We start from the raw sequence: 107,943 nt of genomic DNA on the forward strand, positions 1-107,943 counted from the left end.
CCTAGCATGCACAAAGACCAGGGTTCAATTCCTCAGTACCACATACATAGAAAAAGCCAGAAGTGGTGCTGAGGCTCAAGTGATAGAGTGCTAGCTTTGAGGAAAATGCCCCAAGGACAGTACTCAAGCCCTGAGTTCAAGCCACAGGACTGGCAAAAAAAAAAAAATCCCACTTTCCATTTGTCTGTTGTTTCTTCATATCTAAACTCAAGAAGAGTATATTTTGAAGGACAAGTATTCTACCCTATCTACACTAGGTCACATCAGGAGGCCTCTAAGGGCAGGTAGTATGCTAAGCTGGAGCACTTATGCTGGTTCCTGACCAGGCACCAGCGTCTTACACCTGTCATCCTAATTATTGTGGAGGCTGAGATCTGAGCGTCATCGTTTCCAAACTGAACTTGAAGTACAGCTGTGGTTCAAGTGGTAAAACTCCACCCAGCCTGGAGAGAAAAAAGCAAAGGGACAGCGCCCAGCCTCTGAGTTCCAGGGTGAACTAGATGTTACCTAGGAATCTTCTTGTAACCTTCTTCAAAAGTAGAGCCAGGCTTTCAGCTCAGTGCCTTCTCTTTACACAGTGTAACAATGTCTCCAGTTCAGGGACCATCCCTGGTGAATGTCACTCACGCCTCAAAGCCCTGCCCATCCCGCAGGCTCCACCCATTCCCAGCCCCGCCCTGAACCCGGCAGGCGGAACAGATTGTGTCTGGCATTGCGTTCTACGTGGCCTGCCCGGACACTCAATCCAGAGGCGCCAGGCGTCCACGAGGACGCTGTTCTCCGTAGGCTTCCGGGTGCCGACTGCTCGGCCTCCTCCGTCAAACCGGAATTCCCGGTAGCACCGCCGCCGCCGCCGCCGCCGCCGCCGCCTTTGGTTCATCGATCTCCGTGGAGCTGCCGCCATGGGCATCTTGGAAAAGATCTCGGAGATCGAGAAGGAGATCGCGCGGACGCAGAAGAACAAGGGTGAGAGCCGGCTTGGCCGAGTCTACTTTTCCACCTGCCTCTGTTTTTCCGTCTGTAAAAGGGGGGAACAGCTCCTGCGGTACCGTCGGGCAGCCGCCTAGAAGCACCGGAGGAGAGCCGAGGCCCTCCAGCGCGCACGAGGCAGGGCCCGGCGGAAGCGGATTCCAGCGCTCTCTGGGGTGTCAGAGATCTGGTCACTGCTAAACCAAACAGGGGGCGGGACCGGGATTCCAACCTGTTCCTAAGGGCCCAGCCTGGTGGGTTTTTCTCTTCCCTTGTGCTGTGGAGGGCAAGAGAAGACCCCTCAGGAAAAGCCTCACTCCAGCAGGTAGCCAGGAGCCAGCAGAGTGATGTGGGAAGAAGAATCAGAACCCTAAAATTTGGAAGGACTAGCATTGAGCCTCAGACTTGCCATGGTACTTGCTACAGGAATCTTGGGAAAAGTCATTTCATCTCTTGGAGCCTCGGTATCCCCTTCTGCAAATGAGGGATAACAACTCCCTGCTCTTTGCCCCTATTGTTTATTTAGATGGCATTTGTAAAGCACTGGTTATGGGATGGACATGTAATACTTAAAATCACCCAGGCTCTGATGCTGGTGCCTCATCTCTGTAATCCTAGCTACAGACTGAGATCTGAGGGTCTTGATTCAAAGCCGGACCAAACAAACAAATCCAAGAGACTCTTATCTCCAATTAATCAACAAAAAGCCAAGGTTGGAGGTGTGGCTCTCGTGGTGGAACTTTAGCCTTGAGCTGAAAAAGTTAATCAGGAGGGCACCAACACACACACACACCACAAAAAAATAATAATAAAACCACCCAGTATGGATCGAATGTATGGAAACATTAGATCTGGGCCTCAGATTGTAAGGGAAGAAAGGTGAAGAGACAGGAGAAGGTAGGACTGAGCCATTGCTGGAAGGGTATTCAGGCCAGGAGTACTGCTAAGCAAAGGCATACGAATCGTGCTGAGCATGCTGTGTTCCTGGGGTAGTGAAAAGATCTAGATCAAGAGGTTGTGGAGTAAGGAGACCTGCAATTGGACAGTCTTGTGGGCTTCAGCTTACAGGGACAGGAAGCAAGAAAGGTGAGGTAATGTTCATAGTGTCTGCCAAAGGGCAGACACTTGAGGTCTGGAGAAGGCATTATGAAGCCTCTGATTCTTCCTTTGTGTAAACCTTTCCTGAGCCTTTAGTGTTGGGCACTTACCACACCATGGTGAATGCAGTGAACACAGCAGGCCTATCCCTGTCCTCCTAAGAGCTTTCCTAGCCACATCCTGCCAGCCAGCTCATCATCGGATAAAGCAGATGCTATGAAGACCAATCGGGATGATAGAGTGAGTGGTTAGTATTGAGCCTACTTAGGGTAATGATAGAAAAGATCACTATAAGGATGGAACATTGAGCTCGGTATGGGGGCTCACGCCTGTCATCCTAGCTTGAGGTGATACTGGGCAGGTCTGGGCTTGACTGTAAATAGTAAGAGCCTACTTCTGGTGGGTGATCACTCTTTGTTAAGCCAGCTCTTAGTTCTTATCTGTCTATGCCTTATAGCAATCTGACAAAGTAGCTAGTACTCCCCTTGGTCCTATTTGCAGATGAAAAAGATGATGCATCAGATAAACTTTCCCAAACTAAAATGGCCAGCAATGGCTGGATGGGATTCTGACACTGGCTGTCAACTTTTGTATGATACTATCCCCTGAGGCTGGGCCTGAAAATCCTCTTTGAGGAGGTAACCTTTGAATTGTGTTCAGATAAGATCTGGTTAAATACTGGAAACAATGGGCTCAAGACTGCAGAGGCTGAAATCACCTTGTTCAGAGAAGAAAGCCAGTAGGTCTAAAAAGCAATGATTGGCGTAGAAGTGGGAGCCAATTCTCCTGGGACTTAACTGACACCCCCACCTTTTATCACAAAGATTATATAACAATGGAAATGTAATTTCTTTCTTCTTTTTTTTTTTTTTCCAGTCCTGGGCTTGGGCTCAGGGTTTGAGCACTGTCCCTGGGTTTTCTCAAGGCTAGGGCTCTACCACTTGAGCCACAGCACCACTTCTGGCTTTTTGCTACATATGTGGTACCGAGGAATCGAACCCGGGTCTTCGTGTATGCTAGGCAAGCACTCTACCACTAGGCCATACTCCCGGCCCCGGAAATGTAATTTCTTACCAGCCATATAACTTTAAAGCCAGATGTGTGGTACATGCCTGTAATCCCTCTCTCTAGAAGTTGAAGCCAGAGAATCAAGATTCAAAGCTAGCCAGGAAAGGAGGAAAGGCCTTGAGACTCTTATTTTAAGTTAACTACAAAAAAAACAAAAACCTGGATGCTGAGCTGTGGCTCAAGTGGTAGAATACTTTTCTTGAACAACAACAACAAAAAAACCCTCAAGGACAGTACCCAAGTCCTGAGTTTACTCCTCAGGATTAGTACCACACACGCGCGCGCGCACGCACACGCACACACACACACAGGCCATTCTGGGCACATTTTTTTTTTTCCTGGGGCTTGAACTCAGGACCTGGGCACTGTCATTGGGCTTTCTCAAGGCTAGCATTCTTCCACTTAAGCCCCAGCACCACTTCTGGCTTCTTTTCTATGTATGTGGTACCAAGGAATCAAACCCAGGGCTTTGTGCATGCCAGGCAAGCACTCTACCCCTAGGCCACACTCCCAGCCTCAAGTCTCTGTCTTAAAAACAAAAAAAATCCCAGCCCGGCACTTCTCACCCACACCTGTAATCCTAGTTATGCAGGAGACTTGAGATCTGATGATTGTGATTGATAGCTAGTGCAGGAAAATCCAGGTGACTCTTATCTCCAATAAACTACTCAAAAAGTGAGATGTGACACTGTGGTTCAAATGGCAGATCTCTAGCCTTGAGCACAGACAGTCTCAGGGACAGTACCTAAGCTCTGAGTTCAAGCCCCATGATCAGTGTTTTTTGGTTTTGGGTTTTTTTTTTGTGTGTTTGTTTTGTTTTGATTCCGTGTGTGTGGTGTGTGTGTGTGTGAATTATAGATTCACATATCTATTTTTTACTCTGTGAATGCTGGGGACTAGTGAAATAGGCACATCTCTAGGTGGGTCACAGGGAGGAGGCAGCCATGAACCAGGACAGTAAGTCTTATGCAGCCAGTCAGGTTTCCTGCCCAAGATGTGGCTGTGGCATCACGCATCCTAGGATGGTCAAGGTGCATCTTAACAAAGCAAGTTACAGCTTTTTCTTAAATACTGTAATTTTATTCTTGGGGATTCCAGTGCTCTTCTCCTACCCCATTACTGGTGTTTCAACTCAGAGCCTTGCACTTGCTAGGGCAGGTACTTTACCACTATGCTATACCCCCATCCTTTCCCAGTGCTTGTTAACAGTGCAGAAAATGCCATGTGTTTTAGAAGCAGAGACAGGTTCTGGGCCCAGGAGGTCCTGACCCAAGTTTTCTCTCCATGACTGCTGCTGGTTCTGCTGTTTCCAGTCAGCACTTGATGGGACCCGGGGCACTCACTTCTGCCTTACCTTTTGCCTTTTAGCCACGGAATATCACCTGGGCTTGCTGAAGGCAAAACTTGCCAAGTATCGGGCCCAGCTCCTGGAACCATCCAAATCAGCCTCATCCAAAGGAGAGGGCTTCGATGTCATGAAGTCTGGAGACGCCCGAGTGGCACTGATTGGCTTTCCCTCTGTGGGTAAGGTTAGTGATGGTCAGCATGGATTGGGGGGGGGTGGAAGACGGGGGAGCATCTTGCAGACAGATGGCCTTTCCAAGGCCAGGGCCAGGTCTCTCCCTCTCCGACACATCCCCCCCCCCCCCCCCCATTGAGCCTAACTTGGAGAATATTTTGCCTCTCACTAGTCAGCTAAGCGGTGCTTAGCTGTGCTTGGCCATAAGCACAAAACATTTATTGTATAAAGCCATGAGCAAGAACACTCCAGACCAGAGGAATAGTGAGTGCAGAGACCTTTTGGGGGAGGTTACCTGGGGTGTTAGGGGAAGCAGGGAAGCTGGGTCTGAGTAAATATGGGGTCAAGCAGAGCAGATGAAAGTGAAAAAAGAATGGAGAGTGATATGAAAACAGCTGCAGTTTTTCTAGATATTTCAGAAAGCTGTTCAATATTAATGTGAAATCCATGCTGTCTTACATTTTATGTATAAAGTAAGTATCGTGACAGGGTTTTGAGCTGAAAAGAAACATGATCTGAATTATTTTTCTTGAATTTGTTATTATAAAGGTGATGTACAGAGGATTACAATTATGTAAGTCAGGTAAAAAGTAAGTAGAAAGACATTGTCTTTCTAGACGATATCTCCTCTTCCCTTGACTGAATTACTTTTTTAAAACATTTTTTTTTTTTTTTTTTTTGCCAGTTCTGGGCTTGAGCTCAGGGCCTGAGCACTGTCCTTGGACTTTCTCAAGGCTAGAGCTCTACCATTTGAGCCACAGCACTGCTTCCAGCTTTTTTCCTATGTATGTGGTACTGAGGAATTGAACCTGGTTCTTCATGCATGCTAGGCAAGCACTCTACCATTAGGCCAAACTCCCAGCCCCAACATTTTTAATTTTAGAATAATGTTGGGACTCAAAAGTTGCAGCCAGGTGCCCGTGACTCATGCCTATAACCCTAGCTACTCAAGAGGCTGAAATCTGAGGATGATGGTTCGAAGCCAGCCAGGGCAGGAAAGTCTATGAAACACATCTTCAATAAACTACTCAGAAAAGGCCAGAAGTGGCACTGTGGACCCAGTGGTAGAGCACTAGCCTTGAGCACAAAGAGGCTCAGAGTTCAGGTCGCAGGACCAGCAAAAATAAATAAGTTGGAAAGGTAGCTGGAAAGCTCCCGTGGACCTTACATTACACGCCCCATATCCCTGTTGTTAAGACTGTGTGTCACAGCTGGAGACAGAGTTGTACTGCTGTCAACCCAAGTCTATACTTGAATTTCCCCCTACTGGGATCCCACATTGCCTTTAATTTTCCTCTCCCTAATTCTAGGCAAGTTTTTAAACTTGCCTTGTTCTTGTCTCTGTGATATTGGAAATGGAGCACTGGTCCTCATAAATTCCAGGCATTTACTCCACCACCGAGCCACATCCCTAGCCCAACATGTCTTGGTTTGATGACCTTGACACTTTTGAGGTGTGCTGAGCAGATGTTTCACAGAAAGCCCCTCAACTGGGGTTTGCCTGTCAGTATGTCAGCTATGGTTTTGGTTTAGAGAAGAAACTCATAGAGGCCCAGTGTTGTTGTGTTACCTGTGAATTGCACGGTAACATTGGCCCAGGTTAGGGGGGTAAGTTCCTTCAGAGGTGCTCTGTTTGCTTCTCCTTAACCACACAGATTCCTTAAGGGAAGGCACTGTGAGCAACACATACCTCCTCGGGCAGGGAGAGCTACATAGATCGTTTGGAAATCTCCTACATGGGAAGAATTCTCATCTCCAGTTATTTGGGATTTGTTATTTGGTTTGTTTGGTGCTGGGGTGGCAGGGCTTTACCTCGACCAAACATGTGGTCTACCACTGAGCCAAGCTCCAGCCCCACACTTTGTTGGTCCCAATGTTTATTCATCAATATGGACTGGTGGGTTTTTGTTTTGCTTTGGGATCTTAGCCCATGTTTCTGGGGTTTTTTGTTGTTGTTGTTGTTTTTCTGGGTTTGGGGCTTGAACTCAGGACCTGGCACTGTTCCTGAGCCTCTTTATGCTCAACATTAGTGTTCTATCATTTGAGACACAGTGCCATTTCCAGCTTTTTCTGAGTAGCTTATTGGAGGTAAGAGTCTCATGGACTTTTCTGCCATGCCGGCTGCAAACATCCTGGGTGGCTAGGAGCCCCTGGTGCCGGGCCCCACGTTCTTGTTTCCCAGGTTGTTCTAACTTCAGGGGTTTTTGCCTAGCTGCTTGGACAGGCACATGTCTTGGTTTTTCTAGTAGAACTCAATTTCTGACACCATAAGACACTTAAGGCTCATGTTATCTCATCATTGCCCTAGTCTAGGATCTGCCATTTCTCCAAGGAGCCCTGATTCCTTTTTTGGAGAATGGTGTTAGAAATTAAGATCTGGGTGCTGACTTACTTTTAACAGAATCACTGCTGTGTAGATAGTGGGTCAGAGAAGAAAAGGGTAGACTTGTGGAGGCTAGTCAGGAAGCAACCTGAAGGAAGGCCACACGAGTCCCGTTCAGTCCTGAAGCAAGGGCAGTATAGGGGAAACTTCGGAGTCACTAAGCACGGAGTGAAATCCCTTCCTCTAGGCCAAGCAGAGGAACATGGATGGCAAGGGCGTTTCTGAGTGCTTGTTGCAGACCGGGCAATATTTCATATGCTGTGTGTACTTGATGTGTATGTCAGAAAGCCATTGATATTGCCAAGAACTGTGTCTCCTGGGGTCTGACCTCTGGCAGACCCCACTTGCCCTGTTGGGAATATGAGCTCACCTCCCATAGAAGTGGCAAGCCTGTCACCCATGGGTCAGACAGGTCAAGGTGTCCCCAAGATTGGGCTCCCACCGCATTGCTGGTGCCCTCATGACCATCAGTCCAAGACCACTGCCTCCATCCCCATTCATGAGCCTCCACCCCTCCCTGGGGGCTACAGTGATCTCTGGGGTCTGTGGAACCAGGGAAAGGCCTCTACTTCATGGGGGGAGCCCCTTTGAAACAGGCTCCTGGCTCACTGGAGGCAGGCCTGAGGACCTGGAAGAATGTAGCCTTGATTGTGGATCCAGAGACAGCACTCTTGGCCCCAGGCCCAAGGCAAAAAAGGCTCTTTCTGCTACCCACCCAGCAGCCCCCAGCCCTGCGTGGAGTCTCCCAGAGCCTGAAACGAGACTCCTCAGTGCAGTGACCTTCTTCTTCTCCTAGTCTACCTTCTTGAGTCTGATGACCTCCACAGCCAGTGAAGCTGCATCTTATGAGTTCACCACCCTGACATGTATCCCTGGGGTCATTGAAGTAAGTGGAGAATAAGGGGCTCCCGAAGAAGAGAGGGGTGCTGTGTTTGTACTTGCTCCGATCTTCTTTGGGTAAGGGTGGGTGGCCCTGTACGGGTGAGCTGGATGTTTTATCATGCAGCCCTGGACTTCTAAAGCCTGAAAGCCTGACTACTCCTAAAGATCGGGCCAGCATATAGCAGCTCTGCCTGGTGTTTCTTACATACCCAGTTCCAGTCACTTACTGCTGGTTGGCTCATCCTTGTATCCCTTAAAAAGCCTCAGGACCACCAGGCACCAGTGGCTCAGGCCTGTAATCCTAGCTACCCAAGAAGCTGAGATCTCAGGATCCCAGTTTCAAGCTATCCCTGACAGAAAAGTTCATGAGGTTCATATCTCTAATTCAGCAGCAAAAAGCTACAAGTGGAACTCTGGATCAAGTGTTAGATCACTAACCATGAGAGAAAATGCTCAGGGACAGCACTCAGATCCTAAATTTAAGCCCCAGGACTGGTACCCCAAGAAAAAAGCCTCAGGGCTCTTGGCTATGCCTGTTTAGGGTGGTGAGTGCTGAGACTGCATCTCCATGATGAACTAGTGTGTTTATGAGGGTCCACTACTATTAACAAGGGGTATAGAAGATCCAAAGACCTCCCAGACAGCTCCAGCGCCTAGACTATGATCGGTGCTAGGCTACGGTGTTAAAAGACTCAGGCCTGGCCATAGTTGGCATCTGTATTTTCCACATCCTCAGCTGCAGTGTTATTGTGGGTGTCCTGAGCCTTGGTGGGCTCTTGGCAGTGGTAGCCTGGCCTCACCTCACCTTTCTCTTCTGTTTGCCAGTACAAAGGTGCCAACATCCAGCTCCTGGACCTTCCTGGAATCATTGAAGGCGCAGCTCAAGGTGGGAGCCACACAGGAGGGTGGGAGCCAGTGTGGAGCTCTGTCCTTGAGTACCTGATGTGGAGATGACCCCAGATCACTGGTTCTGTTACCTCATTTTCTAGAAAGAACAGGTCCAGTTCAGATGCTGGAGCCACATTAGCTGTGTGTTTGTCTCTCTAAGCCAGGCCTTAGTTTCCTTACCTCCAAAATGTGTAAGATAATATTGAGCTCACAGCAGTGTTGAGGATTAAAGGAAGAAATGCACACAAAGCATCTTAGCCTGGGCCTACTATAAGGTAGGCAGGGAAGATACCCATTACCTTATCATTCCACTTTAGGTTGTGACTTCTAAAACCAGCCTTAACTGGGCATGGTGATACATGCCTGTAATCCCAGCAGAAAAATCACTGGTTTTAGGTAATCCTGAGTTATATAGTTAAGACCCTAACTCAAAAACAAAACAAAAAACAGACTGGGAGTTTAGCCTAGTGGTAGAGTGCTTGCCTAGCATGCACATAGACCTAGGGTTCAATTCCTTGGTACCAGAAGTAGTTCTGTGGCTCAAGTGGCAGAGCTTTATCCTTGAGAATGCCCAAGGACAGTGCTCAGGTCCTGAGTTCAAGCCCCAGGACTGGCAAAAAAAAAAAAAGACAGTCTCTGTGAGTAAAACAACTGTGGGTTAATAAAGAAGACCAGGGACTTATGGCATGTAGAAGAGATCACGATGGGTCTATAGAGACAGGAGCCCAGAGTGTCAAGCTGAGCGGAGGTCACAGGTCCTTTCTGTTTATGTGGCTGTGCCTTGTCAGGGTGTAACCACTTCCCTTCTCACCCATTCAGGGAAAGGCCGTGGCCGGCAGGTGATTGCTGTGGCACGCACTGCTGATGTTGTCATCATGATGCTGGATGCCACCAAGGGAGAGGTGCAGAGGTCCGCGCGGTGGGGCGGGAGGGGCAGACTGGCATGTCTGGGAAGGGCCGAGTGTCCGAGGTTGTGGTGGGCCCCCTCTGGGCGCCTGGCCCTATCACTTGTTGAAGTTCTAACAGCTATGTATGACTTGAGACATGCTCCACACTCGGCATCATGAGCTAGGAATAAAGCCTCGCCTGGTTTCTGCTACAGAGATTTGAGCGAACGAATACTGTCTGGAATCTACCAGAAGTTCTAGCCCCACATAGATGCCAGCTGCTTTTGTAGCAGCAGGCCCATAGGGGTTCCTGGGGACAGGGGCAGTATCTCTGTCCCTGCGTGACTCACTGGGCTCATACGACTATTGTAAACTGGGCAAACCTGGCCTCCCCTTGGCCATAACAGAGGGTTTGAGGCTCCCCACAATTCTCAGGGATTGGGTTGCTAGGGAAAAGGCTAGAGGAGAGCTGGTCTCGAGGCAAATGGGAGCTGCAGCCTGTGCAGCCTGCTCAGGGCAGCCAGTGAGGCTCGTGGGTGTCTCCTAGGTCTCTGCTAGAGAAGGAGCTGGAGTCGGTGGGCATCCGCCTCAACAAACACAAGCCCAACATCTACTTCAAGGTACAGCCCCCCACCCTGTGGGTTGGTGTGGCATAGCCCAGGTGAGGTAGCCCCTTTGTCAGCACCTTCCCTACCCTCTCTCCTATTCCAGCCCAAGAAAGGTGGCGGCATCTCCTTTAACTCGACGGTCACTCTCACCCAGTGCTCAGAGAAGCTGGTACAGCTCATCCTGCATGAGTACAGTATCCTTCAGAGAAGGGCTAAGCAGAGGAGACATCAAGTTGTCCCAGGAAAGCTCCAGCCTGGTAGCTACATGAGCCTACTGGATCTCAATGAGAGCCACCAACTTAAGTCACCAGTTTGGCATCATAGTTTCTTACTGAATCTTGGGTGCTATGGTGGTTAGACGACATCTAGAAGAAAGGCAAGATATCCTGGGGGCTCCTGGCCTGGAGAAGCTTGAGGGATCTGTGCTCACCTAACAGCCAAGGCTGAGGCCTCGGAGACATAGGGGACCGATTAAGTCAACCCTGACAGGACAGGACAAACCACTCAGCAGGTTGTGATGTGAGTCCCTGGTTGCCAGAAATGCACGAACCGGCAGACGTCCCCAAGGACAGGCAGGAGTGGCACAGGCTGTGTCACACCATTCTCATGTACCTGTGCACGTGTAGTATTCTTTGGGCAGTCTACTTAACTGATTTTTCTTTTTAACTTCACCTAGGCTTAAATCCAGGGTCTAGGTGCTATCCCTTAGCTTTTATGTTCAAAGCGGGTCCTCTGCCACTAGAACCACAGCTCTACTTCTGGCTTTCCACTGACTTGCTGCAGCTATGAGTCTCACAGGCATTCTCTTTCTGAGCCAGCTCTGAACCTCAATCCTTAGATCTTAAGCTCTTGAATAGTTAAAATGCCAGGCGTGAGCCACTGGTGCATGGCTTTGAAATTTATTGATGGAAACCTGTTGAGGGTTAGAGTTGTGGAGCTGAGAAGGCTCCTCAAGCTTTGCAGTCATGTAAAACCTTGAAAGCTGTTGCTGGCCAAATACTGGCCAGCATGTTTGCTACTCTGGCCTCCTCTGAGGAGCGCACCGAGTGCTGGTACACAGGTCACCCTTAACCTGAGCCCCTCAGAAATCTTCAATGCGGAAGTGCTCTTCCGAGAGGACTGCTCCCCAGATGAGTTCATCGATGTGATCGTGGGCAACCGGGTGTACATGCCCTGCCTGTATGTAAGTGGCACACGCCTGGGGCCCGTGTGGGAGGGGCCCTTGCTCTGAATACATCTCCTGAGCTCCAATGATGCACACGGCTGCCCTCAGCAGGCTTCTGAGATGAGCAGAGACAGAGCTCTGCATCCCTCCCCTGCAGACATGATCAGCTTGAAATATGGGTCTGGTCCAGTCTTTCCTTCTGGGAAGGCCACCTTCCATAAGCCACTTCCGTCTTGCAGGTCTTGAGGCAGTGTGGGGAAGCCCTTAGGTGAATTGAGGGAGGGCCTACAGCCATGGTTTAAAAACCTCGTCCTGATCTGCTCTGCTCTTGCCTAGCACCCACCTCCACCTCTTCACTTCTCAGGTATATAACAAAATTGACCAGATTTCCATGGAAGAAGTGGACCGCCTGGCCCGAAAACCCAACAGCGTGGTCATCAGGTGAGATGTTGGTTCTGCTGCTCTGCTGTCTTGTGTTCAGGCCTGCCAGCCACCTCAGCTTGGGGACCAGGCAACTCTAGCTACAAGTGAATTTATGAAGTCCAGGAGCTACATAAGAAGCCTACCCCAGCCCTAGCAACCACCGATGATCCTGGCCTGGCTGGTGGCCTCTGGGCAAAAAAAACCCACAAAACAACAACAGAACCAGATTTCAGCTCCAAGGCTGAGTGATTCAGAAGCTTCTTAGCCTAGTAATGAACTGTAGGCCCCAGAATGTCCTGAGCGGTGTGGGCTCTGCTGGTGCTGTGGAAGACATGGCTTCTGTCTGATCTAGAGCTCAAGGAAAAAGGCAACAAAGCTCTCAGAGGGTCTCAAGGTCTATCCCTGGCCACCTGGAATCCTTCAGGTTGCTCAAAGAGAAACCACATTGCAGTTTTCTGCTCAAACCACATTCTTTGGTGACCTCATAATGAGATATGGCTTTCAGAACCATGATTCCCAGAGACCAAATGGGTTGACCATGGAAATGATGGTTGAGGACTGTTATTGAAGCATCGAAACCATAGGAGAGTAGTGTCTCTCAGCCGGGCTTCCGTGGCTCACGCCTGTAATCCTAGCTACTCAGGAGGTTGAGATCTGAGGATCATAGCTCAAAACCATCCTGGGCACTAAATTCCATGAGACTCTTATCTCCAGTTAACCACCAGAAAACTGGAAGTGGCATTGTGGTCCAAGTGGTAGAATACTAGCCTTGAGTTGAAGAGCTCAGGGATAGAGCCCAGGCCCAAAGTTCAAGCCCCATGACCAACCCCCCCCCCCAAAAAAAAAAAAATAGTGTCTCTTTGTCACATAGGTAGGACTCAGTCCTATCCTCCCTGTATCCCAGGCTCCTCAGCTGCCTGGGATGTGCTCATCCTCGAGTCATGAGAATGTGGACACCTTTACATAGTCATGCTCACTGTGGCTCTTGGGGTTATACTGTTATAAGCCATCGTGTTGGGCCTCTAGGCTGGGCTACCCCCAGTACCCAAGCTGCTACTACTATACACTGAAATCTCTGAGGGCTAACCTGTGCCCTCAGCAGCCCCTCTCTCAGGGAGGGGTGAGCTAGGTGTTTCTGGCTTCTCCCCACAGTCCTATCACAGCCCAGCCAGCCACCCCACAGTAGTCGCATGTCAATCACAATTACTGTGGACCCATATAGAGAATAGACAGCTGTGGAGAGAGAGAGAGGGTGCGTGCGTGCGGCGCGCACGCATGCACGCACACTTTATGCCAATCCTGGGGCTTGAACTCTGGGCCAGGCCTCTGTCCCTGATCTTTTTTTTTTTTCTTTTGATCAAGGCTAGCATTCATCACTTGAGCCACAGCTCCACTTCTCGCTTTTTCTGAATAGTTTATTGGAGATAAAGAGTTTCATGGCCTCACCTGCCTTAGCTGGCTTCAAAGCTCAATCCTCGGCTCTCAGTCTCCTGAGTAGCTAGGATTGTAGATGTGAACTACCTGCGTCCTGTCAGAATGAGCTGTTAGACCTGCGCATTGGATGTGTGGAGGAAGTCATTGGTGGCTGAAGCATTAGCTGCCTCGGGATGATGGCTTCTCTCCCTGTCTTGTGGTACCAGCAGGGCCACTCTGGCCTTGGTTCCATGCCTATCTGGGAAGTTAGGAGGGTGAAAAGTGGAAATGTGAGCTCTGAGCCCTAGGGTCTTGCCTAACTGGCACCTGTCCACAGCTGCGGCATGAAGTTGAACCTGGACTACCTGCTGGAGATGCTCTGGGAGTACTTGGCCCTGACCTGCATCTATACCAAGAAGAGAGGACGTGAGTCTCTGCTCGGTTCAAGAAAAAAACTGAGCCTCCCCGGCCAGTATGCCGCTCCCAGAGACCTAGTTTGTCTGTCACCTGGGCTTTGTCCTCTACCCCAGGCAACAAGAGACCTTGGCATGAAACCATGCAGAGAATCTTGAGTTTGGGGACCTCTGCCTTGAGGCTGCTCCACACTGGCCCCTCCCTCTCTGCCTCCCTATCTAGTGGCAGCCCCTACCTCTTACCCCCCTGGTCAGGAGCTTTAGGCACTTTCTACATCCCTATACCCTGGTGGACACACCTACCCCAGGGACCTCGTGTTCCAAGTTCCAGGCAATTTACACCAGCCTTGACAAGGGTCTGGCAGAAGCAAGAACATGCATCTTCTGCCTGGACTTCAGCAGCTGCTCATTTCTTACCTGCTCAATCAAGACACTCCATGTAACTTATCTTGAGAATCCTCACTTTGATTCATAGATTTTCTTTTTTTTTTTGCCAGGCCTGGGCCTGGGCTCAGGGCCTGAGCACTGTCCTTAGACTTTCTCAAGGCTAGAGCTCTACCACTTGAGCCTCAGCACCACTCCTGGCTTTTTTCTATGTATGTGGTACTGAGGAATCAAAACCGGGTCTTCGGCATGCTAGGCAAGCACTCTGCCACTAGGCCAAACTCCTGGCCCTTGATTTTCTTTTTTTTTCTTTTTCTTTTTTTGCCAGTCCTAGGGCTTAAACTCAGGGCCTGGGCACTGTCCCTAAGTTTCTTTTACTCAAGGCTAGCACTCTACTACTTGAGCCAGAACCCCACTTCCAGCTTTTTCTGTTCATGTGGTACTGAGACTCAAACCCAAGGTTTTTATGGGTGGTAGGCAATTTTTTTTATTGGTCCTGGGACTTGAACTCAGGGCCTGGGTGCTGGCCCTGAGTTGTTTTTGCCCAAAGCTAGCACTCTACCCTTTTGAGCGCTCACTTCTAGTTTTCTAGTGGTTTATTAGAGAGAAGAGTCTCATGGACTTTGCTGCCCAGGCTGGTTTTGAATAATGATCCTCAGATCTCAACTTCCTGAGTAGCTAGGAGTATAGCACTGGCAATTGAGTGACTTTCTATGTTAAGGTCGAGGTTGTGGAAAATAGAACAGAGCATATGCTAAATAGCAAGGGGCAATGTTGGGTCAGGGTTTAGGAGACCACTAGGGCTTCTTCAGCTAGCAGTTCCCCTTTGGATAGGAATCCCAGACATCATAGGCTAGGACTGGCTAATGCTCTCCCATCTCTCCCCACAGAGAGGCCAGACTTCACAGATGCCATCATTCTCCGAAAAGGGGCCTCTGTGGAACACGTGGTAAGTGGAGACTTGTCCAGACAAGGGACTGGGGCTCTGGGGGCTCTGCAGATTCCATTCTGCCTGGGATGCTCCTAGCTGGGCTGGGATGGACTCCCCTCACCTCATTCTTGGATAGTGAGGCAAGCTCTGGAGCCAGATCGGATATGTCAGGGTTAGGTTACACCATGCCTTCCTACCTGCAGAGGTAGTCTCCCTCCTTCCCTGGGCAGTTAGGGTCACTGAATAATAGCAAGCATGTAAAGTTCTCAACTCACCTGTTGACAGTGGCTAGGTGCTAAGAAGTTTGATCTTGTTACCCTGTTCCCAGTCTGCAGTGCCCTGGTCATGGGGTCGTGGACCATTCTGGTGCCCATCCAGTGGAGCTAAGATTTTGAGAGGCACTTGCCCTCATTCTGCCCTCCACCCATGGGGGGAGAAGCAAAGTTGCACAGTCTACTTGGCCACCTTCACTATGTTGTCATCACCATGGCAACCAAGGCCCACATTGTGGGGCAGTTGTGGCTGCCTCCTCCAGAGTTTCATTCCAGCTTCCAGGCTGTGCTGTTTGTCCCATCCAGATGCACTGAGGGGAAAAGGGGTGGAATGTGCAGGGCCTTAGTCCATAGCTAGAGCCAGGGAGTATAAGAGACTCCAGGCTGAGGTAGATGTCCTTAAAAAAACCATCCTGGCCCATCCAAGAGGATTTGTTTAGACAGATCCAGTAGAGAATAGCTAACTGTGGAATGTTGTGACCAGGTACCCCAGCCCTTGAGTACCTGGGAAAGGGAATGCCCGAAGCACTTATATAGGAGGACAAGTACTTGGCGGTCCTTGACTTGCAGCCTGGGCTGTCAGAGCAGTGTGGGAAGGCTGCTGCCTGGCTCCAGCCCCAGGCTTGGAGTGTGCAGGCAGGTAGGATTGTGCTGGGTTGTGCCAGGCCTCAGCTCTCTGTCTGACCCTCCTCTCTACAGTGCCATCGCATCCACCGGTCCCTCGCCAGCCAGTTCAAGTACGCCTTGGTGTGGGTGAGTTCAGACGGGCTGGGTAGTTGGCTAGGCCCAGTAGCCCTGGATTAAGCAGTACAACATTCCTGTTCTTCGTTATGGGGACTTTGTGTGTATCTGCTTGTGTATATGCTGTGCATGCATGCAGGTTTTTATGTGTATATGTGTGCTGACCCAAGCTGGATTCAAAACTCTCTGCCTTCAAGAGCATGGAGGGAACACCCTGCTGTCTCCCCCTCCCTGAGCTTGCAGTACTGGACCCCAATTTTGCTCTGACACTGACCCCCAGCTTAGGCCCAGCCTTGGCCAGTTCAAGGCTGATGTGGCCATCTGCTCCACCCTTGCCCAGGGCACCAGCACCAAGTACAGCCCTCAGCGAGTGGGCCTGACCCACACCATGGAGCATGAAGATGTCATCCAGATTGTGAAGAAGTAGCAGTCCCACCCACCAGCCTCCTGCCTGCCCACCAGCCAGCCTGGCACCTGAGGAATTGGTCCTAACGAGATACATGAAACCGGAACAAGAAAACTACATATACCCAGGAAGGAGGCCATCAGGTCCACTGTTTCCAGAAGCTTCTATAATAGGCAGCTGATGCAGTGTTGGGGCTGAAGGGTGACCACTGGGCACTTACTTGGCTCTGTTGGAACATTTCCCATGAGCCTGATCCTTACCCTCCAATGGACTTCATAGGTGGGAGCCCATAGCCTGTATCCCTTGCTGACACCTGTTGGGCACTGGGGGAACAAGTTACTCTCCCACTCCCATCCAGGACCTAGAGCCAGTGGGCAGGGTGGGGAACCTGGCATGTCTAGGCTCCCAGCCTTTTGGCTGCTGTTGGGGCTCCTCCAACTTCCTCTGAATGGTGGGGAGGGGTCCTAGGACAAAACCTCACCGGTCCTTCCCACCTGGGCTGCCCCACGGTGGAAACCAGAGCACAGCCAAGTGTCTTAAAGTGCCTCCCCCCAAGACCGTTCTGGGGCAGCACCTGCCCTGCACAAACCAGTGCCCTCACCCTGCCCTCCCAATAGGGGCATCTTTACCTGATAGGGGTGACTTGGGTTTGAACTGTTTCCTAGACCTCTGATCACTGCTCTCTTTTTTGAAATAAAGGATGGAAAGTAATTCCTCTTGCACTGAGGGAACTTTTATGTATTTCCTACACTGTCATCTGGCATGGTCAGGGGTGAGTTCCACAATGAACCGAACAGGAAATGAGGAAGTCTGGGCCCTCAGGTGAGGGGGCAGGTCCAAGACTCAATGGCAAAGAGGAGGCCGGGGTCTTCTGCAACTCAGGCATAGGACAGGCTTAGGAAGATTAGCAGTGACTTTGGGTACCCACGTGGCCTCTCCCAAGGCCAGGTCCAGCACTGGGTAGATGACATCTCCAGGGTCAAAGGTGCTGGCTTCGAGCCCTGAGCAGCAGGGAAGGCTTCTTGGGGAGGTGGGACAGCAGTGGATCTGTGCTTTTGATGCAGCCCAGCTCTCCAGATTGTTCCCTCTCCCCTCCCATCAGCTGCTTGTGCCTTTCCAGAGACAAAACAGGAATAATAGCCATCATTAAATATACATGGGGCCCCAGGCGGTCAGCGTGGTCGTCCCACCTCAGTGCTTTTCCATGGCCAGCTGCACTGGGGCTAGACTCAGGACCCCCATTAGGCGGCATGCAGGCAGAGAGCAAGCTACAAGACTCAGGTAAGGGGTCCTGGGTCCTTGGGGGGTCTGTCACCAGTCCCCAAGTGGCAGAGAAGAGGAATGGGGGCGCTACAGCAGAGCCAGGGTCTTAGCCTTACTACCTGTGAGGCCTTGTTCAGAACTCGCTGTGTTCCTCTATAAAATGGGCATAATGCCATGCCAGGAAGCCAATCCAGCAAAGGCTTTGTTTACCTTGGCTCCTTTCCTGAAGCCTTGCAACCTGGCTGAAGGGAGGGTGTCAGCCTGGGTAATAGTCGTCCACTCCTCATCTTCTATGGTGGACCTTGCTCCAGGGAGAACCCAGAAGGCCCGGAGTTGTAGTTGTGGGATCCGGGCTTGTCCTCCCCTCCTCCTCCTGCCCCTGACTGACTATGAAAGATGGGAAAGGAGGGCACCTCAGGGCGAGCTCAGGTCCCAGTTTCTAACCATGTATTCTGTGGACTAGCTTGTCTCCTGGGGTGGCAGTGTGTGGCTCAGGGACCACTCCATGTGTTCTGTTCTGTCAACACATGTGGTCAGATCTGGGGCTACATGTAAGAGGGGATTGCAGCTGCACACTTGGGTTAGGGTGAAATGGTAGCTAACTGTACCCCTGAGTTAGAGAAGCCCCATAAACATCACCCTGGCCACCTTGTTCCTTCCACCGTGGCCACTCCTGGAGGGATCCCTGTGGGCCCTCAGACCTGTTCCTAAGCAACAGGGCTGTAGCTGGTCCCAGACTCGTATCTGAGGCTGCCTGGCCTGCAGCTATACAAGACGCAGGTGCATCAGCTAGGGGCAGGTAAGTGCTAGTGCACTTGCCTAGTAAGCATAAAGGTCTAAGTTCAAATTCCAGTACTGAAGAGAGAAAAGAAAAAGTACAAAGGAGCCACACAAACAAACATCCAACTATCTTGTCTGTGTCCCTTCATTCTCCAGCTCCCTCCTCTCTCAGCCTAGAGTTCTTCTCTTGAGAACCTTCCTTTGGTAAGCATCCCATGTCTTCCTGCAGAAGTGAGCATCCTCAGGCTTCCCAGGATACCCCCTGCCTACTCACTCTTCCCTCCTTTGTTGTGTCCCAGTCAGAAACATCCCCCTACATTCATGGAGAGAACGTTGCACTTGTGACTCTTGTCTCTCCTATACCTGGATGAGCTCATCTGGTTTGTCCACTAGTCTGTTGTGGTCAGCCAGGCTGCCGTGACAGAACACTGGACTGGGTGGTTTTAACTCACAAGGCACAGGCACAGTTGGCAGTGTGAACAGATCTGGCTCTAGAGGCCATCCTCACGCCCCTTGGCTTCAGACAGCAACTTCCTGCTGTGTCCTCCATGGCATTTCTCTGTGCACCTCCCTATCCCCCAAGGGCAAAGATCCCCCAGACATCCCTCTGACACCTGCCTTTCTTGGCTTAGCTTCCCAGACCCCCCGGCCCCAGGTTTCCTTACCTATCCAGCAGCTCTCCAACCTGCCAGTGAATGGGCTCTGGAAGCCGTATTTCCTTGGCCTTACCAGAGGTATCTGACTGAGACTCCTCTACACTCCCCACCCCTGTCCTCTTTCGTTCCCCTCCTCCCTTCCCCTCTTCCCCTTTTCTTCCTCTCCTCCTTCCCACATAGGAATAGAGGCAGGACAGCCTCCTCACTCTGTTCCTCTCCTAGGCAGCCCTCTACCACCTGCCTCCATCTTGTCTGACCTGAGCATCTTCCCGCCCCACCAAGTTCCTGGCCTGGGAGCAAATGCCTCCTAGCCCTCCACTCAAAACAGCCTGGCGTGGTGGCTCATGCCTGTAATCCTAGCTATTCAGGAGACAAAGATCTGAGGAAGGCAGTTCAAAGCCAGCCCGAGCACTAAAGGACCCGATACTCCAGTTAACCCCATCTCCAGTTAACCTCTAGGAAATGGGAAGTGGGACTTGGCTCAAGGGTAGGGCCATGGCCTACCCTTGAACTGAAGAGCTCAGGGACAGCACTTGGACCAAGATCAAGCCTGGGAACACAAATCATGTTCTCACACTATCCCTGGATGTGAGGAAATAATGGGGTAGAATGGAACCAGCCATAGTCTGTACACAGGTCACCCAGTGCCCCATACTGCAAGCTAAGAACTACACATTCAGGAAGAGCCATGAGAGTCAAGTCATGGTCCAGGCGTTGAGTATCATCCACCTAGGAACACAGGAAAGGTTTCCCCTAAGTGAGTGACCTTGCGCTGAAATTTGATCACATAGAAGAGGAAAGAGCATTCAAAAAAAAAAATGAATAGCATGTGTCAATGCCAGGAAAGCCTATGGATAGCATGGAATAATACATATGGTGTGAAGCAGTTAGAATGGCAGGCAGAGGCCGTCTCATGAGTGATGTTGGGAGGGGACTCTGATCTCTATCCCTAAAATAGTGGAGAGCCAGAAGAATGGCTCCGGACCTTTCTCTGTGCTTGGGCTCTTCCCTCTCAGGTTGGATGGCCTTGAACTAGTCATTTCACCTCTCTGGATTTCCTTATCTGGAAAATGAAAATAATACGTCCACCCTCACCCTTTACAGGTCTGTTGAGAGAGTCCTTGGAGAGCTCTTCCAAAATGCCTGGTTGCGGGGGGCAAGAGTTTGGCCCAGTGGTAGAGTGCTTGCCTAGCATGCACAAAGACCTGGGTTTGATTCCTCGATACCACATACACAGAAAAAAGCCAGAAGTGGTCCAAGGATAGAGCTCAGGCCCTGAGCTCAAGCCAAGGACTGGCAAAAGAAAAAAAGTCAAAATGCCTGACTGGGCCCTCATTTTGGAAATGGTCCAAAACAGTGTAACCATCAGCAGTCTCTGGGCTCAGAAAGGCCAACTGCTCTGCCCTTTGCTTCTCCTCAAGCCAGCAGTAGCTACAGCTTAGAGAGAGGCAGGAGAGCAGACAAAATGGAAGGAAATGATAGGGAGAGTAGCCTTTCCCTCAAAATCCTATACTGGATGGCTCCCTGCCCAGGGAGTTTAGCCACCATTCCTGTTTCCAGCCAGTCTCATCCCTTCCTGATGGTTGCCTGCAATAAGTGTCATCAGCCTCGACATGATGGGTCCTGGAGAAAGAAGAGAAAGAAGAGGGAGGGGGAAAGGCAATGATAAAAGCAGAAGAGATGAGAAGTGAGGCCTTCCTTGCTCCATTGCCATGGCCTGGGAGGGCACTGTCCCCATTTCACAGCTGAGGCTCTGAAGCTACTCGCCTTAAATGGCAGAACCAGGGATGTGACCTCGCTTATCAGGGGTCTCCGTGCTGACCCTTTAACCACCAAATAATGAATCTGGGGGCCTAAAGGCTAGATGGAAATTCAGTGAACACCTGACATCCATGAACATGTCTTTAGTCACTATGGGCCATGGATGTCCTGCTCTTTGGGAAGAGGGAAGAAAAGGAGGAGAGAAGAGATGATAGAGGGAGGAGGTAAAGGAAGAAGAGGATAAGGAAAGAAGGGAAGATGAGAAGTAAAGGAAAAGGGAATAGGGAAGACAAAGAGGATATGGAAAAAGATGGAGAAGATAGTTTTGAGGCTTCAGGTCCTATGACTATCCCCTGCCTTGAAGTTCTCTTCTCCTTACAGCCATAGTTCTCACTTTCTCATGCCCACCCTGCTGGGGAAGAAGCCTGTTCCTTGTACATGGTAGGCAGCTGCTCTGCTCACCTTCATCCCAGACCCTTGCAGGGTAGGTTCTCAAGTCTGACTGGTTAGTACTAAACTGTGGGTATTTGGCTTGGGATCAGGTATCCAACCTGCAGCCAGATAACATAAGGATCATGCCTAGTCAGAGCGGGAATAGAGAGGAGAAGACAGGCCAGGCTGGGACCTCAACACGGAGCTATCTCAGGGTCTCTGCCTTTAGCTCACTCTGGGTGAAAGGAGGCAGGGCACAGTTTATCTCATTCATTCTACAGATCAGAAATCCACAGCCCAGAGACAACAACGGGCCTTCCTTAGACTACAAAGTCAATCACAGAGCTGAGAAATTGCCAACCTGACCCACCTTCCATTTCTACTCCTATCCTTCCCCGTGACCTGCTGAGATACCCCTCCTTGCTCTACTCTGTGAGTCAGCAGCCAGGCTCTTCCCAATGCATTATTTAGCTCCAGATAGGCGTTCGGCTCCTGTTACACCGGCTGCAGCTCTAGATACCTGCCCTGCCTTCTCTCCATGTGATTTGGTGGGTATTGAGCACCCTACCCTGGGCTCAGGAGATCTAGGGTCCACCTCAAACCTAATGCAAGCATCTGGAGGTCTAGCACAGGTGGTATCCCCTTTCTAGGACTCAATGCCTTACTCTGACACTATGTGGTCCTCAGTACTTGTGTTGGGGAGGGGAGGGGTTTGAGCCAGCTGAGTGAGGCACAGGAGAGTCTGCGCAACGTCAGCACAGTTATTGACACTGTGATTAAAATCAGGATGCTCCCCAACACAGGCCTCGCTGGCTTTTTCTCCTACTGTCCTGTAAGCAACACCCACACACTTTCCACCACCACCAAGTGAGGGTGAAACCCAAGGCGGCTCTAGAGAAGATGAATTATGAATCCGCCCTCCAAGGATGCTGGCCCCATCCTTCCCTGAGCCACTTCAGTCAGTCTCAGCTGCTCAGAGTCTGAGAAGGCCACGGGTTCAGCTGCAGACAGGAGACCTAGCAGGTCCCCAGATCCCTAAACCTGTGACACCGGCCCCAGGCCCAGTAGAAGCAGGAGGCCACCATGCCAAAGGAGGAAGATGAAGAGAAGAAAGCCAAGAAAGGAAAGAAGGGGAAGAAGGCCCCAGAGCCAGAGAAGCCCAAACGGAGCCTGAAGGGCACATCTCGTCTGTTCATGGGCTTCCGAGACCGCACCCCCAAAATCTCCAAGAAAGGCCAGTTTCGGAGCGCATCAGCCTTCTTCTGGGGCCTCCACAAGGGCCCCCAGAAGACCAAACGCAAGAAGAAGGCCCGCACTGTGCTCAAGTCCACATCCAAGCTCATGACACAGATGCGCATGGGCAAGAAGAAGCGGGCGATGAAGGGCAAGAAACCCTCCTTCATGGTCATTCGATTCCCAGGCCGACGAGGCTACGGCCGCCTCCGGCCCCGGGCCCAGTCACTCAGCAAGGCATCCACGGCCATCAATTGGCTCACCAAGAAGTTTCTCCTCAAGAAGGCTGAAGAGTCGGGCAGCGAGCAGGCCACGGTAGATGCCTGGCTCCAGCGTTCGGGCTCCCACACGGGCTCTCGAAAGCTCCCCTTCCCATCAGGCGCCGAGATCCTGCGGCATGGAGGCCGGCTCCGCAGGTTTCCTCGCAGCCATAGCATCTACTCATCTGGGGAGCCCGTGGGCTTCCTGCCCTTTGAGGATGAGGCCCCATTCCAGCACTCGGGTCCCCGCAAGTCACTGTATGGACTTGAGGGTTTCCAGGACCTGGGCGAATACTACGATTACCATCGCGAGGGGGACGACTACTATGACCAGCAGTCACTGTACCACTACCGGGAGCAGGAGCCCTATCTGCCTGGCTATGGCCCCTACAGCCCAGCCTGGCCACCCTATGGCAACCGCTACTATGGGTATCCTCCCGAAGACCCCTACGACCACTACCACCCTGAGTACTATGGTAGCTCCTTCTACCCCGGCTATGGCTATGGCTATGACGATTATGAGCCCCCCTATGCACCCCCATCGGGATATTCATCTCCTTACAGCTACCATGACACCTTTGAGGGCGAGGCCTACCCGTACAACTACTACCTGGACCCCTATGCACCTTATGACCTGCGGTACCCGCCCTACGACTTGCCGTATGATGCTCCCTACAGCGCACCCTACTTCGATCCCTATGGGGTCCCCTATACCGTTCCCTACGCTGAAGGCATCTATGGTGGTGGAGATGAAGCCATCTATCCTCCAGAAGCAGCATATCTTTATCCAGAAGAGTCAGCCTTTATGTATCCGTGGGTGCCACCACCCATCCTATCACCCCACAACCCATATGCCCATCCCATGGATGACATCACAGAGCTGGAGGAACCGGAAGAGGCCAGTGGGGAGCGGCAGAGCACCTCCTTCCGTTTGCCTAGTGCCGCCTTCTTCGAGCAACAGGGTATGGACAAGCCTTCCAGGTCCAAACTGTCCCTCATCCGCAAGTTCCGCCTCTTCCCACGGCCTCAGGTGAAGCTGTTTGGGAAGGAGAAACTGGAAGTGCCCTTACCTCCCTCTTTGGACATTCCACTGCCCTTAGGAGACGCAGAGGAAGAGGAGGAAGAGGAAGAGGTACGCCCCGTGTCTAGGATGCCCTACACCTATCCTTACTGGGGCTTCCTCTCACCTCGCCAGCGAAACCTCCAAAGAGCCCTGTCAGCTTTTGGTGCTCACCGCAACCTGGCCTTCGGCCCTGAGCTTGGCCACCCCACACCCCGCCCGGCTACCTCGTTGGCACGGTTTCTTAAGAAGACACTGTCAGAAAAGAAGCCCATTCCTCGACTCAGGAGCAGCCAGAAGGCCCAAGCAGGAGGTCCTGCAGTTCGGGAGGCAGCCTACAAACGCTTTGGTTACAAGCTGGCGGGCATGGACCCAGACCGGCCCAACACCCCCATCGTGCTGAGACGGACGCAGCCACGAGCTTGCAACAACAACAACTCTCACCACCCACCCTCACCCAGGCCAGCACGTCGGAACCTCACCCACTGGAGTACACTTGTCTCCCCTCCAGTGTCCAGGCGAACCCCTAGCCCTGGCTCACCACCTCCTGCCCCACCATTCTCTCCCATCCTCTCTGGCCTGCCCCGGCCGGTCTCTCCCTACAGTTCTCTTCGACGGCATCCACCACCTTGGGCTGCACCATCTCACGTGCCCCTGACACCCCAGGCAAATTGGTGGGCCTTTGTGGAACCTCCTCCCATGAGCCCAGAGGTGCCCCCTGACTTGCTTGCCTACCCTGCTCCCCAGCCCTCATTCAGGGGTTCCCGCCGTCGAGGGGCATCCTTCGGCTTCCCTGGGGCTTCCCCACTGGCATCTAGGAGGCGGGCCTGGACCCCCCTGACCTCACCTCAGCCTTCACTGAGAAGCTTACCAGGCCCAGGCTACCGCTCACCCTTGGGGCCCCTGTCCCCACAGCTGTCCCTCCGAAGGGGCCCCTTCCAGCCACCCTTCCCACCCTGGCCTCCACAGCCTCGATCACTGCGGGAGCCCCTGGTGCCACGCCCATCCTCTGGGCGCTTGGGCCCACCCCGCTCCCCAGTGCTAGGTTCTCCTCGGCCATCCTCACCACCCCCAATGCTGGCCCATAGCCCCAGGCATCGGTCCCTCAACCTGCCCTCACGCCTCCCACACTCCTGGCGGCGCCTCAGTGAGCCACCCACCCGGGCTGTGAAGCCACGAGTACGTGGGTCCTTCCGACCACCACCCAACATCGGGTCCTGGAGAGAAGCCACAGGGCCTCGAGAGCACCAGGAGAGCCAGCATGAACAAGAAGATTCGGAGACACCGTGGACAGTGCCCCCTCTGGCCCCCAGCTGGGATGTGGACACGCCTTCTACCCAGCGCCCATCTTCTCCCTGGCCAAGGGGGGTAGGCAGCCTTCGAGGCTTTACTAGGCCACCTCCTGTGCCAGAAAACCCCTTCTTCCAGCACCTGGGCCCTGTGCTACCTCCAGCTTTCCAGCCTGAGGATCCAGCCTCTGACTCTACTAGTGTCTTCCTGGGCAGACACCATGACCCAGGGCCTGGACAGCTCAGCAAGTCAGCTGGCCCAGTCTCTGAGAATCCTGAAGAAGAGGCCAGCTCTGGGGACCCTCAGACATCAACAAAGCCAGAACCCCAGACCCTAACTTCTCCCAAGGATGCTCCCCAAGAGCAGAAGGCATTAAGGCGCAGTCTTTCATACCCACTGGCCACATGTGATCAGACAAGAGCCACATGGCGTCGCTGGAAGACACTGTCCAGAGCCCCAGCCCCCTTGACACCCACTGGGACCCCAGTGCCCCTGCCCAAGGCAGGTGAGCGACCTCAGGCTGGCCCTACACGGTTTGCTGTAGTTATGCCCCAGGTACGGGGTCTGAGTTCTTTCCAGAGAGTTGGGCCTGCAGTCCAGCAGCCCCCTGAACAGCCAGCCCAGGATCCTGAACACAACCTGGAGCCCCGAGCCTGGAGCCTGCGCTGGCCCCATCGCTGGCTGCCAGCAGATGCCCCCCAACAGTGGCTACGAGTTCACGTCCACTCCCAGTCTCACCGTGGGGGACCCGGAACCACCTGCCTAGCCCTCAGGGGTTCTTGGAAACAGGCTGCCTCCCCAACCTGGCGGAACAAGGTATGGGGTGCAGGTCAATGGGAGGGTATGGCAGTTCTGGCCTAGGAAACAGGGCTGGAGGTGGCCTGAGAAGCTGCCATGTACATAAGCCTCAGTGTTCTCGTCTGTAAGCTGGAAGAGCAGCTTAGATAACCTGAGCCTTCTGAAAGAGAGCTAAATGAGAAGATTCACAGGCAATCCTTAGGCTAAAGGATTCTGGACTGGGTGAGGGTAGCAGCTCAGGACAACCTTCCAGTCCTCTTACTGCCAAGTAGAGAAACTGAAGCCCCAAGGATATGCCCCCGCCCAGTGGATGGTGGCTGAGCTAGGAGTTCACCTGAGCCATCTATAAGATACAGGCAGGAAGCCCATCTGAAAGACGCACATGGAGGAATGCGAGCCTGATGCCGGATGGCCCGTGGAGGAGGCGGGTGGTCACTGGAGCCTCCCCCGAGACATCCAGAATAGGCGGGGCAAGCAGGCGGTGGGTGCTTCTCAGCCTCTGCAGACAGTGCCCGGTGCAGCGGGCAGCCGGCCGGCCCAGCAATGACAACTGGGTCAGCCTGGCTGCTAGGAGGGCCCTGGCCCCGGCGACGGGTGCCCCGAGCCGTGTGGGCAGCAGCGTTGCAGGAGAGGGGCGCAGGGCGCCCGGGGGTGAGGGGCAAGGATGCCTGGGCCCTCCTCACTCTGGAATACGTGAGTGGCTGAATTATTTAGGGTCTGCGGCCTCTGATGAGCACATGGGCAGAGGGGTGGGCCAGAGGCCAGGGTAGAAAGGGTGATACTTGTGCCCTACTTAGCAGCCCAGGGCTAGGCATGCAGCATTCAGGTCCTCCTGGTGTCCCCTTGCCTGTTCCAGGGGGGAGGGGGTGTAGCTGGGATGAGAAAGCTGGCAGTGAGCATGTGCACACTCAGGGTTAGGTAGAGCCTCGAAGGCCTATGTGCCTACCACACCCAAAGACAGACAGCAAAGATGTGCCATGTTTGAGCACCTGTGGTTGTCATGGGTTTTTGCTTCCCTTCTGCACATGCACACACCCCTGTGCACAAAAACAGGCATTGTGGATAGACTGCAGCCCGGAGGTGGCATTCAGAATCCTCTTCTCCAGACTCCCCAGGTCACATGAAGTGGACAACTGAGCACGGGCCCACATGTGTCTATGCCCCACCCAAGCACCATAAGGCTGCACACGTAGCCATCACATCCTATGAGAACCCCGGTGTACACGGGCTCTCTGAGATAACAATACCATTACACATGGGTCCACATGTGGTTTTCACACCTTAACTGGAATCGTGCGGTCCTGGGGCAGTCTCCATTTTGGAGAGCCCTGAATAGGACACAGAAATCCATCAAGTTTTCACACAAGGCAACACGTGGAGTGTTCTGGGGAGGAGGATGTGGATGCAGAGAAAGCTGAGATTGGAAGGGACCAGATGCGTGTATGCATGCATTTGTATGTGTGTATGTGTGTGTGCTCACTGGACACTGGAGCTCACAGGAGGATTCACCTCAGGGACACTTTGGCACTGAAGACAGGCTATGTCCCCATGTGTAAGGGTTGCACGTGAGCTCTGTTGGCCACTATGTTCTATGGTAAAGAGGCCTGAAGGACCCACTGGGGCTAGCTCTGACAGTGGGAGCATGAGCCAGGTATGTCCAAGCCAAGGACACTGTGGGATGCTCTCCAATTTGCCAACCCTCTCTCTCTCTCTCTCTCTCTCTCTCTCTCTCTCTCTTTCAGATGCACTCCATCCGAAACCTGCCTTCCATGCGGTCCCGTGAGCAGTGCAGAGAGGACGGCGTAGAGGACATGACACAGCTGGAGTAAGAGGGTAGAGCCAGGGAGGAGGTTACTCAAGGGTCTCCATATGCCCAGTCACACTGCCTGCTATTTATCTTCCAGAAAAATTCCCCATTTATAAAATGGATCTCACAAAGGCCAAATACGTGCAATTGAAATCTTTGTGACTCAGTCAGGCTTCAATTCAGGCTGGAGTCCCACGGTTTATCAGCCAGACCTATGGAGCTTAAACTCAGAGTCTTGAACTAGGCAGATGCTCTACCACTTGAATCATGCCCCCAGCCCTGTTATTTTACATTTCTATGCTTCTGTTTCTCATCACAAGATGGGAAGCTGTTTGAGAGGACTGGCATGTTTGAGATACTAAAAATGTGAGGGTCTGCTGGCTATCCCTGTCATTCAATCATAGCAATTAAGCCGTAGGTTTCCCACCTTGGTGTCCTCTAGCTCCTAACAAAGAAGACATAATAGTTACCATACCCTTAGGACAAAGAAACCAAGGTACAGCAAGATGAAGTAACTTGCCTAAGATCTTACAGATGGTTAGGTGCCAGTCGTTCATGTATATAATCCTAGCTATGCAGGAGCCTGAGATCTTAGGAACTTAGTTTGAAGCCAGCCTGGGCAGAAAAAAAAATCCATGAGATTCTTATCTCCAATTAACCATCAAAAAGCCAGAATTAGAACTGTGGTGTAAGTGGTAGAGCATCAGCCTTGAGTCAAAAAGCTAAGGGAAAACACCCAGGTGTTGAGTTTAAGCTCCAGTACCATAACAAAACAACAACAAATCTCAAAGATGGTTAATGACAGACCTTGAACTCAGGCCTGCCTAACCAAGGCATTGCATACAATAGGGAGGGACCCATGGCAGTCAGGCCCCAGGGCACTGACAGCCCCTCCATGGCATTCCAGGGACCTCCAAGAGACCACTGTGCTGTCCAATCTCAAGACCAGATTTGAACGTAACCTCATCTACGTAAGTCCTGGCAGTCCTAGGCCCTGCTTAGGAAGGCAGCTGGGTTCTGGGGTTAGAGGTAGTACAGTTTTCTCCTGCTGGGCCCAGGTCTGTGACCTGTGGTGTGAACACTGGGATTTCACTCTTTCAACATGAAATTTTAGAACATGGAATTCTAAAACCAGAAGTCCTAAAACAGTCTTAAATGGTGAATGCAGAGACAGAGACATAGAGATAGGGAATCCCAAACCCCTCTCCCAATGCTGGCTATCTGATTGATAAAGCTTACAGAGTCCTAGGAGGGGGTAGCAGGAGTAGAAGGGAGCCTCCTATCCCTAAAATGACAGAACAGAGTGCCAGAGAGCTGGACTCACAGAGAAGAAGGAAGAGAGACAGATAGTGGTTCCCCTGGCCTCCCTGACTCCCTCCCCACTCCAGGTGATACAAGTTTGACCTGGAGGCATAGGCTTCTAGAGCCAGGGTCCAACCATGAATGAGCAAAATGGAGTGAGGCAGATACAGCCAGCACTGCAGGATCATAGTTATGATGCCTGGCTCACGCCATGTTCCCCCAATGTCAGTCTGAGCGGAACCAGAGACCCTATGATTGGAACACAGGACCCCTTCCCACTGTAAATGGTAATGTGTCCCCTTGGAAAAGAGAGGTCCAGGCTCCCAGAGCAGGAAAAGGAAAGTCACTTTAAACCATGGCACTGAGGCAACTGTCTATCAGCAGACATACATCGGCAGTATCCTGGTGTCGGTGAACCCATACCGAATGTTTGGGATCTATGGGCCGGAGCAGGTGCAGCAGTACAGCGGGCGGGCCTTGGGAGAGAATCCCCCGTGAGTGTCTGCAGACTGGGGAAACGGCTTGCCCTGGGGTTTCCAGGATCATGGGTTGGACTGACAGTTAACAGTCTCTCCTTCTCTCTCTAGGCCACTGAGGTTTGGGATGGGTGTGAGGGATGGATAGGATTGCCTGCTTGCCTAGACAGAAACCCCATTCCCCGCTCCTGAGGGCTCTGATGAGGAGGCTGGACTAGCCAGTGACACCTAGTGGCCTGTCTTCCTCAGGCACCTCTTCGCGATTGCTAATCTCGCCTTCGCCAAAATGCTTGATGCCAAACAGAACCAGTGCATAATCATCAGGTGAGGCAGAGTGTGTTCAGGTAGGGGACCACGGGCAGGACCTTGGGCCTCAGGTCTGTCTCCACCAGACCTTCTGGGAGACCAAGAAGATCACTGGGGTAGATCCGGAGAAACAGAAAAGAAAAAAAATTAACTTTGCTCTGCCCTTTTGCCTGACCAGTGGAGAGAGCGGCTCTGGCAAAACCGAGGCCACGAAGCTGATTCTGCGCTACCTGGCTGCCATGAACCAGAAACGGGATGTAATGCGGCAGGTATCTATCTGTCTGTCTAGGAGTCCCAGCTGAACACATCTCATATGCTCCCCAACAGGCCAGCCTTCTTGGCCCCACTCAGATGGAGAGGCTGAGTTCCAGATGGGTGCGTCTGACCCAGGGCTGTTTTTTCCCCATCCCTTCTGCCCTCCTGTGTTTCAAAAGTGGCCCTGAGTTCCAGGCCTCCAGGGCTGGGTCACAGTAGAGGCTTATACAAGCAAGGGAGCCAGCCTACATACTCTGGCTTGGCCTTACTATCTACGGCCACTCAGAGCCTATGCTGGCCAAGTGGTAAAGAGACAGGACATATCGGAGTACAGTGATGATACAGGGCAAGGGAGGCTGCAGATGCCAGGGCAGGCTTGTGCAGGACCAGAGGCATGCTGACACACAGACTGCTAAATCCTCTGGGCCTGGGCTTACTACAAGCTCATCCAGATCAATAAGGACTTTTTTATTTTGTATTGTTTTTGCCAGTCCTGGGGCTTTACTCGGGGCCTGAGCACTGTCCTTGGGTTTTTCTCTGGGCTAGAGCTCTACCACTTGAGCCACAGCAGCGTTTCTGGCTTTTTCTATATATGTAGTCCCGAGGATTCAAACCCAGATCCTCGTGCATGCTAGGCAAGCACTCTACCACTAGGCCAAACTCCCAGCCCTAATAAAGGTTTGTTGAGGATCTATTACACTCACAGAGAAGACAGCAGCCATCCAGACAAATGCTGTGTCTTTTTTTTTTTATCAGAATTTCATCCTAAGTGGAGAATGTGCAAAAGGAAAGTTATATTTATACAAAAATAATCTGGTATAATTAAGTGTGTCAGACTTTCAGCCCCTAGACCTCAGCGCTGGATTCTTTAGGCTCACCAGTTTACGCCACAGGGGACCCAGAGAGATCCTTCAATTCCACCATAGTCTGTGGCTCCCTGTGGTGCAAAGAAGGGACTTTATCATTGACTTGCTTCTGTTTTATTCCCTTATTTCTTTTCTTGCTTCCCTGGTGCTCCTGAAGATAAAGGTACTCTGTGTGTGTGTGTGTGTGTGTGTGTGTGTGTGTGTGTGTGTGTGTGTGTGTGTGTGTACATCAGGCAGGACTGACTCATCCTGGGCTGGGAACTTGTGGTCAGAGGGTGATAAGCATGGTTGGGGGCCATGGGGGGTACACTGGGAGACCCTGGGGGCTCTACAAGGAGTCTACTTCAGTCACCCCTCACACCATGGTACTCTTGGGGGAGGCCATTCCTGCCACACCCAAGCCTCCAGAATAGAGTCCAGCCCTTCCATGCACACCTGTTTTCCTGGGACCCAGATCCTGGAGGCAACACCCCTCTTGGAGTCCTTTGGCAACGCCAAAACTGTCAGAAATGACAACTCCAGCCGCTTTGGGAAGTTTATGGAAATCTTTCTGGAAGGGTAAGTAGGGCCATAGTGGGTTCCCAAAAGCCTTGCAGAGCCCCAATATCCCTTAAAAGCTGCCTCCGGCCAAGTAGCCAAGCAGCAGCAGCATTAACCCCAATATCAATTGCTCACTACAATCTGGTTGTGTTCCCCCAGGGGCGTGATCTCTGGTGCCATAACCTCCCAGTACCTCCTGGAGAAGTCTAGGATTGTGTTTCAGGTGGGCACAGAACTCAGAGCTAGGTATAGAGTGGGGGAAGGAGAGGGTGGCTGAACAAATATCAAATCAATGATACACCACAATGTGTCTATGGGAACCTGTGGCCCATGGCCTCTTCTCCCCTTCCTCTATAGCCATTTGGGCTCTGCCACCAGGCCTCTGGGCCTCTGGGCCTTTGTACTCACTGTTTCTTCTCTGTGATATCTGTGTGGCCAAACCCCTGCACCTTCATCTTCCCTATGAGGTATCTTGCCCAGAGAAGTGAATCCACTTAAAATACAGCCCTTTCTGCCAGGAATTTGGTCTAGTGGTAGAGTACTTGCCTAGCATACATCAAGACTGGGGTTCGATTCCTCAGTACCACATACATAGAAAAGCCAGAAGTGGTACTGTGGCTCAAGTGGTGCTAACCTTGAGGAAAAAGCCCAAGGACAGTGCTTAGGTCCTGAGTTCAAGCTCCAGGACTGACAAAAAAAATAGCTTGGCATAGTGTCTCACACCTGTAATCCTAGCTACTCAGGAGGCTGAGATCTGAGGATCGTCATTCAAAGCCAGCCTGGGCACGAAAGTCCATGTAACTCTTATCTCCAATTAACCACTGGGAACCCGGAAATAGTGCTGTGGTTCAAGGGGTAGGGTAGCCTTGAGCTAAAGAGCTAAAGGATGGTGTCCAGGCCCAGAGTTCAAGCCCCACACCTGACAAAAAAAAATATAGCCCTTCCCACCTTACCATAACCCCCACCTTTCAAGGCTTCATTTCTCTCCAAGAGTTTTTTTTTTTTTTTTACCAGATTTTGAATTTTAACCAGTGACTTTCTGGTTCCATATTCTCAGCTTAGTAGACAGGCTCCATTAAGTCAGGGACATCTGTTTCCCTTGTCCCAAAGACCCAGGGATAAGGGATAGTCCTGTCCAAGACACAGGATGTCCTCGGCCACATCAGCTGAGTGAACCTTCAAGGAATTCCATGTGTGCATATGTGAGCTGCACATGCATGTAGGCATGTGCGGACAAGTACAAGTGAGAGAGGATGGTTTTCTTTATCTGCCTAAATGGTTTTCTGCCATTCATCACACCTAAGACTTCTCCTCTTCCACCTAATGGGTGTTGGGCTACATTGGCAGGTTTGTGTGTATGTGTGTGCATATCCACATATGTGTATGTGCACCTGAACATTGCATAACTGGGGACCATCAAGGTGGGCAACTCTCTTCTTTGCACCCACCCTCTCCCACCCACTCTGCAGGCCAAAAATGAGAGGAATTATCACATTTTCTATGAACTGCTAGCTGGGCTACCTGGCCAGCTCCGACAGGCCTTTAGCCTACAGGAGGCTGAGACCTACTATTACCTGAATCAGGTAAGCATCTGAGCAATTCTAGAGCCCTGCCCTGATCCTCAGGCCAGGGGAGCCTAGCTCTGGTGTCCTACTGGCTAGAGAAAAGGATAGGTTTGGGGAGGACATTTCCCAGAAGCAAGGAGGCCGGGATATGTCAGGTCTAAGTCAGAGGAAAGGGGCCCACCCATTCTCCATAGGCCTTAGCAAAACTGGCCAACATGAGGTCACCTCTCCCACGCTGTGCCTCATCTGGGAAATGGGGACAACACAGCACCATTGTGCAGAGACCTAGTGATGCCTGTAGCCCAGGTTACTGTTTTTATTTTCACCACCACTGGCAACAACTAGGGGCAAGCCCTTGCTACTTGTCACATGGAATCTATGAAAACCCATCCTGAGTCATCTCCTACTCATCCAGGCCCTGAGAACTGAACCAGAGCCTAAGCCATACAGCCAGTCAGGAAAGAGCAATATCTTAGTGGGCTCATAGGCCCCAGCCAGAGTCCCTAACCCCAGCTCCTGCTCTTACCCAGGGTGGGAACTGTGAGATAGTAGGCAAGAGTGACACAGACGACTTCCGCCGCCTCCTGGCTGCCATGGAGGTTCTGGGCTTCAGCGGCGAGGACCAGGATAGCATCTTCCGCATCCTGGCCTCTATCCTGCACCTGGGCAACGTTTACTTCGAGAAGTATGAGGTGAGCCTTCACAGGGCCAGCACCCAGGACACAGTGGTGTCTATGACCAGGATGTTTTTTTGAAAATTCCTTTTATTATTTTTTTGCTATTGGGGATCAGAACAAGGCCTTGCACATGCTGGGAAAGGCTTTCTCCCTAAGCCATACCTTCAGCTTGTCCACACATTCTAATTATTATGCTATGCTTCTAATACGTCTAAGAGCCTCCTTCACTATTCCCTCCCCCCTTTCTCTCTCTCTCTCTCTCTGTGCATAACTCAAGGCCTTGTGTTCTGCTTGGCCTTTTTTTTTTTTTTTTTTTTTTTGCTCAAGGCCACTTTAAGAAGCCACCTTTACTTCCAGCTTTTTTTTTTCTTCTGGTTAGTTGGAGATTTAAAAAATAAACCTCACAGACTTTTTCTGAATGGGCTAGCTTCAAATCTTGTTCCTCAGATCTCAGCTTCCTGAGTAGCTAAGATTACAAGCTCAGCAAATCTTCCATTTCTTTCCTTTTTTTCTCCTCCTTTTCCTGCTTCTCCCCCTCCCCCTCTCCTCCCCCTCCCCCTCTTCTCCCCCTCTCCCTCCCCCTTCTTCTTCTGTCAGTCGTGGGGCTTGAACTTTGGGCCTGGGCACTGTCCCTGAGCTCTTCAGCTCAAGACTGGTGCTCTACCACTTTGTCTTTTCTAGTGGTTAATTGGAAGTAAGAATCTTGCCTGGGTTGGCTTTGATCCTCGATCCTAAGACCTTCATCTCAGTCTCCTGAGTAGCTAGAATTATAGGTGTGAGCCACTCTTTTTCTCTTCTTGTATGCAAGAACTTGTGGCTTGAACTTGTGACCTCCTGCTTTCACTTGGCTTTTTTTTTCCCCTCAAGGCTAGTACTCTACCACTTGAGCCACAGCTCTACTTCTCTTCACTCCTTTTTTCCAGACTTCCCCAGCAATTCTAGCTTGCTTCTGTTTTTCACTCAAATGTTAAGCTCAGCTTGTCTACAGCTCACTGTCCAGAGCTCTCCGCTCTTGGTGTTTTGCATAGACTGATGCCCAAGAGGTAGCCTCGGTGGTGAGTGCTCGGGAGATCCAGGCCGTGGCAGAACTGCTGCAGATCTCTCCTGAGGGCCTGCAGAAAGCCATCACCTTCAAAGTGACCGTGAGTCAGCTGCCACTGGGGCCTGAAAAAACTTTCTGCCAGGCCAGAGCCATGCTTCCCTGTGGGGCATCATTCCTGTGTCTCTCTTCTCTCTCTGACCTTGTTCATTGTCCAGAGGGCTAACCTCAGACCCAAAGGCATCATACTCACCATCTAAATAGTGAACCTCTGAGCAGGCTGCTCCTCTGCTTCACATTCTCTTCCTCTTTCTATACTTGCAGTGGTACCCTTTACACCAGCACCTTCCCTGACCACTAGCTAAATAAGTGCCTCCTTGGGGTCTTCGAGTCTTAAGCCTTCCTCCTCCTGGGTGATTCCATTGTGGACTATGCCAGTTTATGCTCTCTCTTTCATTAGACAAGCTGCCCCCACCCCAACCAGCAAGAGGATGGGCGTTTCTATCCTGCCTAGAACCAACTGGATACCCGGAACCAGTCACACCATCTCTCTAGCCTCCCTGTCCCCTCACCCTCCCCCCACTCCTCCAGGGGCTTCCTGGAGGTGGTGGCCAGCCTGTTGTCACTCAAAAGCCATGTCCCTCCCAGGAGACCATGCGAGAGAAGATCTTCACGCCCCTCACTGTAGAGAGCGCTGTGGATGCCAGGTGAGGCTACACCTCCTTCCCTGCTGAGCCCCAGAACCTCAGCACCTCTGTCGCTGTGCCCCCACTCAGCCCAGCTCTGACTCTGCCCTAGGGATGCCATCGCCAAGGTCTTATACGCACTGCTGTTCGACTGGCTCATCACCAGGGTCAATGCTCTGGTGTCCCCACAGCAGGATACACTGTCTATTGCCATCCTGGACATCTATGGCTTTGAGGTGGGGCTGTGGGGGTAGATGAGGGACAAGGGCACATTGCTTTGTGTGAAATTCCCCACTAGGGACCCATCCCAATCTCTGTTCTATCTCCCTTGTTTCCTTCACTCATTTTCTAGGACCCCCTACTCCCCCCTGCCTCTCACCAAAGGCTCCCAGGTGGGGGTGGATAGAACCAGGGATCCTAGAAAAGACAGGAACATGGCCTGGCCCTTGGCAGCTCCCCCGGGAGGCTGGGTGGAGAACAGACTAACAAGACTTGTGTGAAGAAAGGGATGAAAAAGATAGCCAGGACTGAACTATCAGAAGGACCTGTTTCCTCAGTCGTGCTGGAGTCAGAGGCTTTCTGCAGGGAGGGGACATTCTTGGGTAAAGCGTTATTGCTGGGGTAGTGAATACTGTATGCAAAGGTCAGGAGGCACAGCAGACCATGGCGCTAGGAGCCAATGTCTTTAGTTCTGTGGCTTGAACTCAGAGGGTGCTGTCCTTGAACATTTGTTCTCTGTCACTTGAACCACATCTCCACTTTCAGCTTTTTTTCTTAATCTGAAGATAAGAGTCACATGGACTTTCCTGCTCAGGTTGACTTGAACTTTGTCAGATCTCAGCCTCCTAAGTAGCTAGGATTACGGGCATGAGGCACCAGAATCTGGCTCCAATTTTCTTTTGGCAGGGGGCGTAAGGGTCTGATACTGGGTTTTTTTTTTTCTTTTCATATATTTTTTATTGTAGTTAATAGAAGGATTGCATTATATTCACCAGATAGAAGGTGCATTACTTCACATACATTGATAACCTTTCTCATGTGTGAACCACCAAGGCCAAGGAAAGACCAAGCAAGCCATGAAAAGACTAAGCTCAACTTCCTCATTCCCCGCCCCCCTCCCCACAGGACCTGAGCTTCAACAGCTTTGAACAGCTATGTATTAACTACGCCAACGAGAACCTTCAGTACCTTTTTAACAAGATCATCTTCCAGGAGGAGCAGGTATGCAGCCTATCCACCCTTCTGTCCCTGCCTTCACTGGCCAAGGGGACTCCTTGAAGATAGACAAGGACATACAAGATCTTCAAAGGCAGTTCCAAGGTTGTCAGGAGACTCATAGAAAAAGCATTCTAAGCAGGAAGCCAGCAAATGCACAGGCCTATGTTGCAGAGGTGAAGTTATTGGAATGCTGTGCCTAGAGAACACTCTTGATGGGAGGACAGTGAGTTTTGTCCTTTGATGGGCCATCCTGGATGGAGAGAGCATCAGGGCCCTGGGAGTTAATACTGTTAGGGGGTGAATCCCTTGTTCTACTACACATGCAAGCACAAGTGTTTAGCCAGCTTCCTTTTGGTGATTAGGCATAGGGGGTGAGGTGGCCCTGGGCAGGCAAGGAGACTGAACCATCTGGCCTGCAGGAGGAGTACATCCGGGAGCAGATTGACTGGAGGGAGATCTCCTTTGCTGACAACCAGCCCTGCATCAACCTCATCTCACTGAAGCCCTATGGCATCCTTCGCATCCTTGATGACCAATGCTGCTTTCCACAGGTGAGTGACATGCATGAAAGGAGCCTGCCAAGGTCTCCAAGCCAAGTCCTTTGTCCTTGTGTGCTCTGGCTTGGTGTGGGGACCAGAGTAAAGGGGATCATGCTCATAGGACATGTACCCTACCATTCACAACCCTGGATGAATGAGATTAGATGGGGACTGTAGGTGTTTGGAAGAGGCTGCATCAGCCTGGCTAGTCCCAGGTAGCTTCTTGGAAGATGTGACCTGGTGGACCTCAAGTGCAGATCATGAAACACAGGACAAGATGGCAGTGGGAGGGCAAAGGCAGTTGGACTGGAAGGAGGCAGCTGGAAGCAGATTCAGCTGCAACTGTCTGCAGGACCCACTGAAGCCCCAATGCCTGCATGAGGCATCTGCTCCAACAGGGATATGGCTACCAGGGAAAGCTGTGGGTTGCTCCTCTCCAGCCCTCCCACAGGGAGCAGTGAGGGCCGGAGAATGTAACACCAGGCTGGGAACAAGTGCCTAGGCCTCCTGATCACCCCCTGGCTCTGCCACCTGCAGGCCACAGATCACACATTCCTGCAAAAGTGCCACTACCACCATGGCGCCAATCCACTGTACTCCAAGCCCAAGATGCCGTTGCCAGAGTTCACCATCAAGCATTACGCAGGCAAGGTCACCTACCAGGTGAGCTCTGAGACAGCCTGGCTGCAGGTGCTATAGCTCCCCTACAGGATGAAGACAATGCAACCTGGACGCAGCCATACATACCTGTTCCAGTTCTGGTCCTGCAGCTCCTTGCTGCGTAACCCTGGGCAAAGAGGGGTTAGAAACAAGTCCCTGCTGTGTGATTATCCAAATACCCTGCTTCCAGGCTGCACAGAATAGGGATGGAGGTAAGTAAAGGCCAGCTTCTACTACACTACTGGTCCTCTTTCCCAGGTGCACAAGTTCCTGGACAAGAACCACGACCAAGTGCGCCAAGACGTGCTGGACTTGTTTGTGCGGAGTCGCACGCGGGTGAGCATAGCTGACCTCCACTGCACTTCATCCCTGCCCCCTTTGGCTCCTCCCCGGAAGTGACCATGTCCAGTGTGGCCCTGCCCACTTCCTGAACTTGCTCTTAGCTTGGGCTCCCTTCTCCCATATCTTGGCTATATCCCAAACCTGGTTCCTCCTCCTGCTAGTGAGGGAAATGGGAAGGTACCCTAGCCTGTTTTCTCTCTCTTTGGTGTACCCCAGATGGGGCTAAGGCCTGGTCCCCCTTCCAACCTTTCCCTGTACCCAACCCTGCCTTGACCTGTTCAGTTCCATCATCCTGGCCCCGCCTTCAATTAAGCCCCATCAGAACTGTCCGAGTCCCATGGCCCCGCCCACTGTCCACTTTTCTTGATAGTTTATTCCTGCCTACTCAGGTCAGCCTTGTTCTCTGTGTGCCCAGTGAGCAAGGGTCAAATTGTTTGTCCAGATCCCTCTCCAGTGTAACCCTGAGGCCTACAGAACACTAGGGGTCCTTGAAGGTTTTGAAAGGCCCTATGTCCTGGCCCCACAGCTGGTCAACAAGCCACAGCTAGGATTGTGGGAAAACAGTGCAATTATGGAGTAACCCCTGGGAAGTGTTGACACCCTATATTGAGAATCCCACAAGCTATGATGACACTGAGGGCAAAGCCTAATTGTTTCTCAGACTTCTTCAGTTCAAGGACTTGGCTTTGTTTACTCTCTTCCCTCACTCATCTCTCTGAACTATATACATCTCTATTTTCCCTGGTGTCTCCTGTCTCCGATGCCTTGCCTTGCTTCTCTGCCCCATCTGCACACAGGTAGTGGCACATCTCTTCTCCAGCCATGCTACACAGACTGCCCCTCAGCGCCTGGGCAAGAGCAGTTCCGTTACCCGACTCTACAAGGCGCACACAGTGGCTGCCAAGTTCCAGCAGTCACTCCTGGATCTGGTGGAAAAGATGGAGAGGTGGGGAGGGCCATGGAGCAGCAGATCACCTAGCCTCACCTTTAGTCCACCCATCATGCTCGAGGGTGAACACCTTCCTGTTTTAAAGTTTCACACCTCCTTTCCCCTGCCCTTGCCCAGGTGCAACCCTTTGTTTGTGCGTTGCCTGAAGCCCAACCACAAAAAGGTAAGAACCACATTCTTTTTTTTTTTGGTCATACGTCACTCTTGAACTGTAGGCCTGGGTGCTGGTTTTCTGGTGGTTAATTGGAGATATGAGTCTCACAGACTTTCACACCCAGGCTGACTTTGAACTGCAATCCTTGGATCTTAGCCTACTGAGTAGCTAGGATTACAGGCGTGAGACACCAGCGCCAGGCTAGAGCCACTTCCTTGACTGTGCTGTGTGACTACGGGCAATTGGTTTGACCCTTCTGGACCTCCATTTAAAAAGTGCCTGAGTGGAGTGGACTGGGTACTGGTAGTTCACGCCTGTGATTAGAGCTACTCAGGGAGGTTGAGATGTGAGGATCGCCGTTTACAGCCAGGCTGGGCAGGCAAGACCATGAGATTCTTATCTTCAATAAAACTACTCCAAAAAATAAAATAAAATAAACAGAAGTGGCTCTGTGACTCAAATGCACTACTAGCCTTGAGCAAAAGAAGCTCAGAGACAGTGTCCAGGCACTGAATTCAAACCCCAGGACGGGAAGAAAGAAAGAGGAAAGAAAAGATGAGTGCCTGGTTCGGCCAATAGTTTTCTCTGGGCTTCCCTGCAGGAGCCAGGCCTCTTTGAACCAGATGTGGTGATGGCACAGTTACGCTATTCAGGGGTACTAGAGACAGTGCGGATCCGAAAGGAGGGCTTTCCAGTGCGGCTACCTTTCCAAGCGTTCATTGACAGGTACCTTTGTTGGGATAGCTGCTAGCTCCTTATGCCTTACCGAAGCCCCCATAGCCCTAGCAATACACAATCCAGGACCTGCCATGCACAGTTGTTCAGGTTGTCCACTAGTAAAGACATCTACTGTTGCATGGTAAATTTTGCCTCCCCACACACGCATCGCCATGGTTTTATTATATCTCCATTGAGTCATTTTAATAGCTATTCCTACAAGTTTCCAGCAGATGGCAGTGAACTGTCTTGTTCTACTGAAGTCAGGAATTCTAGTAGAATTTCCTGACACCCAGTAATCTTGAGGACTGAGGTCCTACCATTCTCTAATGAGACGCTCTGAATGGAGCCACAACCTGGGACTGAGTCTCCTAGATATAAGGACTGAGGTGGGAACCTGTGGTCATCTGACCCTTGGGTTTGAATTGATGACCCCAGTCTGAGTTGGGAACAACCCTCCCTCCCCACAGGTTCCGCTGTCTGGTGGCCCTGAAACACAATCTGCCTGCTACTGGGGATATGTGTGTGTCCGTGTTGAGCCGCCTGTGTACAGTCATGCCAAACATGTATCGTGTCGGGGTCAGCAAGGTGTGTCCCACCCCCCAGTCAGCCCTTTAGAGACCCCCCCAAGTTCAGGAATGTTCCATTCCTCTTCCCAAACCAATCAAGTGTACCTTTAGTGCCACTTTCAGACTTTTGTCCAAGTGACTCCTGCTGCCTGCTCACCCTCACCCCTGTGTTCACAGCTCCTGACTCCTTCTAGCCCAGCCCTGCCAGGCTGCCCGGTGTCTGGGGAGGGCAAATCTCCTGCAGCCTCCCAGCTCTGAGTTATTTCCCACCTGTTCTCTCTGCCCTCAGCTGTTCCTTAAGGAGCACCTGCACCAGCTGTTGGAGAGCATGCGTGAGCATGTACTGAACCGGGCAGCCCTTACCTTGCAGCGCTGCCTGCGAGGCTTCTTCATCCAGCGCAGGTTCCGCTCCCTGCGCCGTAAGATCATCCTGCTGCAAAGCCGGGCCCGAGGCTACCTGGCCAGGTTCGGACTCCTGGGGCCCTAATGGGTTTGGGAAGTTCTGAACTCAGAGGTATGCGAGCTGAAAGGGCCTTACAGGAAGGAAGATCAGGGTCTCCATCTCTGCTTTTTCCTTCCTTCCTTCCTTTTTTCCTTCCTTCCTTCCTTCCTTCCTTCCTTCTTTCCTTCCTTCCTTCCCCTCTTTCCCTTCCTCCCTCCCTCCCTTTGTTTTGTGCTGGCACTGAGGTTTAAACTCAGGTCCTTGCACTCTTACTTTGCTTTTTGTGTTTATTGCTGGTACTGTACCTCTTGAGCCACACCTCCACTCCATGTCTGGCCTTTTGCTGGTTAATTGGAGATAAGCATCTCATGGGCTTTATTGGCTTTCAACCTCAATCCTCAGATCTCAGCCTCCTGAGTAACTAAGATTACAAGCATGATCCCAGCTTCCACCTCCCCCATCCCCAGACCCTCTTGACTGATGCAGGGGGAACCAGCTAGGAGGGATTCTTCTACATCTTCTCAGGGTCCCCAGCACTATGATCTAATAGGAAGTACATACTTCACACGAGGTTAATCCAGGCCCCACTGCTTGATTTGCTGCATGGTTATGACCAAGTGCCTGTCCTTCTCTGAGATCCAGTTTTCCTTTGTTGCCAAAGGATACCAGAGTGGAGTCCCAGAGGCACTTCTGGACTCCATCACTCTGCCACCTGTAGCCCAATCCTTGGTCCTCTCCCCCCCTCCCCCCGCACAGGCAACGTTACCAGCAGATGAGGAGGAGTCTGGTGAAGTTCCGTTCCCTGGTACACACATATGTGAACCGCCGTCGTCACCTGAAGGTAGTGTTCTAGGGCTGGGGGACCATAAGGTGAGGCACTTAGTATTGGCTTCAAGCAGTCCCCAGCTCCAGTCTCTCCTCTGCCACTTCTGAGCCATGTGAGCTGAGGCTGTTCTGTAGCCTCAGTGTCCCCACCTGCCCCTGGTAGATGGAAATGCATGTGAGCATCTGGCCCAGTGCTGGGATCCTGGTGGGGGCTTCAATAACCTGAACATTCTAGATGTGACCTGGATCTGGATCTTACCTTGGCCCAATGGCACATATACAAACCACCAAAGACACAAACCATTCCCAAAGCATGGAAAACCCATGTAGTGTGGCTGTTTCAGCGGGTTTCGTGATGTGACAGAGGAAGGGATTTCTGTTGCATGCACTCATCTACCTGCTAGTAGTTTTCCTCCTAGGTCTCTATCCCCTTTGCTGCTGTCAGTTTTGCTCCATCCCCTGTCCATTCCCTGTCTCTCTGGCCACATCTCTGCCTCCATCTACCCCCATCAAGCGGGGCAGTAGCCTCCTGACTACAGGACGCTACCCCTGCTTTTTGTGCCCGCCCTGACCATCTGCTGTCCTGCAGCTGAGGGCAGAGCGGAGGCGCCGGGTGGAGGAGGCATGGCTGCGGGAGCAGGAGGTGGGTGTGGAGGCTGGGTGGCAGCAAGGGATAGGGAGGGAGGCTGGCAGGGGTGTGTGTGGCATCTGTGTCCTCACTCCTTGTCATTTCTGCAGGAGCTGAGCAAGCGAGAGGTGGTAGCTGTGGGACACCTAGAGGTGCCAGCTGAGCTGGCTGGACTCCTGCAAGCGATAACAGGTATGTCTGCTCTGGACAGCCAGGGGAAGGCAAGGGGATGAGGCACACAGCCGACTCAATGCGTCATTCTCCACAGGCCTCAGGATGACCAAAGCACCACGTGTGGCTCCCGTACGGACTCCTCGGCTCCAGGCTGAGCCTCGTGTCACATTGCCCCTTGATATCAACAACTATCCCATGGTCAAGTTTGTGCGGTGCCACTTTAAGGTAAGGCCTTTATAGACCAAAAGTGGGCACTGACCAGTCCCACTGGCACATCCTGCTGTTAGAAACGGCTCAGGGTGGTGGCTCCTCATGTACGAATAAGGATAAGGATGCTAACTTGAAAGGAACTTGGCAAGCAAAGTTTACTTCTTTTTTTTTCTTCTTTTTTGCCAGTCCTGAGTACTGTCCTTGGGCTTTTTCAAGGCTAGTGCTCTACCACTTGAGCCACAGCACCACTTCTGGCTTTATATGTATATGGTAAAGAAGGAATTTAACCTGGCTCTTTGTGAATACTAGGCCAGCATTGTATCACTAGGCCAAACTCCCACCCTGGCAAAGTTTACTTCTGTAGAAAGGTGTGCCATGAACCAAAAGTCTGGCAAGCAAACACAAAGAGCAGGCAAGCTGCTTCCTTCCTTCTTTCCTTCCTTCCTTCCTTCCTTCTTTTCTTCCTTCCTTCTTTTCTCTCTCTCTCTCTCTTTCTTCTCTTTCTTCTCTTTCTTTTTTTCTTTCTTTCCTTCTTTCTTTCTTTCTTTCTTTCTTTCTTTCTTTCTTTCTTTCTTTCTTTCTTTCTTTCTTTCTTTCTTTTGCCAGTCCTGGGGCTTGAACTCAAGGCCTGGGCACTGTCCTTGGATATTTTTTGCTCAAGGCTAAGGCTCTGTCACTTGAGCCACAGCACCACTTCTGGCTTTTTCTAAGTATGTGGTACCAAGGAATTGAACTCATGTCTTAGTGCATGCTAGGCAAGCACTCTACCACTAGGCCAAACTTCTGGCCACAGGCTGCTCCCTTTTTATCCCTAAACCAACTGTCCCTGTACCTCTGCTCACATTGGCCAAGCTCAGGTTCACAATCTACAAAAGGAAGTGGCTTAGTTAACAGAATACAACCAAAATTCAAGGAGCTTCTAACAGAATGTCTCGATTAAAATGCAGCAGAATGGGCTTGGAATGTGGCTTAGTGGTAGAGTGTTTGCCTAGCATGCATGAAGCCCTGGGTTTGATTCCTCAGTACTACATAAACAGAAAAAAGCAGAAATGGTCCAGAAGTACTGTGGCCCAAGTGGTAGAGTGCAAGCCTTGAGCAAAAGAAACTCAGGAACAGTGCCAGGCCCTGGATTCAAGCCCCAAGATTAGTAAAAAAAAAATTGAGGTCCCAAAGATTGCAGTTTGAGAACAGCCTGAGCAGAAAAGTCTGCAAGACTCTACCTCCAAAATAAGGAGAAAAAAAAAAACCAACAAAACAAGAAAAAAGAAACTGGGCTAGAGGCCTGGCTAAGAGGCAGAGCATCAACCAAGCAATTTCAAGGCACTGAGTTCAAAACCTGGTACTTTCAAAAATAAAGAACTGGAGAATCCTCACTGAGCAGCTGCCTGTCCTGTAGGCATAATTCCTCTTAGTGGCTGGATTATGGGGCATCTTGGGGGGGTCTAAGAGGGCCTCACAGCATTTTAGGAGTTCAGATAGGGTTACTCACCAGCCAGTGTGGAAATACTTCAGAAATTGGGTAACTGCAAGAACCACACAAATCTTCCCTGCTCCTGTGTCCTGCCTGGGTACTAAACTAGCCTGTCAGTCCTAGCACTGTGTCCTCATGCCCACTCTGTGTCCCTATGTGGCTACCCTCTGTCCCCAAGGAGCCTGCCTTTGGGATGCTGACTGTGCCCCTGAAGACAACCCTCACACGACTGCCAGCTGAGAATAACACAGAAGCTGTGAGCATCTTCAAGCTGGTATGGAGTCAGCTGAGCCCACCCTTATAGTTGAATGCTGCCCCTGAGCCAGGCTATGAAGACCGCAGTGCTAGATTCCTGAGTCTCAGTGTGCCTAGCTTATAGGCCTCAAGACTGTTCCAGGAAGGAGAGACTTTTATATCAGCAAGGGAATCTGCCCTGCTCATCTAGCCTGGTCGTCTCTCAGTGATCTCCTGAGGAACTCCCAAGTAGTCCCTGAGCCTGTCCCAGGAGCACCAAGAGCAGAGGGAAACACCGGGCAGGGGTGGGAGTAATAAGAGAGGACTGCCTGGAGGAGGGAGCGCTGGAACCAGAGAAGAGTTTGCTAAATAGGAAGAGTGGAGGAAGCAAAGAGGTAGTCCATGTGGTCAGGGTAGGGCAAGGGACCACACAAAGGTGGTGGTCACAGATCCTTAGCTCCCACTTTACCCTGAGAGGCAGGAGGGCCTGGGAGAGAGAGGGTCAGAACTAAAAGTTAGAAAAGAATCTCCTGGGGCCTAGATGGATCTAGGGCTGCATGGGGCAAAAGAAAATTTACCAGCGGGAGAGGAAACAGCATATATTTTGTATCTTGACTTTTCCATCATTAGGGTGACCTGCCTGGTCATTTGGCAGTTATGTTGCCATAAAGGGACTTTATTTGGTGTGTGTGTGTGTGTGTGTGTGTGTGTGTGTGTGTGTGTTTCAGTCCTGTGGCTTGAACTCAGGGCCTGGATGCTATCCCAGGCCCTAGTGGTAGGCTAGAGTTCTACCCCTTAAGCCACAGGTCTACTTCCAGTTTTTTGATTAATTAGAGCTTCTCATTGACTTTCCTACTGGGTCTGGCTTTGAACTGTGATCCTCATATCTTAGCTTACTGAGTAGCTAGGATTACAGGTGTGAGTTACAGGTACCCAGGGATAGAGAGACTTTTATGTAATCAGGGAGAGAGAGACTTTTGTGTAGTGAGAGAGACCCACAGAAGGAATGTGAGTGGGATGCATATTGAAGTCTGTTTGTGGCCCAGATCTTGCGTTTCATGGGTGACCCCCACCTGCATGGAGCCCGGGAGATCGTCCTTGGGAACTACATCGTGCAGAAGGGGTTGGTGGCACCTGAGCTGCGGGATGAGATCCTGGCCCAGCTGGCCAACCAAGTGTGGCGAAATCACAATGTCTACAATGCTGAGCGGGGCTGGCTGCTGCTGGCTGCCTGCCTCAGTGGCTTCACACCTTCCTCACGCCTGGACAAGTTCCTCCTCAAGTGAGTGGGACTGGATGGAGTCAGACACAACGGGAAAGGTCAGGCCAGGAGGGCGGTTTCCAGGTGGAAAGCTTAGGCCTTAGAAGTGGCCAGGGGCAAATTACTTCACTCTCGGGGCATCACCTCTAAGGTGAGGAGAATGACAGTGACAATGTCATGGGCTACTGTGAGGATGTGAGGGGTGAATAAAGCCATCACGCCTGGCCAGAGCCACATAGGCATTACCACGTGATGATAAAGTGGTGGCCTTGCTTGTTGAACGAGAGCAAGAAGTGGAGCTGGGTATGAGTCCAGCTCTGTTGTGCAGCCTGGGGTCCAGTACTACCTGCTCCTGTATGAACCTGTTTCTCCTCTATAACTCAGGGATGGTAACAGCCTCCACTTCATAGGATGGCTGTGAGCTAGGGAGCGTTCAGAGCCACCCGCAATAGGTGACCACACCTTGGTCAGTCCTGTGGCTATGGCAGCTGTGGCTGCAGGGCAGGGCCTCTGTCTGCCTCTCTGGGCCTTCCTTTGTGTTTGGGCTCTGGGCTCGCTCATAGCAGGTGGGAGGCACAAAGAGGGCTTGCCTGGAAAAGACAGGCTCATTGGTCCTGGATTTGGCTGAACATCACAGCCATCTCTTATGTGAATGAGAACTAGAAAGAAAGACTGGAGCTGGCAGAGCTCCCAGAACTGCCTGAAGAAAGGACAGAGGCCCCCAGGCCAGGTTCTTTCCCACACCTGGCTTCAGACTCTTCACTGACAACAAAATTGTGTTGCAGTAATTGGGATCTTCTTTGGCTATATATGAATGTTTGTGGTGACCTGTGATACTTCTGAGCTAGCCTGGAACCCTTTCAGTTTGGCCATGGACTCAGGGCTAGCTTGAGAACCTTTTCACCTCCGCTTTCCTTTTTCTTCCTCCCTCCCTTCCTCCCTCCCTCCCTTCCTTTCTTTCTTTCTTTTTTTTTTGTCAGTCGTGGGGCTTGAACTCTGGTCCTGGACCCTGTCCCTGAGCTCTTCAGCTCAAGGCTACCACCTTACCCCTGGAGCCACAGCACCATTTCTGTTTTTTCTACTGGTTAATTTGAGATAAGAGTCTCATGAACTTTAGTGCCTGGGCTGGTTTTGAACCTAGATCCTCAGATCTCAGCCTTCTGAGTAACAAGGATTACAGGCATGAGCCACCATGCCCAGCTCTTTTTTGTCATTGTTTTGTTTTGTTTCCTTCTTTTCTTTGGTAATACAAGGGTTTGAACTTAGGGCCTTGCACTTGCTAGACAGGTGTTTTATCATTTGAGCCATATCCTTTTTCTTTTAGTTATATTTCAAATAATAGTTCATTTTTGCCCAGGCCAGATTGATGAACAATCCAATTTATGCTTCCAGAATAGCTGGAATGACAGGAATGTACCACTATACCAAACTTTGGTTGATAGAGGGTCTCCCAAAATTTTGCCCCAGCTGGCCTCAAACCACACCATCCCCTTGATCTCTGTCTCCCAATTAGCTGAGGTTACAGGCATGAACCACTGTGCCCAGCCTGAGAGCCTTTTATGGGCTAGCCTTAGAATTCTAGTCTAGGTTGGGGGCCCCTCTAGTGAATTAATCTGAGGTCTAGAGTTATGGGCTAGCCTAGGCAAACCTGGGCCTCTCTGAGACTCCAACTCCCATCCATCAGGTTTGTATCTGATTATGGACGGAATGGCTTTCAGGCTGTGTGTCAACACCGCCTCATGCAGGCCATGGGCAGGGCCCAGCAGCAGAGCTCAGGGGCTGCCCGCACCTTCCCCCCAACCCAACTGGAATGGATCACCATCCATGAGAAGGCCAGTATGGCATTGGACGTGAGCTGCTTCAATGGTACGCGGCCTCATCCTATCCTCATGCCAGCCTCCTTTCCCCCCTCATGGAGGGGCAGCTTGGGTCAATGGGAACTAGGGGAGGTTGTGGAGGGGGGAGGGGCCTGCGGGGAGGTCAGTGTCTTGAGCTCGAAAACCTGGTAGTGAGGGTGCAGATACAGTCTCCAGAGCAAGTTAGATGGGCCTGACGTTGGTCTAAATTGAGTTCAACACCTGCTGCATCCCAGGTGACCATGTTTCCTGCCCAGTGCACTCCTGGAGTACTGGGGAAGAGGTGGCTGGAGATATTCTAAGGCATAGGTAAGGTACTAGAACATCCTACTCAGTACCCCCTTATGGCCTGGAAAGAAGGGAGGAAGGAGTAGGGGGCAACATCCATAAGAGGGTGGTCTTAAAGGACCACTCAGATCCCAGGGACTCCCAGGCAATGCCCAGTGGCTTCATCTCTCATTTCTGTTCCTCTGCATGCTGTTATTAGGGGGCTAGCTGATGGCTGGCGAGGCTGGACAGTAGCCATGAAGAATGGACTGCAGTGGATAGAGCTGGCTGGCCATGACTATGTGCTAGACCTGGTGTCGGATCTGGAGCTACTCAGGGACTTCCCAAGACAAAAGTCTTACTTCATTGTGGGCACAGAAGGGCCTGTGACCAGCAGGTGAGACCTCAGAGTGTATGAAGCTAACCCTCAGGGTTCTCATCCGCTCCCCCTCACACACACACACACCATGATCCACCTGCCCTAGCTGCTGTGACAGGCTGACTTCTGATGCTTGGTTTTGTTTTGTGTTTAGTGCTGGTACTGGAGCTTGAATTCAGGGCCTTGCACTCTTGCTTAGCTTTTATGGCTCAAGGCTGGTATGCAACTTCTGACTTCCTGCTAATTAACTGGTGATTGGAATCTTATAGACTTTTCTGCCCCAGCTGGCTTCAAATTGTGATCCTCAGGTCTCAGACTCCTGAGTAGCTAGGATTGCAGGCATGAGCCACCAGCATTTGACTTGTTTTGTTGAATGGAGATCTTGCTATGGAGCCTGGGCAGGCCTCAAACCTCTGGGCTCAAATGATCCAGTCATCTTACTCTCCTGAGTGAGTGGCATGAGCCACTGTGTCTGCAGATCCTGTTCCCTAAGAGAAGAAAGTTACCCAGTTCCAGGGGCACAGAGATTTGGCAGGGGGAGGATTCTGAGTAGAATCCCTGCAGGTCAGCTTCTGTATGCTCCCCTCTCCCCACAGGGTATTTGGAAGCAGCTGGGAATCAGATGAAGACACACCCACTAGATCCCAGCCCCAGAGTCATGCGCACAGAGTGCCTGACTCCGATGGGTACTGTAGCCACGATGATGCCAGTGCAAATGGGGAATCTGAGGCCCAGAGAGGGGCAGCAACCCACAAAGCACAGGCAGCAGTGACTGCCGTCTCTGGTAGGAAGGGAGCCTGGAGAGTGTCAAGGTGGGGGCCTGCAGGAGAAATGAACTTGACTTTATATGCTTCCTCTCCTTCACTAGACATGGACAGCCATGGAGAGCCCATTGTGCCCCCCAGGGGGCTGGACTGCTACCTGGACAGCCTCTTTGACCCCGTGCTTTCCTGCGGGGATGCGGTAGGGATGGAGTGGACAATTGTTGGGACTTTTGACTGGGGGTGTGTGTGTGTGTGTGTGTGTGTGTGTGTGTGTGTGTGTGTGTAGTGTGTGGGGGTAATCCTAGATCTCAAGAGTGCCCCAATGAGGCCATGGGCATAAATGCAGCCCTTTTTGAGGCTCTGTTGACTCCTCTGTGGCTGGGTTTTGGACTGGAAACTGGGGAGCTGGGAGGGATGAATAGAACTGAGTAAAAGCAGGGCAGGGAGCAGACACTTGGTGGGGGGTAGAGGAAGGTGTCAGGTACCTGTTGCCATGGTCCCTCAGGAGAACAGCAGCAGGTCTGTCATTGCTTCTCCAGGAACTGGAGAAGCCAACGGCGATTGCCTACCGCATGAAAGGTGGAGGCCAGCCTAGTGGAGGCAGCAGCAGCAGTACTGAAGACACCCTCAAGAGACCCCCCCCAGAGCCAAAGCCAAAGCCAAGTCAGTGCCTCCTTGGGGTGGCTCCGGGGGTGGGGAGAGGTGGGAGGGGAAGGTGAGCGGGAGGGAATTTTGGCTTCCTGCCTGTCCTGTGCCTCTCTGTTCCCTCAGTCCCAGGCCTGGATGCCTCAACGCTGGCTCTGCAGCAAGCCTACATCCACAAACAGGCCGTGCTGCTGGTAAGTGATGGGGGAGGCAAACGCCAGCAGGAGGGAGGGGGCCACAATAGAACTGCCTGGTCACCCACCCCTTCTCCTCAGGCCCGAGAGATGACCCTCCAGGCCATGGCACTCCAGCAGCAGCCCCTGAGCCCTCTCCCAAGACCCTTGCCCCCAGAGGTAAGCTGGGCCCAACCAAGCTGAGGGGTTGCCTAGAGAAGGCAGCCATAAAGGACTGCTGTGCTGCTGTACAGCATCACTGTACCTCTCTGAGTCCAGGAGCCTCACAGCCCACCTGGGGCAGGTTCTGGGTCCTTGAGAGCAGACTAGCATATTCCGGGTAACCTACCTCATGTCCTGCTTTTTTGGTTGTTTTTTTGTTTTTCAGAAACCCTTAGCTCCAGAGGCCCGGCCGAAGTTTGTGGGTACTGGCCCCCCAGCCAAGCCTGTGCTCCTGCGCCCCTGTCCACAGCCCTTGGCCTCAGTCCCTCCAGCCAAAGCCCCAAGGCCTCCTCCTACCAAACCTGTAGCTGTCCCCATTCTAGCTCAAGACCAGGCCTGTCCAGAAAACAGTGAGTGACCACCCCAGCATGGAGAGCCAGGGAGTCGGGCAGGGGTTGCTCTGTACCCAACTTTCCCCCTCACCTCATTGCTCACAGGCTCCACAGAGCTGGTCCGATACTCTACTCTCAACTCTGAGCATTTCCCGCAGCCCACACAACAGATCAGAAACATCGTCAGGCAATACCAGCAGCCCCCCAGGGGAGGCCGCCCTGAGGCCCTCAGGTAGGCTGACCCATCTGCCAACACCTCCCAGGGGCTGGTGCTGGATATTGCTCAGAGAGCTCTAGCCAGCTCCTTCTGCCAGGGGGTCATGCCATGTGTGCCAATGGGTCTGGATGAGCCCTAGAGGAAAAGACAGGCCCTGGCTGCTGGCCTGAGTTGTGCGGTGTGTCCCCGGGCCAGACTCTGCTTTTCTCTGGGTTTTAGTTTAGAATTTGGCAGGGACATCCCCAACCCCTCCCATGTGGTGGAGACACAGAGAGAAGACTCAGTGTCCAATCTACCACGTTTTGCCTGCCAGGAAGGAGGGCGGGAAGATGTTCATGAAGCGACCAGACCCCCACGAGGAGGCACTGATGATCCTAAAAGGACAGATGACCCACCTGGCCACAGCACCCAGCACCCAGGTGAGGGTGGGGAGGACTGGGCCCAAAGGACCCCAGCCCCTCGCCTCCCATCAGCTGTGGCCCTGCTGCTGCCTGTTTCTCAGGGCTTACCTGAATACTCTTTTGGGGTGAGACAGGTGTCCAGAGAGACGGTGGCCCTAGTGAAGCCAGTGACCAGTGTCCCAAGGCCATCCTTGGGCCCCACTCCAGGTGAGGGCCAGGAGGGAGGGAGGGGCAAGCAGACAGGGGTCCTGCAATATGAGCACATCTGTGAGCACAGGGGAGACTGCTTGCGTATGCCATGTGTTGTGTGAATAAAGGGCTGGGTTTGTGAGTGAGCCTGTGAGCAACTGGACAACCCATCCTCCGTCCTCTCCCAACTGGCCCTACCTCTTCCACTTGGCCCTGAAATGCCTTTCTTGTCCGGTGCCCCTTCTAGTGGTGCCTTCTCGGTCACTGGAACCCCCAGAGGAACCCGTGCAGACACAGCTGCACCGTCCCTTCAACCCCAATTTCTACGGCTACCACGATGCCTCCTGGCGGATCTTCTTGCGCAAAGAGGTATCAGGCCAGCCCCATCCCACACCAGGGGCTGAAAGAGGACAGAGGGGATCCAGGAGAGCCCTAGGACAGGCCCCAGAGAATGAAATATGTAGAGCTAAAGCTAGGAGAGGAGTCAGTGCCAAAAGCAGAGCTGGTATAGAATAGGGCTACATCTGGGAGATGGGGCTAGATACAAAATGACACCCATTGAATTCTGATCCCTGCAGGTGTTTTATCCTAAGGACAGCTACAGCCACCCAGTGCAGCTTGATCTCCTGTTCCGACAGGTGGGTCCCTTCTTCCTTCCTGGCTTCACTGTTCTCATCAGGATAAGGACAATGGCACGTTCTCTTCTGCACTCCAGGATCTGGGGGGTCCTGGAGGTCAGAAAGCTGTCTTACTGTCTACTTCCATAATCAATGTCACTGAACCCACAAACCAGTCCACTCAGAATCCTGATCTATCTCAGCTGAGACAGGGCCCAGAAGTCCAGTTTCTACTGGATAATGGAGGGGCTTGAGACTTAGGAAGGGTAGAAAGAAGTATAAAGGTGAGGAGAATTGAGTGGGTTCTGGCAAATGAGCTGTTTCTGGAGGTGACCTGGCTGTAGAATGGACCTCACCTCCACCAGTCCTTCCAGCCTGGGTTTCTGGCATTCTGGTCTGTTCCTGCAGATACTGCATGATACACTGTCCGAGGCCTGCCTACGTATTTCTGAAGATGAGAGGCTCAAGATGAAAGAATTCTTTGGTACCTCAGGGGATAAGGGGCAAGGGGAAGGGTACTGATTGGGCAACTAGCCAAAGCCCTGGCTGTCCTTTTTCTAGAAGGAGAATGAGTGGACATTTACCTCCCAGACATGCCTCTCCTTACTCCACTTTTGGCCTCTTCCATGCCTGGGTGCATGTTTGAGGTCAGCGATGTCTGCCATGCAGACATGTTCTGGCCGTTCCATCCATCTCTGGCTCTCAGCTCCCAGTACAGGTGTTGGTCAGATAACTTCTTGTTAGTGGCAGCCTGTCTCCCAGATCTCCCTGAGATGTGGGTTGGCAGAGGGAAAAGAAGAGGATCCTGACACCAGACCTGGCCTCTCTTAGTTCAGAACCAGATGGACACACAGAGGCCTCTGGTAACAGAGAGTGTGAAGCGGGCTGTTGTCAGCATTGCCAGAGACAGCTGGGAAGTCTACTTCTCCCGCCTCTTCCCTGCCACGGTGCGAGCCCTCTCCTGTCCCCCACCCCACCCCAGCCACCCCTACCTGCCACAACCCTTAAAGCAGAGGCTAGAAGGCCTCTCACCTGCTCTTCATCCTCACCCCAGGGCAGTGTGGGCACTGGTGTGCAGATCCTGGCTGTGTCCCACACAGGGATCAAACTCCTGCGTATGTTGAAGGGCAGCGGGGAAGCAAGTGGACAGCTGCGGGTTTTGCGTGCGTACAGGTAACCAGCAGGCAGGTGTGAGTAGGGCTAGGGCACAGATTGGGACTAGTGTTTTCTCATTCTGTCCAGAGCTGCTTGCCAAATACGTATAATGTGTCCAGCCTTTTCAGAGATGGGGAAACTGAGGCTTAGAGAAGTTACCTGTCTCTAGTCATATAGACAGGAAGTGATTGAGCTAGGAACCCATTAACCTTCCTTATCTCTCATAAATACATACTAGCCCTACTTCCAGACCTCTGTGCAGGGAGATGGAGGAGAGGGGGAATGCTGAGTCCCAAAGTAGCTGGGAGGGGAGCCAGGGCTCTATCTAGAGGCTTTACTGAGTCCTCAGATTCCATCTCTGTTGTGGTCCCTTTTGTTTCTTCCAACAAGAGTCAGGAAGAGCTTTCCATCATCAGATGAATGAAAGCTCCTTGCTTTGAAAAAAAAAAGGAGAATTTGATCAATGAATCACAGAGATAGATTTGTATGGGTAAAATCTGAGGTTGGAGCACTGGTTCAAAAAGTGGTAGATGAGTAGAATCCACAGACTGAGGGTCAGAGATGGAGACAGGCAGTCCCAGGGTGTGGGGCTGGGCTTTGGAGGTGGGACAGAGCAGGTCAGAAGTAACACAGTAGTTAAGGGTGGACATCCCTCTAGCATGGCATCATGCCCTCATGCCACTTCCCACACTCCAGCTTTGCGGATATCCTGTTTGTGACCATGCCCTCGCAGAACATGCTAGAGTTCAACATGGCTAATGAGAAGGTCATCCTCTTCTCTGCCCGAGCTCACCAGGTCAAGACCCTGGTGGATGACTTCATTCTGGAGCTGAAGAAGGTAAAGACTGCCCACCCCCCATGCCTCTTGCTGCCTGGAGTCATGGACCACCCCCCTTCCCCCCCCACACACAGTGTATCTCGTGTGTGTGTGTGTGTGTGTGTGTGTGTGTGTGTGTGTGTGTGTGTGTGTGTCCCAGAACCTGAGTCCATAGACATCAGCATGCTTTCAGGTGGAATCTTCTACCCAGCAAGCCTCTCCTGCTTCTGCCTGCTCCTTCAACACTTATCCACATCTGGCCTCAGCAGTGTGGCCTAGCACTTCCTCTAAGCTCCTGGAACTGGTCTCAGCCCCCTCCACAGTTCTACTGCACCTCTGCCTCTGTGCATCCCCAGCCCTGACTAGACAGCCCCCCAGGCCTGGCTTCTGGATAGGAGACCTCACAGTGGGAATGTAACTGCACTTTTTAGGCCCAAACTTCAGGAGTTCTGTATATCTCAGGCCCCGCCACTTAGCCCTTAAAGAGAATGTGGTAAATAGTAGAGAAAGGAGATTTATTAAATGTGGTAAATAGTAGAGAAAGGAGATTTATTGTGTTCTAGCCATGGGAAGATAGTACTTCAGTTTATTTTTAGCCATCTTTATGTTTTAGAGACAAAGAACCAGGGGGAAGGGGAGGAGGGTAAGTAGAATTATCACACAGACCCCGTCAAAGAATGGTCTGGTTGATCATTACTTTAGTCCTTATTTGGGGAGGGGCTCTAGAGCGGTGTGTTATTGTTGTCATCATTGGTCAGGATAAACAAGGCATTATTGCTTGGGGATTGTCTGTCCTGAGGAAGCTCTGTTATTCTTCAGGGGTAGTTTATGTCCTCACAAAGATATATTGATTAGTGACAAATCACATCCCTCTCAGCAATTGCAAAGTGACTTTGCAATGGCTTAAAGCAGAGCCATATACAAAGTGGAGGCAGGGACACCAAGTTTTTCACCTGTTTTCACTTCCTGGGCCCAATGAAAGCAGAATTTAGGGTTGATGGGTAAGGCGTGTGTGTGTGTGTGTGTGTGTGTGTGTGTGTGTGTGTGTGTGTGTGTGTGTGTGTGCCCTAGCATCCATTTCTGTAAAAGTGAGTGGCCTCAGGCCCTTGCAAGGCTTTTCCTGAAAGGCCTTTCCCTCTTCTGGCTAGGGTTGCTCCCTTCCATGAGGCCTTGAGGAGGATGGGAGGACTGGGGAGGAGCTCTGAGCCTCTGGGAGGAGAGCTAGGGCACTGTAGTCTCTCACCTTCTCCTGGTGGTCTCAGGATTCTGACTATGTGGTTGCTGTGAGGAACTTCCTGCCTGAGGACCCGGCGCTATTGGCCTTCCACAAGGGTGACATTATCCATCTGCAGCCCCTGGAGCCACCTCGTGTGGGTCAGTGCCACGGGAGGGGGGTTGGTAGCCAAAAAAGGGATGGCTGAGGAAGGCACTTCCCAAGCAAATGTTGATAGAGCCTGGCCCGCAGGCTACAGCGCCGGCTGTGTGGTCCGAAAAAAGGTGGTGTACCTCGAAGAGCTTCGGCGCAGAGGCCCTGACTTTGGTGGGTACACTGGGGATGCCCCAACACGGCTCATCCTAGCTTCATCCACACACTGTAGATGAACAGTGAGCCTGGAAGGCTTCTCATCTGTAAAAATAAGCTCTATAAGGGTTGGTGGTAGAGTGCTTTTCTAGCATGTGGGAGGCCCTAGGTTCAAACAGCTCTAGCGCCACACACACACACACACACACACACACACACACACACACACGCAAAGCCAAAAAACTTTGGACTGAGGTGTGTGGTTCAGGCATTGTGTGCCTGAGGCCCTGAGTTCCATTTTAGTGCCACACAACATCAAACAAGTTCAATAGCATCTTTATGAGATGTCATAGAGGTACCTGGGTGTCCCAAGAGGGTCCCTTTTGTCCCAAAGGAACTTCTGGTTTGTGTCAGACCCTTACCTCTCCCCTAGGCTGGAGGTTTGGGACTATCCACGGGCGTGTGGGCCGTTTTCCTTCTGAGCTGGTACAGCCTGCCGCTGCTCCTGATTTTCTGCAGCTACCAGCTGAGCCGGGCAGGGACAGGGCTGCTGCCGTGGCAGTGGCTGTGGCCTCAACCGCTGCAGCCCACGAGGTGGGCCGCAGGAGAGAGGTGAGGCTGATGGGGTGGGGGGTGAGGCCAGGTTGATGAGGCGGACCCAGTAAAGGGGGAGGCATTGCTGCCAGCCAAGAGTGTGGCCAGTCCGGGAACAGAACAAGCCAATGTGTAACCCGTGTGTGGCTGTCTGGCCAAATAGGGTAAAGAAGGGTGATGGTCAGCTGACTGCAACCAGAGAGCAATTGGGTCCAGAGCCCAACCTTAGCCAGCCAGTAAATGTGGTGGAATGAGGTAGTGCCATCCATGCAAGTGGGTCTGGCTCACGAAGTGAACCAAGGAAAGTGGGTTGATGGTGTATGGTCAAACTAAGGAGTGAGGGGTGAGGTGAGCTGCCACCACCCTGGGTGGTTCAGAAAGGGTTACCTTAAATTAGCCTGGGCTGGAGAGCAAGATAGGGTGGCCAGGAAGCTTCCCCCCTGGCTCGGCAAGGTCCTTTTCCCACAGGGTCCCCTGATCCGGGCACGCTCGGCCGACCGTGGGGATGACCCCTTCATGTCCCCACCATGTGCAATGCTGGAGTTTGCACAGAAGTATTTCCGAGACCCCCAGAGGCGACCTCAGTGAGTGGTGATCTCAATCCTGTTTCCTATATGCTTTGGGAATTTTTTGCTGTCCTCTTAGGCTGCCAGTTGTCCAGAGGGAAGGCCCCATTTTGGTGGGCTAAGAGATGGCCTAGTCGGGAGGGTCCCTCCAGGAGAGGTCCCAGAAAGATGGGTCAGGAATGTTCCCACATAGCGGGTGGCTGTGACCAAAGAGTGGGAGGTAGGACTGGTCAGTAGAACCCACTTCCTGTTGCAGAGATGGCCTCAGGCTGAAATCCAAGGAGGATCGGGAATCCAGAACCCTGGAGGATATGCTTTGCTTCACCAAGGTGTCCAGTCCTGAGCATCAGTTTCTCCATCTGTAAAGCAGTGATGCAAGATCCCGGGGACAAATAACTGTGTCTTTAGTGACACCCTCTTGCTCTTAGGATCTGTGGGCCAGATTTTCCCCAGAGGCATATTTATCCATGTTGAGTTTAGCTTTCCTATTGTGATGTGGGTCCTTCTGTCCAAGTGCAGCCTGGAAGCTCTGTCAGGTGGTTCATACCTGTAATCCTAGCTATGCAGGCAGCTGAGACCTGGAGGATAGTGTGATTCGAAGCCAGCTTGGACAGAAAAGTCTACAAGACTCCATTTCCAAAACAATAGCAAAAAGCAGAACTGGGAAGCATTGTTCAAGTGATAGAGTACCAGCCTAGCAAGCTAGAGGCTATGAGTTCAAGCCTTAGCAAGGGGGGATAAAGCAAACCACCTGGAAGCAGCATATGACCTTCTTCTGTTGTGACATGGCCCTTCCCTCCCCTCACAGACACCACTCCAGGAATCCCTCATTGAACTCAGCGACAGCAGCCTCAACAGAATGGCCACTGACATGTTCCTAGGTGTGTATACTGGAGGCTGTAGCCAGCACACTGTGGGGTGTGGCACTGTGTGACCCCTGCTTGTCCCCTTTCCTCTCTGGTACTCAGATTCTTCCCTTCCTCAAACTCAGACATTGAACACTAAAGCTAACGGTGGCCACCACACTCCCAGGAAGGGACTGGACTCTGGGGCCCCTGGAGTAGGTGGCTAGGGGACCCCTGGCCTGATAGGACAGGTCTTTCCTACAGCTGTCATGAGGTTCATGGGAGACGCTCCACTGAAGGGCCAGACTGAACTGGATGTGCTCTGCACCCTCCTGAAGGTCAGTACAGATGACCATGCCCCATGCTCCCTTTCTTATCTGTGGCTCAGTTTCCCCATCTGTCAGCCAGAGTAGTCAGACATTGGATTTGGGAAGTTTCTCTGGTAACCCAACGAGGGCTGGGGAGTGGGCCACGGATGGAAGGGACACGTGTGCCTCCTGTTCTTTTATACGTGATATTGGTATAGCTACTGGCATGACTTTAACAAGCGACTCTGCCTACCTTCTTTCAGTTTTGTGAGGACCATGAGGTCATGCGAGACGAGTGCTACTGTCAAATCGTGAAACAGATCACTGACAACACCAGCTCCAAGCAGTGAGTCATCTGAGCCTTCCCCTGCCTGCACACCTGTCCACGTTCAGCCTTCCTCACGTCCAGGCCTAGCACTGCTCACACTCCCTCCCTGTTACCTTCTTCCCTGCTCACATATTCTTAAGATCCTTTGGTCTGGGACACACCATTTTTGCTCACTGGGTTTTAGTTCCTTCATCTGTAAAGTGGCAATGATAATGTCTAAATTCAAATTATTGGAAACAATGACAGAAGCCCAGTTCAGGGCTGGTTTAAACGAAAGAAAGAAGTTGTTGGTTCAAACAACTGAAAAGTCAATGGCTTTGGGCATAGCTGGATCCAGGTGACTATAGCAAGCATGATTTTTCCATCTCTCGGTCCTGTTTTTCTCTGGGTTGACTTCTTCCCCAAGCAGTCTTGCTCGGGTGAACATTTCTCCAGCTCAACAGACCCAAGGAAAGCAAGAATAACCCAATAGTTGCTGCAGAGATTCCCCATATCCAGCTTTCTCAATCCTTTTGGTCACGTATTCATCCTTGACCCAAGAACAGTGGATTAAGGGCATATCGTGCTGATTGGTGACACCGGCTGTGAACTCTAGTTCTTGTGCTCACCCCTGAGGCAGGCGCCATGGCCCTCTGTGAGGTGGCCCCATGTATGTATGCTCCCAGGGATAGCTGCCAGCGAGGCTGGAGACTGCTGTACATCGTGGCTGCCTACTACAGCTGCTCTGAGGTCTTCTATCCTCACCTCATCCGCTTCCTGCAACATGTGAGCTGGACCCCAGGCCTGCCTTTCCAGGGTGAGGAGGCTGTGAGTGGGGACTATATGCCTATCACATGGGGTCAGCACAGGCACCCCAAAACCTGGCCTTTCAAAGGGTGACTGGGTAATACTAACTAATGTGAATTATTCCCCAAACACTCATGGAGATCCCTAGGAAATCAGTGCCTTGGGTCACCTCATGGCAGGCCAGGTTAGGGAAGATGTCCTGGAGGAGGTTTGTGATTGGGTGGGAGGGATTCCCAGAGGGAGTGAGGGGCAGATGCAAAGGCTCAAAGGTGGGGGTAGGTAGCACAAAGGAGAAGGTATGGAGGAGGTGGGGGGGAGGAAGGAGGGGGAGGAGACTCATTCAAGGTCTTCGGTGGGCCCAAAGCCAGTGGAAAGGTTTTGCCTTTGCCCTGGGCAGTGTGGGGGAAATGGACTGATTCTCAGCCTCGTTTCCATAGCAACCCGGAGAACCCTAAGAAAAAGGCTAGAGCCCCTCTAGTCAGCCTATAGTGATGACAGCCACGAAGAATAGAAAGTAGCCCACACTTCCTACCTCTGAATTCATCTTGGATTCAATTCACAAACATTCCCTGATCAACAGATAAATAGAACCTGTTCCCCTCCAGGCAAGGGCCCCCAGTTAGGGGAGGAGAGCAAAATGTACCCTAGAACTTGTGGTCCCTCCCTGCAGCAGGATGAGAGCCTAGAGCCACAGAGCACTGATAGTAGGGTCTCTGCACGGGGAACACAGGGCGTCCCAGATGGCAGGCACATTGCACTGTCATTCTAGTCTGATCCTGGGCAATCAACAGCTCAGATTCATAGCCACTTCTAGGCTCATAGGGTAGCCCAGGGCAAGATGAGGCCATAACCACCTGGGATATGGGTTCAAATTCAGAACGTAAACTCTAATTCCTTCCTGACCTTGGCAAGCCACTGCCCCTCACCGGCTCAGAGTCCTCAGATGTCCATTGGGGGAGGGGTGAGTACCTCTTCCAAAGTGTGCAGAAAGAACACAGGGGGTGCATAGCTAGAGCAAGGGGAGGTCTTTTACTCCCACTGCTGACCTTGGACAAGGCCTTGACTGTCTGCTCTCCACAGGGATCGCCAAAGCCTGCGAGCAGAACCTTCAGAAGACCTTGCGCTTCGGGGGTCGCCTGGAGCTCCCCAGCAGCATGGAGCTTCGGGCTATGTTAGTAAGTCTGGAGTGGGAGACACAGTCCTGCCCAGACACCTCTCTGTCAGGGGTACATGTCCTGCCTGAGTTGTGTGGATTGGCCCTAGAAGGTCCAGGTGCAGGAAGACCACTGTGTGGACATACCTGGGACCCCTTGGCTTGAGCTCTCTCCTGAGAGGTGTTAACAGTTTGCCAGAACCCAGGGCCCAACCTCTCCTTTCTGTCTTGCTCCCTAGGCAGGCCGCAGTTCCAAGAGGCAGCTCTTTCTTCTTCCTGGAGGTCTGGAACGCCATCTGAAAATCAAAACATGCACTGTAAGTGAGGGATGTCACTGGCAGGCAGGCACCAAAAGATCAGGAACACCCATCTTGAGGGGGTGGATGGGGTGAAGCCCAAGGGTCCTGAGCCCCTTATGGATTCCCCCACAGCTCCACAAGGAGGAACTTACAGTTGAACCTCCAGATCTGTCCATTTTGCAACTGTAGACTCAACCAACTTTTTTTTTTTTTGCCAGTCCTGGGCTTGAGCTCAGGGCCTGAGCACTGTCCTTGGACTTTCTCAAGGCCAGAGCTCTACCACTTGAGCCTCAGCACCACTTCCGGCTTTTTTCTATGTATGTGGTACCGAGGAATCGAACCCGGGTCTTCATGCATGCTAGGCAAGCACTTTAACCACTAGGCCAAACTCCCGGCACCTCAACCAACTTTTGACGGAAGATATTTGGGGGAAAAAAAAGTCACATCCAAACTGAACACACGTGGGTTGTTTGTGTGTATGCATGCCAGCACTAGGCTTGAATCCAGGGCCTGAGCACTATCCTTTACCTGTATTGCTCAAGGCTGGCTGGCACTCTATCACTTGAATTACATCTCCAGTTCCAGCTTTTTGTTTTTAGTGACTAATTGGAGATAAGTCTCATGAGCTTTTCTGCTTGCACTGGCTTCAAATTGTGATCCTCAGATCTTAACTTCAGTAGCTGATCACAGATGTGAACCACCAGTGCCTGGCCTACATGTCTTCTTGTCATTATTCCCTAAACAATGCAGGATAATAATGAATTGTTTTGTATGAGAGTGTGTGTGTGTGTGTGTGTGTGTGTGTGTGTGTGTGTCCACACTAATGCCTAAACTCTTTCTTGATTTATTGGCTCATGGCTGGCATTTTACTACTTGAGCCATATCTCCAGACCTGGATAACACATTTACATTGTGTTAAGTATGATAAGCCAGTGAAGAGATGCTTTGAAGTCTGTGGAAAATCCTGGTGGCTCATACCTGTAATTGTAGCTACTCAACAGCCTAAGATCTGGAAGACTGCAGTGTGAAGCCTGGGGAAGAAAAGTCGAGGAGATTCTATCTTCAAAATAACCAGCAAAATGCCTGGTTGGAGGCTCAAGTAGTAGAGTGCCAGGATCTCAGGCACAGGGCCTGGTGTTAAAATCTCAATACTGCCCCCAAATAAAGGCTACAGAAGCATGTGTGTAGATTCTATGCCAGTACCATACCATTTATAAGAGGGATTTTGGATTCTGGTGTCTGCAGAGTGTCCTGAAACCAATCCCCTAGGATATAGAGTAATAACTATTTCTTGGAAGAGCAAACTTAGCCTCTGAGAGATTAAGACTCCAGCTCGGGGTGGTACTGTGGATAAGAGACCAAGACATAACCAAAGGAAACAGAAACTGTATCCTCTACCCATGTGAGGCGGGTCCTCCAAGGCTTCAGAGGTCCTGTGCCTCGGTGGCTCAGCTCACAACAGCACCCACAACCTGAGTGGACTAAGAGGCCAGAGGACAGGTCTGGCTGGCGCACAACCTTACCACCTCTGTCCTACCCAGGTGGCACTGGATGTGGTGGAGGAGATCTGTTCTGAGATGGCCTTGACACGTCCTGAAGCCTTCGATGAATATGTGATCTTCCTTGTCACCAACCAAGGTGAGCCAGTCCATAGAAACAGGTTGGCTCCTTCTCACTACCAGGCTTCGGCCATGTGGGGTCCTATACATAGCTTCGGAGGCCACTTTTTTTTTTTCAGGAAGCCCTAGATCCCTATTTGGTATGTGTTGTGAGCCCCCCAGTCTATCCCATTCGTCTTTGTTTTACATTCGTCTGTTTTCACCTTCTGGGCTGGGAGTTCATAGAGGATAAGACCATCTTTGATTCCTGCCTTTGTCCCTCAGCCTTTCTTGGTAAGAGAACTCTGTCCTCATATTCTAAGAAGCTTCATCCGTAGATCCAGACTCTAGGTACCCACAGTACTAGCATATGGCTCATGGAGCCATAAGGGCTGCTGAAGTTCTCACCAGGCTCTCTTCCCCAGGGATCCTGGGATCCAAGGGGACAAAGTCCCTTCCATATAGGCCCGGGAGTTTGGCCTAGTGGTAGAGTGCTTGCCTAGCATGCGTGAAGCCCCAGGTTCGATTCCTCGGTACCACATACACAGGAAAAAGCCAGAAATGGTGTTGTGGCTTAAGTGGTAGAGCACACTTAAGTGGTAGAACACTAGCCTTGAGTAAAAACCAAGGACAGTGCCCAGGCCCTTAGTTCAAGCCCAAGACTGGCAATAAACAAAATAAGCAAAAAACCATATAATACTACAAGCCAGGATCTGATGGCTCATGCCTATAATCATAGTTACTCAGGAAGCTGAGAACTGAGAAGCACAATTTGAAGTCAGCCAGGGCAGAAAAGTCCCTGTGAGGGGCAGGGAGTGTGGCCTAGGGGAAGAGTGCTTGCCTAGCATGCAGGAAGCCCTCAGTACCACATATACAGAAAAAGCCAGAAGTGGTGCTGTCACTCAAGTGGTAGAGTGCTAGCATTGAGAAAGCCCAAGGACAGTACTTGGGCCCTAAGTTCAAGCCCCAGGACTGGCAAAAAAAAAAAGTCCTTGTGAGACTCTTATTTCCAATTAACCACCACCAGAAAACTGGAAGTAGAGCTGTGGCTTAAGGTGGTAGAGTGCTAGCCTTGTGCAAAAACACTCAGGGACAGCTCCCAGAACCCAAGTTTGAACCCCATGACCGTGTGTGTGTGTGTGTGTGTGTGTGTGTGTGTGTATTACTATGAACTTCCCTCTTTTTTTTTAGTGCTGTGGATCAAATCAGGGCCTTGTACATGCTAGTTAAGTGTGCTACCACTGAGCTACACTATAAGCTCTTAATTCCTACCACAATGGTATAGATAGACTATTATCATTATCACTTATGGATAAAGAAACCAGGGCCAGGAAAGGCATATTAAATACCTTGGCTGCTAAAACAACATATCACAAACTCAGTGGTGACAACATGGATTAACCATCTTGTAGTTCTTAAAGTCAGAAGTCTTGGATTGAGAATGTGGTAAGGGCTGTGTACCTCCTGTAAGCTCTATGAGACGATCCATTTTCTTGCCCTCCCACCTTCTACAGGCTGCCCTTGGCTCCTGGCTCCTTCTATCTGAAGCCAACAGCTAAACTCTTTCAATGTTTCCTCTCCTTGCTCTGTCCTCATACTTCCTCCTCAGACTCTGATTCTATCTGCCTCTTGAAAGAATGCTTGGACTTATAATGAATGGGTCCACCTGGATCAAAGTTCCTTTTGCTATAAAAGTGACATAGTCACAAGTTCCAGTTATTAAAGTGTGGATATCTCTGGGACCCCAGAAGCTAAGTGACTCACCCAAGGTCACGCTATGGGAGGTGAAGAAGGCCCCTCCAGTCAGTCACAGGATTCTAAACTCTCACTTTCATTCCAACCTACTGTTCTTTGATAAACACTTTACTAAAGGGGTGAGATGGTAAAGCAGTGTCAGTGCACTTCTCTCCTAGGCTTAGACCCCAGGCTTTCCCACTGTGTTCCCATAACCCGGTGTCCAGTAATGGATCTCTCCTGAAGGAAGTTGGAAGAAAAGCTTGTCATGAGCTGAGTGAGGCCTGTTATACTTCTGTTTGTCCCTAGCCTCCCCTGGAAAGGGGCCAGATTTTTCCTGAATGTAACCCAAGGTTCTTTCCAGACCCAGGTAGGCTGCCCTCAAAGACACCCCTAGACTCCTTCCTTGGGAAAATTGCGCATTGCTTGTACCTTTGAATTGCAGTTATTTCCCTCTGTGCTGATCAACATTTCCATGATGCAGGGTGTTGCTTCCCTGATAAGTTTATGAGGAAGGTGTGTCCTCAGGGAAGTAGTGTGTTCAAGGTGACACCTTGCTTGGCTGGCAGGCTAAGGTTTGCACATTTATTCTGTACAGGTGCACACGTGCACAAATAATGCTTCACTTAGCCCTGTTTCTCCACTCCCTAACAGGCCAGCATGTGTGCCCGCTCAGCCGCCGGGCCTACATTCTGGACGTGGCCTCAGAGATGGAACAGGTGGATGGTGGCTACATGCTCTGGTTCCGGCGAGTGCTCTGGGATCAACCACTCAAGTTTGAGAATGAGCTGTATGTGACCATGCACTACAACCAGGTCAGCACCCCCAGCCCCCTTGCTGTTCTAGACCTGTGGGCTGCTGGGAGGATGGGGTAGTCTTTGCAATCAGACACCACAAATGCCACAGCTGGGACTTGGGAGAAGGGGTGGCAAAGCTTAAGCAATTCTGTGTATAAAATGAGTCAATTTGCATTTATAGCTACAGGGGGTCACGGTTAAGGTCTAGCTCTGCACTGTCTGGTAGTGTGCTACTTAAGAATCTGATGCAAGCCAGGCTCATGCCTATAATCCTAGCTACTCAGGAGGCTGAGATCTGAGGATCAAGGTTTAAAGCCAACCTGGGCAGGAAAATCTGTAAAACATTTGTCTCCAATTAACCATCAGAAAACCAGAAGTAAGAGCTTTGGCTCAAAGTGGTGGAATGTTAGCCTTGAGCAGAAAAACTTAGGGATAGTGTGTAGGCCCTTAGTTCAAGCCCCAGGGTTGAGGTGGATGGGAGGTGGAAAGGGATGGGAATGTGGCTTAGTGGTAGAGTGCTTGCCTAGCGTACATGAGGCCCTAGGTTCACTTCCTCAGTACCACATACACAGAAAAAGCCAGAAATGGTGCTGCGTGTGGCTCAAGTGGTAGAATGCTAGCTTTGCACAAAAGAGACAGTGCCCAGGCCCTGAGTTCAAGCCCCAGGCCTGGCAAAAAAAAAAAATTCTGATGCAAATCCTTCTGTGTGTTGAACATGGAATTTGTGTTCTGCTTTTATTAGCCCACATTACTGTAGGGTTTCTTCATTGCCTTGAGGGTGATGGCTTTTCTAGTTCCACCTCTGATGCCAAGAAAGCCATGGGCAATCTTATCACAAAGAGATAGGACTGACATGGTGATAATGGACTGTCTCCAGCCCCTCCCAGTGAATATCCTTGTGTACACTTGCCTGATAGCATCTCGTGCAATTGTTCCCTGCAGGTCCTGCCTGACTACCTGAAAGGCCTCTTTAGCAGTGTGCCTGCCAGCCGGCCCAGTGAACAGCAGCTACAGCAGGTGTCCAAGCTGGCTTCACTGCAGCATCGCGCCAAGGATCACTTCTACCTGCCCAGTGTGTGAGCACCTGTCTACCCATCTCAGTCTGAAGGACAGGCACATGTGTTTTTGCATCCTACTCCCCACTTTTCTCCTCACATCCCAGTCCCCCCATCAGCCTCCCTGTTGTGTCAGGGAGGCTGTCTGGAAGAGGCTGTCCTGGCCTTGGGGCTTGGAGTCCAATCATTCACCTATGGATTGGTACTCCATCTCCCTTTCATGACAAGTTGCTTCCAGCTGCTGTTTATAGCACAGAACAAATGTAAAGATATAAAAACTGTCAGGACACACATACCAAGTGGTCCAAGAAATACACATGGCTATGCACATTCCGCCACAAAAGTATTTACTACAGCATTGCTCGTGACAGCAAAAGAATGGAAGCCACCTCAATATCCAGCAACAGAGGATTTATTAAGTACATTTTGGGGAGTTAGCCTTTACTGATACTTTCAAAGCTATGATCGGTGCTCACAGTATGAATCAGTCACACCTAAATTTTTGGGCTCAGGACCTTTTAACTCTCTTGAAAACAGGACCCCAAACGCCAGGAGTGTGGTCTAGTGGTAGAGTGCTTGTTTAGCATGTGTGAAGCCCTGGGTTCAATTCCTCTGCACCACATACACAGAAAAAGCTGGAAGGGGTGCTGTGGCTCAAGTGGTAGAGCACTAGCCTTGAAAAAGCTCAAGGACAGTAAGCAGACCCTGAGTTCAAGCCCTAGGACTGGAAAGGGGTGGGGGGAATATAGGACGTCAGGTCATATGCTGAAGGGCATATCTCAGTGGCATGAAGCCCTGGGTTGCATCCTTAGCCCTTTTCCACTTGACTTGGCAGGGAAAGGGTTATATCCATAGACGTGCTTATGCTGTCCGTCTGCTAATCCACATATCATATACCTGAGGTCTCAGCCTCCTGAGTAGCTAGGATTGCAGGTGTGAGCCGCTGGAGACTGGCTATGCAAAGCTCTTTTTAGGGCCTAATTGTAAACAAAGAAGAACAGGAATCTCCTAAAGGTATAATTCTAATCCTGGATTTAAAATAATCATTGAGTATTGTTTTGCACTTTACCCACTGCAATGGGAATGCAGAGTTGGGTACTCAGGCCTCCTGTCCCCCACATGCAGGCGGGAAGTCCAAGAATACATCCCAGCCCAGCTTTATCACACGACGGCTGGCACGGCCTGGCTCAACCTGGTCAGCCAGCATCGGCAGCAGGCACAGGCGCTCAGTCCCCACCAGGCCCGTGCCCAGTTCCTGGGTGAGAGTTGGGGCATGGAGGGTTTGGAGACATGGTGTTGGGGAGGGGCTCTGCCTAGAGGTCTTAGAGGGAAGGGGTGGGTGGAGGCACCGTTTATTTTTTGGTACTGGCTGAGCTACCTACGTACCATGTTCCTGAAGACTTCACCTGGGTTGGGGATGACTTTGGGCAGAGAGCTGGAAGCAGGAGCTACATGTGGGAGGTAGAAAGGCTAGAGAGGTGCGAGGAGAAGGAAGAGGGCCTCCCCTGTCTTGTCTTGTGTCTCACAGTAACGCTGTTTCCTCACTGCAGGCCTCCTCAGTGCCTTTCCGATGTTCGGCTCTTCCTTCTTCTTTGTCCAGAGCTGCAGCAACGTTGTTGTGCCAGCTCCCTGCATTCTCGCTGTCAACCATAACGGCCTCAACTTCCTCAGCACTGAGACTCATGTGAGCCGCCTTAGCCTGGCCCTGCCTGCAGTCTACCATGTAGTCTTCCTCTTCCTCCTGGGGTAGAGGCACCATGGAGGCCCAGACTGACCACTTAGCACATATGTGATGTCTGGCAGGCCTCTTCCCTTGCCTTGTAGGGGAGAGGGAAAGTGGGAGGTGAGGTGAGAGCCATGCCAAGCCTGCAGACCATGGTAGTCTGCTCAAGCTGTGGAACCAAATGCTATAGTTTAGACAACTCACTCAAGGTAAGTATGTTTCCCATGATTCAGAAGACTGAAAGCCCAAGGTCAAGGTGGGTGCCAAGCTGGCTTCTCTTTGGCTTCTAGATAGACACCTTTCATTGTGTTCTCCTGTTCTTTCCTCTGTGTAGGCCCAGACTCACTTTTATAAGGCCACCTGCCATATTGGATTAAGGCCCACTGCAACAGCCTTATTTTAACTGAATCATTCCTCCTCCTCCTTCTCCTTTTGTGGTGCCAGGAATCAAACCCAGTCTTATGAGTACAAGACAAACATGCTCTCTTGCCTCTAGCCCCTTGATCACCTCTTTAAAGGCTCTATATCTAAATACAGTCATGCTCAAGGCACTGTAATTTAACATAGGACTTTGGAAGGACATAACACAACCCATCATTAATGGGACTTGTAATCCCCTTTCTTAGTTTTATTGCTCCCAGAAATAGAAACTGATGCTGGACACCAGTGGCTGCCTGTAATTCTAACTACTTAGGAGGCTGAGATCTGAAGATCTTCGTTCAAAGTCAGCCGAGGGAGGAAAGTCTATGAGACTCTTTTTTTTGCCAGTCATGGGGCTTGAACATAGGGCCTGGGCACTGTGCTTGGGCTTTTTCCTCAGGGTTAGCACTCTGCCACTTGAGCCATATCACTACTTCCAGCTTTTCTATGTATGTGGTACTGGGAATGGAACCTCGGTCTTGGTGCATGCTAAGCAGGCACTCTGTCACTAGGCCAAATTCCCAGCCCCCCATGAGCCTCTTGTCTCCAATACACTACTCAGAAAAAGCCAGAAGCAGAGCTGTGACTCAAGAGGTAGTAGAAGGGCTGGGAGTTTGGCCTAGTGGTAGAGTGCTTGCATAGCATGCACCAAGACCGAGGTTCCATTCCCAGTACCACATACATAGAAAAAATGTCAGAAGTGGTGCTGTGGCTCAAGTGGTAGAACTCTAGCCTTGAGAAAACCCAAGAACAAAGATTAGGCCCTGAGCCCAAGCCCAGTACTGGCAAAAAAAAAAAAAAAAAAAAAAAAGAGGTAGTAGAGCGCAAGCCTTGAGCAAAAGAATCTCAAGGACGGTGGTCAGGCCCAGAGTTCAAGTCCCAAGATCGGCCAAAACAAGGATTCCAGGGCTGATAGCTTATTTAGAGGTGACCAAGGGACACTAGCAGAGGTAGGGCAGGAGAGGGGACACAGATAAGAATTGCCAGGTGCACAACTGAAGGTCAGTCCACCTGGAACAGCTGGAGACAGCTTCTAACACACCCTTTGTATATTCCATCTCTCCTGGAGGAGGGGTGGTCCCATGATCCACCACTCCCCTCCAGTCAGTAGTCTAGGCTTCTTCCTTGGACACTAACCCTTCATTGCTCTTGCTTTTCCTGCACGGCGTCTGCTTGCTCCCTGAAAAGGGGGTTTAGAAGTAGCATGGATGTGACAGGGCACTAGCAGAATCCATTATACCCCTATCCCAAGCATTCTGAGTTGTGTCTGGCACACCACTTGATGCATCATCAGCATCTGTTGAATACGCAAGTGAGGAAATAGGTCCAGAGAAGCTGAGTGACTTGCTCGAGGTGACACAGCAAGTATCTGGGGAACTGGGATTTGAACTAGGGCCTTCTGCCTTCTCCTGATCTCATTTACAGAGAAGGGACTAATGTGTTGGAGATTATCCCTACCCTCAAATCTGTCTGGTCTTTCTCCCTCCACTCCCAGGAGCTGTTGGTGAATTTCCCCTTGAAGGAGATCCAGTCTACACGGACCCAGAGGCCCACAGCCAACTCCAGCTACCCTTATGTGGAGATTGCACTGGGTGATGTGGCCACCCAGCGTACCATGCAGCTGCAGCTGGAGCAGGTGGGCCCTGTGTTACCAGCCAGCCTTATCCCTCAGGCCCTAGTTTCCTCATTCCATGCACTGGGCTTTTCTCTGGGCCTGGCTATGGTTCAGGGAGCAGACAGTGCTGGGGACAGAACTGCAAGTCATCATGGCTCCTCCAAGGAAAGCTCCTTGACTGTGCCACTGTGGGAAAGAGACCAGGTTCCAAAATAGAGACATTTGATGGGGCTCTGGCCTGGGGCCAGAATGGGGCAGGGCGGGGTGGGAGGCAGGACACATCAGGGAAAGACAGGGCTTAGAGCAATTTAAATGTCAAGCTAAGAATGTGGGGCTTTCTTTTTAGGTTGGTGGTGAGCAGGCAGGATATAAGAGGTTTGGGAAAGTTGGCCTGGACAGAGACATGGGGACTAGGATGGCAGTTAAAGAAAAGAGACTTCCATGAGACACTAGGGGAAATGACTGCCCACATGTCCTCCTGTGCCGCCTCAACGGTGGCTGTCTTTAAAAAAAGCATGAGGGGGGAGTGAGGGAGCGCCCTAGATTCCTGTCCAAGTCTCACAGGTTCTGATGGACCAGGTAGGCCTAAAGTTTTCACCCCTCTGGCTAGACAAGATTAAGGCTGAGAGAGGGCTAAAACCAACATGTCTGCCCTTGTCTGTCTGTACCTCCCCTGCAAGGACCTGGGTCCAGCACCCTGCCCTCTGTGACAAGGAAGAGAAGAGGCCTCTACTGCACCATCCCTAACACTGAGGAACACTGACTTGAGCCCAGGCTCGCCAGTGTTCTTCTTACTATACCTCAATCCATATCTACCAGGAGTTACCTGTTTCTCCTGGAGTCTCAGACTCCACCCCTGTCCTACTTCCCAGAACAGAACTCTCTGTTCTCTCCCCTCATCCATACATATCTCTGTACCTGCCACCATGCTCATTCTTTGGCTCCTTTCCTGATGCTTTCTGTCCTGAATGGTCTCTACATGTTGCTGAGTCTCTCCTTGTCCCTCTTCCCCCAATCTGGTCCTTAAACTTCCAAAACCATCTTTACTGTGATGGACCCCATCTCATATACACTGTTTAGCTAATGGGGATGGCTCCTCAGGCACTTTAGAATGTGGCCTTGGGCCTCTTTCCATGGAGTTGTGAACTTAACCCCTTACCAGCTGGGGATGCTGGGGCTCTGGCCAGCTAAATGAGAGCTGGCCTTGGGCCTCAACCTTTTCAATTGCAGGATGGGTAACAGTGCTGCCAATTAGGGAACAACCGTAAGGATTGAAGGCAGCTCTCAGCCCGAGGCCTGGCACTGGCAGTGATGCTGTCATTACTCTGTCCCTATTGGAGTAGCTTCAGTTACCCAGAAAATCCTGGGGGGAGTCCCCAACACTGGCCTTCATATAAGAACCAGATTCAGGGCCAGGAGTTTGGCCTAGTGGTAGAGTGCTTGCCTAGCATGCACGAAGACCCGGGTTCGATTCCTCGGTACCACATACATAGCAAAAAGCCAGAAGTGGTGCTGTGGCTCAAGTGGTAGAGCCCTAGCCTTGAGAAAATCCAGGGACAGTGCTCAGGCCCTGAGCTCAAGCCCAGGATTGGCAAAAAAAAAAAGAACCAGATTCAAAAATTGATTTCCACCAGGTGCAGTGGCTCACGCTTGTAATCCTAGCTATTCAGGAGGCTGAGATCTGAGGATCGTGGTTCAAAGCCAGTTTATCTCCAATTAACCACCAGAAAACCAGAAGTGGCGCTGTGGCTCAAGGGGTAGGGTGGTAGGTAGCCTTGAGCTAAAGAGCTCAGGGACAATACCCAGAGCCTGAGTCCCACAACCGACAAAAAAAGAAAAAAGAAAAATTGATTTCCCACAATGCTTACCCTTCTCCCAGTGGGAACCTTGAGGTAGACACAATGGTGACGCATGGTTAGACCAGTTGCCTTCTATGGATCAGCTTAATGGAGGGAGTACTGGGGATCAAACTCAGAGCTTTGGGTCTGCTTTGTGTACACTGGGCCACTCCCCTGGTCCCATAGGCTATTTCTAAAATCTACAGGATTTATGTATGATAGAGTCTCAATGAATTTTTACACAGCTCTGCTAGGCAGGTGAACTCAGCCCCTACATATGAGGCCACTGGCACTCAGAAACTCAAAGTAACTGGCTCTGATTACACAACTCACAGGCAGGAGAACCAGCAGTGGTCCTCTGCTTACTATGGCCCAGAGCCCAACCTCCCTTCTCCCACACTGAGGGTCCCTGCATGAATGACATCATGCACGTTCCATTCCAGTGTGCATGCTGAACAAGGTGGTCTAAATTCTCACTGTGTCCTTGACAGGGTCTGGAGCTGTGTCGAGTGGTGGCTGTGCATGTGGAGAACCTGCTCAGTGCCCGAGAGAAGAGGCTCACGCTGCCCCCCAGTGAGATTACCCTGCTCTAAGGCTGTGGACAGCCCTGCAGCCGCTGCCCCTTTGGACCCAGTGACCTTGCTTACAAGGACCAGAACCTTGGACAAGACTAAGGAAGCAGGAAGAACAACCCATCTCTCCCCAAACCCCAAAGTGAGAGAATTGCAGATGTGACCTGGGATCAAATAGCTAATGGAACTTTCAAAGGTTGGTCCAATATGTGCAGATAGCAGGACCTGGGACTTTCTGCCATTTGTCTGCTGTAGATGCTGCCTTACCACCTAAAAGAGGACTGCCTCCTCCAGTGGCCTAGATGTACTGGGCTCTGCCTTGGTTAACTCAGGACCTGACACTCAGATATGCTCCAGCTCCACATCCCAGCCCCATGCATCCTTGTCAGGTGCTCCACCTTGGGCTGCCCCTCAGCTCTGGTCTATGGCCTTTCCCCCAATCATTTCTGAGCAAATAAAAGGTGTGCCCAACAGTCACATCCTCCACAGAGCTTCTGAGTTGCTGGGAAAGAAGTCTGAGGGAGGTGGCAGAAGGTGGTGTTATAGCTAGGAGAACTCATTGCCTTTAGACACATCTGTCCTTGTTCATCTTTGCAGATTCCTGCCCCCCAATCTATACTCCCTGAACCCCAGATTTCCTGGATGAGCCACAACAAGCTTTTAAGAGTGAGGTACCTCTACTACCTGGATAAATTCTATCCAGGGATAGGGACTAAGAAGTCTTGGAAAGGGCTACTCAGAGAAATGGAGATGAGTTTTGGAGAATACTTAGGAGTTTGTTAAGAACACAGGCAAATTCTCTCTCCTATCTGCTGTGCCCCTGAGACTTCAAAAAGTTTCTGCCTAGGCCTATGAGTTCTAGTATGTCTCCTACTCATTCTTGCAGTAATTTCAAAGTTCCAGGTGTGATACTGATCCCTTTGGAGTTGATATGTGTGCACGGTGATAGATGGGGATCCACTTCTATTTTCTTTTTCTTTATTTTATGTTATTTCTTTATTTACTTGGTCATGGGGTTTGAATTCTGGACCTGGGCGCTGTCCCTGGGCTCTTCAGCTCAAGGTTAGCACTCTTACCTATTGAGCCACAGCATTACTTCTCACTTTTTAATTTCTACATATGGATGTCTAGTTTTCTCAACACCAACTATTGAAGATGCTATATTCTCATTTAACAGACAGAAAGCCAAGACATAAAAGATGACAGCAAAGACGTAAAAAGGGAGAGTGAAGAGACAAAAAGCACATAACACTAGGAGTTAATCAAGGAAACAAGCAGCTCAAATCTTCCACTAGTTCAGGAGCAAAAGAGCCAAGCGCTCTTTAGGGCACAGACATCACTCAACCAGAAGCTATCGTAGTGGCTGCTGGGTGAAGGCAAGGAACCCAGAAGTAAACAGCAGTGACTTGCTTACTTGTCTGACTTTGGGTGGTTCTGGAGATAGCTGTGGTGGGACTAGGGTCCTCACTTTGTAGGTCAAGCTGGGCTCAGGCTCAGTACATAGCCCCAGACTGGTATGAAACTCTCAATCCTCCTTTGCCAGCCTTCTGAGGACCAGGCTTGCAGGTATGCCACCACATCTGACACTCTCTGCCATTTTCATAGAGGAAGCCAGTTTACCATGTTGCCAGCAGCTATGGATACAATTGATGCCACCCTTGGGTCCAAAGAACAGAGTTTAGAGAAATCAAAGAAGATGACCCAACAGGATCCAAGGATGAAGGAGCTAGAACAGTGAGAACTGGGTAATGTTCCTTCAGAAGGAGATAGAGAAGGTAAAAGTATAAACCCACACATCCCTCGCTATAGTTCTTCTTAAAACATCAGAGGCCACAACCAGAGAAACAAAAGCAGTTCAGTTCATCTGGAAAGGGCACAAGAGGGCTATCAAAGACAATTCCATAGCCACCAACTCCCACAAAGGTGCCTGCCAGAACTGTGGATTCCTGATGTACAAAAAGAAGGACTGCTTTGAGAGACCCAGGCAAATTGGCGCCACATTTATCAATATTAACATAGCCCCATGCGGCGCCCGGCACCCCTGACCAGCAGGGAAGAACGGACACCACACGAGGATCCTTCTCGATCACGCTTTATTAATGAAGAGCAACTCGTTTGAAGGGAAGGCTTGAAGCAGAGGGGCGCGGGGCAGGGAAGTGCAGCTGCTTATATACAATCAAAGAACGCGGGACTTTTTCCATTGGCTGCTGTGCTGCTAAGGTCTTTTTAAAACTCGGGATTGGTCAGGCCTCTGACGTCATACGCGCAGACGCAGCGGAGCGAGCAAAGGCTCTGCACTCACACACCCACTAAGGGGAACTAAGAAATTTGTATACAATGAGCGAGGCAGGGGACAGGCGCCGTCTTGGCTGCTCCGGCTCCCCACATCTCCCCCTTTCTGTTTTAACGCAGCAGGCCAACATACCTGTTGTGAAGAGAGTAGAGGTGCTGTCCTCCAAAGTAAAACTTGAGGTCCTACTCTAGAGGAGTGACCCAGGCGGCCAACCCTGGATCCCTCCCCTCCAGGTCCTCTTTTCCCTTTGTGGAGATGGGCTAGGGGCGCAGACCCATATGCTGACGCACATGCTCTCCCTGACCTGTTAGGATCAGGAGTGGTACTTTGTCCAACATTTCACAACTCTTGACTGCCTATACTCCTATTCCTCGTGCAATAGACTAAGGTCTTGAGGGTGCAAAGGCAGTACAGGGCAGTTTTAGTTGGCCTTTAAAGCTGCAAGCCAAATTTTGGGGGAGTGTCCCTGCTCCAAAGCAGTGAGTGCATGAACAAGCATTGCTCTCTCTCTCTTATTGCGAGACCTCATTCAGCAGAGCAACCAAAGGCTAAAGACACAAAACCCAAAACAAACTGCAACAAACATTCACAGGAACTGGAACAAATGTAGGCAACGGCTCCAGCATTGACTCAATTTACACTCTATGGCAGAACAATTTAAAATAATCAGAGCGACCCAATTTTTGAGAAACCAGCCTAACACAGAAGGACAGATTTTTTGACAGGGTAAGGCATAGGGAACCTTGCAGTCCTAGGGAAGTTGCAAGGAAGAATTGGTGGCACAAAGGGGAAAATGGAAGAAGCATTAGTCACAGGCATTGGTAATGGAAAGGTCTTCATCACTGCCCACATCGTCCTTTCTTTGTTGCTTTTTCCCTTCTGTCTCTTCATCCAAAGTCGTGGCAGCAGAAGAATTATTAACAGGATTATTCCCAGGATTTTGTTTCGCATCATCCTCTTTAGGCGTTTGATTTTCCTCCAATATCCTTACGAGGCGCTGCGGCACCCAATGGGGGGATTCCTGTCCCTGTGGAAAAACACAAACAGCTCCCCTGGATCTCTGAATTACAGGATCCGGTCCATACCATTTGTTATCGATAACATTTTTCCACATTACTTTTTGTGTGGGTGGTATTGCCATTTTTCCAGCATGCCGATCAGCAGCTGATTGTCCATTGTCATCCACTGTTACATAATTTAAGGTAAACAGTGCAATGGCCAGCCTTTCTCTGGGGGAGGCATCTCGGCCTATTCCCTCCTTTTGTTTAAATAAAAGTTGTTTAAGTGTTCTATTGGCACGTTCCACAATTCCCTGACCCTGGGGATTGTAAGGGAGGCCAGTAGAATGAACTACCTGCATTTGAGTGCAAAAAGAGCGAAATCCAGCAGAGGCATAAGCAGGGCCATTATCTGTTTTCAATTTTAATGGTTTTCCCCATGCTGCCCATGCTTCCAAGCAATGAACTTTAACATTGGACACCCTTTCCCCTGTAAGGGCCGTGGCATGCATTATGCCAGAGAAAGTGTCCACTGAAACATGAACATATTTTGTCCTGCCAAACTCAGGCACGTGAGTAACATCCATTTGCCATAAGGCATTAGAGCAAAGGCCTCTAGGATTAACTCCAATTATGAAAGAGGGATGATATACTACACAGGATTGACAAGCTTTAACAATTTCTCTAGCCTGTTGGCGTGAAATGGAAAACTTATAACGAAGGGTTTTTGCAGAAACATGATAAAGTTGATGAAAATCTCGTGCTAATTGAACAGAATTATGGGAAAGGCCCACCAGGGCTCTGGCAGTCAAATCCACTAAGGCATTGGCCTCTGACATGGGACCAGGCAAGCCAGTATGTGCCCGAATATGACCAATGAAAAAAGGATTTTTCCTTTGTAAAATTAAACTCTGAAGTTGGGATAATATATTTGAAACTGTACTGCTACCTTTTATGGAGGCGGCGACTTCCAGGGATGCCACTGCATTAACTACATATTGTGAATCAGAACATAGGTTAAAAGGCTCAGGAAATTTCCTGAATACTTCTAAAACTGTTAGACATTCAACTACTTGGCACCCAGACAAAAACTTCTCAGAACAACATACCTAGAAGGAGTCCTCTTCACGTGTCAAGTTCTGGATCCTCTTCGGCCCCTCCGCAGGTCCCGGGTTTCGGCACCAGTTGCGGCGCCCGGCACCCCTGACCAGCAGGGAAGAACGGACACCACACGAGGATCCTTCTCGATCACGCTTTATTAATGAAGAGCAACTCGTTTGAAGGGAAGGCTTGAAGCAGAGGGGCGCGGGGCAGGGAAGTGCAGCTGCTTATATACAATCAAAGAACGCGGGACTTTTTCCATTGGCTGCTGTGCTGCTAAGGTCTTTTTAAAACTCGGGATTGGTCAGGCCTCTGACGTCATACGCGCAGACGTCATACTCGCAGACGCAGCGGAGCGAGCAAAGGCTCTGCACTCACACACCCACTAAGGGGAACTAAGAAATTTGTATACAATGAGCGAGGCAGGGGACAGGCGCCGTCTTGGCTGCTCCGGCTCCCCACAGCCCCAGACAAGCATGTAAATAAAAAAATAACATAAAATAAAGGAAAATTACCAAGACATGTGAAAGGGTATCAATGTATGTGAATTAATGCACCTTCTATCTGGCAAATATCATGTAACCCTTTTACTAATTACAATAAAAAAAGGGTATCAATATTTGTGAAGTAATGTACCTTCTATCTGGTGAATATAATGTAACCCTTCTATTAATTATAATAAAATATATGAAAAAAAGAACAAAAAAAATAAAGGAAAATTAGTGGAATAAGCTCATTCCCCAAAAACACTGGTGGGGAGAAGAGGAACCAAATCCTTAGACAGAAAAAGATGACAACAAGCCAGGCATGGTGGCTCATGCCTGTAATCCAAGCTACTCAGGAGGCTGAGAACTGAGGATCGAGGTTCAAAACCAGCCTGGGCACAAAAGTCCATGAGACTCTTACCTTCAACTAACCACTAGAAAATTAGGAGTGGCTCTGTGGCTTAAAGGGTAGGACGGTAGCCACACAACTCAGAAAGAAAGAAAGAAGGAAAGAAAGAAAGAAAGAATCACAACAGTGAAGATGAGGATAAATATGCAGAAATTATCGACATTCCTGGGAGGAATTTTGACTCTTAAGGGAGACATTATGAATCTGAGGATTCAAGAAGATAATTGCAACATATTTGAGAAATTTAAATCCAAATTCTGCCTACTATGATCGCAAAACTAGAACAATGATAGAAAATTCTTACACCAATGCAGGCAAGAGTCCAGATGAAATGAGTTAGGCAAGAGATAACTTCAACAGATCCACAGGAGATACCATTTCAATGCCTCGGACACAGTTGTTTTCCTGGGAGGCCTATGACAAGGACTCAGAAGTATATCAGCAGGCAGATCCTACAAAACTAGAACTGTTGTATAAATCCTTCAAAGTAAAAACTTCAGAAGATTTCAAAGAACAGCAGAGAGAAAACATCCTGGAAAAGTATGGCAGCCAAGAGCATATAGATGCTTCTCCAGCTGAGTTGCTCTTAGCCCAGATGGAAGACTTTTATATACAGTACACAGGGTTGTCATCAAGGGGCAGGGGCGGCGGTGGCCTGCTCTAAGAACAAGGAAGATGTGAAGATTCACAACCACACACATATCTGGGGATCTTATTGGAAAGAAGGCCAATGGAGATACAAATGCTGTCACTCTTCTTTTTTTTTTTCAAGTATTCTGATTGTACTGGAGATGCTGGGAAGGAAACTGCTAACTCCAAGGAGTGTGTAATAACTGATGAGACTGGAGAAGCGTAGATAAAGAACCCGCAGACATTCGTGGAGATGCACCAAGAAAAAGTAAAGAGAAGAAAAAGAAGCACCACCGTAAGAGCAGTTCTGAAAGTGATGATGAAGAGAAGTTGAAAAACGCTCTGGATATCGAAAAGGCTGGCTTTCTCCATGTTAAAGAGATCATGCAGATTGGTGAGAGAAATACAACAGCATATGTGAAACTCAGGAACCTACAGAGGAGGAAATGAGGCCTACAGAATGAAACCTCAGAGGCTAGATGCTCCAGTGGGCTCTTTTCTTGGACAGCAGCAACTGATCAGAGAAAGTCATCCACCATACAGTCCAGCATGCTCCTATGGCTTCCCACTGATCATCAGAGAAAAACCCTGATCTACCTGGGCCCGGTGGCTCACTCCTATAATCCCGGCTGAGATCTGAGAAGTGCAGTTCAAAGCCAGCTCTGGCATTAATGTCTGTGAGAGCCTTGTCTCCACTCAACCACCAGAAAACCGGAAGTGTCCCTGCGGCTTAAGGGGTAGGGCAGTAGCCTTGAGCTGAAGAGCTCAGGGGCAATGTGTAGGCCCAGAGTTCAAGTCCCACAATCGACAAAAAAGAAAAACAAAAACAAAAAGGAAAAACCCTGATCTGTCCTTGCTACCTGACTACAATAAAGCTTTCAGAGGTCTCAAAGAAAAAACAATAGAGGCAAGAATATCATAGGGAGAGAAACTTGTTCCCTGTTGTATTCCTAGACTAAGGTGAGGTAGGAAAGCCTGTCCTAGGATAGTTTATAACAGAGTAAGTCCTTTAATACTGTCATATGAATAAAAGAAGAACTAAATGAATGTGGATAGAGTGTTGCTGCTTTGGTGAGCCTGGCTGAGGAATTAATAGGCTTGGAAACAGGAGGATGGAGAGGTAGATGGGATGTAACTCCAGGAGCCATGCTATCAGGGGAAGTCTTGGTTTACTCACTCAGCCATTTATTGCTTTGAAAGTATTAGTGCCAGGCACTGGGAGTTGCTTATTGCTGGATAATTGCAAACTAGATGATCTCTGTGAGTGCGAGTTGGCAGACAATAAAGGGAAGCTATAGACCATGCAGGTCCCTAGATGACCAGTGGCAGGCCTCACTATGGATTTAGCATTCCATTCCAAGCTCATCAGGAGCCCTGGGAGATTTCCAGTGGGAGTGGGGGCAGGGTAACCTGCTAGGGTGGGTATTGCAAGGAGTGGCTATAGAGCAGAAACCAGAGAGGCTATGGAGGGAGTGAAAGGGGGCTGGAAGCCTGGTGTGTGTGGGGGGGAGTTGATAATTTGGGAGAGGACTCTGGGTCCATCAGACCATCCCAGGACAGAGAGGCCAAGGAGCCTTTGACACAAATACCAGAGCTGTTTGGCTTTGCCTCACTGCTCCAAGCTTGGCTTCCCTAGACGCAGGCTGAGGTAAGAGAATGAGCCATGGCCACAGTGATGTGGCTCCAGGTGGCTTGCCTAAGATGGCTCCTGGGACTCTGCCCTTAGTCCTAGTGCTTGGCTTATTTAGCAAGGGTCCACAAAAAAGCCCACTGGGATCCAACAAGAGGCTTCCCAGAGATCTCCTTGCTGTGTCCACATTTCTCAGAATGTCATGGAGTGGTATGTGAGAGGTGAATATACTATCTTTACCTGGCAACCCTTTTTCTAGTTATCTGTGATATGTGTAGGGAGGAATGGATGAAGAGGAGAGCGGCCTTTTGGGTTTCAGAATATAAGTGGGTAGCCAGGCTTTGAGGCTCACACCTGTAATCCTAGCTACTCAGGAGGCTGAGATCTGAGGATAGTGGTTCAAAGCCAGCCCCCTAAAGAATGTGAGATTCTTATCTCCAGTTGATCACTAGGAAATGGGAAATGGGGGTGTGGTTCAAGGGGTAGGGCAGTAGCCTTGAGCTGAAGAGCTCTGGGACAGCACCCAGGCCCAGGGTTCAAGCCCCATGATCCCTTCCTCCCGCCCCCAGCCCAGAAAAAGAATACAAATGGGTAACTGTGTGACAGGCTACTTGGAAATGGATCCCCACACTCTACTTCTTTCCTTGTAAATAGGGAGCAAGACTTTAGAAAAGTGTTTTCTAAGTGATCATCTTTAAGTCCAGCACGAGATGCAAATGGATGTTGCAGGGAGACATAGGAGACATACATTGCTTTGGAAGCAAATTCTACCAAGCTTTTCCTATGTGCCAGGTCATGTATATATGCTGACCCATTTGATCCTCAAACTATCTCAATAAGATGAGCACTGTCATTAACCTCATTGTATACACAGGTAGAATGATGTCCAGAGAGGTAAAAGGACTTGCTCAGGTTTACACAACCACTATGCAGGTAGGCTTTCCTCAGAAATATTTTTCCTCAGAAAATCTAAGAGTAGAGGGCCCTGGCTTTAGAGCAGATGGTCAGGGCTGGGGAAAGAGTACCTGTCTAGCAAGTGGAGGCCCTGAATCAAACCCAGGACTGCTTCATTGCCCCACCCCCACCCCCAGAAAAGCATGTAACAAAGGAGCTACTTGGGTGGCTGAGATATGAGGATTGCAGTTTGGAGCTAGCCTGGGCAGACAAATTCAGGAGACTTTTATCTCCACTTAATTAGCAAAAAGCCAGAATTGGAGGAATGGCTTAAGTGGTAGAATGCCTACTGTAGGGAAAACAAAACAACAAAACAAAACAGAATCTGGAGTTCACACACACAGGGAGAAACACATGAAAGCTTTGACGTGTATGTGAGGCAGGATGAGGAGATTCTTGTTTTTGATAGATGGGTGGAGCTGGGATACTGAGCTCTCTAGCAAGCAGTGAAGTTCAAGGGTTTTGAGATTGTAGGTAAAAGGCTCTGCCAGGTGGGTATGACTTAGACAGGACTGACCACCTGGCCTTGGTCTTGCCCATTGGCCACCTTCTCACTGTTTGCAGCTGCTCTTCTACCCCAATTTCACCACCTGCACCCCAGAAAGTTGTACTAGGAAATCTCAGAAGCCTGCTCCCTTTGCCTTGCACCTGGCTCCTCCTGCTTAAGAGCTTAGCCAGGGGCTGGGAATGTGGCTTAGTGGTAGCGTGTTTGCCTAGCATGCATGAAGCCCCAGGTTTGATTCCTCACTACCACATAAATCTGGAAATGGGGCTGTGGCTCAAGTGGTAAAGTGCTAGCCTTGAGTAAAAGAAGCTCAGGGACAGTGTCTAGGCCCTGAGTTCAAGCCCCAAGAGGGGGATAGCCAGTGGTCCCTGGTGTGGTTTGGCTTCTCATCCACCTTCCCTTCCACGGGCCTTGCTAGCTTGAATCTCGCTAAGTTACCACACAATCCTCCCTTCCCAAGCTACTGAGGCGATCTTCCGTAATATGGATGGGGAAAGTGAGTCACAGCCTGTAGATCAGCAGTCACCTCAGCTTAAGTATTCACGATTTCTTTTCCCCTTATGAGAGGGGTACTCGACGTGACACCCTCATCTTACAGACCAGTATCATACTGGCTGCTGGACAGAAGTGACTGAGCCTCAATAAACCTAAACGTGAGTGGAAGGACCTGACGTTCTGGGTGGGAGAAACAGGGCAAAGTCAAGAGGAGGAGCCAGGTGTGTTTGTAGACCTGGCAGTGCCAGGGTGAGTCCGCACTCAGGGCGGAGAGCGGGCAGAGAGGGCCGGAAGCGGCCTGGACAAAGGCTTGGAGCGCCAAGCACAGCAGCTGGACTTTACCCCGGGACATTCCGAGCAGAAACCTCCATTTGCTGGAGCCCGGCAGGACCACGCTTTTGTTCTCGCCCCACCTAGGCTTCTAAACTTTAGAACCGCCGCTAGTAAACATCTACAGGGTGGGAAACTTAACTCCGTCGAGATATTTTTGAGTCATCTGCACCCCCCACCCTCCCCAGAAGCTGTCCCCTCCCCCTGCACCTCGAAGGAGCGGAGCCCCGCCCCGCTGCGCGTGCCCGCCGCCGTGCCCGCGTACGCACGCCACCGTGCCCGCGCACGCGCACGCCGCCCCAGGGACGTGACTCCTGGAACGTTCGCTCCGGGCCCCCGCGGCGGCGGGGAAGGAGGGGTGGTCTGATGACGTGCGGTCAGCTTGTGCGGCCGTCATCCTCCTGTTAAATGCTGGGGCCTGAGGCTCTCGATCCTCCAGTTTAAGAAGTTTCCACCGTTTTCAGGAGTTCCCACAGGCGTCCCGAGGGTTTTCTTCTGGCGGGGTCGCCACTCAGGCACTTATTTAACCACCCATTCGCCCTTCAGGGGTCCTCGCCGCCCTCCACAGAGCTAATTAAATGACGGACTCATAGCCGAGGAAACTACATGATTGACAGGCATGATTACCAACCAAGCTACAGAAACTCCAGTCTGGGCTCGACCGGCGCGTTGGCCGGCGGTCCAATTAAAAAAGTGGAAGCACCAAAGGGGGCGGTAACGGGACGGCCTAGGTTGTGGCGGTTCCCCGGTGATTGCGCGCTGGGGGCTGGAGCTTCTATGGGTATTCGGACGATGCCATGACGTGGCTTAGCAACACTGTTGACAGCGTGAGCGCACCCCAGCGGAGGAAGCCGTTCGGTTTCAGACGCGGCGCGGCAAAGAGGCAGGTCGCTGTTTGAGAGCGCTCCCTCGAAATCCTACGGCGGGCGGGGGGGGAGGGGCGGCGGTCGACGCGCGAACCCCCGTGTGCGCTTGCGCCGGCACCTCCGCCGACCCGGGCCACACGCTCGCGCATGCCCACAGCGCTCGAAGCCGCGGTGGCCGTCAGTACTGCGCGTGCGCGCCTAAAAGCCCGCTGAGGAGCGGCGCTGGCGGACGTCGGGCGGGCGGACGGCCCGTGACGTCGTGAGGAGCGCTTTAAAGTGCGGGCCGGGCGTCTGAGGGTCTGACGAGGAGTCGGGTCGGACCTCCGCGGCCGCCCTCCGCGGCATGAGGCGCGGTTGGTGCCCCTGCCTCCGGGGACGCGGGGAAGGTGGAGGAGGAGGAAGTCCCGTTGTTCGTACCGTTGCATGACCCGCCGTCGCTGAGGCCCGACTCCTCGAAATCTCCCTCCGGATTCTCGGGCTACGCATGGGGGCCCGGCACTGAGGACTCCCTTCCCTCTGGGGGCTCCGGGCCCGTCTCCCGAGAGCCATGCCCGCCCGCCTTGGAGGACCCTAGAGCAACGACGCGGGGGCCATGGCGGCAGCCAGCGGCTACACGGACCTGCGTGAGAAGCTCAAGTCCATGACGTCCCGGGACAACTACAAGGCGGGCAGTCGGGAGGCCGCGGCCGCCGCCGCCGCCGCGGTGGCCGCCGCCGCCGCCGCCGCCGCCGCCGCCGAGCCTTACCCGGTGTCCGGGACCAAGCGCAAGTACCAGGATGAGTCGGACCCGGAGCGCAGCGACTACGAGGAGCAGCAGCTGCAGAAGGAGGAGGAGGCGCGCAAGGTGAAGAGCGGCATCCGCCAGATGCGCCTCTTCAGCCAGGACGAGTGCGCCAAGATCGAGGCCCGCATCGACGAGGTGGTGTCCCGCGCCGAGAAGGGCCTGTACAACGAGCACACGGTGGACCGGGCCCCGCTGCGCAACAAGTACTTCTTCGGTGAGGGTTACACGTACGGCGCCCAGCTGCAGAAGCGCGGGCCCGGCCAGGAGCGCCTCTACCCGCCCGGCGACGTGGATGAGATCCCCGAGTGGGTGCACCAGCTGGTGATCCAGAAACTGGTGGAGCACCGCGTCATACCCGAGGGCTTTGTCAACAGCGCTGTCATCAACGACTACCAGCCCGGCGGCTGCATCGTATCTCACGTGGACCCCATCCACATCTTCGAGCGTCCCATCGTATCCGTGTCGTTCTTTAGCGACTCCGCGCTGTGCTTCGGATGCAAGTTCCAGTTCAAGCCTATCCGGGTATCCGAACCCGTGCTTTCCCTGCCGGTGCGCAGGGGGAGCGTGACTGTGCTCAGGTAACCCACCTGGGAGAAACCCACTGCTGCCTTGACTATCCTCCCGGGTCCAGGAGATCCCAGTCCTCCCCCCCCCCTTCTCCCTTCTTCCCTCCTCCCTCTCTCCCTCCCCCTCCTTCCCTTCCTCTTTCCCATATTGAATCATTCTTCTGTTGGTTATGGTAAGCAGGGGAAGGGACATTAGTTTGAAACAGTATAGTGAGAATCGGAATTCTGACACGGAATTCTATACTTAAAAACAGGGTTAAGTCTGGCACTGGCTCATGCTTGTAATCCTACCTAGCTACTCAAAAGACTGAGATACGAGAATCACGGTTCCAAGCCAGCCCAGGCAGGGAAGTTCATGAGACTCTTATGTCCAGTTAACCACCAGAAAACTGAAAGTGGCATCCATGGCTCAAAGTGGTAGAGCGCTAGCCTTGAACAAAAAGACCTCAGGGACAGTGCTCAGCCCGAGTTCAAGTTTCAGGACTGACAATAAATAAATAGTATGATATTGTTGTAGGTTTTACAGGATTCATCTAAAAACATTTTTTCCAGAGGGCTAAGATGTTGAGTCATTCTCTTGGTCCTGTTCTCCATTTCCAAATCTGCAACGAAAAAAAAACAAGACGAAAAAAGTTGAATTTACTATCTAAAAAAGTCTTTGCTGTTCTGTTTTTGCTTTTCTTAACTGAATGTTCATGGAGTCTTTAACAGAAAATACAGTGGCCCCATGAGTGTTTATTTGATACGGATTTTCCATTCTCTAGAGGGAGAGTGACTTCCCTGAAGTTGAACAATTTCGTGGCATGGTTTGGAATAAAATACAGCTCTTAATTCTCCCCTCTTAGTTGTTGGCAAGTCTTTTGTAAAGGACGTGTTGCCTGTTATAAGAACTCAGTAAAACAAAATACAGCTGGTCTCTTGACCTGGTGTTTGGCCTTGTAGTTCTTTGAACAGCAAGGCTTAGGCTCTTGGCCTATTTGGGGGCCTGAATCCTGCTGAGAATGAGTTCAGTGCCCCAGCCCCCAGGGAATATCATCTGCTGGAACACTTGCTGTTATTAAAGTGAAAAACTTATTTGGAAACTACCTCCTTCAGCCTGAAAAAGGTAAACCTCGTAATGTAATTCAATACTCTCCAGAACCTCTTAGGTCTAGACTGCAGCTGTTCAGACCACCAAGTACAAGATGAGAATATACTAGGATTTTATTATGAGAAGCTTTACTTCTGAAGTGCCATCAGCGCCTTAGGTCGTAGTTGTGGGGGAGAAGCAGAGTCCCATGGGCTTTCTTAATACCACCAGTTCAGGTCATCTATTTCATTTGAGTGAAACAGCTGAGACTGCTCCCATGGTGGGAGCAGCAGAACCTTGAAATGTCTATGGCCTCCTGATGGAAAAACCTGGAAGTCAGTGGCAGAAGCAGCCTTGACTTCCTTACACTCCTGTAACCTAAAGGACAACTTATCAGATATTTCCTTGTCCATCTTCTGAGCATCTCAGATTTCACAGTGCTTCCAGAAGGTTCTTGGCAGAACCTTTAAAGATGGAATTTCCAGGACAGACTCTCCCAAGGGTCTGTGTAAGGCAGGTTGGAGATTTGCCTCCTTGAATGTTCTCAGTGTTCAGAGTACCTCACACAAGGCCCATTTTGGTCTTTCAATGGGATATTAATGTACATACTCCTAGGTGCTTAGGGGGGACTTGTCAGAATGTAATATTTAGCTTTTTAATTTGTGTGTGTATGTGTGTTTTGTGCTGGTCCTGTGACTTGAACTTGATCTGCGCACTGCCCTTGAGATTTTTTTTTGCTCCAGGCTAGGCCTCTACCACTTCAGCTACAGCTCTACTTCTGGCTTTTTGGTGGTTAGAGATAGTCTCATGGACTTTCCTTATTCCAGCTGGCTTTGAACCCTGATCCTCAGATCTCAGCCTCCCAAGTAGCTAGAATTACAGGCATGAGCCACCAGCACCCTGCTAGTCCTTAGCTTCTTAATGGGAAAAGCTCCCCAACACATGCATGTGACTGGGTTAAAGCCTAGAAGATTCAATTTTATTTTTTAGTTGGTTGTGGGGCTTGAACTCTAGGTCTGGGCGCTGTCCCTGAGCTCTTCAGCCAATGCTAGCACTCTACCACTTGAGCCACAGTGCACTTCCGGTTTTCTGGTGATTAATTGGAGATAGAGTCTCACGGACTTTTTGTGTCCAGGCTGGCTTTGAACCTCAATCCTCAGAGATCTCAGCCTTGGATTACAGGTGTGAGCCACCAGCCACCCAGCTTACAAAGATTCAGATTCTTAATGTGTAGATCTGTTAGTGACAAGCAGAATCATCAGTAAAATTCTCATATTTTCCTCAGAATAGTAAAATCCTAAAGGTTTTTCTAGTCCTTTCTAACCTTTTCTGGATTGAATCTTGGCTGTGGACTTAAGTGTGAGAGGCCTAGCCGTATCCTGAATAGTACTGCGCAGGCTTTTAATTCATATCACTTCATCTGTGCTTTTTTGTGGGTCATGGGGCTTGAACTGGGCCTGGACACTGTCCCCAAGCAATTCTGCTCAAGGCTACCACCCTACCCTTGAGCCAAGCCCTATTTCTCCTTTTCTAGAGGTTAATTGGAGATAAGAGTCTCAGGTCCTTTTGTGCCTGGGCTGGCTTTGAACCTTGATCCTCAGATCTAAGCCTCCTAAGTAGCTAGGATTACAAGCATGAGCCACTGCACCCCGCACCCCGCTGTTCATCTGTGCTTTTTATCTGTAGAATGAGAATGACAACTTCAGAAACTTATTAGAATTAAACAGGTAATGTAGTCTAATACAGCCTGGCGCAGGATAGACATTCAACATGGGTACTTGTTTTCTCATATAACTGGCTCTCTTGGTGGGTTAGGAGCTAGGCATTTGGTCCATCCTGAAATATGCTCTTTAACTTTCATGTATTTCAAATCTAATAGAGGCCTTAGACCAGTATATAGTAATAGTCAAGGAATTGCCAAGAGCATTCTGAAGGAGCATCTTACCCACAATGGAGTGTTGGAAATTTTAGGGAAGAAGTATGATGGAACTTGAAGGCTAACTTAACCAAGCAAAGAAGAGTGTGTCACCTGGGTGCTAATGGTTAATAACTGTAATACTAGCTGCTTAGATGATTGAGATCTGAGGATTAAGGTTTGAAGCCAGCCAAGACAGCAATCTAAGAGTCTTATCTACAATAACCACCAAAAAGCTGGCAGTGGAGCTGTGGCTGAAGTTATAGAGTGCCATCTTTGAGTGAAAAAGCTAAGGTTCAGCACCCAAACCCTGAGTTCAAACCTCAGTATCAGCACACAAAAAGTGTGTGTGTTAGGGGGTAAGTACATAGGATCAGAGAGGCTTTGGCATTGGCAGCCATCAGGGCATACATAACTATAGGTAAGGGAGATGGTTAGGGTTACTGTTGTAAGACAGATGGAATTTACTACTAGACTGTTGGAGGCTATTGTGGAGATACTATGGATTAGGGCTTAAGTGCTACTGTTGTAGTTTGGGCTCTCCAGTTCTTTCCAGGTTAGACTGTCTGTATATTGTAGAAAATTTAGCATCCCTAGTTTTTGTCTGCTAAATGCCACTAGCACTTTCCAGACATTATCCAGTGTTCCAGAAAATGAGAGTTGCAGGGCAGTCATTCCCAACTCAGAACCACTGTTCTACAGTTCTGGATGTTCCTACTACTTTTAAGTCTTCCATCACTTACACCTGGTTTTCTTGGTATGTAGGTGGATATGAATACTTGAATATTAGGAGTGCTATCATCAAATCCAGCATATTAGAGGGTGTTTGTTTTGGTGGTGGTGGTGTTGGTTGCCCTTGGTGCTGCCAGGCCTGACAAAAAGAAGGCAGAAGGCAGTAAAGGAGAGGAATTTAGCAGTGAGCCATGGGGTTCAACCTCGGACTTCTTGCTATGTAGGTATTCTACCATTTGATCCAGCCCCTTCTCTTACTACTTGGTTAAGATCCCAGTCCAGAGGTAAGGAACAGTAAAGTTGTAAGTTAGAAAGAAGGGGCTTCTAGGCATCAGTGGCTCATGATTGTAATCCTAGCTACTCAAGAGGTTGAGATCTGAGGATCACAATTTGAAACGAGCCTGGGCAGTAAAATTCAACTCTTTCTTTCAATAAACTACTCAGAAAAAGGCAGCTTTGGCACTGTGGCTGAAGTGGTAGAATGCTAGCCTTGAGCACAAAGGCTCAGGGACAGCAACCCGGCCCTGAGTTCAAGCCCCAGGACCAGTAAGAAAAAAAGGGGGAGTTATGAAAAGTGGTACTCTGAAAATGCAGAAGAATTTTAGAATTGTAATCTGAGTCTTCATTTGTTAGAAGCAATAGTATTTGTCCAAGGCAACATGGCAGGAAAACAGTTTTATATTTAATAGTGTCAGCAGGGATGTTGCTGCGTGGCAAACATTGACTCAGCAATGTCTAAACCTGGATATTTAGAACAAGAACACAGACTCTTATGGAAGTGTTTTATGGTCTTTTCCAACCTAGCTGGCAGTTTTTGTAACTTTCCCATATTAGACCTAGTTAGGCTCGCATTTTATGCTGTTCTTTAAAAGAAATAACTTAAGTTTTACCTCCTCTTCATGTCAAGTCATGTGGCATTCTTTTCTCCTGTCCCTGAAAAGAGAATGGGACTGATTAAGAGACTCAAATTTAGCCAGGTGCGGTGGCTCAATCAAGCCTGTAATCCTAGCAACTCAGGAGGCTGAGATCTGAGGATAGTGGTTCAAAGCCAGCCCTGACACTAAAGAACATGAGAGTCTTGTCTCCAATTAATCACTAGAAAATGGGAAGTGGGGCTCTGGCTCAGGGGTAAGGGTGGTAGCCTTCAGCTAAAGAGCTCAAGGACAGCACCCAAGCCCAGAGTTTAAGCCCCATGACCCACAAAAAAAAAAACAAAAAACACTCAAATTTGACTAATTAGAATAACAATCTCATCGCTAATTGCTTATTTGCTGCTACCTTTAATCAGAGACCTATGCCTTAGATACTGGTCTGGAAATACTTGTGTTTAACTCAGCCATTGTATATGTACTGGTGAGCTCAGCCTTTATTAATATTTTGTTCCATTATGTTTGGTTTGGGTGAGTGGGCATCCCTATAGATTTGGGGCTAAGAGTTGATCAGCTATTTGGAAGCAAAATTTAGCTTTCTGCCTTAAAATAGGAAAGTAGGGCAGATAGGCCCTACACCTCTTGTGTGGACTCTTGTGTCTCCGTGGGAGGGGGAGGAACCGTGGAATGAATTAGGGCTATGCACCCTCAGGAGGTCCTCTTGGTCATTAAGAGTTGGCTGTCCTTGGTGCTGCCAGGCCTGATAGAAGATAGAAGGCAACATAGGAGAGGAAGTTAGCAATGAGCCATGGTCCCAATCATAGAGCTCAGAACCAGCAGAGAATAAATAGGCCATAAAAATTTAGGGCTGGCAGGCAGGCCTTTTTAGGGCAGTTAATGTGAAGACTTCAGAAATACAGCTAGCTCCCTGGAAACATAGGCTTATCTTTGCAGTTGCAGATCTCTTCCCATAAGGCTGCTGCTTATGTGTGTCTTTTTATGGTGTCAGCAAGGTCTCTTAAGACGGTACACTTCTTTTTTTTTTTTTTTTTTTTGCAGTCCTGGGACTTGGAACTCAGGGCCTGGGCCACAGTGCCACTTTCGACCTTTTCTATTTATGTGGTTCTGAAGAATCAAACCCAGGGCTTCATGCATGCTAGGCAAGCACTGTACCACTAAACCACATTCACAGCCCCCAAATTATACCTAGTTACCAGACTTTTTCTCCATTCATGACCTAATATCCTCCTCCCTACCAAGACCCAGAATTTAATGTCAGACTTGGTGACAGTTCTAGCACCTACCACTTTTTTTTTTTTTTTTTTTTTTTGCCAGTCATGGGCTTGAGCTCAGGGCCTGAGCACTGTCCTTGGACTTTCTCGAGGTTAGAGCTCTACCACTTGAGCCTCAACACCACTTCTGGCTTTTTTCAATGTATGTGGTACCGAGGAATTGAACCTGGGTCTTTGTGCATGCTAGGCAAGCACTCTACCACTAGGCCAAACTCCCGGCCCCAGCACCTACCACTTTTAACTATTCTTAAGTTATTTAGCTTTCAGAGTCTTAAGTTTTCCTATTCTGTAAAATGGTGCCATATAGTCATTACAGTATGTTGTACAGCTGAATGATGCTATACTGAGGCTGTATCTCAAGCAATGAGCTACCTTCAGTGTTTAGTTCCTGATTGCATTGATGTATGCAGAAGTAGGATACATCAGGCTTTTTTCTCTGAGTCCAGAAAGCTCTAAGATTTCTCATAAAGTTAAGCCATATCATCTCCCCTCCTTAGTCATGGGGCTTTGAACTCTGGGCCTAGGCACTGTCCCTGAGTTCTTCAGTTTAAGGCTAGCACTCTACCACTTTGAGCCACAGTGCCACTTCAAGTTTTCTTATAGTTAATTGGAGATGAGTCTCAGGGACTTTTTTTTTTTTTTTTTGCCAGTCCTGGGACTTAAACTCAGGGCCTGGGCACTGTCCTTGGACTTTCTCAAAGCTAGAGCTCTTGAGCCACAGCACCACTTCTGGCTTTTTTCTATGTATGTGGAACCCAGGTCTTCCTTTGTGCTGGGCAAGCACTACCTACTACTAGGCCACAGTCCCGGCCCCTTGGGGACTCTTGCCTGGGCTGTCTTTGAACCATGTACATCAAATCTCAGACTCCAGAGTACTCCATAGTAGCTATGATTACAATGCCTGGCCCCATATCTTCTCTTGGAAGTTTGAATCTGGTAAATAACTTGAGCCTGAGCTCACATTCCGTGTGTGTGTGTGTGGTAACTGACTTGAGTCTGAGCTCACATTCTGTGTGTGTCTGTGTCTATCTGTGTGTGTCTGCTAACTGACTTAGGCCAGAGCTCACATTCTGTGTGTGACTGACTGCTTCCCTTCGTGGTGATGATCTTAGCTATTAGCTAGCTTAAACAGGAAATGGAGTTAGTATGGAGAACGGTGGCTACCTTGGAAATGTATCCTAACAATCATTTCTGAGATCATCCCCAGGAAAGAGATGTACAGTCCTATATAGCCCCTTAATAGTTTTTCAGGACCAGGAGCATAGCCTAGTGGTAAAGTGCTTGTGTAGCCTGCACTAAACTCTGGGTTCGATTCCTTAGTACCTCTACACAGATAAAGCTGGAAGTGGCACTGGGGCTCAAGCGGTAGAGTGCTAGCCTTGAACAGAAAGTGCTCGGGGACAGCACCCAAGCCCTGAGTTCAAGCCCCACAACCAGCAAAAAAAAAAAAGAACAAAGAGTTCAGCTGGGTACAGTGGCTTACACCTGTAATTGTAGCTACTCGGGAGGCTGAGATCTAAGGATTAAGGTTCAAAGCCAGCCTGGGCACAAAAGGACCTGAAACTCTTGTCTCCAATTAACCTCTAGAAAATGAGAAGTGGGGCTTGGCTCAAGGTAGGGTGGTAGCCTTGAGCTGAAGAGCTCTGGGACAGCGCCCAGGCCTCATGACCCATAAAAAATTTTTTTTTAAAAAATAGTTTTTTAAACTTTTAGCTTGTATCTAATCCATTGAGGAAGGGCCTGGTGCACTCTCTTTTGCACATGTAGAAACTAAGGTTTCCAATATGGTAGAATAGTTCTGATTAACACTGTGTATGTGTAGATAAGTCTTGTGAATTTTCCTGCCAGGCTGGCTTTGAATAATGATCCTCAGCTCTTAGCTTCCTGAGTAGCTGGGATACAGGTGTGAGTCACTAGTTCCTGGCATCAATAGACTTTTGATTTTTTTTTTTTCACCGTGCATAGTTGAGTGAAGCCAATGAAGAGTTTTAATAGGGAAGTCAAATTTCATAGAGCACATGTAGTCGAGTCCGGGGAGGATGTGGTTAGGTAGCATGTGGGGAAACCTAGAAGAGATAGAGGAGGCTTAGGGAAAGCTTGCAGGGAGGAGGTGTATGTGTCAGGTTCTTCCAGTCACCCTAAGGTAGTTTATAGCATACTTTATCGTTGCTGCTGGGGGGCAGGGAGGAGAAGGTGGCTCTGCCAAGGAAGGGAGCAGACAAACTAGACAACATAAGGTATTTCCTTTTCTCATTTCCCTGTGAAAACAGGAGTAGGCGGCCCTGGAACGTTCCTTTATGCCAAGGGTAGAGCTGGCCCCAGGGCATATTAAGTTTCTTGTTGGCAGACCAAGACTTTTGTGTCTCTTGTAGCAAGTAGATTTCTTAGCAGTAAATAATAATCTTGTGGTCTCCACTGGGCACTCTCTGCTAAAGTTTGGCCAGAATAGTTTCTGTTGGTACGAACTTTGAGTTCCTCTCTCATTGGAGCTCAATTCTCAGGAATGGTCAGTGGGTTGTCACAGATCCCAGAAAGTTCTAGAAGACTAGTACCTGCAAGCCTGCCAGCTTGGGTTGGTGCCACAGTCATTTCTGTGGTGCTGTTCAGCCCTTCCCTCCATACTAGTTGTGAGGCCTGGGCTCAGGGCAGGAACCTGATGAAGCTCATTGTTTGTTCTGGACCCCTTTGGAGGTTGTGGGCAGTCTCGACCTTTGACAAAAGTCTCGATTTGCTTTAGAACTGCATTAAGGGCAGTGGCTTCTTGCTAGAGAAGTTAGAGCCCTTCGTCAGTCCTGTGCCTATAGCCAAGTCAAATAGAATGATCACACTTATTACTGGTAGGGAACATTGCTTGTATCTGGTACTGCAGATTTGGGCCTTTGACATGTATCTTGGACTTCGCTTTTTTGGGAGGCTTTTTCACTAGGTCTGTAGCTGGGCAGGTAAATGTCTGTCTGTGTGGATCTGTCATTGGTGCTGTGAGTCCGGTGCTGTGAGTCCAGTGACAGCATGTGAAGGCTTTGAGAACAAGGGTTTCTAATTAGGAGGATACTAGCAAAGAAGACAGTCTTTTTCCTACATTCATTAGCCTGTGAGCAGTTTTGAAATCATATAACTTGTTGAAAATAAATAGAAATTTGAGTGTGATGGAAGTTCTTAAAATATCCCAAACACAGCTGTCTTAAAAACTTGGATTCCCCCAAAGAAGGCTTTTGATAGCTTTTTTTCAAGTAGATAAAATTTTTGTTTTGGAACTTGGTGGTCCTTGTTCTTCCTGTGACTCAGTGCTGTCACAGGCTGCCTTGGCTTCCTCTGAATGTTAGAGGAGGGAAAGGATAGAGAAATTAAACAGTATCTTCACCAAGTTCTTCCCTAGTCACCAGTTGCCTCTAGAGTCTATAAAGGTATATGTTCTTGAGGGCTCTTTCTTTGTGTGTGTGTGTTTGCTTGCCACTCCTGGGGCTTGAACTCAGGGCCTGAGCAAGGCTAGAGCTCTACCACTTGGGCCACAACACCACTTCTGGCTTTTTTTCTATGTATGTGGTACCAAGGAATTAAACTGGGGTCTTCGTGCATGCCAAGCAAGCACTCTACCACTAAGTCAAGCTCCTGGATCCTGTTTTTTTTGTTTTGTTTTTTTGTTTTGCTTTTTGGTCAGTCCTGAGACTTAAATTCGGGGCCTGGGCACTTTCCTAAGCTTTTGCTCAAGGCTAGCACTCTACCACTTGAACCACAGTGCTACTTCTGATTTTTTTTTTTGTTCATGTAATACTGAGAAATTGAACCCAGGACCAGGGTTCCATACATGCTAGGTAGGCATTCTACCACTAAGCCCATTTCCAGCCCCTTATTGCTTTTTTTTTTTTTTTTTTGCCAGTCTTGGGTTTGAGCTCAGGGTCTGAGCACTATCCTTGGACTTTCTCAAGGCTAGAGCTCTACCACTTGAGCCTCAGCACCACTTCCGGCTTTTTTCTATGTATGTGGTACCGAGGAATTGAACCTGGGTCTTCATGCATGCTAGGCAAGCACTCTACCTCTAGGCCAAACTCCCGGTCCTTATTGCTTTTATTTATTAGTTTATTTTGTAGTGCTGGGAGGTTCACATATGTCTGGCAAGTGTTCTGCCACTGAACTACTCCAGCCTTAATGGATTTTTTTTTTGTTGTTGTTGTTGGTAGTTAGTCATGGGGCTTGAGAAAGCCCAAGGACAGTGCTGAAGCCCTGAGTTCAAGCCCCAGGACTGGGGGAAAAAAGTCTTGGACTTCCCTGCCTGGGCTGGTTTTGAATTGAGAATCGTAATTCTAAAATCTCAGACTCTGAGTAGCTAGGATGACAAGCTTGAGCCACCAGTGCCTGGCTTCTTAAGAGATCTTTGTAAGAAGGATTTCTAGCCTGTGGTGGGAAGGCTCTGCTTTGGCCAGAAAAGACCATTTGGTCTCCTTTGCCTCCTGCTAGGTTTTTTTGTTTAGGTGGCTTGTGGGTAGAAAAGCTTTCTAAGGGCTGGGAGCATAACTTAGTGATAGAGTGCTCACCTAGCATGCTTGAAGCCCTGGGTTTGATTCCTTAGTACCACAAATTCAGAAAAGGCCAGAAGTGGTACTGTGGCTTAAATGGCAGGGTGCTAGCCTTGAGCAAGAAGTGACCAAAGACAGTGCCTAGGCCCTGAGTTCAAGCCCCAGGACTGGCAAAAAAATAAAAAGCTTCCTAAGCCTTAACATGGTATTTACCTTCTGTATAGATATTGAGGCTCCCACATGACAAGTAGCAGTCATAGACTTGGGTCATATTCTTGGCTTCAAGGAACTTTGGTTGTCTGTTGATTCTTTATGGTGATATATCCTGTATTTCTTTCTAGTGGGTATGCTGCTGATGAAATCACTCACTGCATACGGCCTCAGGACATCAAGGAACGACGAGCAGTAATCATCCTCAGGAAGTAAGTGTTCTAGTGTGGTTAGTGCCTTCTGCCCCTCCATAACAGGCAAGCCAGAGTGAAATCTGGGAGACCAAAGGTTATAAGTGATCTTAATTTATATTTTCATTCTGAAAGGGTAATACCACTTTATCTTTTCATCAGGAAATTAAGTTCTTTAGCTGATTAGAGTTCAGTATTGAGCAAATGCACGTATTTCTGATATTTAAGGATATATATATATATATATATATTTTTTTTTTTTTTTTTTTTTTTTTTGGTGGGTCATGGGGCTTGAACTCTAGGCCTGGGTGCTATCCTTGAACTCTTCAGCTCAGGGCTACTGCTCCTTTTCTAGAGATTAATTGGAGATAAGAATCTCATTGTCGGCTGGGAGTTTGGCCTAGTGGTTAAAGTGTTTGCCTCGCATGCACGAAGACCTGGGTTCGATTCCTTGGTACCACATATATAGAAAAAGCCAGAAGTGGTGCTGAGGCTCAATGGTAGAGTTCTAGCCTTGAGAAAGTCCAAGGACAGTGCTCAGGCCCTGAGCTCAAGCCCAGGACTGGCAAAAAAAAAAAAAAAAAAAAAAAAAGGAAACAAAGAATCTCATTGTCTTTAGTGCCTGGGCTGGGGCTTTGAACCTGGGTCCTGAGATCTCAGCCTCTTGAGTAGCTAGGATTACATGCGTGAGCCACCGTGCTCTGCCTTTTTTTTTTTGCCAGTACTAGGCTTGAACTCAGAGCCTGGGCACTATCCTTGGACTTTCTCAAGGCTAGCTTGCACCTACTTGAGCCACCGCACTACCACTTGCCCCTTTTTCTGCGTATGTGGTTCCAAGGAATCCAGGGCTTTGTGGATGCTAGGCAAGCACTCTACCACTGGGCCATGATCCCAGACCTTTTTTTGTTGTTGTTGTTTGGTGCCAGTCTAAGACCATGAACTCGGCTGAAATGATGTCTCCTAGCTTTTTTGCTAAAGGCTAGCAACTCTGCTGTTTTGAGCCAACAGCTCCATTTTCAACTATTTTGGTGCTTAATTGGATATGTGTCTGAAGACTTGCCTGCTCAGGCTGGCTTTTAACTGTAGTCCTCAGATCTCAACCTCCTGAGTTGCTAGGATTATAAGTATGAGTCACTGGCAATTAGTTCTTTGGCTATTCAGAGTATTTAGTATTGAACAAAGGTACATGCTTTTGATGTTTATAGACAATGTCTTGAGATTTGATTTGGGAAGTACTTTCCCAGACCCCGCATTAGCTTCAACCTTACCGCCTTGGTTCTTATCACATGTAATTATTTTAGGTCTTAAAACAGCTTGCTTTTAAAATGCTTAGATTTTTACTTCTGGGAGGAATAAGTAATGAGGAGAGGAAACAAAAGTAGGAGGCTAGGGGCCAGGAGTTTGGCCTAGTGGTAGAATGCTTGCCCTGTTATTCATGAAGACCTGGGTTCAATTCCTCAGATACTACATATGTAGAAAAGGCTGGAAGTGGTTCTATGGCTCAAGTGGTAGAGCTCTAGCCTTGAGAAAGCCCAAAGACAGTGCTCAGATCCTGAGTTGAAGCCCTGGAACTGGCAAAAAAAAAAGTAGAAGGTTAGGGGTTACAAATAGGACTTAGTGGTAGAGTATTTGCCTAGCATGCATGAAGCTCTGGGTTCAATTCTTAAGTACCACATAAAGTCAGAAGTGGCTCTGTGGCTCAACTGATAGAATGTTAGCCTTGAGCAAAAAGTAGTTCAGGGACAGTGCCCAGGCCCTGAGTTCCAAGCTCCAGTATCAGCATCAAAAGAATTTTTTTTTTTTTTTGCCAGTCCTGGGCTTGAGCTCAGAGCCTGAGCACTGTCCTTGGACTTTTTCAAGGTTAGAGCTCTACTACTTGAGCCCCAGCACTACTTCCAGCTTTTTTCTATGTATGTGGTACCGAGGAATCGAACCCAGGTCTTCGTACATGCTAGGCAAGCACTCTACCACTAGGCCAAACTCCCGGCCCCTCAAAAGAAACTTTTTAGAGGACTGGGAATGTGGTTTAATGATACAGTGCTTACCTAGCATGCCCTGGGTTTGATTCCTCAATACCACAGAAATGGCTGTTAGTGACATTGAGACTCAAGTGGTAGAGTGCTAATCTTGAGCAAAAAAAAAACCCAAAAACTCAGGGACAGTGTCCAGGACCTGAGTTCAAGCCCCAGGTACAGGGCGATGGGGATGTGGGGGAAGAGCTGAGGAGCTCAGAGACTAACACCCAGACCACGGGTAAGGTGGTAGCCTTGAGCTGAAGAGCTCAGGGACAGTACCCAGGCCCAGAGTTCAAGCCCCATGACCCACAAGAAAAAGTCTTAGACTAACTTAGCGCCACTTTACTCAAACTTAAGATCCTAGCCCCTGCTTTCCGAGTGGATAAGATTTTTGTTTGACATTGGTTGTTTTAATTTTATTGTCAAGGTTATATACAGAGGGGTTGCAGTTACATACACAAGGTAATATGCACATTTTTTTTTCTGTTCTTTTTTTTTTTGTCTTGGGGCTTGAACTAGGCCTGGGTGCTGTCCCCGAGCTCTTCAGTTCAAGGCTACCACCCTACCTCTGAGCCACAGCCCCATCTCCCGTTTTCTAGTGATTAATTGGAGATAAGTCTCAAGTTCTTTAGTGCCGTGGCTGGCTTTGAACCTTGATCCTCAGATCTCAGCCTCCTGAGAAGCTAGGATTACAGATGTGAGCCACCTTACCCAACAAGTAAAGAGTACATTATTACATTGTGCTTCCTTGGTTTTTCTCCTACTACTCCCTTCCCATGCCTCTGGCACTGTTTTTTTTGTTTGTTTTTTGTCAGTCCTGCTTGAACTGGGCCTGAGACCTGTCCTTGGGCCTTCCTCAAGGCTAGCGCTCTACCACTGAGCTGTAGCACCACTTCTAGCTTTTCTAAGTGTACGGTACCAATGAATTGAATCCTGGTCTTTGTGCATGTTAGGCAAGCACTCTACCACTAGGCCAAACTCCCAGCCCTAGGCACTGGGGTTTTAACTCAAGACTTTGTACTTGCTACCATTTAAGCCATACCTTTAATCTGTTTTTTAGTTGGTTGGGGGGCTTGAACTCTGAACTTGGGCACTGTCCCTGAGTTCTTCAGCTCAAGGCTAGTACTCTACCACTTTGATCCACAGTGCCACTTCTGGTTTTCTGGTGGTTAATTGAAAAATTAGTCTCACAGACTTTTTTGCCTAGGCTGGCTTTGAACCGTGATCCTTACATCTTAGCATTCTGAGTAAAATTACAGGCATGAGTCTCCAGTGCCCAGCTATTTTATTTTATTTATTTATTTATTTTTTGGCCGGGCTTGGGCTCAGGGCCTGAGCACTGTCCTTGGACTTTCTCAAGGCTAGCACTCTACCACTTGAGCCTCAGCACCACTCCCGGCTTTTTTTTTTTCTATATATGTGGTACCGAGGAATCGAACCTGGGTCTTTGTGCATGCTAGGCAAGCACTCTACCACTAGGCCAAACTCCCAGCCCCTATTTTATTTTTTGAGTCAGGATCTCACTATATAGTCCACGCTAGCCTCAAGCTTGAGATTCTCTTGTCTCTGCTTACCAGTACCAAGCTTATAGGCCTATGTGACATGCTTAGCTCCTCATTTATTTATTTTTCATCTGTTTATATTAGTGTGGACTCAAGGGTATTTGTTTGGGGTTCAAGGTCTATTGGAGCTGTTGAGCCATTGGGAGCTGTTGGTTTATGTGTCTGTGTCTTTTGGGGGGGGCTTGCAATCTTTTCTTTCTTTCTTAGCTTGCAGTCTTTCTTTTTTAGCTTGCAGTCTTTTAACTTCAGTCAGTGACTTTGTCATCCTGGTCTTTGGGCCTACAACTATAGAATAAGATGATGGTGAAATATCTTTGACATGACTGTCACTTTGTCAAAGCTTTGAATCTGTATTGAGGGTATGATTCCGATCTGGAATCCTATGGTACAGGCAGATGATTGGACATGCGTGGAAACTCCTAACATAATTTTGTGGCTGGTAGCTTTTCTCTACTAGTCTTAATAAACACCCAGAATTGCCAGGTGCAAGTGGCTCATGCCTGTAATCCTACCTATTCAGGAGGTTAAGATCTGAAGATTGTCGTTTCAAAGCCAGTCCAGTGGTAAAGTCCATGGGATGATTACCTCTAAGTACTGAAAAGCTGGAAGTGAGCTGTGTCTCCAATGGTAGAGATCTAGACGAGCAAAGAAGCTCAAGGACAACACCCAAAACTTGAGTTTAAGCCCTAGGATTGGCAAAAAAGCCCACAAACCACCAGGATTGATTAGAGAAAAGGTTTTTACTGCTTTTCCTGTTTCTTTTCTATTGGTTCCTAGAACAGGCCAAAACCCAAACTTACTTCTGACCTAATATGCAGTCATTGTTGTCAGGCTATAGGTTTGCCTTTAATTGCCGCTAGGAATTAATGGTTTACTGAGATTAGGAACCTGGAAAGGAATTCCTAGGGTTATATAGAATCACACCAGTAATTTCCCAGGTGTTTCCAGCCTCCCCCAGGAGGTTTTCATGGGAGAAATCTTTTCAAGAGATGCAAGTACAAGTGACCCTATCTGGAACATCCAATCAGTCTTCCAGATACTTCCTGAATCTTGAGTGGTGGTTCTGTACCTAACTGTCCAGGCTGGCTGAGTCAGTGCTTCCTAGTACAGATAGATGTCTCTCCTGGAATCTCTTTAGCCAACCGGACCCCTAGTTCTGGTCAGAACCTGGGAATGAATGTTGTGAGTGGCTGAATGGAGCTTGTCCATTTTTCAATTTGACTGGGCCCAAGAGCTATCTATCTACAAGCTGGGCTTTGGTAAGAAGCATCTAGAAAGGATTAAGAAGAATCTTTAGGGGGCAAGAGTTTTGCCTAGTGGTAGAGTGCTTGCCTAGCATGCATGAGGACCCCCATTGGATTCCTTGGTACTACATGTATAGAAAAGTCAGAAGTGTGTAAGATTTTTAACTCCAATTAACCACCAGAAAACTGGAAATGGTGCTGTGGCTCAAGTGGTAGAGTGCTAGCCTTGAGAAAGCCCAAGAGTCTGAGTCCCTGAGTTCAAGCCCCCAGAACTGGCAAAAAAAAAAAAAAAAAAAAAAAAATAACCTTCAGCTTCAACTTTGGGTTGTCTCTTATTACCTGTGAAGTATGATTCAAGCATCCGTCCTAGTCACTTGAAGTTTTCCCCTTCATCTTTCAGATCCCCTATACCTAAAAGTACCTTCAGCTCCCAGTTTGGTTGATGGATTTGTGTGCTGGACTCTAGCATTGTGGCTTCCATTGGTGACACCTAAACCATGTTTATCTTCTGTTTTGCACCCCCTCTACCCAAAGGATCTCTGTGAACATACAAAGTTAATTAGGTTATTTGTTAATTAATCTTCTAGGTTTAGATCTTAGTTATTGTGACATACAGGAATCAAGCATTATACACATATATAGTCTTTATGCTTGCCAATTGTGAGTTTCCAAACTCATGTTCTGAATTTGGACATCCCAGTTTATCTGGAGCCTAACATTTCCAAACCATAGGAGGCATTAGTTAGCATGAAGAATAATTGAGGCCAGTGAGGAGCAGCTCCAGAGTAGCTTCAGGGGCTTGTCTTAGAAAAGGACAAGCTGCAACAAGTTCAAAAGAGGAGCATGCTGGCTTGAACACCCAGAGATCATCAGAGGTGACTAGCTGGGAATTTGTACCTGGTGGCTGATTTGGTATCTTCAGGTAAGGCTGTTTCAGTAGGCAGAGTCTAGACATTGATTCTGATTTGTTCTTCACAAGTAGAAGAAATAAAGCTAATCTTTTTTTTTTGGCCAGTCCTGGGGCTTGAACTCAGGGCCTGGGTGCACCACTTGGACTTTTTCTTTGTTTTTTTTGTTTTTTGTTTTTTTTTTGTTTTTTGTTTTTTTTGTTTTTTGTTGTTTTGGTTTGGTTTTTTTTTTGCCAGTCCTGGGCTTGAGCTCAGGGCCTGAGCACTGTCCTTGGACTTTCTCAAGGCTAGAGCTCTACCACTTGAGCCTCAGCACCACTTCCGGCTTTTTTTTTTCTATTTATGTGGTACCGAGGAATCGAACCCGGGTCTTCATGCATGCTAGGCAAGCACTTTAACCACTAGGCCAAACTCCCGGCCCCTCGACTTTTTCTTTGTATGTGGTGTTGAAACCAGTGCATCATGCATGCTAGGCAAGCACTCTACCACTAGGCCACACTCCTGATTCTCCTGCCCCCCCCCCCTCCTTTTTTTTTTTTTTTTGGGTCACTTGTAGAGCCTGAACTCAGGGCCTCAGTGCTGTCCCTGAGCTCTTTTTGCTTAAGACTAGCACTCTACCACTTTCAGCCACAACACCATTTCCGGTTTTCTGGTGGCTAATTGGAGTTAAGAGTCTCACACATTTTCTTGCCTGGGTTAGCTTCAAACTGCAATCCTCAGAGCTCAGCCTCCTAAGTAACCAAGATTACAGACATGAGCCACTGGTGCCTTGGCATCCTGCCAAAAGTTACACAGACTTGGCTGGAGATGCAGCACAGTGATAGAGGACATATTGATTATGTGTAAAGTTTTGTGTTCTAGCACTGCCAAAAAAAAAAAAAAAATTGCATAGACTGCTATGGAAGGTCCCTGGGAGTTCTGAAGCTAGAAGTGACCTTTTGAAAGCTTGCTTAGGAGAGGAGACCAAAGCTGTAATTTGGTGCTTAAGATGTTTGATGTCATAGTCAATAAATGGCTAAAATCTTGGATCAATTTCTCTTGGAACTGAGTCTTGTGGTCCCTTGGTTGTTTGCACAGTGGACACCTCACTTCTTGTCTCACTCTCAAGTTGAAAATGGCTGAGAGTTTGGCCTAGTGGTTAAAGTGCTTGCCTAGCATGTGCAAAGACCCGGGTTCGATTCCTCGGTACCACATACGTAGCAAAAAGCCAGAAGTGGTGCTGTGGCTCAAGTGGTAGAGCCCTAGCCTTGAGAAAATCCAGGGACAGGGGGCGGGAGTTTGGCCTAGTGGTAGAGTGCTTGCCTAGCATGCACAAAGACCCGGGTTTGATTCCTTGATATCACATACATAGAAAAAAGCTGGAAGTGGTGCTGTGGCTCAAGTGGTAGAGTTCTAGCCTTGAGAAATGTCCAAGGACAGTGCTCAGGCCCTGAGTTCAAGCCCCACAACTGGCAAAAGGAAGGAAGGAAGAAAGTTGAAAATGGGTTTGGGAGTTTGACCTAGTGGAGAGTGCTTGCCTAGCGTGCACGAAGACCCAGGTTGGATTCTTCAGTACAGAATACATAGAAAAAAGCTGTGGCTTAAATGGTAGAGCTCTATAGCCTTAAGAAAGTTCAAGGACAGTGTTCAGCCCCTGAGTTCCAGGCCCAGGAATGGCACAGAACCAGCCTTGAGTGAAAAGGGACAATGCCCAGGCCCAGGCCCTAGGTTCAAGTTCCTGTACTGGCACACATAGAGAAATTTCTGACTAGGGGATAGGAATTTGACTTAGTAGTAGAATGCTTGCCTAGCATGCAGCATGCACGAAGATCCAGGTTTGATTCCTTGGTACCCCATATATTGAAAAAGCCGGAAGTGGTGCTGTGGCTCAAGTGGTAGAGCTCTAGCCTTGAGAAAATCCAAGGACAGTGCTCAGGCCCTGAATTCAGATCCTGGGACTGACAAAAAAAAAGTTTCTGACTTGGAAACATCAAATATTTGTTGTACATGGGCACCTGAGATAGGTAGCAAAGGAAACTTAGTATTCTTTTAGTTTTTATGTTTACATGCACATTACACAGTAAAGAGAGAGCGAGCATTGGTAGAAAATAAAGTATATCCCTGTGACCTATCAAAAACTAAAAATCTAGATCCACCTCAGGGGGAGAAGCAGTCTTAGATAGATCTGATTCCTAAGACAGAAACTATTAGCCAGGCAGAAATGGTAAGTTCAGATGCTGGGAACAGGAACTAGTTTAGGGACCAGGGCAGATGAGGGTCAAAGGAGATCAACATTTGACCCTCAGGAAATGACCTGTGTGCCCTTGAGAGATCTTTTTAATTTCCAACTCCAGAGCTGCTATAAGATTTATATTCCCAAGGTTGGTACTGTCTAATTAGTCAGATACAGTGGCACAAGACAGAGTAAATAGCGTTTGGTCAAAGGGGTCTCAGCTCAGAATGTTAATGAAGCTGGATTAAGTACCTAGAGATGCATTTGCCTCATGTTAACTGAAATTGATGTGTTCTAGACTTTACTAATGCTAGCAGTACCACTAGCACAGACTCCTTTCTCCACAGTGCTGGTGATTAGGCCCAGAGTCTCATACATGCTTGGCAAGTGTTCTGCCACTGAGTTACATCTCCAAACCAAGTAGGCTGGGATGTAAGGAGGGCTTTCCAGAGAAGCACATGTAAAGGTAGTGGATGGTACATGGGTCTCACCCCAAAATAGAAGAAGTGGTAATTTTGTCAGATGTTCTTTGCGATGAGGATATAGCTCAGTGATGGAGCTCTTGTCTAGCATGCTCAAAGTCCTAGCTTCCATTCCTAAACTGCATAAAAGGAAAAAGGAAGGAAAATGAGGGGTTTTTGTTTTTGTTTTTCCCTCTCTTTGGTTATGGGGCTTGAACTCAGGGCGGGGCTCTGTCCCTAAGCTCTTCCTAAGTATGAGGAATCGAACCTGGGTCTTCATGCATGCTAGGCAAGCACTCTACCACTAGGCCAAACTCTCGGCCCCTTCTGGGGTTTTTTAGTGGTTATTGGAGGTAAGAGTCTCACAGGGACTTTTTTAGCCTGGATTGGCCTTGATCCTCAGATCTCAGCCTCTTGAGTAGGAGGATTACAGGTGTGAGCAACTGGTACCAGGGGAGAGATGAGATGATTTTTTTTTTTCCTGTGCTGGTACTAGGTCTTGAACTCTGGGCCTGGGTTCAAGAATTTTTGTTCAAGATTTTTTTGTTCTAGCTCTCTACCTTTTGAGCCACAGCTCCATTTAAGACTTTTTGATGACTATTTGTAGATAAGAGTATCATAAAGGGCATACATGAGAGCTGGGTTCAATTCCTTGGTATCACGTACACAGAAAAGGCTGGAAGTGGTGCTATGGCTCACTCTTGAGAAGGCTCAAGAAGGACAGTTCCCAGGCTGAGTTCAAACCCAGTACTGGCAGTTCAAACCCAGTACTTTTTTTTTTTAGAAAAAAAAGTATCATGAACTTTTCATCCTGGCTGGCTTGGAACTGCAATCCTCTCAGATCACAGCCTTCTGAGTAACTAGGATTATAGACATGAGCCACTGGCATCTGACCTTTTCTTCCTCTTGGTGGAAACTGGAGGTCAAGTCTGGTGAGTCAGTTCCTTATCTTATTACAAAACAAACTGGCAGGGATGGTAACTTGCCTGCTGTCCCGCTAATTTGAGTCTGTGGGCATCAGAACATTGGTTCCTAGTTAGAAGGAAGAAGGTAACTGTCAATGCCAGTGGCTCATATCTATAATCTTAGTTACTGGAGGGTGAGACCTGGAGGATTAACACTCCAATCAGAAAAGTCTGTGACTCCATCTCAAGTTCACCAGCAAAATGCTGGACTGAATATATAGCTCAAGTGGAAGAGCACCAGTTGTGAGCAAGAAAGCTGAGGGAAGGGGATGGGGGTAAAGGGGAGGGGAAAGTGGGAGAAATATGGGAGGGGTAACAATGTTCAACAAGAAATGTACTCACTACCTTATCTAACTGTAACCCCTCTGTACCTTGACTAAATTAAATTAAAAAAAAAAAAAAGCTGAGGAAGTATATAAGGCTATGAGTTCAAGCCCCAGTACCTGCACAAGAAAAAGGATGATGAGCCTGGCATTGTGGCTCATGCCTGTAATCCTAGCTACTCAGGAGGCTGAGATCTGAGGATCAAAATTCAAAGCCAGCCCGGGCACAAAAGGACATGAGACTCTTATCTCCAATTAACCTCTAGAAAACAGGAAGTAGGGCTTGTCTCAAAGGTAGGGTGGTAGCCTTGAGCTGAAAAGCTGAAGGACAGCACCCAGGCCGAGTTCAAGCCCCATGACCCACCAAGCGATGCCCCAGCCCAAGCCCAGCCCAGCTGTTCTTGTCAGACTTGAAGTTTCACCTAAGCTTAAATCTTTCTCTCACAACTTCCAGAATGTTGACCTACCACCTTCATGACCTAGTTTTCCCCATTGCTTATAGTAGGTCACTACCTAATGGAGAAAGTGACCAAGACACCTGTGGAAGCTGTGAGGAATGGATGTTTTATTTTATTTTATTTGTCCATTGTAGGACTAAATCTGTGGGCCTGGGAACTGTCCCTGATCTCTTCAGCTCAAGGCTACCACCCTATTCCTGGAGCCACAGCACCACTTCTGGCTTTTTCTGTGTGTGTGGTACCAAAGAATCGAACTCAGGCCATTGTGCATACAATGCGAGCACTCTACCTCTAGGCTACACTCCCAGACCCTTATTTTTTTTTTTATTTAATTTATTTATTTATTTGTCAGTCCTGGGCTTGGACTCAGGGCCTGAGCACCATCCTTGGATTCTTTTTCTCAAGGTTAGAGCTCTACCACTTGAGCCTCGCACCATTTCTAGCTTTTTTCTATGTATGTGGTACCGAGGATCAAACCCTGGTCTTCGTGCACGCTAGGCAAGGACTCTACCACTAGGCCAAACTCCCGGCCCTTAATTTTTTTTTTTAAGTGCCTGTTACTGGGGCTTGAACTCAAGGACTAGCCTCCATTCCTTGACTTCTTAAGATCAAGCAAGACTGGCACTCTACCACTTGAGCCAAAACTCCATTTACCTCAGCAGGTTCTTGAAGGTACTTCTGGGACTTCTGCCAGCTGTGCTCGCCATTCCCTGCCCAAGCCCCACTCCAGCCCCTGACTCCCATCTGCTTTTCTTTTCTTCTCCCTTTTTTTTTTTTTTTTCTTATCATGGGACTTGAGCTGTAGGCCTGGGCCCTATCCCTGAGCTCTTCAGCTCCAAGCTAGCACTCTGCCACTTGAGCCACAGCACCACTTCCAGTTTTCTGATGGTTAGTTGGAGATAAGAGTCTCATGGACTTGCATTCGGGGGCAGCTTTGAACCATGATCCTCAGATCTCAGCCTCCTGAGTAGCTAGGATTGATTACAGGCGTGAGCCACCAGCCCCAGGCCATCTGCTTATTTTCTAGCCCTCCCCTGTGCTACACAAGAAGCTTTGGGGCCTTCTCGGGATTTTTCAAATCAGGAGTTTCTTGGTTACCTTTATAAAGGACTCAGATCATTGCCCTGAGCATCTCTGACCAGCATGTCCATCCTCCTCTTCCTCATCTGTATGTCCCTTTACTTAGCAGTATGTTCTTTGTCTTGAGACTTACACCTGGTGCTGGATGGGGACTTTGGCAGCTTCAGAAACTCCCTGGTTCTGTTTGGTTAGCATCCTGCAACCAGGCAGAAGCCTGTAGGAAGTTGTGACAGGATAAGAATAAATTCATGATTGTGGAGTGGGCCAGAGTTTTCACTCTACTATGTGCCTGTATATTTACACGAGAAAGTATGGTGGCTCTGTTTCCTATTCTATTGGAGTATGTGGTGCCTACTAGTGAGCCCCTCAAACAAACAGAGTAGATGCCTCTGGAGAACCCCTGGGCCTATGTGATGTGAGAAGGGGCTATCTCTGACTGTTGAGAGCCCTGTAGTCTGTCCCTTTGAGAAGGCAAGTTATCACTGGAGTATTCCAAAGTATGCTCTCCTAAGCCAAAACTTGAGAAAGATGGTTTCTGGAAGTAACCTAGCTCAATTTCTTCTTGGGTTACAAGAAGACCAAGATACAGAGAAGAGATGCTGGGCTATATGCCCAGTTGGTTTCTGCCTGGTGTGACAAGAAATTAGAATTGACTTGAAGAGATTTGTGACTTCACCAGAGGCCCATTAGAGACTCCATGTGTATTTCCATTACAGGACAAGATTAGATGCTCCTCGACTGGAAACAAAGTCCCTAAGCAGCTCTGTATTGCCACCTACCTATGCTTCAGATCGACTGTCAGGAAACAACAGGGACCCTGCTTTGAAACCCAAGCGGTCCCACCGCAAAGCGGACCCTGATGCTGCACACAGGTACTTACCTTCAGATGCTCAGCAAAGGAGTCCATGGACTAGCTATAGGGCAGGACAGATGGAGAAGCCTTTTAAAGGGTAGGCTGGTTAGGAGCCTGGCATTGCGTACCCTTCCAAACCTTATGTCTGGTTCCTCCGGGATAGGAGGATAGGGACATTGGTGGCATTCCTATCTGACTGGACCAGGTGCCTTATACCCAGAGGGAAAAAGGTCAGGTAGGGGTTCCAACAAATAGGAATATGTTGTAACCTTCCTGTGTCTTCTTGTTTAGTACCATTTGCATACACTTTTAGGAGTTTATGCCTGGATCTTAGGTGGGAATATTGACAGAATTGCATCAGGGATCTGTTAAAGAAGCTTTGGGAGGGTTTTCAAGATGAGATTAGCAGATGAGGATGTTGTATGGAAAAGCATTATAGTTAAACAGGTCTAAGGCTTGAGGCAGAAAAAGAGCTTGACAGTTTCAGGGGCTACAAGGAAGGCAAGCAGTGAAGGAATGTTGGAAGAAGCACAGTGAGGAGAATTGAGAAGTAGTTGGTAGGACTATGGATAATCTTGGGCTGGGATAGAGAAGGCTGTCTCTCCAGCAGAGTACTAAGCACCACTGAGTCAAGCAGATATCCCACTGAGTCACTAGAAGATGCCCTAAGACAAGGTTGGCCATGAAGCCTCAGTGGAGAGGCATTTGAATGTCAATCTTTCTACAGGCATGGATGAAGGTCCCTACCAGTGAGGCCTTCAGTCTTCTGGCAAGTTGAATAGGTGCCCTGGTGAGAACCATTGAACCTAAAGCTCTGCCTCAAAGCCATGGACTTGAAACCAGTCACAGAGGTGGTGAAGCCAGACTCTTCCTGGCAGCCTCTTAGATAAAGCCCCATCTCTTTCCTTGTAGGCCTCGGATCCTGGAGATGGACAAGGAAGAGAACCGCCGCTCAGTGCTGCTGCCCACACACCGGAGAAGGGGTAGCTTCAGCTCTGAGAACTATTGGCGCAAGTCTTACGAGTCCTCAGAGGACTGTTCCCAGATGGCTGGAAGTCCTGCCCGAAAAGTGAAGATGCGGAGGCACTGAGGCCTGCAGCCACCCTCCTGGAACTCTGGTTAATCCTCATGTAGCTGCCCCTTTTTCTGTTTTAAGGGTTTTGTTTTGTTTCCTTTTGGGGGGGGGGTATTTTTTTTTCCCCTATATGTTTTTTTTTCCCCCTTTGGTTTGTTGCCCATTAAGGCTGAAGAACAGAATTGGCCAAGATCTGGGTTCTTCTGTTTTGGCTTTCCTCCTGGATGGGAAGGCTATTGGTGTCTGAAGGTCAGAGCTCATGCTGAG

At 49.7% G+C, this 107,943-nt stretch overlaps 3 protein-coding genes and 1 pseudogene across 4 annotated transcripts; all 4 read left to right on the plus strand.

Annotated features, from left to right (window-relative positions):
- The first annotated feature begins 779 nt into the window (after positions 1 to 779).
- On the plus strand, positions 780 to 17,161 carry Drg2 (developmentally regulated GTP binding protein 2). Of its 2 annotated transcripts, XM_090349417.1 has the most exons (13): positions 780 to 966; positions 4,504 to 4,664; positions 7,834 to 7,923; positions 8,745 to 8,805; positions 9,627 to 9,717; positions 10,242 to 10,314; positions 10,406 to 10,496; positions 11,388 to 11,485; positions 11,832 to 11,908; positions 13,641 to 13,729; positions 14,991 to 15,049; positions 16,003 to 16,056; positions 16,385 to 17,161. In XM_090349417.1, exons 1-13 carry the CDS (start codon positions 903 to 905, stop codon positions 16,469 to 16,471), a joined length of 1,095 nt encoding a protein of 364 aa, XP_090205543.1. In that variant the 5' UTR covers positions 780 to 902; the 3' UTR covers positions 16,472 to 17,161. The 2 variants fall into 2 exon arrangements, with proteins under 2 accessions (XP_090205543.1, XP_090205544.1); XM_090349418.1 differs by lacking the exon at positions 7,834 to 7,923.
- A 5,241-nt stretch (positions 17,162 to 22,402) lies between these two features.
- Myo15a (myosin XVA) lies at positions 22,403 to 71,703 on the plus strand. The gene is given in 64 exon segments (XM_090351566.1): positions 22,403 to 26,001; positions 27,726 to 27,808; positions 28,698 to 28,761; positions 29,477 to 29,586; positions 29,818 to 29,892; positions 30,053 to 30,145; positions 31,446 to 31,553; positions 31,695 to 31,758; positions 33,005 to 33,118; positions 33,631 to 33,792; positions 34,806 to 34,919; positions 35,465 to 35,523; positions 35,615 to 35,738; positions 36,628 to 36,723; positions 37,140 to 37,271; positions 37,797 to 37,922; positions 38,178 to 38,255; positions 39,059 to 39,207; positions 39,328 to 39,373; positions 39,966 to 40,090; positions 40,552 to 40,669; positions 40,940 to 41,115; positions 41,849 to 41,933; positions 42,507 to 42,560; positions 42,656 to 42,737; positions 42,814 to 42,944; positions 44,579 to 44,674; positions 45,681 to 45,916; positions 47,580 to 47,761; positions 47,988 to 48,060; positions 48,239 to 48,430; positions 48,994 to 49,181; positions 49,266 to 49,360; positions 49,701 to 49,824; positions 49,933 to 50,000; positions 50,082 to 50,159; positions 50,368 to 50,551; positions 50,639 to 50,765; positions 51,064 to 51,169; positions 51,286 to 51,358; positions 51,588 to 51,709; positions 51,919 to 51,978; positions 52,366 to 52,441; positions 52,789 to 52,904; positions 53,012 to 53,130; positions 53,809 to 53,950; positions 55,192 to 55,303; positions 55,395 to 55,469; positions 55,885 to 56,063; positions 56,514 to 56,629; positions 56,868 to 56,940; positions 57,420 to 57,492; positions 57,721 to 57,794; positions 58,028 to 58,110; positions 58,758 to 58,888; positions 59,959 to 60,053; positions 60,271 to 60,348; positions 61,872 to 61,968; positions 64,317 to 64,477; positions 65,402 to 65,535; positions 66,640 to 66,773; positions 67,065 to 67,198; positions 69,153 to 69,293; positions 71,602 to 71,703. Coding segments are annotated over 64 exon segments (10,593 nt in total). The 5' UTR covers positions 22,403 to 22,425.
- Positions 71,704 to 73,430: 1,727 nt separating this feature from the next.
- LOC150050852 (pre-mRNA-splicing factor SLU7 pseudogene) lies at positions 73,431 to 78,190 on the plus strand (annotated as a pseudogene).
- A 4,047-nt stretch (positions 78,191 to 82,237) lies between these two features.
- On the plus strand, positions 82,238 to 107,937 carry Alkbh5 (alkB homolog 5, RNA demethylase). Its single transcript, XM_090349419.1, has 4 exons — positions 82,238 to 83,740; positions 94,461 to 94,541; positions 106,465 to 106,620; positions 107,514 to 107,937. Exons 1-4 carry the CDS (start codon positions 82,971 to 82,973, stop codon positions 107,689 to 107,691), a joined length of 1,185 nt encoding a protein of 394 aa, XP_090205545.1. The 5' UTR covers positions 82,238 to 82,970; the 3' UTR covers positions 107,692 to 107,937.
- Positions 107,938 to 107,943: the final 6 nt, after the last annotated feature.

This window comes from Megascapheus bottae, chromosome 17, assembly GCF_031878675.1.
Source record: "Megascapheus bottae isolate mThoBot1 chromosome 17, mThoBot2.hap1, whole genome shotgun sequence".
Taxonomy (NCBI): domain Eukaryota; kingdom Metazoa; phylum Chordata; class Mammalia; order Rodentia; family Geomyidae; genus Megascapheus; species Megascapheus bottae.

Coding starts and splice junctions, on each gene's coding strand:
- Drg2 (XM_090349417.1), top strand. CDS start 903: ATGGGCATCTTGGAAAAGATCTCGGAGATCGAGAAGGAGATCGCGCGG. Junction 9,718..10,241: donor ACCAAGGGAGAGGTGCAGAG/GTCCGCGCGGTG, acceptor GGTGTCTCCTAG/GTCTCTGCTAGAGAAGGAGC. Junction 10,315..10,405: donor AGCCCAACATCTACTTCAAG/GTACAGCCCCCC, acceptor CTCCTATTCCAG/CCCAAGAAAGGTGGCGGCAT.
- Alkbh5 (XM_090349419.1), top strand. CDS start 82,971: ATGGCGGCAGCCAGCGGCTACACGGACCTGCGTGAGAAGCTCAAGTCC. Junction 83,741..94,460: donor GGGAGCGTGACTGTGCTCAG/GTAACCCACCTG, acceptor ATTTCTTTCTAG/TGGGTATGCTGCTGATGAAA. Junction 106,621..107,513: donor GACCCTGATGCTGCACACAG/GTACTTACCTTC, acceptor CTTTCCTTGTAG/GCCTCGGATCCTGGAGATGG.